Source organism: Schistocerca serialis, chromosome 3 (genome assembly GCF_023864345.2).
Source record: "Schistocerca serialis cubense isolate TAMUIC-IGC-003099 chromosome 3, iqSchSeri2.2, whole genome shotgun sequence".
Lineage (NCBI taxonomy): Eukaryota > Metazoa > Arthropoda > Insecta > Orthoptera > Acrididae > Schistocerca > Schistocerca serialis.
The window spans coordinates 81377707-81499602 of record NC_064640.1 but is presented as its reverse complement, the minus strand read 5'-3'; the positions used below and the strand labels follow the sequence as shown (position 1 = coordinate 81499602).

At 39.4% G+C, this 121896-nt stretch overlaps 2 protein-coding genes across 4 annotated transcripts; one reads left to right on the top strand and one right to left on the bottom strand.

Moving 5' to 3' along the window:
- Window positions 1-18824: 18824 nt before the first annotated feature.
- LOC126469746 (malonyl-CoA decarboxylase, mitochondrial-like) lies at window positions 18825-110706 on the bottom strand. 3 transcript variants are annotated; one of them, XM_050096960.1, is made up of 11 exons: window positions 110588-110706; window positions 110075-110342; window positions 90771-90911; window positions 90536-90679; window positions 84218-84373; window positions 64560-64755; window positions 63788-63897; window positions 60929-61073; window positions 54366-54584; window positions 41887-41992; window positions 18825-20137 (listed from the first exon to the last, which is right to left on the bottom strand). In XM_050096960.1, the coding sequence occupies exons 2-11, from the start codon at window positions 110321-110323 to the stop codon at window positions 20008-20010; spliced, it is 1596 nt and encodes a 531-aa protein (XP_049952917.1). In that variant the 5' UTR covers window positions 110324-110342; window positions 110588-110706; the 3' UTR covers window positions 18825-20007. The 3 variants fall into 3 exon arrangements, with proteins under 3 accessions (XP_049952917.1, XP_049952916.1, XP_049952914.1); XM_050096959.1 differs by lacking the exon at window positions 110588-110706 and adding an exon at window positions 110432-110581; XM_050096957.1 differs by lacking the exon at window positions 110588-110706 and having other exon boundaries at window positions 110075-110577.
- LOC126470687 (uncharacterized) lies at window positions 110466-111682 on the top strand. Its single transcript, XM_050098688.1, has 3 exons — window positions 110466-110472; window positions 110543-111294; window positions 111590-111682. Exons 1-3 carry the CDS (start codon window positions 110466-110468, stop codon window positions 111680-111682), a joined length of 852 nt encoding a protein of 283 aa, XP_049954645.1.
- The last annotated feature ends 10214 nt before the right edge of the window (window positions 111683-121896 follow it).

Genomic DNA, 121896 nt, shown 5'->3' with positions numbered 1-121896 from the left:
CACAGCTGAGTGGACAGCGCGCCAGCTTGTCCTGACCCAGGGGACCCGGATTCGATTCCTGGCTGGGTTGGAGATTTTCTCCACTCAGGGATTGGATGTCTGTGTCGTCTTCATCATCATCACTTCATCCTCATCGATGTGCAAGTCGCCAAAGTGGCATCACCTCAAAAGATTTGCACCAGGAGATCAGGCCTACTTGCCGGAAGACCCTCACTACACAACTTTTTTTTCTATTTGAATACAGTTTTTGCATAAATCACTTGAGAAGGCTTTGAGAACAATTTTTCTGTATGGTAACCTAATAGTTTGATTATTTTTTGACATTCATTGGAGACACTTAAACTGAAAACAGTTTCTTCAGTTTCATTGTTATTAATTTGGATATAGTTTGGCTGGAACCAAATGGTGCATTGATCCTTTGTACATTGACATTATGTCATAGCTCCTCTGGATCATCAACTTGTGTGATTAGAATTGTATCATCTGCATACAGTACTGCCTGACATGGCAAAAATGATGGGAAATCATTTATATATACAATGAACAAGAATGGACTGGTACTGAGCCCTGTGGAACACCTTTTGTAACAGGTAATGAGTCTGGCCAGTGGTTGTTTATAGTTACCATCTGCTTTTTGTTGCTTATGTATAACTCAACAAGGTGAAGAGCTTTCCCTCCAACTCCAGAGTGGTGGAGCTTTTTGAGAAGTATACTATGTGAGACAGTGTCAAAAGCTTCCCTCAAATCTAGAACAGTTGCACAGGTTGTTTTCTTAGTCAAAAGAATCATATATTTTCATGCTGATAGTCTCAACTGCTTTGACTGTGGAAAGATAAGGTCTGAAACCATACTGAGAAGAGTTAAGTCGATTAATTTGCTTGAAGTGCTGGTTCATCTGTTTGTGCATACAATATTCTATATTTTTTTATACTATTGGTATGAGTGAGATGGGACAGTAGTTATCAGGAGATGCTTTAACATCTTTCTTATGGCTAGGTGTTACAATAGTAACTTTTGAGCATTCTGAGAAGATTCCCTCGTGTGGCATTTGGTTGATGATCTTGGTTAGCAGTAGTAGAATTTCTTTCTTTATATTTTCTATTAGATGATTCAAAAGTCCATAGAACTCTTCTGCTTTTAAGTCGCTAAGTTTGGCAATTGCTTCAGTAACCTGCCAGTAGGATACACGAGTCCAGCAGAAGTTGTTCTGTTGCTTATTATCTAGAGCTGGAAGCAAAGCTACACCTTAAGACTGTTTTAGGAATTACTGATTTCTGACATTTTGAGAATGTTCTTTGATTTTTTAATAACTGTCCTTTCTGATTAGCTTTTACAGAAAGCTATTTTCAAATAATGATACGAATTTATCATGGAATAGATTAAAGTTTATGTCAGCATTTGGTTCATTATAAATTTCATCCAAAGTCATTTCTTGAAAACAGTTCTTAAAACATTTGTCCTTTCCATTTAGGAGTAGCCATGTTGTAAGGCACTATCTTCTATCCTAACTTACTGTGCATCATGATCAGAGAGCGTTTTTGTTACTGGGTAAACAGTTATTTTCTTGCTTTGAGTTTCACCAAGGAAAACATTACTGATTAGGATCCTACTGTCTTTATCCACCAGTACTGGAAAATTAATTACTGCAATCAAATTGTAGGATCCAAATAAGGTTTCCAAGTCATTTCTCCTATCGGAATCTTTTAAAAAAATGTACATTGAAATCACCATAGACTATTGACTGCTTGCTGTTGACTGACAGACAGCATAGGCAGAAATTCAAATTCCTCATAAACAGTTCAAAATTTCCCAGTTGGGGTCTCTACATAGTTACAATTAAAAGTTAACCATTTTTCAGTATTAATTCACAAGCACACACTTCTACGTGGTGATCGCTACAAAATCTACTTATATGTAACTTACCTAACCGGGAGTGGTTTTGTGGCACTCAGATAGACACAGGACGTCTATCATTTAAGAGCTCTCTGAATTTTTCAGACATGAAACTCTGCTACCTTATTACTCAATCCTCTAAGCATTTTGTGGGCCTCTTCTGTTATTTTGACATGATGCTGACTCCTGAGTCTAACTAAAAAGGTACCTCTCTCTGCCACCAGCAGGCCTAACCACAGGGTAGGACGAGATCAGCAATGAGCAAGTGAAGAATAATTAGTTAAAGAAGTTAACGGATTAATAAAAATTGTGGAAGGATTAGAGGCTTATTGGAAGAAAAAAGGTGAAATGAAAGAAGAAAAGAGTGAAGAGCAGGACTTAAGTAAAGAAATAAAAGAATCATAAAATAATAGTAGTAGTTCAAAAGATGAAAGTGAAGAGGAAAATAGCATTGTCATGATATTATTGGAGTAAAGCAAGACACTAAAGACTTCAGGCAATATCTCCTTATCCCAGATCAAGAGGCTGAAAACCAGTGGATAATTTGTTTCCATTTCAATACGTTTGTGTTCTGTATGATTACATCAAACAGGTCAACACAGGAACTGAAGAAGGAAGGCATCTGGTGGCATGTATAAGGTCTTTGCCCAAGATAAAAACTGTAAATGTTATAATGCCAGAACAGATTATAAAACTACAAATCATATGACCTAGTGTGAATTTTTACTCCTGTGCAATTCAGCTATCGGAAAAAATATTTGTATGCACGGGCTCTTCCTCCCATGGTGGCACATTGGAGTGTGAGCGTATAATGCGAAAGGACACACTGTCCTCCCCTTATTTCCACTCACAATAATTGGATGGAACAAGTTGTCTGGTATGAGTGTTTATTAGAATAAACCTTACAGCTTGCACAGGCAGCGCACCAACTGCAGCTCCTGGCTTAGCTGGGAGACATACACACCACCCATCCACTACAGGGTCTCGAAACTACCTGCTTGGCCGTTACAACCGATAATCTTACCCACATGCAAAAAGGACCTGGGAACTCCACTTCTGCACATAGGTTGCAAGGTCTCTCGACAGACAGCAGACTATACTGGAAAGTCTGACCTTCCCAGTTCGGAGCTGCCACTAGATTGCAGTTGGAGTGAGTAGCAGAGTCCAAACAATATTAAAGCTCTGTTTTTAACCATATCAATTCCTACAACACTTGCCAGATGTTACCATTACCTATGATGTCAAGGAAGATGATCCTGCATTAAGGAGACTGAAACACAGAGATTTCATCCATGTCTTTTGTATTATGCCCTATTATAATCCTGAGATGGAGATCAATGATAAGTGCTTCCAATAATGGAACATGAAAGCCTGACTGATGCCCTTAATGCTGTGACTGGAGGAATTCATTTTAAATGTCATTGTGACAATGAGGACACAACAGCACAAGCAGTATAGCAGAATGCATCAGTTGCAGCATAAGAGGGACCACACGCTAGACCCAAATCTGGCAGCTACATTCTACTCTTAAACAGTGTGTTGCTGTTTTGTGGGAAGGGGGAGCAGTGATGCATGCTGTTACAATGGAACAGCAGCTACAGTCACTGTCTGGCGATGTGCACATTACCAATTTGATTCCACCACTTGCAACTATTTAACATTTCTGATTTCGGAAAGGTTCTGGGATTTACTAATTTACAGAATATATATGACTCTCTACAAATCATACTTAAGTACAGGGCAGAAGGTTCTTCGAATCACCTTCAGACTATTTCTCTTATACTCCCCTCTCTAACAGCACTTGAGAAAATTGACCACTTACATCTCTCCATACAAACTCTGATTTCTATTATTTCATTACAATAATCATTTCTCCCTATGTAGGTTGGTGACAATAAAATATTTTCACACTCAGTGGAGAAATTTGGTGATTGAAATTTTGTGAAACAGTCTTATTGTAAAGAAAAAGCCTTTGTTTTAATTATTGCCATCCCAACTTGCTTATCATACAAATGAAACTCTCCCCCCCCCCCCCCCCCCCCTCTCCATTTCATAATAATACAAAACAAACTGCCCTTCTTGTGACTTTTTCAGTGAGCTCTGTCAATCATGTCTGGTAAGGATACCATAACACACAGTAACACTGTAGTAGAAGATTGACAAGTGGAGTGTAGGCAGTCTTGAGTAGACCTCTTGCGTCTTCTAAGTGTTCTACAAATAAAATGCAGTCATTCATTTGCATTCCCCACAACATTAGCTATGTGATCATTCCAATTTAAGTTGCTCATAAATGTAATTTCTTGGTATTTAGTTGACTTTAGATTTGTATTATTTGTCATGTAACTAAAATATGACAGATTTACTTTAGTACTCACTTGGATGACCTCACACTTTTCGTTATTCAGAGTCAATTTCCACTTTTCACACCATAAAGGTATCATGTCCAAGTCAGTTTTCAATTGGTTTGGTCTTCTGATGCCTTTAATACATGGTAAACGACAGAATCATCTGCACACACTCTAGGAGTGTTGCTCAGATTGCCTCTTAAATTGTTTATTTACTCTGGTGTCCAAAATTAAAGCAACAAGTGGACATTTTGCGAGATTTTGTTTAGTTTGTCACAAGACAGTATAAACAGGCAATAGTAAAGTAGAAACAATGTTTTTTTTTTTTTTTTTTTTTTGCCCCCACCCCTCCACCGCCTCCAATGGATTTTCACCCACATTCTGACAACTGGTTAATGTGCTCAGTATGGGGTGTGACAACCTCTGGCACCAGAACCAGGGTTGAAAATGATAGGACGTGCTGTTAATGACGTCATCAATCTCATGTTGAGGCAATAACATCAATTCTTCCTGAAAAGCTGCTTGCAGGCGTTGGAGAGTGACTGATGGATGCTGATGTGATACAACCCATCTCCATAGTGGATCCAAGACATACTTAATGGGATTCAAATTGGGAGAGCAAGCAGACCATGCCATGTCAGCAATACCTTCCATTTCCGAAACAACATCTACCACCAGTGATCTGTGAGTTAGAGCATTATCATCCATCAGTATGAAGTTTGGGCCCATAGCACCTCACAACCACCATGCATGAGATCCCAAGATCTCCTCACGGTACCTTACAACAGTTAAATCTTGCTGATACACCTGTATGATTCCATGAAGAGGTATTCGAGTGGTCAACATAATCCCTGCCCACACCACTGGGGATCCTCCCCGATATTGGTCTCTTTCCACAATGTTTGGGTCCCAAAATCAAGTTTCATGGGCCCTAGATATGTGACTCCATCAAGAATCACTCTCCACACTAAACTGGGACTCATCTGTGAAAAGAACATCAGCCCAACAATCGACCATCTACATGGCATGTTGATAGCTCCATTCTAGACATTCCCCTCTGTGAAGACATGACAGAAGTAAACAGACAGCAGGTCTCCTACAATAAAGGCCACTCTAATGAAGCCTTCTGTTCATCATTTGCCTTGATACAACATGTTCAGGGGATGCTGCGAGGTCAGATGCCAGTTGCAGTGCCGTACTAAGGAGGTACCATCATGACCTTAGAGCCAAATAATGGTCCACTTTTTCTGCTGTCACACATGGGTGGCCCTGTCCTGGTCTCTGGGATACAGTTTTGGTCTCTATAAACTATCGCCTCATCCAAGAAACGACGGAACAATTCACATTTAGCCATCAGGTCACATCAGTTTGCGACTCTCCTGCTTCCATTCTTCCTCCACAGCAGAGTGTCTGTACGCATTTCTCTGTGCCATACTGCACCATCTGTGACTCTGTACACAGCAAATGTGGATGTGAGACTACCATGCAAACACTACCCTGCTTGATAGGTGCCCTGACATCATCGCTGGCATTGTCGTCTGTTAATCAGAATGCCATCTTCCATGCAGAACATGATCATAGCAACATGTGTTGACAGTTTGTATGATTATATCGTGAATTAGACAGAGGACAGGAAAATAGCAGTAATTTGGATTCTAGTGTAGATTAGAAACATCAGAGAGTCTATAACACTTCCTTGGGGAAAGCCAGATATCACTTCCATTTCACTTGATGACTTTATGTCTGTTACTACATACTCTGACCTTTCTGACAAAAATCACAAATCCAGTCACACATCTGAAACAATATTGCACAGGCATGCAATTTGATTAGAAGTATCTTATGATGAACTGTGTACAAAGTCTTCTGGAAACTTAGAAATATAGAATCAATTTACGATCCTCTATTGATAGCACTCATTACTTCATTAGAATAATGAGCTAGTTGAGCATCACAAGAACCATATTTTCTGAATCCGTGCTGTGTGTCAGTAGACCATTTCCTTTGAGGTAGTACATAATGTTCAAACACAGTAAATGCTCCAAACTCCTACTGCAAATTGATGTCAGTGATACGGGTCAGTAATTCATCTGATTAATCCTGTTTCCTTTCTTGAGTATTGATGTGATCTGTGCAATTTTCCCGACTTTAGGTACAGATCTTCTGTTGAGCAAGCAGCTATATATGATTACTAAGTATGGGGCTATTGTATCAGCATAATCTGAAAGGAACCTAACTGGCATACTATCTGGACTGGAAGACTTTTCTTATTAAGTGATATAAGCTGATTTGTTGTGCCACGGATATCTACCTGTAAATTACTCAGGCTTGCAGCTGTTCTTGATTCGAATTCTGGACTATTACTTTGTCTTCTTTTGTCAATAAATTTTGGAAGACTGTGTTTAGTAAGTCTACTTTAGCAGTGTTGTCATTGGTAATATTACCATTGGTATCACACAATGACGGTATTGATTACGGTTTGCTGCTGGTGTACTTTACAATGACCAGAATCTATTCAGATTTTCTGCCGGATTTGGAGACACAGTTTCTTTGTGGAAACTATTAAAAGCATCTCACACTGAAGTCCACTCTAAGTTTCAAGCTTTAGTAAAACATCGCCAGTCTAGGAGATTTTGTGTTTTTCACTGATTCTGCAACAGTGTTCTGGCCTGTTTCGTGTACCGTGGGAGATTAGTACCATCTCTCATTACTTTATTTGGTATAAATCTCTCATTTATCACTGATACTATTTCTTTGGATTTAAGCCACATGTGGTCTACACTCGCACAATTAGTTGGGAAAGAGTACACACTGTCTCTCAGGAAGGCATCAAATATATTTTTATCTGATTTTTAAATATATATATATATATATATATATATATATATATATATATATATATATATTGTGTTTATTTTTGCTGGATTTGAATGTTGCAGTGGTCAGTCAAGCTATAGCCACCTTGTGGTTACTAATCCCTGTATCCATCATGATACTCCCTATATGCTCAGGCTTATTTGTTGTTAACAGGTCAACTATGTTTTTACAACCATTTACACTTTGAGAGGATTCCCAAACTAATTGCTCAAAATGATTTTCAGAGAAAGCATTTAGCACAATTTCTTATGATGTTTCATACCTACCATCAGCTCTGAAAATGTGTTTTTGGCAACATGTCATTGGCAGACTGAAGTCACCACCATCTATAATTGTATGGGAAAAAGGGGTTGGGGGTTGCTACCTATTTAATATGATTCTCAAGTTGTTTTTTATGTCAGCAACTGAATCATCTAAGTCAGGGGGTCAATAAATGAAACCAATTATTAATTTATTCTGGTTGTCAAGTATAACTTCTACCCATATTAACTCACATGAACTATGTACCTCAGTTTCACTACACAATAAATTACTTCTACCATTAACAAACGTGCTGCCACCAACTGTATTTGATTTATCCTTTCTAGCCATCATTAGGTGCTTTGTAAAAATGTCAGCTGATCTTATCTCCAGCTTTAGGCAGCTTTTAGCCCCTATAATGATTTGTGCTGCAGAGCTTCCTATTAGCACTTGGGGCTCTGTTTTTTGTCCAACACATCTATGACAATTTACAACTACAATACTGATTACTGGTTTGTCTATACTCTCATCACGTGTTTGCCCTGTTGTCCTGTACCCTTTGAGACTGAAGCCCTTTCTGTACTTTCCCTGAGACACATTAACCTCAAAAACTGCCCAGTCTATTCTGGTCTATTCTGCACAGTCGCCACTACTTGTGTAGATGCCTCGTGAATATATATAATGGACCACTTGACCTATTAAGTGAAACCCCTAACTCACCAACCCATGGTGTAAGTCAAGGAATCTGCATCCTATACAGTCACAGAAACATCCGAGATTCTGGTTCAGATGCTCCATTTGGCTCTGTACCAAAGGTCCACAATCAGTCCTGTTGAAGATGCTACAGATTGTGAATTATACTTTCACCTCGCAAGCAAGGCTGGCAGTCTTTACCACCTCAGCTAGGAACCCAAAACCAGAGAGAATATCTTCCAATCCAAAGTGGCGTACATTTGTAGTACCAGTATGAGCTACCAACTGCAATTGGTTTCACTCTGTGCTCTTCGTGGCCTCTGGAAGCACTTGTTCCACAGCTAATATGACTTCTCCCAGTAAGCACACTGAACACACTGGATTTCTTCCCCTCCATGGTAAGCATATCCTTAATGAGCCCCATTACACACCTAACATTGGAGCAGCCTGTAGTTGGTCCTGTTGACAATGCTACAGATGGTGACCTCTGCCTTCATCTGACAACAAGACTGGCAATCTTTAGAACTGCAGATAGCCACCAGAAAACAGAGAGAATCTCTCCTTATCCAAAGTGACACACACCATTAGTACTGACATAAGCCACCTTTACTCTTCATGGCATCTGGACGGACCCGTTCCACATCTGGGATGACTCCTATTGCACATTGCAATTTTTCCCATCCTCCGCAGCTATGTCCCTAATGGTCCCTGTTACATGCCTAATATTGGAGCTCCCAGTGGACCGAGAGGATACTTCTGAAACAGGGCAAGTCGATGCATATGGCAGGCATTTTGATTGGTCTCCTGGAAAGTCTTTTGTTGTCTGTCAGACCTTGAAACAGCCCCACACTTGACTATGAGTGAGTGGGTCTCCCTCAATACTAGCAGTAACTAGGGCAGAATACTGGACCGATGAGGAGATACATGGGTTCTTTTATTTATTTATTTACACGTCAAGTTCCGTAGGACCAATTGAGGAGCAAATTGAGGGCAAATCTCCGAAGTCATGGAACATGTTAGTACATGAAATTACAAAATAAAGTTTAACTAAACGCAATCAAGAATACAACAAGAATCAGCTTAATTTTTCAAGGAACTGCTCGACATAATAGGAGTGACCCATGAGGAAACTCTCCAGTTTTAATATGAAAGTTCATGGATTACTGCTAAGATTTTTGAATTCGAGTGTTAGCTTATTGAAAATGGATGCAGCAGTATACTGCACACCTTTCTGCACAAGAGTTAAGGAAGTTCAATTCAAATGCAAGTTGGATTTCTGCCAAGTATTAACTGAGTGAAAGGTGCTTATTGGGAATAAGCTGACACTGTTAACAAGAAATAACACTAAAGAAAATCTATATTCCGATGCCAATTTCAAAATACTCAGACTCGTGAACAGGGGTCGACAAGAGGTTCATGAATTTTCACCACTTATTGCCCGAACTGCATGTTTCTGAGCCAATAATATCGATTTAGAATGGGAAGAGTTGCCCCAAAATATAATACCATATGACATAAGTGAATGAAAATAAGCAAAGAGACTAATTTTCATGTTGAAGGATCACTCACTTCAGATACCATTCGTATAGTAAAAATGACAGCATTAAGTCTTAGAACAAGATCCTGAACGTAGGCTTTCCACAACAGTTAGCTATCTACCTGAACACCTAGAAATTTGAACTGTTCAGTTTCACTAATCATACACCAATTATGTGAAATTAAAATGTCAGCTTTGTTCAATTCTGTGTTAGAAACTGTAAAAACTGAGTCTTACTGTGATTTTGCTTTAGTTTATTTTTTACAAGCCATGGACTTAGGTCATGAATTTCACTATTTGAAACTGAGCCAATGTTGCACACAACATCCTTTACTACCAAGCTAGTGTCATCGGCAAACAGAAATATCTTAGAGCTACCCGTAATACTATAGGGCATACCACTTACATAGATAAACAACAGGAGTGGCCCCAGCACTGATCCCTGGGTCATCCCCCATTTGACCACACCCAACTCAGACTTCACATGATAGCCATTCTTAACACTGCGAATAACGACCTTTTGCTGTCTGTTACTAAAGTAAGGGGTGAATCAATTGTAAGCTACTCCCCATATTCCATAACAGTCCAAATTCTGGAGCAATCTTTTGTGATCAACACAATCAAATGCCTTAGTTAAATCAAAAAATATGCCTAGCATTTGAAACCTGTTGTTTAACCCATCCAGTACCTCACAGAGAATATAGCATTATCAGTTGTTACATGACTTCTAAAGCCGAACTGTACATTTGAAAGAAAATCGTGTGATATAAAATGATCAATTATCCTTACATACACAGCCTTTTCAATAACTTTAGCAAACACTGATGGTATATAAAACGGTCTAAAAGTGTCTAAATTATCCTTTTCTCCTTATTTATAAAGCGGATTTACTACTGAGTACTTTAATCATTCAGGAGATTGACCATTACTAAAGGAAAAACTACAAATATGGCTAAATACAGGGCTGACTTTAATATTCTGCTAGTCACATTCCATCATATCAATGAGAGCCCTTAGTCTTCAGTGATTTAATTATTGACTCAATCTCCCCCTTGTCTGCATCATGGATGTGTATTTCAGACACCAATCTCAAAAAGGCATTTGTCAAGTAAGTTGTATGATTCCCTGTAGAAACTAAATTTGTATTTAATTCACCAGCAATGCTCAGAAAATAATTGTTAAATACTGTACATTTACCTGATTTATCAGTAACAGAAATATTTTTACTACGAACTGACTTTATATCACCGACCTTGTGCTGCTGCTAACCAGACACCTCCTTCACAACTCACCACATGGTTTTAATTTTATCCTGTGAATTTGCTATTCTACTTGCATACCACATACTCTTAGCCTTCCTAATAACATTTTTGAGCACCTTACCACTTTGTTCTACACAATAACCTTATCCCACTAGTCAGCCACCTGGGCTGCCTATTACTCCTAGTACACCGTTTACAACATTCTAATGGAAAGCAACTCTCAAAGAGCATGAGAAATGTGATAAGGAAAGCATTATATTTATCATCTATGTTATCGGCACTATAAAAATCCTGTCATTCTTGTTCCTTGACATGGTTTAAGAAACCTCTCTATTGTTGTTGGATTAACTTTCCTACATACTTTGTAATTATATGTGACCATTGTTTGCGTACAAAAGCCTTTTAGTGTTAAAATGTGTGCATCATGGTCTGAGAGGCCATTCATCCTTTTGGTTGGATGTACCTTGGATCCCTTCATCCAGCCCTGCATGGAGCTGTGAGTGAAGGGTCACCAACACAGCTCACATCTGAACACAGAAATCTCAGTCCCTACTCATATTAAAGGCAGTGGAACTATAGATTAGCCATTTACAGAGACAGGAGCTGCCACCTAACTAACCAGTTCTACAACTGTAACGGGCTGTTCACACAAACGCAGGTGCCTGTTGTGATACATATGGCTGAAATATACACTACACAATTATTAAAATGTGGAACTCTGGCTAACAGACTCACGAACATGCAAGAAACTTAAGAATTTAAACTAAAATGCACATATACACTGAAGAGCCAAAGAAACTGATACACCTGCCTAATATTGCGTAGGGCCCCCGCGAGCACACAGAAGTGCTGCAACCACGATGTGGCAAGGAATCGACTAATGTCTGAAGTAGTGCTGGAGGGAATTGACATAATGAATCCTGCAAGGCTGTCCATAAATTCTTAAGAGTACGAGGGGGTGGAGATCTCTTCTGAGCAGCACATTGCAAGGCATCCCAGATATGCTCAGTAATGTTCACGTTGGGCAAGTTTGGTGGCCAGTGGAAATGTTTAAAACCAGGAGAGTGTTCCTGGAGCCACTCTGCAGCAACTCTGGAAGTGTAGGGTGTCGCATTGTCCTGCTGGAACTCCCCAAGTCCGTCGGAATGCACAATGAACATGAATGGATGCAGGTGATCAGACAGGATGCTTATGTACATGCCACCTCTCAGAGTCATATCTAGATGTATCAGGGGCCCCATAACACTCCAACTGCACATGCCCCACGCCATTACACAGTCTCCACCAGCTTGACCATTTGATGCAATTTGAAATTATACTCGTCCAACCAGGCAAAATGTTTCCAGTCATCAACAGTCCAACGCCAGTGCTGATGGGCCCAGGTGAGACATAAAGCTTTGTGTCGTGCAGTCATCAAGGGTAGATGAGTGGCCTTAGGCTCCGAAAGCCCTTATTGATGATGTTTCATTGACACTTTTTGATGACCCAGCATTGAAGTCTGCAGTAATTTGCGGAAGAGCTCCACTTCTGTCACATTGAACAATTCTCTTCAGTCATCATTGGTCCTTTTCTCGCAGGATCTTTTTCCAGCTGCAGCGATGTTGGAGATTTGATGTTTCACTTGATTCCTGATATTCATGGTACTCTCGTGAAATGGTCGTACTGGAAAATCCCCACTTCATCGGTAACTTGGAGGTGCTATGGCCCATCGCTCATGCACTGACTATAACACCATGTTCAACCTCACTTAAATCTCAATAACCTGCCCCTGTAGCAGCAGTAGTCGATCTAACAACTGCACCACAGACTTGTTGCCTTATATAGGCATTGCCAACTGCTGCGCCATATTCTGCCTGTTTACATATCTCTGTATTTGAATACGCACGCCTCTACCAGTTTCTTTGGCACTTCAGTGTAGAAATGAGTGCACACTGCTGATACAAGCTGCCAACCTCTGTAAGTACTTACATTTGTCCTCAACAAATGTGCTTCCAGTGAAAAGTGTTAGTTCTTATTGATGACAATGTTCTTTTAACTGGTATTTGATACTGAATTTTATGTGAGAATACATCATATACTTGATTTAAAATAAGACAATTTTCATTCATTGTAAAGTATTGACTTTATATATTCCTGAATTTTTCAAAACATTATTCACTGTGTTTCATGACGCTTAATCATTTCTATGAACATTTAGCCTATGATAACATGTTTATTTAAGACTATGTGAAGTAAATAAGTCATACTTGGTTGTCCATTTTGTTTCCATCTGCAGTCAGTTTCCTCCATTTGCTGTGATCATCAGTGAGTTGCTCCCACTTGTCACTGTCAATATTAAATGCACACACATCACACTTGACGCAATTCCTAAAGCGTAGTGAAGGTCTTCCATGAGGTCTCTTTGTTCCTGATATTTCACTGAGTAACGTGCACCAGGGTAGACGGGGGTGGTCCATACGATGCAGATGACCTAACCACCGCAGGTGACATTGCTTGAGCGTGGCAGTGAAACTCTGTTGTTTTGCCATTTTCAGAACAATATCACTTGTACATGATCCTTCCATGATATTCCCAAAATGCTCCATGAGCACTGCAGGTGAAAGGCGTTGAGCTTTCGTTCCTGTTTGGCATATACGTCCAAGTCTCAGCTTCATACAGGAGAATACTCAGCACACACGATTGATACACAAGTATTTTTGTTGACAATGTAAGATGTTTGTTGTCCCATGCTTGTGTGTGGAACTTTCAAAAAGTGCTGGCAACCTCTCCTAATCATGCATTTATCTCATCAATCAGGGAGAGATCTTCTGTCATTATTGAACCAAGACAGCAGAATTTATTGACTACCTTCAACAAGGATCTGTCCAGTTTGATGACAGGCGGATCTATGTATTCTTGTGCCATGACAACCATCTTCTCTACGTTTATAGACATGGAGAAGAGCTTGCATGCAGTAGAGAATTCATTCTTGCATATCACCTTGAGTATGCACTACAAATGCAGCATTGTCAGCAAATAAAAGGCTATTTATAAGCGAGTCTTCTTGGAAGCACTTGGATCTGAGTAAGGAAATGTCGTAGAGCTTCGCATCAGCTCTGGTATACAAATGAATGCCCAGGTTAGTTTCACGAAAAGCAACTTTGAGGAGTGCTGAGAAAAAAAAATTGAACATAGTGGAAGCCAGTACGCAGCCTTGATGAATCCTCCTCCTTTTCACAGCAAACGGATAGGAAGTGATTCTGTCGAAGACCACAGCACCTTCCATATCTTCGTGAAAAGCCATGTTCATCTTTAAGAGCTTTGGAGGACACCCTATCTTCAAAAGTACTGCATAAACTCCTTCTCTGCTGACTGCGTCAAAAGCCTTGTTTAGGTCGATAAAGGCAATGAACAGAGGGGTTTTCTGCTCATGGCACTTTTCCTGAACTTGCTGAAATGTGAAGATCATATCGACTGTGGATTATTGGGGGTGAAACCCACATTGTTCCTCAGGGCATATGCGCTCAACGAGCTCGTGAAGTCTGCCCAACACAACATGGGCAAATGTTTTTCCAGGTATACTCAGAAGTGAGATTCGACGGAGACAGTTGCAATCACTGTGATCACCTTTATTTTTGTATAAAGTAAAGATATTGGCACTGTGCATGTCTTGCGGCACAGTACCCTCAGCCTAACATTTCAGTAAGAGGTTGAAAAGCAGTGGAAAACCTAGCTTAAGTTTTACAATTTCTGTGGAGATGTTGTCTTTGCCAGGCCACTTCCCACATTTAAGCTGTACAATTGCTCTTTGAAGCTGATCCATAGTAAGCATGACATCCAAGTCATGGTAAGGTGTCATCTGAGGAATTTCATCCACTGCATTTGGACTAATGTTGATGGGATCTGAGTAAAGGCTGGAGTAATGTTCTTCCAAACAGTGCAATTGACTATTTCGATCTGTGATGACTTTTCCATCTATTCACTCGAATGGTACACTTTTCTTTGGAATGGGTCCAATGGCCCATTTGATGCCCGAGTATACACCACCAATGTCACCAGCATTGAAACACTCCTGTATGCCAGTGCACAGTTGCTCCCAATAGGATTGGTTGGTTGGTTGGTTGGTTTGGGGAAGGAGACAAGACAGCGTGGTCATCGGTCTCATCGGATTAGGGAAGGATGGGGAAGGAAGTCGGCCGTGCCCTTTCAGAGGAACCATCCCGGCATTTGCCTGGAGTGATTTAGGGAAATCACGGAAAACCTAAATCAGGATGGCCGGACGCGGGATTGAACCGTCGTCCTCCCGAATGCGAGTCCAGTGTCTAACCACTGCGCCACCTCGCTCGGTCCCAATAGGAATTGATGCAGTTGCGGACAGTGCGTTGAACAGCTGCCTTTGCTTTGCTTAGCTCCCTGCATGTAGAATTGCATGGGTTTTTACATCAGATGACAGTGGCCTGATGCTTAGCCTCAAGGAGAGGTTTCAGGACATCTACATTCTTGATGAACCAATTCTGGGATTTTGCTTCCACATTACCAAACACATTTCCAGCTGTAATAGTATGCCCAGAAAGTAATGTGCCACATTTTTTTTCTCCACTGGAAACAATGAGTGTAACTTTACATATGTATTATCTAAAGTCACCTGAGTGAGTGCGCTAAGTTTCCACCACTTCCAGCAGATAGCATAGCTGCAGGACAGTTTCAAAATGGTGTCTGTAGGTGATGTATGTTACAAGCAATGTGCCATCATTTAATTTCTCACTGCAGAGAAAGAAACTGTGGGGAATATTCACACATGCTTGTGCAAAGTCTATGGAGCATCTACTGTTGACAGAGTACAGTTAGTTGCTGGGCACGGAGGGTGAGGTCATCAGGTGGTTCACCAGAGCTCCACGTTTTGAAGCGATCAGAGAGACCATCCACAGCTGTCACACCAGACATGTTGTAGTGAGCTGCTGATGTCATTCACAAGGACAGACACATTACGACTCGGCAGTTGGCACTGCATCTGTCAATCAGCAAAGGAAGGTCACACAGTGAAGCACAGACTCTGCCACCAGGACAGGGACTGGTACAGACAGGGCATACACACCCTTGTTTCGCACTGGAGGACGGCCACAGAATGGGATGGAGATTACATGGAAAATAGAGTGTGTACATAAAACACCATTCTTTCGTGTGTGTAATTATCATTATGTTCAATAAGAATTTTTGAAGAAAAAACATGCAGCGCATTACTTTATGGGCAACCCTCATACCTCTACATCTATACTCCATAACTGGACAATACTCTTTGTGAACCACTGTCACTGCCCGTCTTTACTGTGTAATTCACAAATATTATGAAGACTGACTTTTGGTAAGTGTCAGTGTTTGTGTTACTTTATACCTCATGAATTTTAACTTTGTGGTCTTCTCAAGAGATATATGTAGGAAGAACCAATATATTGGTTGACTCTTCTACAAATGTATACTCTGAGGATTTTAACAGTAAACTACTCCATCATGCACATCTCTCTTGTAGCATTTACCTATGGAGTTAAAAGAGCTTACTAAATGAACCTCTTAACTACTGTGCTGCTCTACTTTGAAACTTCTCTATTTCCTCTATCAGTCTTACCTGGCAGTGGTCTCAGGCTGTAACAATACTCATTTATCAGTCAAATGAGGATTTTTTTAAGCTATTATGTGTGGGCTACGCTTCTTACAGATTCTTCCATTGTTTCTCAATGTGGCATCTGCCATTCCAACAATTAGTTTTATGTGCAAAATATAAGTTCATTCTTGCAGAAAAGGAAACAGCAACCAGCCACTGCTAAAATGCTATTTATTTACACAAGTAACATTGTTTTCAGTTTCAAACTGACAGGTTCATCTACAGACAGCTGTTGTTCACATTTATATTACATTTGTCGTTTAAATTAGTTGTCAGCTGTCCCTCCTCCCCCCCCCTCCCCCACACCTACCCCCAATGAGGAGGAGAAAAAAAAGAACACACTGACAACCAATGTTAAACAACAAATGTAATCTAAATCTGAATAGCCATCTGAAGATGGACCTGTCACTTTGAAACCAGTAATGGCAATATTTGTGTAAATAAACAGCATTATTAACAGTGACGTAGCTGTTTCTGATTTGCAAGAATCAGCTTGTACTTTGTACACATTTGCAGGCTAAAAATATCAGTTTTGAACAAAATACCTTCAGTTTTTTGTGGTTGTTCCACTCTGAATCTCTTCGTATGCTGACTTGCAGGTATTTAACAGACACAGCTGTTGCCAACGATTGATTGGCAATTACATAATCAAATAATATAGGGTCCATCCGCTCATCTATGCAGAACTGATCCTGTGGAAATGGTCAAATACTATTTGGATTGACGCACTCTTCCCAGATTCTCCTAAAAAATTTTCTTTTTCTTTTTGGGGTGCCTATGGCCCATACCCTGTAGGTAGTGGCCATCAGCTTGTGTTGTTCACTACACATAATCAGTATGAGGCAGATGTTCCACATTATATTTCTCACATTAGCAGGTAAATATTCTATTGAATACTGTAGACAACTTCCCTTGCTGACAACACCTGCTGCCATAATACAACTGTGTGTGCAAAGTCCAAGCTCAAAATGGCCCTTCATGGCAGGCTGAACAGTGTACGTGGGCTCCATTGTCCCATTCACATCTGGAGACACAGCGTACAGAACTGTATTGAGAATGCAGGTTTACTTTTACCTCCACTAAACAAGTGGCTGCATTTTGCTATTTCCTACGGTCAAAAGAGTATTGGAAAAACAGGTTTCTAATCAAAGAACACAATCTATGTAATTTATGAGCACTGTGGGTACTAAAGTATGGAATACATGAGAAATATTGTGATAACCTACAATATGTCTAAAAAAAACAGGTAATGTATTCAAAAATATAAAACTGGTCCTGACTGACAGATGTCCTCTAACAGTAACGCTGTGCTGTTAGGACTGCGTTGTCCTGTAAGCTCATCATACTCGGTGAAACAGCTGCTAAATAACATTAGTCCAATGCATTGTGGTAGCATGAAGTTATACAACTGGAAGAGCAGAAATATCACTCAGCCATCACAAAGTGACATAACGTTCGAGTTAACCAAAAATTACTTACAGAGTTCTAGTAATTACTATCTGCAAGTAACTTGTACAATTTGATTGCCAGCGATATGCAGAAACTGTGATATGCAGAAACTGGAGAAATGTATTCATAAATTTTGTTTGCAGACAGCTTCTTGACATTGTTGTGTGTGAAAGTTGTAAGAATACCGCAAATGAGAGAGATTTTATAGACAGTGACTGTTTGTGCATGCACATGTGATAATCATTAAATGTTACTATCTCTCCAACATTTAAGAACCTCCAGCATGTTGGAACAGCTGTGGATAAAAAACTTCTGTTACTCCGTACAACGGAAAACCAGTCCAAAGTTGCAAATTTTGATGATTAGCTTCGGGCTGGGACTCATTTTCAAATCGTCGTAACATGGTCAAAAATGGTATTTCTGAAAATGTAAAAACGATATAAAAAATGTGCAAATGAAGAGTTACAGAGCGTACTGATAACTGTAACTGTTCATTTGTACATTTTTGACACAGTTTTCACATTATTGTAAATACCATTTCTGACTATCTTAGGATGATTTAAAAAGGTTACTTGCCCAAAACTAGTCATCAAGTGAATAAAAAACGTGAAATTTGCAACTTTGGACTGGTTCTTTGTTGTACTCTCCAACATTACCTGAAGAGTAATAATGAAATAAATTTTGGTTTCAGAGCTCCATATGCAGCAACTTCACTGAAGCTGGAATAGAAATTCAGGTTGGGCAAAGGATTTATAAACCAGTTATTTTCATGTTCTGTGGATCATGCAGTCTCTTGCTATGACATGGAATGGGTAGAATACTTCACAATTATAATCTTTCTCAGAGAAACATAAAGCAACATTCTGATGATTTACAGTAATCTTAATCTATTTGATTTATTAAAATTTTATTTTACAAATGGCAATTCATACTTAGCTCTATGTGCAGGATTCTCCATGTCGCTAGATGAGCAGTGAAATATTTTAATGGCCAAACACAGCACGTCTTTCTGAGTCACGCTTCTCTTTCTAGTACCTATTTATAAATTCTAATGTAGTTCTTTTTATGCCAAATCCCAATCTCTCTTATTTCGTTCTTAGAGTCCTGATGTGAAGTGAATGCTGGTTCTTTAAATTTTCCAATAGTGTTTCATGGAAAGACTGCCTTCTTCCTCTCAGGGATTCCCATCTACGTTCACAAAGCATTTTCATAACATTTTCATACTGAATGAATCAGCTGGTAACAGAGCTTACAACACATCTCTGGATTGCTTCCGCGTCTTTCTTTAATCTGATGCGGTGAGGATCCCAAAGAACTGAGCAGTACTCAAGAATGGGCCACACAAGCATTCTGTATGCTGTCTGCTTTTTAGGTGTACTACATTCAATTTCTAGTCACTGCATTACATCTAGATACTTGATCAATCTGACAGTCAAGCAGAATGGCATTCAACCATTAGAGGAATCCTTCTCCCACCCATCCACAATAACTTACATTTATCCCCATTTAAAAAATAAATAAATAAATAAACTGTCATTCATCACACAAATTAAAAGGTTCTGTCCAAGCCCCTACAGTCATTCAACGATGATATTCCCCTGCACATAGTAGCTTCTGCAAAACTGTCTTAGACTGTGCCCCGTTCTATCTGATATACCACTTATGTACACAGAGAACAAAAGTGGACCTATCACCTCCTTGGGGCACTCCTGACATTACCTTTCTTTCTGATGAATAGTCACCGTCCAGAAAAATGCACAGGGTTCCATCACTCTGAAAGTCTTTTGAGCTAGTCACATATTTGTGACTCTGTTCCGTGTGTTCAGACCTTTGTTAACATTCAGCAGAGTGGTACTGCACGGACTACAAGACCACACATAAGCAGTAAAACAAACTGTAAATAATAGTAATAAAACAATGAACAGTTTAATTTTCACTTGTTTCCAAAACTATTTCAAATCACAACTTTCCATTATTTACATGCTAGTCAAAGACAGAACTGCACAGCCTAGCATATTCGCATGTAATGGTAACAAATGGACTGGAAACATTTTAACCATATATCAATGGTAATTATATTTTTGATGGAAGTGAGACTAGTTCCGCAGCTGCTGTTGCGAGTTTGCTAATTTGCTCTGAGGCTGCAATGTATTGCTTTTCTTGGTAGTTTCGATGATTTGTTTCAGTTTCATCTAGAAAATACCTGGAAACCAGAAATGACTGTACTAAAGCCAGGATAACAAAATCAGTTTGTTTTATAACATGGAAATCAACAGAATTACAAAATACTAACTCATGTTCCTCAGATATAAAAAAAATATAAAGGTCTTCATTTTCAAGGTGGTCGTGCAATAATTGGTATGAAATTTGAAGTACAAGTGATGTACTGGGCTACAATCAATATTTTAGTGGATTTCAGAACTGCAAATTTCCAAATCTACTGCACATGCAGCACCAAATACCTAACAAATAATCGACACAATCTAAAAACTTGTAAAACTCTCATATTTACCATTAGTATTTATTATATTTCTTTAATTCTTACATGTTTCAGCATTTAGCATTTTTAAAGGAACAAAATCCTATAAAAGTATTTCGTCAAAGTTAATTACATGAAGCATAAGTTTGGTTGCATGCTTCACATGATTAATTTTGATGTGATACTTTATATCAATAAGGTTTTGTTCCTTTGAAAATGGCTTGAGATGTTGAAATGCTTAAGGATTACAGATAGGAGTTTTATTATAAGGGCAGAATATGACAGCCACACCTCACAAAGCTTTTATGCAATATGTATTTACAATTTACAAATTTCTGGCTGGAATATGAATATTTGAAGGAGTGAAGGTAATCACTCATTGTACAGATGTGGCACTGAGTAGCTGACACACACATATACAAAATTTAAGTAGAGGTAGTTCACAAATGTCTGTGCCATGAACATTTCTTTTTGTAGCACTTGTTTCATGAGGGGCAGGTATTGGTATGATCTGAAGAGTTGGAGGTTTTTATGATAGAAGATTTGGTATCATGTTTACATGCCTGTTGACTACATGAGTGTGTTAACTGTATACTGAGCAGTTACCTTTACTCCATCTACCGTAAAAAAAAATTTTAATGGGTTATCTTCCAATTTTATAAGTATTTTGTGTCATACATAATTTTCAAATAATAATCTAGTTTGTTCATACCATTCACAGTACTTACTTGTTCTTGATATTCAGAGTAGAAATGGTATATTGTTTGATAAATGCCAGTAAGCACACTTCTTCAGGTAATTTTGAGGAAGTCACGCGGCGTTAAACCACAATATCTGAGGTTTCATGTAACAACGGTGTATACAAGACCAGTGAAGCACATAATTTTGGTTTTGCTCGGGTTTTTTTTTTAGCTCTCAGGAAGGGCATTGTTGAATGCTTAGTTACAAGTTGAATCTTGTTTATGTGGATGATTACTTCTACTCTTTCCATGGCTGAGATTTGAAGAAACACTTTGTCGAAAATCCGTAGAATTTTCTGTCCTGTTTAACACCTACTTGGTGAGTAGGGATCTATCCTCACACACAAAGATTATATTCCATGCTGAATTTTTACATCAATGCATTACTGTTTATGTAAGGTTTTAGAAAATGATATATCTTGGAACCAAATGAGTCATCTATTGTAACCTAGTGTTATGACAGAAAGAAGCAGCATGGCTCAGATGTGTTTAGCTTTTTTTATATTAGGTTTTGATTTGGTAAGATGTCATACTGGCTCATTCAGCATGGCAATGGCTTTCTCCCTCTCCAATACCAGTAAGAATTAAGCTAATACACCAAACAAAAGTATATTACAGTATAACCAGTTTAACAAAAATTACTTTTAGTGAAAGTGTAGTTTATTTCTCAAATATCTACTCAAATAACTAACTAAAGTTGCTTATTATTATTGCAAAGAAAATACAGGGCTTTTCACATACAACACAGGAGTCACATCATATGTTGGACAAGTACTAATACTGGAGGGAAGCAGGCTCTTATCATCACACATAATTTGGCCCCATTCCTCATACTTTGGTGGGCAGTGTGTTGGTTTTAGCCAAACTAACTGAGTTAAATAGTTGGAAAGAAGTCCAAGAAAACTGTTGTGCCATTTAGCACTTGAGACTGATGTGTCAGTTAGTTAGTTAGTTAGTTAGTTAGTTAGTTAGTTGGTTGTGTGTTTCATTGATCAATCACATGGTACAGTAGCCGTTATGATGTGGTGCATGTCAAGTGCACATATTAAACAAATTTTTTTAAAGATATATGTATTACAATACAGAGTTAAAGATTAATATTTCTATTATTTATCCCATTCCCTTAAATGGCACAAAATGCATATAGTATATATATATAGTTATTTATTCCTATCTAAGAATTCATCTATGGTATAGAAGAAGTTGTCAACGAGATATGATTTCAATTTATTTTTGAAGCTATTATTGCTGTCTGTCAGACACCTTATTTCATCTGGTAATTTGTGGAAAATTTTTATAGCAGCATATTTTACCCCTTTCTGTGCCAAAATAGGTTGAGCAAAGGATAGTGTAAGTCTTTATTTTTTCTGGTATTATAATCATAAATATCACTGTTGTTTTTAAACTGGTCCATGTCGTTGAGAACAAATTTCATTAGTGAGTAGATGTATTGTGAGGCTGTTGTAAGAATTCCCAATCTTTTAAAAAGATGCCTACAAGATGTGCTACTATGAACCCCACACATTATTCTAACCACTTTCTTTTGAACAGTAAATACTTTTTGTCTAAATGCTGAGTTACCCCAAAATATTATTCCGTATGACATCAGAGAGTGGAAGTATGCAAAGTATGTTAGCTTACTAATTTCTACATCCTCAAAATTGGCAATTATTCTGATTGCAAAAGTTGCTGAACCTAGTCACTTTAGGAGTTCCAAAATATGAATTTTCCAATTAAGATTCTCATCTATTTGTACACCCAGAAACTTAGTATGCTCTACCCTGGCTACTGACTTCTGTTGATGTGTTATATTTATTGAAGGAACTCTACTTTTTCCAGCAGAAAATTGGATGTACTGTGTTTTTTCAAAGTTTAGAGCAAGACCATGTGCAGAGAACCAATTAATGACTTTTCCAAAGATCTTATTTGTATCATTTTCAATTGGACTTTCTCTTACTGGATTAATAATGATGCTTGTATCATCAGCAAACAGTATCAGTTCCTGTTTAAGATAGCAAGGGAGGTTGTTCACACATATCAAGAAGGGGACCCATAAGTGAACCCTGTGGAACATCTAATGTAATTTCACCCGAGTTAGATGAAGTGGCAAACTTATTTAAATCAGTTGACCCATATAAGGAAACTTTTTGCGTCCTGTTCTGTATGTATGTATGACTTAAACCACTCATATGCTATTCCATTTATACCACAGAACTGTAATTTCTGTAACATAATGTCATGGTTCAAACAATCAAATGCTTTGGACAAGTCACAGAAAATTCCTATTGGTGACATTTTACTATTTAAAGACTCTATTATGTGGACAGTGAAATTATATATTGCTGTCTCAGTGGAACAGCATTTTTGAAATCTGAACTGTGATTTACTACATATCCCATTATTGTTGAGATGGCTAACCACTCTTGAGTACATTACTTTCTCAAAGATTTATGAGAATGCTGTAAGCAAGGATACTGGCCGGTAATTATTGACATCTGTGGTTTCCCCCTTTTTGTAGAGAGGCCTGACTATGGCATATTTTAACCTGTCTGGAAAATACCCTGAGTCAGTGATGCAATACATATGTGACTCAAAACATTAGCTGTAATTGCTCCACATTGTTTGAATAACTTGTTAGAGATGTCATCTACTCCAACAGAACATTTATTTTTCAACGATTTAATAATTTTACTTATTTCACAAGAGATTTTTAGATGAAACTTAATCTGACTAAAATTTTTCAAAACTGACTCTTCCATGTACTGCCTGGCTTTTTCTTTTGAACTATTCTCACCAATTTTTTCTCCTACACTTAAGAAGTGATTGTTAACCCATGTACTGTTGGTTAAAATGGTCTCACTCTCTTTAACAGTAACACTACCTACCCCAGTGGTTACTTTTCCTGTCTCCCTTCTAACAACATTCCATATTGATTTGATTTCATTGCTGGAGTTGTTAATTTCTTCTCTAACATACATATTTCTTGATTTCCTTACAACTTTTCTCAGTATGTTACAATAATTTTTATTGTGTAAAACTACTTCTGGATCTTTACTAGTTCTTGCTGTCTCATACTGTTTTTTGTTTCTTTCTGAAGACACTTTAATACCTGTAGTAATCCAAGGTTTCTTTGACAAGTTTGTGGTGTTACATTTAGTAATTTTCTTTGAAAAACAATGTTCAATAAGGGATATAAATTTATCAAGAAATATGCTGCATTTATTAGCATTTAGCTCATTATATACATCTCCCCAATTAACATTTCTTAAGCTTTCTCTGAAGTGCTGTATAGATACCGGGTTGAGTGACCTCACACTTTCACTTAATGGTTTCCAAACTGTACACCCTGTTAGATTTTGTAAGTTAATCAGTTGTCTGACAATCCATTTACAACAGGGAAAGCACGTGTTTCTTTTACATCCTCTTTCTGTACAAATACATTATCTATTAGCGTGCTACTGCCCCGAGCTATACGTGTAGGGAAACTGATCACTGATTCTAAGTTATATGTTGTTAACAACACTTCTAGTTCACTTTTCCTATCAGACTTACTTAGAAAGTTTACATTAAAATCACCACAGATTAATAACTTCTTCTTTCTATCTGACAGACAGCATAATAGGGAGTCAAACTTTTTTATGAATAGCTCCCAATCTCCTAGAGGAGACCTGTACACTGTTGCTAATATCAACACAATATTATCTAGCTGAAGTTCACATGCACAAACCTCAAAGTGCTGATCTACACAAAATTTGCTTACTTTAACAGTTCCGTATTTATACCCTTGTTTTATGAAAATGGCAACTCTAATAGAGAAGCTAACTCATCTTTCCCCTTCCTATTAAGGTGCAGGCCATGTGTTGTGTAACCCCACCTACCAATAGCATCAACTGGAACAACACTCATGTGAGACTTTGTCGGTGTCTGGAGCATCCTGTTCAGCTCAGTGTTAACATGCCTTACAGCAGTGTTTACCCAGGGCTGATCATGGCGCTGAAAGACCTCCACAAACCCCACATTCGTGTGCTCAGTTTCTGCTCCTATTTTATCCAGGTCACTCCTAATACTGTATCTTGAGATTCATAGCCAGGCTGTTTCCTGCTCCCCCAACTATAATTACCTGATCTTCCTTCTCAAAGTCCCTGCATAGCTGACCTAAGTTTTCTGTCACCTGGCTAAGGCTAACACTTGGTTTCACAAAACTTGTGACCTGGTACCCAGCACCTAATTTCTCCTGAAGCTGCTGGCCCACACCCCTCCCATGACTGCTGCCTATAAGCAAAATTCTTCTTTTCCTATTCTGGTTTGATCCTGACCTGTCTTTTTCTTTAAGCTAATATTCTGCTTCAACCTACTTTCTACTACATCTGGATGAGGCCCTTCAACCACTTCAGATAGCAACCCAAACTGATTTACTAGTTGAATTTCTGGAGTTTTTTCAACTGTTTCCCTTTTTTGCCCTTTGCTTGCTACCTTTCCTCAGTTCCCAGTCTCTTTTTCCTCCCTTAATTTACATAATCCCCTCTTTCAAAACTCTACGGCAACCACCACATTTGTCACACATTGTTTGATAGACAAGCTTAACACAAAAGCAGAAAATAAGTTAGCACAAGACCACAGTAGTTTCGTAAACTGTAGCCTACTAATCCGTAAACAAACACTAATGTAAACAAACTTTTAAACTTACTTCCAAAAGTTTTAACTACCTAAACTCTGTATGACCAGCATGAATTAATTTGGCTTTGAAGCGATAACTCTAGTCAAAAAGGAAAATCTACACTCGCACGAAATTTACACCTAAAAAACGTAAACAAAACTAGTGACTACCAACCTTTTACAAAATACTTCCTTTTCGATCTAAATATGGTCAGAAAAGCAAAACCTTCAATTCATTGCCTCGAGAAGAAGTATATACACTAGTCTAAAATGTAATATTAACTGGATTAGCTCTTATTTTAATATTAATGACTTAACTTAGCGAGAGCTTCGTATACACGCGTCTGAGCAAGTATCTACTTACAAAACTGTGCACAAACACAAACTTAAACATTATAAAGTAATGGTAGGTCATCAACTGAGCAATTCAGATACTGTTGCTCAACATTAGTAGTGTAGTTGCCCATTGCAGCCCATGCATGATGGATTGGTTGATCCTGAAATGCTCTTCTTTTCTGATATTTCATGGCTACATTTATCAGGGTACATAAACTTGCAGGACAGTCAACAATGGAGTTCTGAAAACCCTGATCAGTTGCATCCAATTACATCTGTGACTGTCCTCTGTACTTTGTTACAGCTCCCATTTCCTCCTACACAGTATTTTAATGCCATTATTTAATGAAGTGGTACTTAATGGTAGTGCTTTTCTGTTTACAATTAGTTAATGAAAAACAGTTATTAAAGAATGCCTCTAGTTTTATTTCTGTGTTTATGACACATTGTGTGATCTTGAGACAGCAGCAAGGACTTCCAGTCTGGACACTGTAAAAGCCCACACTAACAGCTAGTACTGCAGCTTGGCTCTCACTTGTTTACAACAATCATTGAAAGCTGAGCAATTATTCATCTGAAGGAATGGCACCACAGAACCTACTTCCCTTTTTGTAAGACTTAAGAGGGTATAGAAATACAGGTTGAAAGATTATCAACAACTTATTGGAGACCCATGTGTCCTTAGAAGATGAAAGTATGACTTCTCTTTATGGGCCCCACAAAGTTTGTGGATGAAGTAATTGGTTGACAGTTGCCTTTGTTAGAGGAAAAGAAACAGAGTGCCAGCACTGCTGCTGTCTTCTAGTACTCAAATGTAGGATTCTGTTTGCAAATGGGAACCACACGCAGAGCCCAGAAGTGTGTGGTTCAAAGACTTGTGCAGCTTGCAGTCCTTGCATTTTGTGACACCAACAGATGTAGCCATTGCTGCACTAAGTCAGAAAGAAGCAACCTTACAATGCCTGGATGACCAATCTAAAGGTTTTAGTTTAAGGTGTAGCTTTTTCTCCTCACAGTGTAAGACTTCCTACTGTGAGTCTTTAATTCGCGATGCAGTTGTGCATCTAGCTCTTAAACAGAACATTTGAGATGTCACTCAGAGAAAATCTGACCGCAGTGTAAGTGAGGTTTTTCATAGCTCAGTCTTTTGACGTTTTGTCAGTTGCACAATGTTCACTTGACACTGACTTAGGCATAGAACAAGTGCAGCATTGGCAACATTGTTTGCAAAGCTCAACTGCTGACTGGGGAATTTCATTGTCACAATGCTCCTCACACAAGAATAGTGAATCAAAAACACAAAAATCATACACTGAGTTTTTCTGTAGTCACAGATGCCATGACTGTTCGGATCACAACATGACATGTTTTGTGTTTGTAACAGTTGTGGGCATGTAGCCACTTCGTCTATGTGTATCAATGTACAGCACAGTATCAGGTTGGTGCCAATAGTTTATTACAGCACTCAAATCAAACTGATGATCCCAATGGGTGCAAACTGATGATCCCAATGGGTGAAAAGGAATTCCAAGTCATTACAGTAGTCTCTGTACCCTTAATGCTAAAAAATATTCATGTTCCAGCTTGCCACATTTGTAGGGGAAAAACTATGGTAACATACAGTATCCAACCTATTGCTTTAAAAGCCCAAATCAAAGTTTAACAAATTATTCATAAGCATGCAGACCTATAACATTATTAACTGTTCTTTCACCAGTAGCATCTAACTTTTTGAGTTGGATACTTTTGTAGACTTTGGTTTACAAATAAAAAGATTAGTTAATATTATTTTTAATGTCATTTCATTTATTGACTTTTGAATGATTGTGAAAGGAATAATTTGATTTATTTCGATGTAAACCGTGGACAGTACAAAATTTCATGTTTCACATTTCTTAATATACAGGGTGATTCAAAAAGAATACCACAACTTTAAAAATGTGTATTTAATGAAAGAAACATAATATAACCTTCTGTTATACATCATTACAAAGAGTATTTAAAAAGGTTTTTTTTCACTCAAAAACAAGTTCAGAGATGTTCAATATGGCCCCCTCCAGACACTCGAGCAATATCAACCCGATACTCCAACTCGTTCCACACTCTCTGTAGCATATCAGGCGTAACAGTTTGGATAACTGCTGTTATTTCTCGTTTCAAATCATCAATGGTGGCTGGGAGAGGTGGCCAAAACACCATATCCTTAACATACCCCCATAAGAAAAAATCGCAGGGGGTAAGATCAGGGCTTCTTGGAGGCCAGTGATGAAGTGCTCTGTCACGGGCTGCCTGGCGGCCGATCCACCGCCTCGGGTAGTTGACGTTCAGGTTTCATAACTAACCTTTTTCGTAGGACTCTCCATACAGTTGATTGTGGAATTTGCAGCTCTCTGCTAGCTCTGCGAGTCGATTTTCCTGGGCTGTGAACAAATGCTTGCTGGATGCGTGCTACATTTTCATCACTCGTTCTCGGCCGTCCAGAACTTTTCCCTTTGCACAAACACCCATTCTCTGTAAACTGTTTATACCAACGTTTAATACACCACCTATCAGGAGGTTTAACACCATACTTCGTTCGAAATGCACGCTGAACAACTGTCGTCGATTCACTTCTGCCGTACTCAATAACACAAAAAGCTTTCTGTTGAGCGGTCGCCATCTTAGCATCAACTGACGCTGACGCCTAGTCAACAGCGCCTCAAACGAACAAATGTTCAACTAAATGAAACTTTATAGCTCCCTTAATTCGCCGACAGGTAGTGCTTAGATCTGCCTTTTGTCGTTGACGAGTTTTAAATTCCTAAAGTTGTGGTATTCTTTTTGAATCACCCTGTATATTGCTGCTTTTCATTTGTACAAAGGTACGCCTATGCCTTTCACTATGAAGGAAGTAGTTGATTCTGAACTCAATCACTTACATGTACAGGGTGTATTGACACAGACCTCATCTAGCATGTGCATCTTACACATGATGGTGATTAATAATCCCAATGTCACAGGGAGAGTCTGTGGTGATTCTAATGTGTACCTGCAGTTAGTTGCATTTAATGCAGAGTCAAAATGTTTCATGGTATTAACAAACCATGTGGGCTATATTAATATATTACACTCCCATTGGCAGTCAACTGCACAACCATAATATTCTAAAAATACTTACAGCAGCTGATGTAGGGGTTGCTGCAAGTTGCAAATTAGCTTGCTGCCCTTAATGGTCATATGGTCTACCCAGGAGCAACACCTCACTAATATACAAAAGTTATTTAATAAACTCTACTTCACAGGGCTCAAATGCAAAAGGAGCAAAAGACCATGCCAAACAAACTGGCAATCACTCAATGCCTAAAAACTACAAGTAGGTCCAGTTATTCCTGGGTAAAATGAGCTATTGCAGCAAATTCATTGTGCACACCACACAGATTTTCTTTTCACCAAAATAAAAATCAGTCATCAGCTACACAAAAGTTTTATCACATTCATTTTACTGGTTTCAACAGATTAATCTGTCATCCTCAGAAGTTTGATACTGGCTTAATTCATAGGTATGCTCATATCAAATAAGGATCAGATGATATATGCATCCTACAAATAATAAATAAAAAATATAATAAGTTTGTTAAAAACAAATGAGCATCAGAAAAGTATAACAGACTTGTTAAAACAGATGTACAATACTTAAGGATCAGAAAAACCACATACAGTATAGCCCCTCTTTTACGTTCCCAGAATTAACGTTTTCCCGCCGTTTACGTCATTTTTATCGGTCCCGTCAAATTTCCTATGCCCACAATGTTAATTTGCACCTAATTTTGCGTCAACATATTTATAATTTTCCTGCAATTTACGCATTATGAAAAAATGTTGGGGGAGAAAATATGATGCTGGCATAATGTTGGCCATCCAGTAGTGCTTACAAATATTAAGTGGTTAAGTTTCTTGACACCAGGCACTCTATTCAGTGGATTTGAGCTGGTAAATGAGTAAACGTTGTAACAATTCATGCCTATTTCCCACCACTGCCTAGCTCTATGTGGCGTGGTGGTTGATGGGAGTAACTAGGTTCGTTTGAATGAAGATATCATGAACAATGACAATCATTTTCAAACTGTGTCTACTGCGCAAATGCAGTTTCGTAATTGTTGTGATCAGCATGACACCTTTGTCGAACCATATTTACCGTGTTTCGGCATATGACCACGTGGCGGGTGCTAATTGACACAGTCATTCACTTTGTGTTGCTCACAAGGGAACCTCCCCATCGCGCCCCCCTCAGATTTAGTTATAATTTGGCACAGTGGATAGGCCTTGAAAAACTGAACACAGATCAGTCGAGAAAACAGGAAGAAGTTGTGTGGAACTATGAAAAAATAAGCAAAATATACAAACTGAGTAGTCCATGGGCAGCATAGGCAATATCAATGACGATATGAGCACAGGAGCGCCGTGGTCCCGTGGTTAGCGTGAGCAGTTGCAGAGCGAGAGGTCCTCAGTTCAAGTCTTCCCTCGAGCGAAAAGTCTGCTTACTTTATTTTTGCAAGGTTATGATCTGTCCATTCGTTCATTGACGTCTCTGTTCATTGTAATAAGTTTAGTGTCTGTGTTTTGCGACCACACCGCAAAACCGTGCGATTAGTAGACGAAAGGACATGCCTCTCCAATGGGAACCGAAAACATTTGATCCAGGAAACCACGTCTGATATATTCTATACGACACTGGTGACAGCATGTGCGTCACATGACAGAAATATGTTGTCGACCCACCTAACTTGCACACTTGGCGAATGGGTAAAAAGATTCTTCTACCTTGCCCGATTTAGGTTTTCTTGTGGATGTGATAATCACTCCCAAAAAAGTGGTGATAACATAAGAGTGTGTCACATAAACTGCAACAAATGAATGCAACAGTTTCACAGTCGCACAGTTTTCTCTGTGCTCTGTCAAAACATATGTTTTTAACGTTTTCAAATTTTTCCGTGTGTAGACCGTCAAATCCTGCAGATGTCCAAGCAAATCTGAACATGTCCTGGAATTTTGGAGGGCGAAGTTGATTATGTGTGAGTGCCTGAACTTTGATAATTGTCTGAAAATAAAAATTTAAACTTTTCACTCGAGGGAAGATTTGAACCAAGGACCTCTCGCTCCGCAGCTGCTCACGCTAACCATGGGACCAAGACGCTCTTGTGCTAATATCATCCTTGATATTGCCTATGTTGCCCATGGACTACTCAGTTTGTATATTTTGCTTGTTTTTTCATAGCTCCACACAACTTCTTCCTGTTTTCTCGATTGATCTGTGTTCAGTTTTTCACGGCGTATCCACTGTGCCAACTTATAACTAAATCTGAGGAGGGTGCGATGGGGAGGTTCCCTTGTCAGACGTTTTTAGTGTAAACATAGCACCAGTTACATAATTTATTCATGATCAGCAAAATGTATTTCAAGAATTTATTCTCGTTGTCAAATGCAGTATTTACGTATGTATTTTTTGTGATGTTACACAAACAATCAATGTGAGTGATAGTTTGCATGTGTGTTTGTGGCTTTCTACTTAACTGATGAGGCACAGTACCTGATAACCTCAAAAAGCCGAGTACAGTGCAAGAGACGCAGAATAACACATATTCAAACACTATACAAAATACTTATTTACATATTTGCACTTGACAATGAGAAAAAATTCTTGAAACATGTCATGCTAAGCATGAAAAAATACATAACTAGTGCGGTATTTCATTATTTAAATAATGAATGACAGCTGCAGGCTTTCCAAAAACATCAATGACGATGTTTGAAATTAAACATTCTCGAAACATGTCATTAAGCATGACAAAATAAGTAACTAGTGAAGTATTTCATTATGTGAGTAATGAATTACAGCTGCAGGCTTTTCAAAAACATCGATTATGACATTTGAAATTAGGTCAAATGTTTCCACTTCCCAGACAGTTATCAATTCCAGTTACATCAGCGGTTTTTATTAAATAAGAAACCTTTATCAGATAATAAAAAAGGCCCTGACAAGTCTTTTGATGCCTGTTATGTGCATACATCATACATAAATTGCAAGGGGGTATCCTATACACAACTTTTACAGCTTAAAACATTATTTGCCACATTTTACATTTTCCCGCATTTTACACCATCTTTTTGAAGTCCCTTGAAAAGTGTAAAAGCAGGGTTTCACAGTACCTTCATTATAGAAACAGTAGTACCACATCACAAAAAGTAATTAATATATGCGATGTGTAGCAACCACCTAACTAATAACTTGAAGGGAATTGATCATGCCCATATGCAAGGTAGGAGTGTAATATCCATAGAACCTTTTAAAACTACATAAAATGTTTAACACCACCATTTAAAAAGACAATTAAACATTGGATCAAATGTGCAACAGCAAGCTAAGCAGGTGATATGACATTTAATCGTGTTTCTAAATGCTTACATTAAACATTTTATATGGTTTCATGAAGTACAATGGATGCTAGCTCCCTTTACATGTAATTTGATTTTTATACTTGATTGGTCACTGAGCATTTGAACCAATATTTAACTATCTCTTTAAATGCTTGTGTTAAACATTTTATATGGTTTTATAAGGTCCAATAGGTGCTCCCACTCCAAGTTTGTATAATTTTATTAAGGTTCTATGGGTGCTAGCACACCTATTTTGTATATATGTATGATCAATTCCCTTCAAGTTATTAGATTAGATTTACTTTCATTCCAATTGATCCACAGTGAGGAGGTCCTCCAGGATGTAGAACATGTCAGAAAAACAATAATACATGACAAATACTTACAACTGAAACAAATAAACTAATGTAACTTCCACAGGTCCCAACTGGAATGATCGTCATTCTTTTAAATGAACACTATATGAAAGAATTATTTTACAAATACTTATTTACTAAGATCGCATTGATGCACTGAATTTAAAATAAATGCCTTTTTTATTTATAAGGTAATAAACATATAATAGAACAACTACAATACTTATTTACAATGGACACATTACTGCACTGAAATGGTGCAGAAGTTATATTACACACACACACACACACACACACACACACACACACACACACACACACACCAGTTGGTTCTACTGAGAAAGTCATCAATGGAGAAGAAGGAGTTGGCCACCAATAAATCCTTTAGGCTTCTCTTAAACTCAATTTCATTGGTTGTTAAGCTTTTTATGGTTGCTGGCAAATTATTGAAAATGCGTGTTCCTGAATAATGCAAACCTTTGTGTACAAGAGTAAGTGACTTTAAATCCTTGTGAAGATTATTCTTATTTCTAGTATTGAGTTCATGAATTGAACTGTTGGTTTGAAAAAGTGATATATCTTTAATGACAAATTTCATTAAGGAATAAATATATTGGGAAGCAGTAGTTAGTATCCCTAGTTCCCTAAACAGGCTTCTGCAGGATGTTCTTGAGTTCACACAACATATAACTCTTATTGGATGTTTTTGTGCCTGGAAAACTTGAGCTTGGTTTGATGAATTACCCCACAAATAATCCCATATGACATTATGGAATGAAAGTAAGCATAGTACACCAGCTTTTTCATTTTTATATACTCTATGTCTGACACAATTCGCATTGCAAATAGAGATTTGTTAAGACACTCAGCAGTTCTGTGGTGTGCTCCTCCCAGTTGAATTTATTATCAAGCTGTAATCCCAAGAATTTAACACTGTCCACATCTTCTATCTGCTTGTCATCATATGTTAGGCATATACTCGTGGGAAAACCCTTACAAGTTCTGAGCTACATGTAGTCTGTTTCTTCAAAGTTTAGTGACAAAGAACTGGCTAGGAACCATTTTATTAGCCGATATTTCTAAGACCACACTTGATTTGCTATTTATTGCAATGTTTGTATCATCGGCAAACAAAACAAACTTAGCATCTGGTGATGAAAGGTAATTGATATACACAATAAAAAGTAAGGGCCCTGAGATGGAACCTTGTGGGATCCCACATGTAATTAGTTCCCAGTTGGATGATGCCTGATAGCTTAATACATGTCTCTTTCCTAATAACACCCTTCGTTTCCTGCCAGAGATATAAGATTTGAAACATTTTGCAGCATTTCATGTTACACCATAATATTCTAATTTGCTTAAAAGGATATTGTGATTTACACAGTCAAATGCCTTTGACAGATCACAAAATATACCAATTGCCTGCAATCAGTCTGTTGATTGCTATGTGTTGCATATATTATGTATTATATGTGATGTGACAGTCTGCCAGTTGCTACTCATCACAGAAATCATGTATTTTTTACGGTGTGACACTATTCATTGTTTCTTAAACAAATGGGCATGGTTTTTCCAAAGCTCAACTATTGTACATTTGTTTTAGCAAATCTGTTATACTTTTTTGTTGCTAAACCATTGTACATTTGTTTTAATTAAGTTTTTATATTTTTTATTGATTATTTGTATGACACCTTTATCATCTATCCTTATCTGATGATATCAGACTTCTGAAGATGACAGATTACCCTGTTGAAACCAGTAAAGTGACTTCAATAAAATTTTTGTGCAACTGATGATTGACCTTTTATGAAAATGCATCACACCTGCTGGACAACAGCTATGAACAAATTCAGCACACACTCACCCAGCTTCATAAAATGGGGGAGGGGGAGGGATGGAGTCAAATTTCAGTTGTCTACTGTTTATCAAGCAGTTTCTCAACAATTATAGAAGCACTGATATCTACTCCTAGCCATGGCCATGTTACAATTACATCTGCCATTTAGCTTTTGTTATCAATACCTCACAAAATACATCACAACGGAGGATATGAGCCATGCTGTCACACAAGATGCAAGCCATCGTCCCACCAATTACCACTTGGCAACATATCACATACATGTCCGCAACATTACCAATGTCACAAATGAATTACATTCACAATATATGGCATTAAGGGTATTAATTAGTTTCATGTTTTTTCCTCAAGGGACTACACTACATTTTAGTTTACTATGGACCACAAGATATTAATTTCACTTTTTGACACATAGATGAACCTATCCGATAAACAACTGCAACAGTGGGTCTTGGTTTCAGGCAATTGTAGCTATGTGAACACCAGCCTACCACTAAACACACCAATGACAAATCCCTATCATGTCTATCAACAGGTTTCAAGCATCACTTTCACAGGAAGGAAGCACTTCGTCTGCTGTTAGGTGAAGACATCATGACACACTGAACTAATTCTCAGTAATGTCATGGGAAGTTACTAAATTAATTGATCAGGACCTGTCTCTATGGAAAGTACCTCAGTATACCTCTCACAGTTAGTCAAAGAACCTCCACAAAACTATGTAACTGGCACTACATTTCATTGTACCTCAGACTAAATATTAGCCATGGGGCATTTACACTGATCACAAAAGTCTGTGTGCATAAAGATAATCCCATCCGAGCTTTGTCATCACATTTTCCAACTACTCCATCAGGCACACAGACTAATGTATAGAATGAAGGCATTGGCCTGCTATTATCAAACATGCTGTCCAGCCCTGCTAATCTTGTGTACAGACCAATCAGCTTCAAAGTAGCAATTTTCCCTTTGGCCTAATCCTTATCATCTATGAAAGGCTGTCCCAATGCTGCAACGTTAGGCATGAGCACTTGCAACTGTCCCTCATCTTGCTCGCAGGCAGGTGTAGGTGGTATAGGCAACTTTCCAGATGGCCTGATTCCATTAATTCTACATATATGCAACCTGCTTCACCACAGCTGTCTGCTTGAGATTGACCAGTAGAGCACACCCATATACACTATGGCCCAGCTGCAAGACTGCCCTCACATCCGCTATTTGTCCATCCCTGCCTGCCCTGTGACCCTGCTTGCCAAGTTGCAATCGGGCAGGCATGCGAGCCACAACAGCCTGATCATGGGGAATGGGTAAAGGTTGATTTTGTACACCAATTTCAGAGGTTATGTGGTTATTATTTGGGGTGCTCTTTCAAATGGTCTTTATGTTGGCCAGATATCACCAATGATGACCTAATCTACAATCTGGGCAATGGAAACTATATTCGCTAATAAAGGGAGCACTACTCACTATATAATAAGATAATGAAAAAAGCATATTTGTGCCATCAACTGTACAATTGTATATTTATTCTGTACCAGTTTCAGCTACAACTATCTTCATGGAAAACAAACAGTACACATCAATGAATCAAAAATGCATTTTTGTCATTGATGTATACTGTTTTTCTCCTGTGAGGATGGTTGTTGTAAATGAAATGAGTTGAGAATAAACATACAATTGTACAGCTGATGGTGCAAATATGCTTTTTTTTAAATGTTTAACAGCCATAGACAGTCACCTAAGAAAACTTTAAGATAATGGTCCAAAATACATCTACGGCACACTCCACTCCTTTCTTTCAAAGCAATTAATTAATAAATCTCACTGCCTCTTCTTTCTATACAGTTTCCAATTATGAGGCAGAGCATCTAGCACAAACATTTAAGTCCCAGATGAATTACATGGAACAAAAATTCCTGAGGGCACTCTGACATGCTTCCATGCTTACTAGCATGTCGCCACAGTAAATAGCAGCAGACTGGCAGTGAGTTTACATGGTTGCAAACAACAGATGATCTTCAACTTGGTGCTCCTGACTCTGGGAGCACAGGTACCATGAATACACCTGTAATACTATATATGCACACTGGCCAGGACTCACAAATTTGGCTGTAAACCATGGTGGACGAAAGGGATCATCACAGGTCACAGGGTTGTAGCCAAACAGGAGAAACCTGTGTGGCACTGAAACTAGTTTTGGCCATGAAACCTAAAGAATGAGACACCCTGATAAAACCATGGCAGGACCCTAGTAACTGTGATAGACTGTGGACCACAGCCGACCCTAGCCTACAGTGTGGCCTCTCAGTAACATGCAATACAAGGACAAGTAAAATTCCTCATCTCAGCCCCTGGCAAATCTTAAGTACTTCTTCCTCCTCCACAGTGAGACTGTTATGCTGAGACTATCACTTGCAATGATAAGCACATAACTGCTGGAGGATGAACCACTTTGTGCAACAGAGGAAGCACCAGCCATGGTGACTGCAGAGGCACAAACTCCAAAGCCCTCTTCTCCACCACCTATTGTCCCTGAGACCCAGATTATGATTACTGCCAGCTCTGAGCCACTGGTGACACTGATGGGAATACTCACCATTCTCCCCCCCCCCCCCCCCCCCCCGCACCCCACCCCCCACCCATTCACCACTACCAGTTCCAGTTCTGCCCCAGGAACTATTATTGCTCCTATGAAAAAGTTAAAGGGAGGACAGATTTGTATCTGTCCTGCCATGCAACATTGAAATATGAGTGCACTTTATTGGTGAAGATGGTATTTGCATGCATCCTAGTTCTCATCCACGATGGGCACACACAAAGAGGTTGTATGAGGAGCATCAGTAAGTAATGCAACACATCTTTTTATAGGCCAATTTCAGTTTTAAAAAAAATGGAACTTGTGGGATATCATGCAATATCCCCACTTCAGCCCCTATAGTTACATGAAGTTCCAATAGGTGGCAGTGGTATACACAGCCTTCAAAACGGTGTCATAATGGAGGTGTATTCCAAGCAGAAAGTTTTCACTACGTTTCATTTGGCAGAAAAGCAGAGCATTACAGATATTCATAGTCACATGCAAAATGACTACAGAGACCTATCAGCAAACAAAAGCATAGTGTATCATTGTGTGAGGCATCTGTCATCATCACAACAAGGTCGCACAAACCTGTCCATCCTCCAGCATGTTCACCAGCTGCACACAGTAGAGCCCCGCAATGTCAGAATGTGCAGACACTCTCATTCGAGCTGACTGATGGATCACAATCAAACACTCCACTACACAACTCCACATCTCTGTTGGTAGTGCTGACACTATCATCCGCCAGTTGGGATACTCAACATGTGTGCCCACTGTGTTTCTCACTGCCTAACAGAAGACCATAAGAGCAACAAAGGACCATCTGTGTGGGATTGCTTGCACATTATGAGGCTGATTGTGACAATTTTTTGTCAAAAATCATCAAAGGTGATGAAACACGGGTTCATTGCTTCGAACCGTAAACAAAATTGCAGTCCATGGAGTGGCACCACACCACCTCTCCTCAGAAGAAAAAGTTCAAAGCCATACCCTCAGCTGGCATAGTCATGCCGATGGTCTGTGACTCTGAAAGAGTTATTCCATTTGATGTCCTCCCTCACGGTGCAGAGATCAACTCTGAAGTGTACTGTGCTACCATAAGGAAATTGAAGAAACAACTTCAGCATATTCATCGCCACAAAAATGCAAACGAACTTCTCCTTCTCCGTGACAATGCAGGGCCTCACACAAGTCTGTGCACCCAAGAGGAGCTCACAAAACCTCACTGGACTGTTCTTCGTCATCCATCCTATGGCCACGGTCTCGTACCTTCCGACTTCCATTTGTTTGGTCCAATAAAAAATGAACTCCGTGGAAAGCAGTATGTGGATGATGAGGAGGTTATTGGGGGTTGGGTTGGGTGGTTTGGGGGAAGAGACCAAACAGCGAGGTCATCGGTCTCATCGGATCAGGGAAGGATGGGGAAGGAAGTCGGCCGTGCCCATTCTAAGGAACCATCCCGGCATTTGCCTGGAGCGATTTAGGGAAATCACAGAAAACCTAAATGAGGATAGCCGGACGCGGGATTGAACCGTCGTCCTCCCGAACGCGAGTCCAGTGCGCTAACCACTGCGCCACCTCGCTCAGTAGGAGGTTATTGATGCAGAAAGACTTTGGCTCTGATGTTGACCGATATAGTGGTACCATGCATGAATAAGGCTGTTGCACTGAACAGAGATTATGTTGAAAAATTGGGTTTTGTAGTCAAAACAGTTGTGAATAATATGGTTTATTGGAATCCTGAAAAAAATCAAACTACTTTCAGAAAAAGAAATTGTTGCTTTTACTTACTGAAAGCCCATCATAATAATCCTGTATCATGAGTGGAACGGAAAATAAAATGGACCTATACACCACAACTGTTCACGAAGCATTACACAGCTGACATTCTCTTATCAGCACAAACTGTGCTTGGAGCTGGAGTTAGATTACGTGCATGTGAGGTGATAAGACATTTGTTGTCATTGTACTACGGTGTAGATTAAGCTCATGTTGTTGTTGTTGTTGTTGTTGTTGTTGTTGTTGTTGTGGTCTTCAGTCCTGAGACTGGTTTGATGTAGCTCTCCATGCTACTCTACCCTGTGCAAGCTTCTTCATCTCCCAGTACCTACAGCAGCCTACATCCTTCTGAATCTGCTTAGTGTATTCATCTCTTGGTCTCCCTCTACAATTTTTACCCTCCACGCTGCCCTCCAGTACTAAATTGGTGATCCCTTGATGCTTCAGAACATGTCCTACCAACCTATCCCTTCTTCTAGTCATGTTGTGCCACAAACTCCTCTTCTCCCCAATTCTATTCAAAACCTCCTCATTAGTTATGTGATCTACCCATCTAATCTTCAGCATTCTTCTGTAGCACCACATTTCAAAAGCTTCTATTCTCTTCTTGTCCAAACTATTTATCGTCCATGTTTCACTTCCATACATGGCTACACTCCATACAAATACTTTCAGAAACGACTTCCTGACACTTAAATCAATACTCGATGTTAACAAATTTCTCTTCTTCAGAAAGACTTTCCTCACCATTGCCAGTCTACATTTTATATCCTCTCTACTTCGACTATCATCAGTCATTTTGCTTCCCAAATAGCTAAACTCCTTTACTACTATAAGTGTCTCATTTCATAATCTAATTCCCTCAGCATCACCCGACTTAATTCGACTACATTCCATTATCCTCATTTTGCTTTTGTTGATGTTCATCTTATATTATCCTTTCAAGAGACTATCCATTCCGTTCAACTGCTCTTCCAAGTCCTTTGCTGTCTCCGACAGAATTACAATGTCATCAGCGAACCTCAAAGTTTTTATTTCTTCTCCATGGATTTTAATACCTACCCCGAACTTTTCTTTTGTTTCCTTTACTGCTTGATCAATATACAGATTGAATAGCATCGGGGAGAGGCTACACCCCTGTCTCACTCCCTTCCCAACCACTGCTTCCCTTTCATGCCCCTCAACTCTTATAACTGCCATTTGGTTTCTATACAAATTGTAAATAGCCTTTCGCTCCCTGTATTTTACCCCTGCCACCTTCAGAATTTGAAAGAGAGTATTCCAGTCAACATTGTCAAAATCTTTCTCTAAGTCTACAAATGATAGAAACATAGGTTTGCCTTTCCCTAATATTTTTCCTAAGATAAGTCATAGGGTCAGTATTGCCTCACGTGTTCCAACATTTCTACGGAATCCAAACTGATCTCCCCCGAGGTCAGCTTCTACCAGTTTTTCCATTTGTCTGTAAAGATTTCGCATTAGTATTTTGCAGCTGTGACTTATCACACTGATAGTTCGGTAATTTTCACATCTGTCAACACCTGCTTTCTTTGGGATTGGAATTATTATATTCTTCTTAAAGTCTGAGGGAATTTCGCCTGTCTCATACATCTTGATCACCAGATGGTAGAGTTTTGTCAGGACTGGCTCTCCCAAGGCTGTCAGTAGTTCAAATGGAATGTTGTCTACTCCCGGGGCCTTGTTTCGACTTAGATCTTTCAGTGCTCTGTCAAACTCTTCACGCAGTATCATATCTCCCATCTCATCTTCATCTACATCCTCTTCCATTTCCATGATATTGTCCTCAAGAACATCGCCCCTATATAGACACTCTATACACTCCTTCCACCTTTCTGCTTTCCCTTCTTTGCTCAGAACTGGGTTTCATTCTGAGCTCTTGATATTCATGCAAGTGGTTCTCTTTTCTCCAAAGGTCTCTCTAATTTTCCTGTAGGCAGTATCTATCTTACCCCTAGTGAGATAAGCCTCTACATCCTTATATTTGTCCTCTAGCCATCCCTGCTTAGCCATTTTGCACTTCCTGTCGATCTCATTTTTGAGACATTTGTATTCCTTTTTGCCTGCTTCACTTACTGCATTTTTGTATTTTCTCCTTTCATCATTTAAATTCAGTATCTCTTCTGTTACCCAAGGATTTCTACTAGCTCTCATCTTTTTACTTACTTGATCCTCTGCTGCCTTTACTATTTCATTCCTCAAAGCTACCCATTCTTCTTCTACTGTATTTCTCTCCCCCACTCCTGTAAATTGTTCCTTTATGCTCTCCCTCAAACTCTGTACAACCTCTGATTCTTTCAGTTTATCCAGGTCCCATCTCCTTAAATTCCCACCTTTTTGCAGTTTCTTCAGTTTTAATCTACAAGTTCATGTTACGATAAGTTTTATATTCATCCCCATCTACCTATCCAGCTCTGGACACAGTGTGAACTGGAGTGTTTCCACATATTCCATTGATTTTTATGGTACTCTGCATTTTGTTATGAGACTGGCATTTTTGCTTATGTTAGTTAATAAATCTCACAGAAATTCACGCACCCTGGCATTGATAATCATCCAAGACATAGAACATAAGTTGTCAATCTATGTCGGTTTACAATATATCAAAAATACTTCCATGTGAAAGGTAATAAGCCAACCTCCCACTACTGATATGTAATGAGTGCACTAACACTATTCTTGTGATACTGTCATATTAAACACACAACAAGAGCTCTAAAAGAACACAATACCTGTAATTAACCATCATTCCATAGGAATTATTTAAACCACGAGCAGTTAAGTCAGCTCTCCAATTAAGACGCCACATTACAGCCCCATTTCGGAGATGGAAATTTGCTGGAACAACAAAAAGTCCATTAACACCAAGACTGCTGCAAGGACTGCGTGTACAATGTTATACTACATTAGAGCTTACCACAATCACTTTTTGTCAATCATATTATAAATACACAGCCAGCCTGAATTTTCCATTCACAACAAAATTAAACAATAAACGTCAGGCTCCCCATCCTAGGAAGCAAAGAGCCCCCAAAATTAACTGATCCCAGTTAGAAACAACATCGGAGAGAAAAATCCTAGACTACACAGAACTCCCTATACACCAAGATGTAGCCCTAGAAACAGACTTAAATCCTGGTCACTTTTATGGAAAATCAGCAAAGACCTGCAGGGTTTGGTTGGTTGGTTAGTTAGTTAGTTAGTTAGTTACGTGTTCCATTGATCAATAGCATAGAAAAACCGTTATGATGTGTAACGTGTCAAATGCACAAGAAATGCGCAGAGGAAAGAAGTTTTTTTTCCCCCTTTCTTTTACATTATAGTGCTATACCTACATACACTCCTGGAAATTGAAATAAGAACACCGTGAATTCATTGTCCCAGGAAGGGGAAACTTTATTGACACATTCCTGGGGTCAGATACATCACATGATCACACTGACAGAACCACAGGCACATAGACACAGGCAACAGAGCATGCACAATGTCGGCACTAGTACAGTGTATATCCACCTTTCGCAGCAATGCAGGCTGCTATTCTCCCATGGAGACGATCGTAGAGATGCTGGATGTAGTCCTGTGGAACGGCTTGCCATGCCATTTCCACCTGGCGCCTCAGTTGGACCAGCGTTCGTGCTGGACGTGCAGACCGTGTGAGACGACGCTTCATCCAGTCCCAAACATGCTCAATGGGGGACAGATCCGGAGATCTTGCTGGCCAGGTTAGTTGACATACACCTTCTAGAGCACGTTGGGTGGCACGGGATACATGCGGACGTGCATTGTCCTGTTGGAACAGCAAGTTCCCTTGCCGGTCTAGGAATGGTAGAACGATGGGTTCGATGACGGTTTGGATGTACCGTGCACTATTCAGTGTCCCCTCGACGATCACCAGTGGTGTACGGCCAGTGTAGGAGATCGCTCCCCACACCATGATGCCGGGTGTTGGCCCTGTGTGCCTCGGTCGTATGCAGTCCTGATTGTGGCGCTTCACCTGCACGGCGCCAAACACGCATACGACCATCATTGGCACTAAGGCAGAAGCGACTCTCATCGCTGAAGACGACACGTCTCCATTCGTCCCTCCATTCACGCCTGTCGCGACACCACTGGAGGCGGGCTGCACGATGTTGGGGCATGAGCGGAAGACGGCCTAACGGTGTGCGGGACCGTAGCCCAGCTTCATGGAGACGGTTGCGAATGGTCCTCGCCGATACCCCAGGAGCAACAGTGTCCCTAATTTGCTGGGAAGTGGTGGTGCGGTCCCCTACGGCACTGCGTAGGATCCTACGGTCTTGGCGTACATCCGTGCGTCGCTGCGGTCCGGTCCCAGGTCGACGGGCACGTGCACCTTCCGCCGACCACTGGCGACAACATCGATGTACTGTGGAGACCTCACGCCCCACGTGTTGAGCAATTCGGCGGTACGTCCACCCGGCCTCCCGCATGCCCACTATACGCCCTCGCTCAAAGTCCGTCAACTGCACATACGGTTCACGTCCACGCTGTCGCGGCATGCTACCAGTGTTAAAGACTGTGATGGAGCTCCATATGCCACGGCAAACTGGCTGACACTGACGGCGGCGGTGCACAAATGCTGCGCATCTAGCGCCATTCGACGTCCAACACCGCGGTTCCTGGTGTGTCCACTGTGCCGTGCGTGTGATCATTGCTTGTACAGCCCTCTGGCAGTGTCCGGAGCAAGTATGGTGGGTCTGACACACCGGTGTCAATGTGTTCTTTTTTCCATTTCCAGGAGTGTATTTCTATTATCTATCCCATTCCCTTAAATGGCACAAAATGCATATATTATATCTCCAGATTTATTTACTCATATTCAACAATTCATCTATGGTATAGAAGGAGTTGTCAAGGAGGTATGATTTCAATTTGTTTTTGAAACTATTACTGCTGTCTGTCAAACATTTTATTCCATCTGGTAATTTATCAAAAAGTTTTATAGCAGCATATTGTACCCCTTTCTGTGCCAAAGATAGGTTAAGTAAAGGATAGTGTACAGATTTCTTTTTTCTGGTATTGCAATCATGAATGTCGCTGTTGAGTTTAAACTGGTCCATGTTGTTGAGAAAAAATTTCATTACTGAGTGAATGTAATGAGAAGCAGTTGTAAGAATTCCTAACCTTTTAAACAGACGCCTACAAGATGTGCGACTATGAACCCCACACATTATTCTAACCACTTTCTTTTGAGCAGTAAATACCTTTTGCCTAAGTGTTGAGTTGCCCCAAAATATTATTCTGTATGACATCAGAGAGTGGAAGTATGCAAAGTATGTTAGCTTACTAATTTCTACATCCTCAAAATTGGCAATTATTCTGATTGCAAAAGTTGCTGAACCTAGTCACTTTAGGAGTTCCAAAATATGAATTTTCCAATTAAGATTCTCATCTATTTGTACACCCAGAAACTTAGTATGCTCTACCCTGGCTACTGACTTCTGTTGATGTGTTATATTTATTGAAGGAACTCTACTTTTTCCAGCAGAAAATTGGATGTACTGTGTTTTTTCAAAGTTTAGAGCAAGACCATGTGCAGAGAACCAATTAATGACTTTTCCAAAGATCTTATTTGTATCATTTTCAATTGGACTTTCTCTTACTGGATTAATAATGATGCTTGTATCATCAGCAAACAGTATCAGTTCCTGTTTAAGATAGCAAGGGAGGTTGTTCACACATATCAAGAAGGGGACCCATAAGTGAACCCTGTGGAACATCTAATGTAATTTCACCCGAGTTAGATGAAGTGGCAAACTTATTTAAATCAGTTGACCCATATAAGGAAACTTTTTGCGTCCTGTTCTGTATGTATGTATGACTTAAACCACTCATATGCTATTCCATTTATACCACAGAACTGTAATTTCTGTAACATAATGTCATGGTTCAAACAATCAAATGCTTTGGACAAGTCACAGAAAATTCCTATTGGTGACATTTTACTATTTAAAGACTCTATTATGTGGACAGTGAAATTATATATTGCTGTCTCAGTGGAACAGCATTTTTGAAATCTGAACTGTGATTTACTACATATCCCATTATTGTTGAGATGGCTAACCACTCTTGAGTACATTACTTTCTCAAAGATTTATGAGAATGCTGTAAGCAAGGATACTGGCCGGTAATTATTGACATCTGTGGTTTCCCCCTTTTTGTAGAGAGGCCTGACTATGGCATATTTTAACCCATCTGGAAAAATAGCCTGAGTCAGTGATCCATTACATATGTGACTCAAAACATTAGCTGTAATTGCTCCACATTGTTTGAATAACTTGTTAGAGATGTCATCTACTCCAACAGAACATTTATTTTTCAACGATTTAATAATTTTACTTATTTCACAAGAGATTTTTAGATGAAACTTAATCTGACTAAAATTTTTCAAAACTGACTCTTCCATGTACTGCCTGGCTTTTTCTTTTGAACTATTCTCACCAATTTTTTCTCCTACACTTAAGAAGTGATTGTTAAATACATTGGCTACCTGTGTACTGTTGGCTAAAATGTTCTCATTCTCTTTAACAGTATCACTACCTACCCCAGTGGTTACTTTTCCTGTCTCCCTTCTAACAACATTCCATATTGATTTGATTTCATTGCTGGAGTTGTTAATTTCTTCTCTAACATATGTATTTCTTGATGTCCTTACAACTTTTCTCAGTATGTTACAATAATTTTTATAGTGTAAAACTACTTCTGGATCTTTACTAGTTCTTGCTGTCTCATCCAGTTTTCTTTTTCTTTCCGAAGACACTTTAATACCTGTAGTAATCCAAGGTTTCTTTGAAAAGTTTGTGGTGTTACATTTAGTAATTTTCTTTGGAAAACAATGTTCAAAAAGGGATATAAATTTATCAAGAAATATGCTGCATTTATCTTTTTATTTGGCTCATTATATACATCTCTCCAGTTAACATTTCTTAAGCTTTCTCTGAAGTGCTGTATAGATACCAGGATGAGTGACCTCAACACTTTCACTTACCGTATTTACTCGAATCTAAGCCGCACTCGAATCTAAGCCGCACCTGAATAATGAGACTCGAAATCAAGGGAAAAAAATTTCCCGAATCTGGGCTGCTCCTTAAGTTTGAGACTCGAAATTTAAGGTGAGAGAGTTGTTTTAGATCGCCCCTCCAAATCGAAACTAAGTTGGTCCAGTGTAACTTGAAACACAACTGAGGTCGAATGGATGAAGATACAGCTACAGTAGTTTGGTTCGAGTCGTAATCTTAACAGTTAAGCTTTACCAAGTAGCCATTGCTATGTGCTAGGTGCTCCATCCGTAGCTATACTGGTACCCTTCCTTTTTCACGTGCTTCGTCTGGTTTGAATCGATTGCTTATTTTGCTTTGATCTGTGCCGATCTCTTTGTTATAGGTGTTTACGTCACTCTAAGCTGAAAATGCATTATTTTACTGTGTCATGCATTGTTTGTCGCATTCTGATAATGAGTGTTTACGACCTGTCACCGCTCACGGCATGGCTTGCTTTTGTGCGCGCTACTGCCGCTTACAATAAAAAAAAAGAGAGGAATTGTCTCATAAGCGAAACAATGGCAAGAGACTGCTATTTGTTGTTACACTGCTGCTTTCTATGATAATGATCAACAAGAACCAAATAACAGGCTGCGTATGATAGAAGATGTTCTGAACGAGAGTTTAGCGAAAATTTTTCTCCGTTTGAAAACTTTGCAGATGCCTCTTTAGTACATTACATTCTGCACAGAAATTAGAGTCATCTTAGATGTAAAAATCTAGTCAGTTGTCGTGCTTCATTTCACTATTCAGCATAAGAATAATACGATTATAAACATGGCATGATATGTATATTCTTCCGCATTTGCTGTTGTCTGACTCTAGTTTCGTAGTTTATTAGGCAGACAGGATTTAAATGAGATAGCAGCAAAGACGAAAGAATACATGGCATAATGTTTACATTCTTCCATCTTTTCTTTTAATATATCTATTGACACGGAAGTTTTGGCGCCAGTATTTTTCTTTGTACCTGTAAAGCATGCCTGTGTAGCGTTACATATATTCGGTGGCAGAAGTTAGCTGTGGCGGCACCTACCAACATTTTTCAGAACTTCTGCTTACTTTGCACTCGATTCCAAGCTGCAGGCAGTTTTATGGATTACAAAAACTGGAAAAAAAGTGCGGCTTAGATTCGAGTAAATCCGATAATGGTTTCTGAAGTGTACACCCCGTTAGGTTTTGTAAGTTAAATCAGTTGTGCATCATGGTCAGATAATCCAAATGCCACAGGGAAAGCATTTGTTTGTTCTGCATCCTCTTGCTGTACAAATACATTATCTATTAGGGTTCTACTGTCCTGAGCTATACGTGTAGGGAAATTGATCACTGATTCTAAGCTATATGTTGTTAACAACACTTCTAGTTCACTTTTCCTATCAGACTTACTTAGAAAGTTTACATTAAAATCACCACAGATTAATAACTTCTTCTTTCTGTCTGACAGACAGCATAATAGAGAGTCAAACTTTTTTATGAATAGCTCCCAATCTCCTAGAGGAGACCTGTACACCGTTGCTAATATCAACACAACATTATCTAACACAAACCTCAAAGTGCTGATCTACACAAAATTTGCTTACTTTAACAGTTCCGTATTTATACCCTTGTTTTATGAAAATGGCAGCTCCTCCGATATTCATACTAGATCTACAAGTGTAAGATGCTAAATTATACCCATTTATACTGACACTTTCCATCCCCACAGCTACATGGGGTTCAGACAGACAGATTATATCAATCTCATTCTTAATTTTGAGATCATCTAAACACATTATCAGCTCATCTACTTTATTTTTTGTTCTCCTGATATTTTGGTGAAGTAAGTTGATACCACCCTTAGCTTTATCCATGTTTGCTGTGCATGAACTTTCTTTTCTTCTATTGTCCTCGGTTGTTGTCTGTCTGGAATTTGGCTTTAACCTAAAAAAACCTGTCTGCCTGGTCCCAATAACCACAGGGATCACCCCTTGTGTGACTGTGGCCCCCCTTACAGTATCTGCTAATAGAGAAGCTAACTCATCTTTCCCCTTCCTATTAAGGTGCAGGCCATGTGTTGTGTAACCCCACCTACCAATAGCATCAACTGGAACAACACTCATGTGAGACTTTGTCGGTGTCTGGAGCATCTCGTTCAGCTCAGTGTTAACAAGCCTTACAGCAGTGTTTACCCAGGGCTGATCATGGTGCTGAAAGACCTCCACAAACCGCACATTCGTGTGCTCAGTTTCTGCTCCTATTTTATCCAGGTCACTCCTAATACTGTATGTTGAATTCATAGCCAGGCTGTTTCCTGCTCCCCCAACTATAATTACCTGATCTTCCTTCTCAAAGTCCTTGCATAGCTGACCTAAGTTTTCTGTCACCTGGCTAAGGCTAGCACTTGGTTTCATAAAACTTGTGACCTGGTACTCTGTCCCTAATTTCTCCTGAAGCTGCTGGCCCACACCCCTCCCATGACTGCTACCTATAAGCAGAATTTTTCTTTTCCTGTTCTGGTTTGATCCCGACCTGTCTTTTTTCTTTAAGCTAGTATTCTGCTTCAACCTACATTCAACTGCATCTGAATGTGGCCGGCAGTCGCAAGTTTGTTTACATATTTAGGCGTAAATTTTGTACGAGCGTAGATATTTGTTTTTGACTAGACTTAGTGCTTCAAAGTTAAATTATTTCATGTATCTCATCCAGAATTTGAGTGGTTTCATTAAAAGTTTCTCAAACAAGCTTATAGGTTTGTTTACATTAGTGTTTAGGTATGTATTAGTACAGGTTACAAAACTATTGTGTTGTTGAAGTTATTTTCTACTTTTGTGTTACGTTTTACTATCAAACCATGTGTGACAAGTTGGTGGTTGCCATAGAAATTTGAAAGAGGGGATGTTCTGTATAGACTATATGTTGTGGTTTCATTGGGGTGAGTGCAGCGGAGAGGAAACGAGGGTAGATAATGAGGCTCTTCCATGGCAATGTAGACTATGTAGAAAGGACATAAAAATCATGGAACAAGAGGCAAAGATTTGTGCCCTTAAGACTGAATTAGAAATCACGAATTTGGTATTACGAAAACCAAGGCAGGAAAAGGACTTTGGGCACTGGGAAAAGGTAGCAAGCAAAGGGTGAAAAAGGGAAACAATTGACAAAACCTCTGAAATTCAGTTAGAAAATCAGTTTGGCTTGCTATCTGAAGTTGACTCGAAGACAGCTTGGAATCAACTATGAGCTGTAAGTGGATATAAGAACTGATACTTGGTGGACAACGCCAATACGAAGATCGATGGATTCCACCTCCCAAGCAAATTGTGGACAACTTTGAATTTCCTACCTGACAGTCCTAAACATGAGTGTGGGGAAATCCAATCAATGGACAAATTACTCATGTGTGACATGCATGATTATGAGGATGATCTGAAGGACCTAGAGAGACACTCCGATTCAGCCACAGAGGGACTCAATAATATCTGAAATATTGTATAGTATTACACGAACATAAACTAAAACTAAAATCCATCCGAACAGGCTTCGGAAGGCCCAATGGTATCAACCAGCCGCCATGTCATCCTCAGCCCACAGGCATCACTGGATGCGGATATAGAGGGGCATGCGGTCAGCACACCACTCTCCCTGCCGTATGTCAGTTTACCAGACCAGAGCTGCTACTTCTCAATCAAGTAGCTCCTCAGTTTGCCTCACAAGGGCTGTGTGCATTATACGAAAATAAGTACATAATATTATAACTCAGTATAGAGTTATCAGAATATTTCAGATAATACATAATGTGATGTATGCCTTTGTAAACACTGAATGAATGAATGAATGACTGAATAAATAAGTAAATAAATAAATAAATAAATAAATGGGCCCTATCCCACCTACTGGTATTAAATTGGTAGAAGGCAGACCTCTGAGTGAGCCTGTGGTGAAGACGGTATGCCAGAACATACTCTCCAGGGGTGTCCACTGTACGCCAATGTTGCTGACGTTGATCGGCAGCAACTCAGTCAACACAGATGGCTCGATGTCAAGGGAATACTGCACTGTGAGACAGAATGGCAAATCTTGGACAACACTGGTGATGCTATTTCAAGAAAGGCTTGGGTAGTTCATTACCATATCAATCAAGCCCTGTCTACAGTGCTATGAGAGGTTGTGACAGAAATCGTGAAGCAATGCAGTGAAAGCAGCTGAGGTCAACAGTTGGCTCAGAAGAACTACCAATTCTGCACGCTCGGTGACCGTAACACCAACAGAGAGATAAACAGCTCTGGGCTGTGTCTCGCCATCTATAAACAGGGTGACATGGGATGGCATGTGGCTGCTCTCCTTACCGGCAACAACAATGTTCCCTCGGAACAGGGGATCATCCCCTGCAACCAGGGAACCTTCAAATAATGGAAGCGGCAGATGCAACCACAACACCATCCACAGTGCCCAAGGAACTAGCAAGGCATGCCTATGAACCAGGGAACAATGGATTATATTATGGAATGTGACAGACAAGAACTGAAGTTGTTATAATAATAGATTTGGTAGTATGTGTAGTTTTTTTATAGCAAAAGTAGTTTCTTTAATTGTTTCATTACTTATTCATATTTATACTATTATTATTATTATTATTATCCACACCTGCAGTCCCGGTACACAATGAAATCTCTGTACCACAGTATCATAAGATGTTGCTAGAGGAGGAGGAGCCAAAACAAAATGGTGCAAACTGCTGATAAAGATGATTTCTTTAGCCATCTGGATTGGTCCTACACAATTACAACATATCTGCAGTTTCCACAAATGAACTATTGAATGACAGATACTTCACTCTATCACTGGGTTATGGTACCTCTAGCATCACACTATTGTACTTTGGTGGAGACACTTAGTGGGTGCCAGGACTGCAGATATTTACTGGCAAACAAACAAAAAATTAAATATGTAACTTTATTTTTTCAATTTTAACTCATCTGTAGAGGCCCAAGGTGGTTAAACTCTACAATGGCAGGGTTGAGGCGGTGGATCATTGTTATGATGATGACTGGAGGTCACTCACAGAAACATCATTATTAGGCATACATTTTACTGAAGAACAAACTGCAACACTAGTAACAATGCTCTGTGGTGGCAACACCACCCTGGGCACGGCTGAGGGCAGTGATTATGGCGGCACTGTTACGACAGGGGGCCAGCAGCTCATTATGATGCTACTCACTGGATGGGAATGCTGACACACAGAGGCCACAGCACGACGTATACTGCCTGGGCATGGCTCAAGGCTGAGCCGTGCTGGTACGTGTAGAAATCCACTGTGATTCTCACAGAGAAAGATAGCCTCTCATCAGTGTTGTCCACCTCTGCAAGTGGAGACATACTGCATCAGTATTTCCACCCACACATAGGTGTTCGAGCAGCTGCACCATCCTGATCTCAAGCATCTACCCTCCAGGGCAGAAGGATGGCTGTGACTGATGTGAGCCCACAGGTGGCTCACCGGCTCGAAGGCATTAAGTCCACAGTGGCAAACTTAGTGCCAGCAGTAGGCTTGCAGCTGTGGATGCCAACTCTCACAGCAGCTGCTTACCAGAAGATGTTGCCCCGTTGACTGGTGTACATGTACCCTTACAGATGGTGCCGCCAGACGGCGGCCACCTCAGCTAAAAATGATAGGTATTCGTACTAGTTTGGTGCCTACTTGTTTTGCTGAAGCACCACTTCCGACCACATATGCCAAAAAAAAAAAAAAGGCTGCTCACAGGTGTAGTAACTGCTCTGCCACAGCTGCAGTGGCCCTGCCTTCCTGCTGTAGCAACATTATTATATTGTTGATCACTGGTTTAGACCACCATGTGGATACTGACCAGTGGCACTGATGCATGTGACATAACAATGTTTTGATCTGTTTCACACGCACTCACTACCATAGTGTTTTGCAACAGCTGTGGCAGCATTGCTATTTTAGACAGTAGCGTCAAATAATAGTGCTGGCGCTACAGATTCTTCCATAGCTTCTTGGTAGGGCAAACTCATAATTACAAATGAAAACAACAGTATTATGGATGTTCTATAATATTAATCTATTTTGTTAACTGGTTTTCAGCTTACAAGGCCACCATCAGAATTTAACTAGCTATCATCATCAAAGAGGGTAAGATACTGATTAACAACACTGAAAAAGATGTTACACATTGAAAGTGAGGTAAAAACAAAGAGTAAAAGTTTTTGTACTTCACTGTCAATGTCTGACATCTTTTTCACTATTGTTCACCAGTATTTTACTCTCCTTGATAATGATAGTTAAAGTACAACAATTGCCTTGTAAGCCAAACACTGCTTAACAGTAGCTTTTGATTAATGTGTCAGTGACAAGTAGCTTGATGAAACTTTGACCATACATAGAAAGAACTGCTCAAGTATTGTACAGGAGGTAACTGACAGCAATATGCAGTCAGACAAAAAGAAATGACACTTATGGAAAGACAATAATTACAAAGAAGTCACCACAATGTATGGTGGTCCCCTGGACATTACAAAAGGCAGGACAGGGTTCTCAACAGGGTGTGTGATCGCCACGGACAGCAGTGCTTGCTTTTCAAGGTACTCCCTTGCTGGATACAAAGTTTGTTAGGAATTCTTGTGAAAGAGCTTTCCATTTCTCATCCAGCATGGTTGACAGCTGTTGGGTGGTTGTTGATGCATGTGGACATGCTGCAATACAACTAAACACATTCCACATTTGCTCGATGGGATTTAAGTTTGGAGAATGGGCGGGCCAGTCCATTCTCCAAATATCCCCCCATTCCAAGAGTTCCTCCACCTGCACTGTTTGATGCAGTTGTGCATTGTCATCCATAAAAATGAAGTCTGGAACGAATGCATCCTGGAAAGACACACATGGGGAAGTAGTATAGTGTTATAATAATGTCAACATGTGAGCGTATCATGCCCATTTGAGGTCAGTATGCCCATGGAACATTGTGTGTTCCCACACCATACCACATGGTCCGTCAAACTGATCATGTTGACAGAATTATATAGAATAATTTAAAAGAGCAGATAAGTTACTGAATAAATATTGTTCAGTAACTAACTCCATACTGAATCAACAGCCAAATGGGCAGGTTACGGAAGCATTAACAACTTCTCAGAAGTAAAGCACCTTAAGGCTGCTGAAAGGAGGATATGAAATTCGCTGCTACTGCCACTGGTTTCATCGCTGCTGAGATTTATGACATCCAGTAGTACATCGCTCGATTAAATCCACCATCTATGCACTTAACCACCAAAAATACACACCAACATAGTGTCACCGTACTGTCATTCAAACATTATGTGCTACCATGTTTATAACATATTTTAAAGGAGAATTTGCCTAACTTGTCGCCAAACCACACCACTATCTGTATGCTTAGATCAAATGTAGTTTGATGCGCTCGTGTACATTTACATTTTGCAAGCAGCAACATGATCTACAGTGGGAGGTCCCAGGCAGCAGTCATGAATTTCTGAACAGCTACAATGGAAAATCTCCACAAGAATATATTTTAACAGAATTCTCAAACAACAGCAATATTCCTGTGTGAGCAAAACACTGATGCATGAATTGCTTCCCTCTGACTGCCCATCTGTTCATTCCCAACAGAACAATGAACTTCATTTATATGGGAGACTTTGACGTAACTGAAATATAATGAATCCTAAAAGAGAACACAGAGTTAGCTAACTGTGACATATTACCTGTTCTTATTCATAACTGCTCTTGTATGTTTATGCAACTATTCAGAGCACATTGTTACTAAACATTAAAACTGGCTGTTAAGTTCCACAGTCCTACGAAAATATGCAAAATTTTAGCAATTAAAAACAAAAACTTGCACTGTATCATTGGAATATTTTAGCTCATTCATATTAATACACAGAAATATTAAGCTCAGCTTTTAAAACTTGTGTACCCTGGCAAATTTTAAGGAAAAACAGTAATTTTCTGTTTTAGTGAAGTTAGAAAAAGTACAACATATCTATCACAAATTTTAAAAAGCATACATAATGTAAAAAATGAGATACTTTATTTTGACAAAAAGTGTGAGATTCTTAACTATCTAAAATTCCCATACATGCAATCTAAATTGAAGGCATCAATAACTTTAAGATTTATGCATTGAGAAACTTACCAACACTATCAAATGCATACCCACGTCTTTTTTCCAAATACAGATAACGAGCACAATTACGCATGAGTGGAGCTTCCATCATCTCAACTAATGCGTGATTGTTCATCCATCCACCTGTTTTGCAAATGTTTCTCAGTTCTTCCCATATGTTCTCACACTTCAAATGTGATCGTAGCTCCTCAATTTCAGAAGGTGTGAAAATAGTTGAGGGCCCACTACCTATGTTTGAAAAATTGTAGCCATTATCACTCTAAAGCACACAAGCAATTAATGTATTACATAGTAAACACAGCTATTTAATTTAAACTCTCCACCATATGGGTAATTAAGTGAAAAAAATTCCTTAGCTTGCAGTTAAATGCTCATCCTTTATTATAACATGATTGATGTCAAGGCTTCTACCCTCATCATCAGACATATCTGTTTATATACTCCCATGTCATCACAAATGGTTGCACCAGAAGGTATGTTTTATAATGCTTAACTTATTATACCTACTGTTTAGATTTTGTTTCTGGTGCAAAAACAAGCGACAACATAAAAGCATGACACCCTTCCTCATTTCCAATTTTTGTTAAGCTATGGTGTAAACAAATTAACATCACCATGAGGTTACTCTCTACATGTTAGACAACATCACTGTATAGCTGTGGCTTGTCAGTTACTATACACATTGGTGATCTATGTACAGTCTTGATATTGACATAAGGGCTATTAATTTTACACATATGACAGTACAATTTATTATATCTTAATTGGAGTGCAGAAGAAAGCAGCTCATCTGGTGACAGAGGGTAATATTTTTAATTACGAGCTACATCGTATCTGCTAGTCAATCAGCAACCCAAAATTTTATGTTTTGTTTGTGATTATTTCATGACTAAGAACAACATGAGAATCCTAGTTATCATAACAGGTGCTTTCATGAAACTTCCTGGCAGATTAAAACTGTGTGCCGGACCGAGACTCGAACTTGGGACCTTTGCCTTTTGCGGGCAAGTGGTAGAGCACTTGCCCAAGAAAGGCAGAGGTCCCAAGTTCGAGTCTCGGTCTGGTACACAGTTTTAATCTGCCACGAAGTTTCATATCAGCGCCCACTCCGCTGCAGAGTGAAAATCTCATTCAAGTGCTTTCATGTTGCTAAAACCACACTCCAGCAGATGTCAGTATTGTACAAACTTCATACTAAATGTCATGAGCAACCCTTTGTTGGAATTGCAATTCCAACAATGTAATAAAAACAATTGTATTATCATATACAGACTTTACACTATGCATGGATTCATTGTGACATCTTTAACATCTCTCACATGATGAAGGGGATATTTGCAAAATGGCAAAACTCAATGTCTTCATTCTGCTACTGTGCTGTCACTGCATTCATTGTTAAAGAGGAAAAATCTGCTGCTGACATTCAGCTCAGACTTCTGCATGCACACAGAAATGTGTGCATGGGTCCTGCAACATTATAATATGGATGGAACATTTCAAATCTGGAAACATGATCATCCACAATGGGCCCCGTAGCTGTTTCTCGAAGTTCCTCCATGGTACACACAAAGGAAAGAGTTGAAGAGTTCATTAGAGAAACCCTATGTGTCACTGTGAACGAAATCAGATCAAGACTTGCAATAGGATATAGTTCAGACCATGAAATGATTCAAAGATTGGTTACTGAAAAGTTTGTGCCTGTTTACTGACCGAAGGCCACGAACTTTAGAGAAGAATCATCACTCAATGCCATTTTCAGAGATTTTGAAATCAAAGAGATAACCTTTTGATGAGCATTATCAGAGGCAATGAAAGCTGGTTCCACCATTATGAGCCTGAAACAAAAAACCAGAATATGGAATGGCACTATTTGTAATTGCTGTCAAAAGATAAAACGAGGGCAGTGCGATCTGGTCAGAAAGTTATGGGTAGTGTCATCTGGAATGCACAGGGTTGCATTCTGGTTGATTTTCTTCAACTTGGACAGACCACAAATGCTGTCATTTACATACATACACATTTGAAGCTATGTCTTGCACGGCACAGTAAATGTCCCAGAATGAAGGTCCTCCTACAGCCTATTATACATGGTCTCACTGTGGAGAAAATTAGAACATTTGGTTGGAAAAGTCTTTTGCACCCTCTCTACAGTCCCAACCTTGTAGCCACTACCATCATATTGGCACTGTGAAAGAAAAACTGCAAGGCCAAAACTACATGAAAGTACTGCATCAGTGTCTTTGAGAAGCTAGGATGAGCTTCTACCAGGGGGGAATTATCAGGCTTGCAGAAGGAAAAATGTGTGCAAAAAAAAATGGAGCTATATCAGAAAGTGGCAACAAATCTGCAGACTAAGATGATGTATATGATTTATCTAAAAACTAAAAAAATAATATTCATAAGAATCAGTTGCTCATAACTTTTATTATATATCCCTCATAACACCTGCATTCTTGTCACAGTTTTTTCCTGTTAAATGTGTATAATGGCTCATTACAATAACTTTTGCGAAACTGTAACACACAAAAGAATGGCCCTGAATAAATTCAAATTTAGATGATTTGCAGACCAGAACAGTGTACTGGCAATAGCTGGTTAAGACTGTAAAAGTCTGACAGGTTATAAAGGAGAGGCAAGCCACTAACACCCTGAGTTGAGAGGGCAATGGGGAAACAAAGATGATAGGGGAGGAGTCTGAAAAGTAGTATGTCTCCCATCATCCTCACAACAGATAGGTCTTGATTTCTTTCGCAAGAAAGAAATTGACAGTTTGGACAGCTAGATACCTGTACCTGGAATTTCACCTACTGAATGCAAGAACTGGCCAGCTATTCGGTCTCTCTATAATTTTAGTTTTGCAAAATAAAGCTCATTGCCAGTATTTGGGAAATCTTATGCTTCAGCATATGATAAAGGTAGACAGATAAATAGAAATACTTTTCATTCCATGGAACTATAGTGAGGGAATCCTCAAGAATGTAGAACATGTCATGAAAACAAAAAGAGATAATACATACTTAAAAAAGAAAATTCATGCTTATTTGCCTTTCACTGATCCTAGGTAAAATGGTCCTCAAGGATATGAATTAAGTAAAAAACATCTGAAAACAATTTTCACTTTTATTTACATACACTGACGTATGAGGCATGTTTAGAAAGGAAGTGTGCTGTGACCATAATGAGTTTTTTTCTTCTATTTTTTTTACTGGCAACAATGAGTGGTAGGGGGGGATTCCCTGATCTCACTGAGCATCACAGAAACACTGTAGTACATAAACTCATGTTGTTGTGTCTAACTGCATGAAAGACAAAGGTAAGAAACCTTGCCAAGTGAGAGTCAGATGCTGTTCCCCATTTCTTACTCAAAAAAAAATAACAACCTACCAAATTTTTTGTGTGAATCAATACAGTTTAAAGCAAAGGTGTTACAAACACAATGAGCATGTTTAAGTGGTATAGAACTGTGTTCAAGATGGGTCCCAACACAGCTAACAGAGCTGCATGAGAAAAATAGGATCAATAGTTCCTGCCAAGTTTCTTGAGCAACTTGATTTGGAAGATGTGGATTTACTGTGTCCTACTAAGACTAGAGATGAAACAAGGGTGGCTCATTACATGTCTGAGACAAAAAGACAGCTGTTACTGTGGCTACACACCAATACCCATCTGTCAAAAAATTCAAAACCTCAATTTCTGGCAAAAAAATTATGGCCTTAGTGCTTTAGAACGAAAAAGGCATCATTTTGGATGAATTTCTGACTCAGAGGGAGACCATCAGTTCACAATGATATTGTGAGACCCTACAAAAACTTAAAAGGAGCATTCAAAACAAAAGGAAGGGAATGCTGATGAGAGAAGTCTGCCTGTTCCACAACAAAGCCCGTCCTCACACAGCCTTAGCCACCAAGGTGCTCTTGGACGCATTTGGTTGGGATGTTTCGAACCAGCCCCCCTATTCCTCTGACTTGGTGAAGACACACACATTTGGAATTACACTCCTGGAAATGGAAAAAAGAACACATTGACACCGGTGTGACAGACCCACCATACTTGCTCCGGACACTGCGAGAGGGCTGTACAAGCAATGATCACACGCACGGCACAGCGGACACACCAGGAACCGTGGTGTTGGCCGTCGAATGGCGCTAGCTGCGCAGCATTTGTGCACCGCCGCCGTCAGTGTCAGCCAGTTTGCCGTGGCATATGGAGCTCCATCGCAGTCTTTAACACTGGTAGCATGCCGCGACAGCGTGGACGTGAACCGTATGTGCAGTTGACGGACTTTGAGCGAGGGCGTATAGTGGGCATGCGGGAGGCCGGGTGGACGTACCGCCGAATTGCTCAACACGTGGGGCCTGAGGTCTCCACAGTACATCGATGTTGTCGCCAGTGGTCGGCGGAAGGTGCACGTGCCCGTCGACCTGGGACCAGACCGCAGCGACGCACGGATGCACGCCTAGACCGTAGGATCCTACGTAGTGCCGTAGGGGACCACACCGCCACTTCCCAGCAAATTAGGGACACTGTTGCTCCTGGGGTATCGGCGAGGACCATTCGCAACCGTCTCCATGAAGCTGGGCTACGGTCCCGCACACCGTTAGGCCGTCTTCCGCTCACGCCCCAACATCGTGCAGCCCGCCTCCAGTGGTGTCGCGACAGGCGTGAATGGAGACGTGTCGTCTTCAGCGATGAGAGTCGCTTCTGCCTTGGTGCCAATGATGGTCGTATGTGTGTTTGGCGCCGTGCAGGTGAGCGCCACAATCAGGACTGCATACGACCGAGGCACACAGGGCCAACACCCGGCATCATGGTGTGGGGAGCGATCTCCTACACTGGCCGTACACCACTGGTGATCGTCGAGGGGACACTGAATAGTGCACGGTACATCCAAACCGTCATCGAACTCATCGTTCTACCATTCCTAGACCGGCAAGGGAACTTGCTGTTCCAACAGGACAATGTACGTCCGCATGTATCCCGTGCCACCCAACGTGCTCTAGAAGGTGTAAGTCAACTACCCTGGCCAGCAAGATCTCCGGATCTGTCCCCCATTGAGCATGTTTGGGACTGGATGAAGCGTCATCTCACGCGGTCTGCACGTCCAGCATGAACGCTGGTCCAACTGAGGCGCCAGGTGGAAATGGCATGGCAAGCCGTTCCACAGGACTACATCCAGCATCTCTACGATCGTCTCCATGGGAGAATAGCAGCCTGCATTGCTGCGAAAGGTGGATATACACTGTACTAGTGCCGACATTGTGCATGCTCTGTTGCCTGTGTCTATGTGCCTGTGGTTCTGTCAGTGTGATCATGTGATGTATCTGACCCCAGGAATGTGTCAATAAAGTTTCCCCTTCCTGGGACAATGAATTCACGGTGTTCTTATTTCAATTTCCAGGAGTGTATATTTTCAACCCACGAGCAGGTGCAGAAAGAGGTTATGGAGTGGAGGAAAGAGCTGGCAGGAGAGTTCTTTGATGAGGGCATAAAGAAGTTTATGCCACGCCCCACCACATGCACTGGACGGGATGGCAATTATGGGGAAAAGTTGTCAGCAACTGATTCAAGAATATCCTGCCCTTTTTTTTTAAGGTACACTTCATATAAAAATCTAGTTAACTTACTTTCTGAACATGTCCTGTCCATAAGATAATTCTTAGGCTATAGTAGCCACACATCATGAAATTATCAAACAGGAAGTAGTTTACAACACATACTTACACTAATCGAGCTACTACAATGGAAGTGTTCAGAGATCAAATTTTATGCAAAACTCACATTGTACAATTATCAGTGCATTCAGCAATTTGTTCTACTACAGAACATACTCTATACTACACTGACATTTATTTAACAAATTCTAAGTTTGTGCATGCAAATGACAAGTGACAAAACATGTTATGTGAAACATTATGAAAGCTGTAACCGGAACTAGATGAAATTATTCATACAGGTCATTATGATTATGGGCTCATACCAGGAGCTTATTTCCTTTATTTTTTTAAGTCATGTTTGTCAGAGCGATTTGCAGTAAGGGGGAAATGCATCTCTTACACCAGGACACACTTTACACAGTCTCTCCTACACAGCATCAAATCAACATCTTCACATCGCTCATGCATATACCAAATAATAATTTATGCAAAAATTATTGATGGTTGGTTGGTTGTTTCGGGGAAGGAGACCAGACAGCGAGGTCATCGGTCTCATCGGATTAGGGAAGGACGGGGAAGGAAGTCGGCCGTGCCCTTTGAAAGGAACCATCCCGGCATTTGCCTGGAGCGATTTAGGGAAATCACGGAAAACCTAAATCAGGATGGCCGGACGCGGGATTGAACCGTCGTCCTCCCGAATGATTTAAAAGCAATATTGTGATGCGTGCAACAAAGAACTGAAAGAAACACAATGAATACCGTAGTGAAGCTTACATTAACTGGATCCTTTTCCTACAATCATGGTACACAGTCAAATGCTGCAGCAGTGCACTGGCTGCTCTTTAGTTTAGAATGTAATGACTGTAACATGCCATTAGTCTTATTATAGATAACTGTAATTAAATACAGTGAAAATACCTTTTTCTTCAGACTTAAGCTTTTCCAGGAACCATAGACGAAATGTTGGAATTGGAGAAAGTGTTGAAAATTTTGTCACCTGTGGAAATTCTGCTTGGACTTCTTGTACAACTCTCTTGATCAAATAATTTCCTAATTCAATACCCTAGAGAAGAAAAAATAGCACAAGAAAATTATTTATTGAAAGAAACCTCTCTCAGTATTTAGTAAGATTTCTTTCAAAAGACAACTTTAAGAATCTTCCATATTTTATGCACTGAACCACACAAGAAAAGCTGCTAGTGAGGTTGTACTTATCATCTAGCTAGAAAAATTTTATTTAAGGCTGTTGTACATAATTGCTTGAATTACAAGATCACAATATTATGTTATTCATTAAAATATGTGACTTCAGGTGGTAGAAGCCACAAAGCATCTGCCTGCACCTGATGATGTTTGTGTACGAGGGGATCACAAGCCAACTGGAGTCCCAGACAGGGAAAGTTGAGAGAGGTGCCCCGCCAGTCAATATGGCTGCACACTTCTTCCAGATAGTCAAGGTAAATGCTGCATCACTGAAATCAACCTAAGGCTTGTTGTTGCTCTATATGTCACAGATACCACTACACTGGAAAGAATTTGATAAATTGATAACTCAATAGGTTAATGAATTTTGCAAATTTTGGCAAACTAATTAGCACTAAAGATTATAATGGAATGCTCTTCAAGAGGAACATTCTCAGCTAGTGTATGTTTCTTCAAGCATGGGAAAAAGAGGATGTTTCCCTTCAACAATGATTGCTAACCTAGTGATTGGCAATCCAAGCTGGCCAATCAAATGTACAGATCGGCACCTATAGCAAATTTTGCAGAATTATAGAGGATGGATTCTCCTATTGTGTATCACTTCGCTACTGTGCCTGATGTAAGACGCTACAACTACAGTTCATAAGTTACTCAGTACTTTTTAACACCTGTTCTAGTTAAACCAGTTGACATGCCCAGTCTGGTTATAATCTCATTGAATTTTTGCGAATCTAACACACCACATTCATCACCTGGTAATGCAGTAACGCACTCCAGTAAAAGTCTGGCAGTCACCAATTGTTCATGATAGATGGCCAGACAGAGTAGGGAAAATTTTATTGGAAATTGAAATTTTACTTTCTCAATTGTTTGTTTTTGATGCAGTGGCTCTGTGTTCCATTGTAGAGTTGTGATTGGGCTTGGGCTAGTACAATAGCCAATGCCACTAGATATCACAGCCTACCCAGGCTCAGTTCACATAAATAGTATTCTCTCAATGAATTCTGCTGATGGGCTGATGCACTACGAAAGAGTCACTGACTACGGCATGCTTGTGAAGTACCCTCTGCCAGTCAATCAGAGGACTGTGAATGATCATGTGGGGGATGCAGGGCGGACTGGTGAGGTTGCACTGAGAATTCTGGGATGCTCTCTCAGTAACCAACTCTCAACTCAACCAGATGTGTCCTCCTGCTCCTCTGTGGGTGCTATGCCCCTCAGTCTGGTAGTAGGTAGCCGCCCATGTGCCGCAGTCTCGAATCTGTACCACATAGAGTTAGTCATCTAGAAATAAACTCCAATTAATTTGTTTGGAAAGTCTCTCATTCCAATTTATAAATTTTCTTCCTCTCCCAGACACACACATCCCACCTTGTAATCAGGCCTTTGGTAAATCCTGTACACAACATTCTATTTGTCTTAAAAGAATAACTAAACTCTTAAATGTGGCCCTGATATTTTGAGTAACATAATGGGCAATTATTGTAGGGTGTGGCAGAAAAAATTAATTGTTTCAAAATATGATTTGTAAAAGGTAGTTGCAATCTAGCCATGGCCCAAAACAGAATATTCCATGGAAATATAATAATTGCAATACGCTCTATTAATTGTAATATACTCTATCCAGTGCATCACATTCCTTTACTTTTATTAACAGCAAATGCCACAGCCAAATGAGAAATTATTTCATAGCTGATACCAGTAATGAACATAAATTAGCTAATCAACATGAGGCTCAGTAAAACATATCACAACATAAATGGCATCCAGGATAGGGCCTTACCAAATCACACACTACATAAGTGGTGTCCAACAGGTGGCCTTATTTAAATGCAACAGTATAACCTCTGCCTGGAAATGCCAGTATCTGCAACAGCTACACAGTGTGTCTGTGCATTACAAATAGCCTTTACTATGACCACTGACGCATGATACACCGCATTCAGGCAGGCAATGTCTTTAAGATACTGAGATACAACAACAATGACAGTTAACATGCCTAATTTCATCTCAGAAAGCTTGTAATATAAACTTATAAATTAAGGCAACTTTAATTCAAATGTAAGTATTATGTTAGCTACCACACTAAAAGCACTTGGTGGGAAAGTAAACACTGAACCCCGATACACAAAAAGTGTGTGTGTGCGTGTGTGTGTGTGTGTGTGTGTGTGTGTGTGTGTGTGTGTGTGTGTTAGCACTTCACATGCCACAGAAACTTTCTGTGCTGTTTCTGTATCTTTTCATCACACACTGATCAGCTGCACATCAAAGGCTACCTATCCTGATTCTAGTTTGTTGTTTCCATCAGGTAATTCACCTATAGTAGCAATTATGTCTAAAGCAACTATTTTTGGTTTGGCTTTTTTCATTTACTACTACACACAGTTTTATGCATCAGCTGTATGTCACGGCCAGCTGTGTTGTCACTGGCTAATCAGAACTAACAGTTTAGTTGCAAGTCCATGAGTATGCAGACCACAACATAACCTAAAATCAAGTGGCCTTACTTCAAAATCCTAGCAGTATTCCTAAGTGAGCAGTCAAAAAGTTTTAACAAGTACAATTACGACATACCTGTAATCCTTTTTGAGTTGATGTTATAGAGTAAAATATAGCTGCTTTTATAGATGAAGGATCTTCACATTCTGTATGCCCAATTCCAGTTGCTGAAGCTGAGGCGTCAACTAATTCAATAAGTTTATTATTAGCCAACTGAACTGCAGTTTCACTATTACTTATTGCTACTTTGCAGTATTATTAAATAACAGACTCTAAACATAAGTCATGGTGGAGAAAGAGGACAGATTGAAAATGGATGAAAAATGTAAAGATTTTATTGCTTCAGTTCATTTTATCATAACTGATACTAAGCTGAACAGTTTAATATATACAAACAATAGGAACTAACAATTTATTTACACACACACACACACACACACACACACACACACACACACACACACACACCACAGTATCCACAGCTTCATAAAACATACTCTTGTTGATGTTTTACAGTGTAACCTACAGTTCTGATCCACTGAAAAAGATAGGGGGCAGGGTGAGCAGAGTGGGGATCTTAGGTGCTTCAGATGTGCATTATTTGTCAGCTGTCAGTAAGTTCTGAAAACATTACTGAAATGAATTTCATTGAAGATCGTGTTTGGCACAGGAAAGTATTGATAACCGCTGGTACTGATGAGAGTAACAGAATGACTGAGAATACTAAATAGATAAATTATACTGTACAATATGAAGACAAAAACCATATGAACTTCAGAAGCTTTCATGTTGTTATTAATTTTTTTATTTATTTTAAAAAGTACCAGAACAATTGTGAAATACTCACTTGACATGCGTGCAGCAGCAGACACAATACCGCGCATACTACTTGCTATGTTGTCACTCAGTGCTGTGTGCAGGACAACTATTGGCTCAAATGGCATGCTTGTGTGGGTGTACACGAAACATCTCCTATAAGGGCCAACTCTTCTTTTCAGATCAGTCCAGCTCCTAACTGGATGTACTGCTTCATATTCAGAGATCTTAAAACAAAACAGCATAAGTAAAATTGGTGACAGCATTTCTGTTGAGAGAAAGTGAAATACATACAAAAAATCATATTTTGTGCAATCCTACAATTAGTATCTACAGAAGTATCCCACTTCCAAAGCTACATTAGTTTCATAGAAAATAACCCCCCCCCCCCCCCCCCACACACACACACACACAACACATACACAAAGCATACTTCAGTGACCATTTTTAACCAACTTCTGCGAGAAATGAAGATTAATAGTGACAAACCACACAATTTGGAGACTAATACTTCTCTTCAGGCTCACTGAATCTAATTTTGGAAGAAATATCTACTCACTGTTCAGTTCAACTTACATTGCACACTTCATGAAATAAATCAAGGAAAGGAAAAGAAAAGAAAATGTTTTACACATATTAAAGAATATGGAAAGAGGAAAATAATGTAGAACTCTAACATAAATAACAAATGAGAACTGCATTTCACAAACCTGTAGCAAGTAGTGAAACACTATCACTTGTTGTGATTAGTACGACTTTAATTTTGCGGACCTTTCACTCAGAGAATCTAAACAGTGTGTTAGCGTAGTCGTGTAGTGCAGCAGTCATTACCTGACAAAATTTTTCTAATTAACCATGAGGGAAAGCAAACTGAAGACAGTGAGTCAATGAAAAAAATCATGTCACTGAAGAGACAGGAATTAATCATTACAAGGATGATGACCGTCAAAGTTCACCAACAAACTAAACACATATTTGGGTTTGGTGGAAATAACAGAAAGGCACTAGCAATCCACATAAAACATGAACTGAGAACATTTAGTTCAAATTCAACAAATGTGTGAGAACTGGGGAACAAACATGTCATAAATCACACTCTAGATAAATACATATCAAGTAAAGTAATATAAGATAGTAAAGACACAACCTGACTCATTATACCACTCTGAGAATGTTCGAACAAAAGAGGATGTAGAAAAACTGATAGAGGAAACTCAATGGCAGCTCATGAATCTGCAAGAGCAATGCAGGAAGCCTACAATAATTTTCACAACCAAATGCTACAAAATGGCTACCAGATAGCCCCAGGAAATTTTCAATATATGTTCTGTTAATTCCATCTCTTTTGCATCATTCGGATGTTGAAGCTGACGACTACAGACAAATGGCCAAAATATTAAATTTCACATTAAAAATGCATTCACTCATGAGAATACTAATACAGTGCCAATGTTTTGGTGTCGTCTAAAGAGTGCGGTTGAAAGTTACAGTTGGTACCACAAAACAGCACCACAATCTACAGACAGTCACTGTCAAAGCTGTTTCACAGAGGAAGACCGCACTGCAGTTCCTTCTCTAAAACCTCGCACAAACGAAAAAATGGCTGACATCGAAATAAGTGTCCAAGGAATAGAAAAGCAACTGGAATCACTCAACAGAGGAAAGTCCACTGGACCTGACAGGATACCAATTCAAATCTACACAGAGTAAGCGAAAGAACTTGCCCCCCTTCTAACAGCCGTGTAACGCAAGTCTCTAGAGGAACGGAAGGTTCCAAATGATTGGAAAAGAGCACAGGTAGTCCCAGTCTTCAAGAAGGGTCGTCGAGCAGATGCGCAAAACTATAGACCTATATCTCTGACGTCGATCTGTTGTAGAATTTTAGAACATGTTTTTTGCTCGAGTATCATGTCTTTTTTGGAAACCCAGAATCTACTATGTAGGAATCAACATGGATTCCGGAAACAGCGATCGTGTGAGACCCAACTCGCTTTATTTGTTCATGAGAAAATATTAGATACAGGCTCCCAGGTAGATGCTATTTTTCTTGACTTCCGGAAGGCGTTCGATACAGTTCCGCACTGTCGCCTGATAAACAAAGTAAGAGCCTACGGAATATCAGACCAGCTGTGTGGCTGGATTGAAGAGTTTTTAGCAAACAGAACACAGCATGTTGTTATCAATGGAGAGACGTCTACAGACGTTAAAGTAACCTCTGGTGTGCCACAGGGGAGTGTTATGGGACCGTTGCTTTTCACAATATATATAAATGACCTAGTAGATAGTGTCGGAAGTTCCATGCGGCTTTTCGCGGATGATGCTGTAGTATACAGAGAAGTTGCAGCATTAGAAAATTGTAGCGAAATGCAGGAAGATCTGCAGTGGATAGGCACTTGGTGCAGGGAGTGGCAACTGACCCTTAACATACACAAATGTAATGTATTGCAAATACATAGAAAGAAGGATCCTTTATTGTATGATTATATGATAGCGAAACAAACACTGGTAGCAGTTACTTCTGTAAAATATCTGGGAGTATGCATGCGGAACAATTTGAAGTGGAATGATCATATAAACTTAATTGTTGGTAAGGCGGGTGCCAGGTTGAGATTCATTGGGAGAGTCCTTAGAAAATGTAGTCCATCAACAAAGGAGGTGGTTTACAAAACACTCGTTCGACCTATACTTGAGTATTGCTCATCAGTGTGGGATCCGTACCAGATCGGGTTGACGGAGGAGATAGAGAAGATCCAAAGAAGAGCGGCACGTTTCGTCACAGGGTTATTTGGTAACCGTGATAGTGTTACGGAGATGTTTAACAAACTCAAGTGGCAGACTCTGCAAGAGAGGCACTCCGCATCGCGGTGTAGCTTGCTCGCCAGGTTTCGAGAGGGTGCGTTTCTGGATGAGGTCTCGAATATATTGCTTCCCCCTACTTATACCTCCCGAGGAGATCACGAATGTAAAATTAGAGAGATTAGAGCGCGCACGGAGGCTTTCAGACAGTCGTTCTTCCCGCGAACCATACACGACTGGAACAGGAAAGGGAGGTAATGACAGTGGCACGTAAAGTGCCCTCCGCCACACACCGTTGGGTGGCTTGCGGAGTATAAATGTAGATGTAGATGTAGATGTCTATACATGAGGTCAGGTGTTCTGCTGTTGCATAAGATAATGATGATTTACAGGTCATGATTCTTCACTGCCTCCAGCATGAAGCTTTGTCTTTGTTTCACTAAGGTCACTGGAATGTAGTTTGCACAAAGGAACTCACACAAAATCATTGTACTTGGCAAGGCATGGACACCCTAACTCAGCAAATGATCTCTCAATGTAATGTTTGTGCAGAGCATCCATCCGCTCCACCGCAACACTTTTTTCAGTCGGTACATCTGCCCACACCATGCCAATGCATATTCATTGATTCCATAAGTTCATTCTGGAACATGCAATGGTTGCTGGTAGTAGACTGGAGTGTATACGTGAACAAGGAAAAACTACAAATATACTTTCTCCTGAGAGAAAATACTCTTTTTTCATGTTAAGTGACAGTATACTTTCCCTCAGAACTGTAAAACTTACCAATCCTTTGAATGGTAAAGGTTCTATACACCAGTATAGAACTTTGCAGCACTTTAAAAAATGAAACCCAACAAGAAAAACAACATATTTTGGGAAGCTCTTTGATGTGCAGCAACATGTACACTGCATCTTTTTTCATTGCAGATGTATAAATAGGAATTCCAACAAATGCAGCATGTTACTTTTCAAAGCAGTGAAATCGAGATTGCAATGCACTTTTGTCTGCCAATTATAGTTCAAGTCATGTGATTCCGCCAGCCAATGATATCACAGCACAGGACATGTGATGTAGTCAGGCAATAGCAACACCACTGTTATGCAGCGTGAACACACAAATAGGAAAAGTTAATGGTTTAAATTAATATACACATTGTAAAGCAACAAGAAAATTTAAATAATGTCGTAAATGGCTGGTTGTCTGGACCCAAAATTTTTCTAAGTGGCTGGTTCTCCAATTTTTAAGTTCTGAATGAGAGTCAAATGCTCTGTGGTTTACGAAATTCACTGCACTTTCTCATACGTAAAATAATTCATCTTGTGTAAAAGGAAACTGACTTTGAAAGTAACGCTTCTCAAACTACCACTTGCAATATTTTGCCATGACCTGTTAGAAATCGTTTCATTTGAACAGTTGCCAGAGAGTGCCAGAAAACAGGTGCTACTGCGCATGAGCAGCTACAATGATGTAGGAAGCCCTTGCTTGGCATTTGCTCTGCTCATACACCTTTTGTCGCATTTTTTTAGAATTTCACACATAGTGGGGTATCATGTGACCATGAGCAGCACTGTAGCATGTTGTTCGAAAAGGGCATATTGAGTTATTTTACTTAGAGCAATTTTTTATCATAGCCTAAACAGATAAGGAATGTAAAATACGAAAGCAGTCTTTGGCATAATATTTATTTCAAAACAAGACTCTGCAACTCAAAGTACCCTAATATTTTTCTGTGTGGTAACTATAACGAAGGTTTTTTTTATTCGTACTCTTCAATATTGTTATGTAGCATTTCCAATCAGGTTTACTTCCACACAGCACTACAAAATGCTAGTAAGATGGAATACAAATTTCTTGCAATACTAATAATAATAAGAAGAAGAAGAAGAAGAAGAAGAAGAAGAAAAACAGTTGTTTGAATATTTCAATACAAAAAATTAACAAAGTCATTTGTGAAACCAAGAAACTATAACTGGCAGTTCATATTCTACTCCAGAAGTAAATATAAAACCTTGTTGTGAGTTACAACGATACAACACAGTGTGCTGCCAATCTACAGTTTACTGAAGAATGTTGTTAAGTAACTTTTATATGGAAACAACACAAACTAAGAAATAATATCAGGCCTAGAGGATGTCCAGACAAGTGTTGAAACATGTCTTGTGACTGAGAAGCATAGGTTTTACGGAAGGCAGATACATAAAATTTTGCTAAAGCTGTCAAAATATTTAAAACAAAACATTTTATTCAATTGTACTGACCAAATTTGCCTTCTTATCCATCTTCAAGTGAATATTTACATATGTTTGTACTTATAGAGCATTAAGGGATCTTACATTATGTCATACAAGAAACAGGACCTCAGAGATTACTCCGAGATAATTAGAACTTCGTAAGACGTACTAAAATACACAATTTGACTTAAAGTGTACACTCATATGTCAAGATTCACATTTAAGTAGTCCCCTACATGGTATTAAGCTTTTCAATGTTGTTTTCAAGATGCCAGTTTTTTGGAGTACCAGTACTGTATTATCTCATGTTTGGTTCTTTATTACAGCATAATGTCATATATGCCAAAGGATGAAATCATGCACTTGAAATTCAGTGAACACTGAAAGTAGCCAATAGTGTGCAATACAGTACGACACTTTGTTTCAAGTACTGGCTGCTTCTGTGAGAAAGATTAATAAAAGTCAATTTTCTTCACAAAACTGACAAAAATAACTTCATTGTTCTGAGAGGTGATTAACTCTCAACTGCCAATAACGCAAAAATAAAATAAGATCAGAAAACTGAAACTAATAATATATTTTAGTTCTCTGTAATTATTACAGAAATCCACTCTGCTTTCATTTGATGTGAGAGCTGTAAACTAAGAGAAAACTGCAAAATCATGAAACATAAACACGGGTCACATGGAGACTGCCCCCCATTACAACTTAGACCGCTATGCGCATGCGCAAATCTGGCAGCTTGGGCACACCAGAAAAATTAGCACCAGACTGCTTACTACTACTGCTCATACAGCCAATAGCCACACTTCAAGTAGCCTGAAGTGAGCGAAGGTGTTGCTCAGCTCTGTGCATTCACATACGCCCGCTGGCAAGTGCTCACAGGAACCTAATTTGAACAGTTGTGAAGTCACACTAATCAAAAGCAGTTTGTTGTTATGAGGATAGTCTTCATCCTAAAGCCTTTGACAAATTTTGCTGTTGGCAGATGTTTATGTGCGTACTGTGTTTCTTTGTTGTAAATGGTGCATTTTCTTTGCAACTTAAGTTTTATTTTGGCGTTTTTCTCTCATTTATGTTTCAATGCTGCAGTATTATTCCGCAGTAGCAGACTAAAAGTAAAATCATTTGTTAGAGTATCAGTTCTTACTAGTGCCAGTCAAAATTACAAAAATTTAACTGAAAACTAAAAGAATGAAAAATTCCCACAATTTTAAAAAATTCCCACGCGTTCCCAGTTTTCTCCCACATGAAAAAATTCCATGTTTTTCCCGGATTGTTCAGCTCTCCTGGGGCATATACAATCTGTAGATACATACAATAAATTTCCTTTTGTAGTCCCCATGACACCCACCAATACAGAATCGGCTTTGTCTTGTATTTTTTGTCTCAAAGGTCTCCATGAGGTCCTTGTCTTGGACAACATACCACAATTCACATAATTGCTGTACCCTGTTGCACCTTCTGCAGCCGCCATGGAAACAGTTCTTTCCAAGGGGTCAGTCACAGTTTCAGCCACAGGATAGAGTATTCATTAAATTTTTCAGAAGGAAGCAGTGTTGGGAGCATGGGATCATCACACAAGTTTTGGGTCATTCATTTTATGTTGTTCAAGGTTTCCCTGTGCTCCTTCAGGATCACCAGAACCAGTCGCAGCACTCTAATATCAGCGATCCTGCCGCAGAATTTTCGCCCACAGACCCAGCTTGCTGCTGGGGGGAGCAACAGTAGTCATCTCTGTGTTGTCTAGAGCAGTGCTGGTGGAGATTGACATCGCACCACCATTGCCACCGCCACCATCATTGGCATTGCCAACATCAGCACTGGTCCTGCAGCCTGAGCCAATGTGCACAGAGGTGCCATGCTGCCAGACAACAGTCAAGACACCCCTAGTGTTTCACCTGTTGTCTGCTCACCACAGCATCTATGCCCCTGGATGCGGGGGTGCACTCTGTGGCTGATTTTTCTGCTCGTGTTCCTGGGCACTCGCAAGGTAGATACCAAGGTGTGGACAGGGAACAGCCAATAGCTGTTGCTACAGATCCTCCCTCCTCATCTACGTCCTCATTCCTCATTCAGGCCACTCACCAGTCATCATTACATGACCCAACACTACACGAGGACGGTATGGAGTTTTTTCTTGGGGGGGGGGGGGGGGGGTTGTCCAAAAAGTGAGGTCCTACACTACCGTTGGTACCTCAAAACGGCATCACAAGCCGACGATAGTCACTACCACCAGACACAGCAATGAACAAGAGATGTTAGCACGGACATGCTCAATAGTTCCCATGTTCCACTGCTACTGGGAGCTTGCTTACATCAGAGCACAGCGCCACTCACCCATTCTGTAATAACTGCCTACAATGGTGGCATGGTCTTAGCTCATATCTGGCTGTGTTCTAACAGAACTAGTAGTCAGAACTGTGTATCAACATTTATAGTCAATTGTACATCTAGAGGTGACTAGAATTCTCTATTGTATCAAGTGATAATAGTTATAGTGTTCAGCGACAGTCACAACTACATAGTGGACATGAATTGTTTCTAAGTTAAGTATTTTAAATTGTTAAAATTTTATTAAAGTGATATAATATTTTGTGTGCATTGTAGTAGCCCTCAACCTCATCAAGAAGTAAATCTAGGCTTGCTACACAACACTAAAAATGTTAGACTGCCACACACACTGCCAAATAAAGGATAGTCAAAAGCAAATAAAATTAATCAAAATGAGCAAGACACAATGTCCTGCAGGAGCTCCTGTTACATTTTATAATCAATATGCAACCACAATTATAGAAACAAACTTGGTTACAGTATTATGAAAAGCAAAGAGGAAGTAGATGAAGGTGAGGTGGGAAACATGATACAGTGAGCAGAATTTGACAAAGCATCGAAGACCTACATTGAAAGAAGACCCCTGGAGTAGATGACATTTCTACAGCATTAATGAGATACGTAGGACACTATAACATTACAAAACTACATCAACCTATATGTGACATGTACGAGACAACTGAACTAACATAATATTTCAAGAAAAATGTAATGATTCAAATTCCAAAAAAGGAGGTGCTAATAATTACCAAATCATCAGTTATGTAAGTTATGATGGCAAAGTACTTACACACTTTATTTGCAGGAGACTGGAATGACTGTCAGAATGACTGACAGAACACAACCTCAAAGAAGATCAGTTCGGTTTCCAGAGAAAAGTAGAAACTTGAGATAATAGTGACCATATGACTAATATTAGATGACAGATTGGGGGAAAAAAGTTTATAGTGTTTGTAGATTCAGAGAAACTTTTTGACAATATCAACTGTAATATACTCTTTGAAATCCTAAAGGTAGCAGGTTATCTACAACTTGCTGGAATATATTCTTTGAAATCCTAAAGGTAACATGGACCAAACACATGAAGCAAAAGGTTATCTACAACTTCCTGAGAAAATAAACAGCAATTATAAGAGTTGAACCACATGAAAGGAATCAGTAGTTCAGAAGGGAGTGAGGCATGGTTGTAGTCTATATCCAGGGAAGCATACACAGATAGTCCAAGCATTAAGAAGATGCTTGCTATAAGCAGGAAATCCAGATTTGAGTCACAGGCTGGTACAAATTTTCATGTCACTATTCCACATTTACATCTACATAGATACTGCACAAGCCACCATATGGTGCGTGGTGGAGGGTACCCTGTACCAGTACTATTCATTTCCTTTACTGTTCCACTCGCAAATAGAGTGAGGCAAAAATGATTGTTTATATGCCTCCACATGAGACCTAATTTCTCGTATCCTATATTCATGGTCCTTACACACAACGTATGTTGGTGGCAGCAGAACAGTTCGGCAGTCGGCTTCAAATGCTGGTTCTCTCTCAACAGTGTTTCTTGAAAAGAACATCGCCTTTCCCCCAGGGATTCCCATTTGAGTTCCTGAAATGTTTCTGTAACACTTACATGTTGTCAAACCTACCAGTAACAAATCTAGCAGCCTGTCTCTGAATTGCTTCAATGTCTTCCTTCAATCCAACCTGGTACAGGTCCCAAACACTCGAGTAGTACTCAAGAATAGGTCACACCAGCAATCCTATATGCGGTCCCCCTTACAGGTGAAACACTCTTTCCTAAAATTCTCCCAGTAAACAAGGTCGACCATTTGCCTTCCCTACCACAGTCCTCACATGCTTGTTCCATCTCATATCGCTTTGCAGTGTTACGTCCAGATATTTAAACGAACTGCCTATGTCACACAGGACACTAGAAATACTGTACCCAAACACTACAGGTTTGGTCTTCCTACTCATCTGCATTAACTTATATCTTTCAACATTTAGCGCTAGCTGTCATTCATCACACCAATGGAAATTTTGTCTCAGTCATTTTGTATCTTCCTACAGTCACTCAACTTCAACACCTCATTGTACACCATGGCATCATCTACAAACAACCACAGATTGCTGCTCATCCTGCCCACCAAATCATTTACGTACATAGAGAGAACAGCAGCAGTCCTATCACACTTTCCTTGGGCATACCTGACGATACCCTTGTCTCTGGTGAACACTCACCATCAAGGACTGGGTTCTATTATTTAAGAAGTCTTCAAGCCACTCACATATCTGTGAACTTATTCCATATTCTTGTACCTTCATTAACAGGCTGCAATGGGACACTGTGTCAAATGCTTTCCAGAAATCTACAAATATGGAGTCTACCTGTTGCCCTTCATCCACAGTTCACAGTATATCATGTGAGAAAAGGGCAAGCTGGGTTTCACATGTGCGATCCTTTCTAATACCATGATGATTAATGGACATACGGTTCTCAGTCTCAAGAAAGTTTATTATATTTGAACTGACAATATATTCAGGGATTCTGCAGAAAACAGAAGTTAGGGAATTTTAGAACATGTTTTTTGCTCGCGTATCATGTCATTTCTGGAAACCCAGAATCTACTATGTAGGAATCAACATGGATTCCGGAAACAGCGATCGTGTGAGACCCAACTCGCCTTATTTGTTCATGAGACCCAGAAAATATTAGATACAGGCTCCCAGGTAGATGCTATTTTTCTTGACTTCTGGAAGGCGTTCGATACAGTTCCGCACTGTCGCCTGATAAACAAAGTAAGAGCCTACGGAATATCAGACCAGCTGTGTGGCTGGATTGAAGAGTTTTTAGCAAACAGAACACAGCATGTTGTTATCAATGGAGAGACGTCTACAGGCGTTAAAGTAACCTCTGGCGTCCCACAGGGGAGTGTTATGGGACCATTGCTTTTCACAATATATATAAATGACTTAGTAGATAGTGTCGGAAGTTCCATGTGGCTTTTCGTGGATGATGCTGTAGTATACAGAGAAGTTGCAGCATTAGAAAATTGTAGCGAAATGCAGGAAGATCTGCAGCGGATAGGCACGTGGTGCAGGGAGTGGCAACTGACCCTTAACATAGACAAATGTAATGTATTGCGAATACATAGAAAGAAGGATCCTTTATTGTATGATTATATGATAGCGGAACAAACACTGGTAGCAGTTACTTCTGTAAAATATCTGGGAGTATGCGTGCGGAACGATTTGAAGTGGAATGATCATATAAAATTAATTGTTGGTAAGGCGAGTACCAGGTTGAGATTCATTGGGAGGGTGCTTAGAAAATGTAGTCCATCAACAAAGGAGGTGGCTTACAAAACACTCGTTCGACCTATATTTGAGTATTGCTCATCAGTGTGGGATCCGTACCAGATCGGTCTGACGGAGGAGAGAGAGAAGATCCAAAGAAGAGCGGCGCGTTTCGTCACAGGGTTATTTGGTAACCGTGATAGCGTTACAGAGATGTTTAATAATCTCAAGTGGCAGACTCTGCAAGAGAGGCGCTCTGCATCGCGGTGTAGCTTGCTCGCCAGGTTTCGAGAGGGTGCGTTTCTGGATGAGGTATCGAATATATTGCTTCCCCCTACTTATACCTCCCGAGGAGATCACGAATGTAAAATTAGAGAAATTAGAGCGCGCACGGAGGCTTTCAGACAGTCGTTCTTCCCGCGAACCATACGGGACTGGAACAGGAAAGGGAGGTAATGACAGTGGCACGTAAAGTGCCCTCCGCCACACACCGTTGGGTGGCTTGCGGAGTATCAATGTAGATGTAGATTGGTCTGTAACTTTGTGGGTACGATCTTTTACTCTTCTTATATACTGGAATCACACATACTTCTTTCCCAGTTACTTGGGACTCTGTGGTGGGTGATATATTCACGATAAATGCAAGCCAGGTAAGGGGCCAATGCCGTAGAGTACTCCTTGTAAAATCAAACAAGGATTCCATCTGGACCTGGTGCTTTATTTGCTTTCAAATCTTTTAGTTGTTTCTCTATTCTAGGGATGCTTATTATTATGTTGTTCATACAAGAGTCTATCCAATGGTCAAATGATGGCATGTTTGTATGGTTCTCATGTGTTAATGATTTTTTGAATGTGAAATTTAAAACTTCAGCTTTTGTTTTGCTATCTTCAACTGCCACACCAGACTGCCAGTGATTTTATGTAAGACCAGAATTTTCTCAGGTTCTCGGCCAGATCTTTTGTTAAGGTGTGACAGTGGTAGTTGCTGTATGCTTCATGCATGTATCTTTTCACAGATGTACAAATCTCTATTATACTTCGTTTGTCATCATTTGAACCAAGAGTGCAACAGCCTCTGCTTCCTGGACATCATCCAATTTTCATTATTAAACCGTGGTGGGACTTTTCCACCCTTTATCCACTTCCTAGGCGCATAACTCTCCAGACCACGATTTATGATCTGCTTAAACTTTGCCCATCTCTACAGCCATCTTACTGGAACTAAGTGATGCCAATTCACTGTCTAAGTGAGATGCTAATAACTCCTTATCTGCTCTATCTGGCAGTAACATTCTCCTTACCAAATAACCTAAATTGGAACAATGACATAGATAATGTTGTGGGTAGAACAAACCAAAGACTGTGATTCAGTGGCAGAACACTTAGAAGGTGCAACAGGTCTACTAAAAGATACTGCTTACACCATGCTTGTCCGCCCTATCCTGGAGTATTGCTGTGCGGTGTGGGATCTGCATCAGGTGGGATTGACGGACGACATCGAAAAAGTTCAAAGAAGGGCAGCTTGTTTTGTATTATCGTGAAATAGGAGAGAGAGTGCCTCAGATATGATATGAGAACTGAAGTAGGAATCATTAAAACAAGGGTTTTTTTTGTTATGACGGGACCTTCTCATGAAATTTCAGTCACCTGTTTTCGCTCTCATTGCGAAAACATTCTTTTTGCACCCACCTACAAAGGGAGAAATGATCATCATGGTAAAATAAGATAAATCAGGGCTCACACAGAAAAATTTCAGTACTTGTTTTTTCCGTACGCCATTCAGGAGTGCAACGGTAGAGAGACAGCTTGAAGGTGGTTCATTGAACCCTCTGCCAGGGACTTTATTGTGAATAGCACAGTAATCATATAGATGTATATAGATGAAGGTGTAGACTTTGTCAAAAAGATCTGACCTATTTGTAGTTACAAGCTCTGCGAAGAGCTTCTGTAAAGTTTGGAAGGTAGGAGACGAGATACTGGCAGAAGTAAAGCTGTGAGTACCGGGTGTGAGTCGTGCTTCGGTAGCTCAGATGGTAAAGCACTTGCCCGCGAAAGGCAAAGGTCCCGAGTTCGAGTCTCGATCGGGCACACAGTTTTAATCTGCCAGGAAGTTTCATATCAGCGCACACTCCGCTGCAGAGTGAAAATCTCATTCTGGTATTTCATACTGTTTGTGATGAAATAATTATTTAATAAACTTTTGGAATCATCCACCACAGTGTTTTTTAGAGTTTTCTGTGTGTTGAAGTCATTTAGTAAACTTAGTGATTTAGTTTTCAGCTGACATTTCCTATTGTTTCCAGTGAAACATTCCAGTAAAATTTTTGATTCAGTGTTTTAACTTCATTGAGTGTTCCAGTGGCCACTTGAATTTCTAGTTTTAGCTAATAATTTGGTTTTAGCTCTGTCGGAGGTTTGTGAGTAGTGGGTTATGGTGTGGGAGTTGTTCGAAGTATTTTCATTGGGGGGAATGCAGTGGGGAAGCCAGTGGGCATTCTAATGAAATCCTCTCCTGGGAATGCAGAATGTGTAGTAGAAATAAGTTGATAGAGGAGCAGAGGCGTAAGATCTGTGTCCTTCAGGTTCAGTTACAATGCACAAAGAAGGAACTAGATAGGTTGAGGAGGGTGAGGGGTGTTGGGGAATGGGAACTGGCAGTTGGCAAGAAGGCAGCTAGGAGGAGGAGGTATTCAGGCAGTTACACTTTGCGTATATGCAATAGATTTGGCCAACTGTCAGAGTTGAGTGCAGAGGAGCTTCTTGTAGCTGTACATGTAGGGAACATGCAGCAGTCCTCAGCAGTTAGGAGGCCTAGGTCAGTTGCAAAGTCTAACAGAAAGAAGAAGGTCCTGCTGCTAGGTAGTTCGCACAGTAGAGGTGGGGGCCAGCAGTTGTAGGAAACATTGCAGAGTGAGTACCAGGTCACCAGCATTGTGAAGGCTAGTTCAGGGTTGGCTCAGGACACTGACAGCTTAGGGGAGTTATGTATGAATTTTACAAAGGAGGTTCAGGTAGTGATAGTGGGTGGAGCAGGGAACAGTCTTGATGCGGATGGGGAATATGATGTAGGTGGTAACCAGGCAAAGATAGCTACTCAAACTGGTGGCACTAATGTGCATTTCGTGCAACTGTTTCAGCGTCATGATCGGCCTCATCTTAACACGGCTGTTAGACGCATTAACATGGGGCTGGAGAGGGTGGTAATGGCAGAGGGCATGGGTCACATTTCAGTGGTGCCAGTTGGGTCTATCAGTAAATCGGGTTTCACTAGGCATGGCCTGCACCTCATTAGGTATGTGAAGGGGAGGCTGTCAAAGTTTACAGGTGACAATAGTGGTGGGATCACTCATGGAAAAATTCCTGTAGTAGTTGGTGTTAGAGCTGCATCCTTTTTAGATTGAAGTCAGCTGATAGGTATACTTGCTTAAAGTAAGTCCCTCTAACTAAGGGCTAACCTTCAGAGGATGTCACGTTTCCAAGTAGAGAAGAAATTAGCATATTTCATCAAAATATAAGACCTATTAGAGATAAAGTTTGTGAACTGTTTATAAATGTTGACTCTCAAATTATTGGTGTATCAGAGCACCACCTACATAATTTGACAATTCAGAGGCTACCTTTCCCAAGATACAGATTAGCTGGCTGTTTTTCAAGGCGTTCCTTGCGGGGTGGGGGAGTGGCTACGTACATAAAAAACAGTATTCCATTTGAGTTCATAGACGTATCATGACACTGCACTGAATAGATATTTGAATGTTGTGCAGGGGCAGTTGACTTTAGTGAAACTAAACTTCTAATTGTCGTTGTTTATAAGTCCCATAACTCTGATTTCAGAGCATTTCTGCTCAAGCTAGAGAGGGTTCTTGATTCACTTTGTAGGAAGCAGCAGAAATTAGTTACATGTGGTGACTTCAATATAAATTTTGTATATGATTGGGGGGGGGGGGGGGGAGGAAGGCATGTTGGTAGATGGTAGATCTCCTAAATTCATATGATCTGATGCAGATAGTGTTTTTTCCAACTAGGGCGAAGGGGAACAGTAGCACAGCCATAGACAATATTTTTATTCATTCTTCATTGCTAGACGGGCATTCTGTTAGTAAAAGGGTGAATTGCCTTTCAGACCATGATGCACAAATTATAACACTAAAAGGCTTTTGTACTCAAACAAATGTCACATTTAATTATGAACTATGTAGGAAAGTTAATTCAATAGCAATAAAGAGATTTTTAAACCTTGTCAAGAAACAAGAGTGACAGGATGTTCATAGTGCCGATAACATAGATGATAAATATAATAGTATGAAAGCTTTCACAGTCATCCCGGAAGGTTTACCAGAAGATATAAATATAATACTTTCCTTAACACATTTCTCATGCTCTTTGAGAGTTGCTTTCCATTAGAACGTTCTAAACAGGGTACTAGCAGTAATAGGCAGCCCAGGTAGCTGACTAGTGGGATAAGGATATCACAGTCATAATCGTGCTACAGTAGCCCATTACAAACAGTATTGTAAGGTGCCCAGAAATGTTACTAGGAAGACAAAAGAGTAGGTGGTATGCAAATAGAATAGCTAATTCACAGGATAAAATTAAAACTATATGGTACTTGTGAAGGAAGTGTCTGGTCAGCAGCAGAAGGTCAATGATATAAAGTCAGTTCATAGTACAAATATTTCTGTTATTGATAAATCAGATATATGTACAGTATTTAACAATCACTGTCTCAGCATTGCTGCTGAATTAAATATAAATTTAGTTTCTACAGGGAATCATAACTTTCTAGGCAAATGCCTTTCCGAGACTAATGTCTGAAATACTCCTCTGTGATATAGACAAGGGGGAGATTGAGTCAATAATTAAATCACTGAAGACTAAGGGCTCTCTTGGAGATGATGGAGTGCCTAGCAGAATATTAAAGTACTGTGCTGCACATGTTAGCCCTCTATTTAGCCATATTTGTAATTTTTCCTTTAAGAATGGGCAGTTTCCTGAATTATTAAAATACTCAGTAGTAAAGCCACTTTAGAAAAAGGGAGAAAGGGATAATGTAGGCAATTTTAGACCTATTTCTATGCCATCAGTCTTTGCTAAAATTATTAAAAAGGCTGTGTATGTAAAGATAATTGATCATTTTATATCACATGATTTGCTATCAAATATACAGTTCGGCTTTAGAAGTCGTTTAACAACTGATAATGCTATATTCTCTTTTCTCTGTGATGTACTGAATGGGTTAAACAACATGTTTTGAATGCTAGGCATATTTTTTGATTTAACTAAGGCATTTGATTGTGTTGATCACAAAATATAGCTCCATTAGTTGGATCATTACGGAATACGGGTAGTAGCTCACAATTTGTTCACCTCTTACTTTAGCAACAGCAGCAAAAGGTCATTATTCACAATGTTGTGAATGGCTGTGATGTGGGGTCTCAGTGGGGTATGGTCAAGTGGGAGGTGCCCCAGGGATCAGTTTTGGGGCCACTCCTGTTCCTTATTTATACAAATGACCTGCACTCTAGTATTACTGGTAACTCTAAAATATTTCTGCTTGCTGATACCACTAGCTTGGTAGTATAGGACATTGTGTGCAACACTGGCTCAGTTTCAAATAGTGCAGTTCATGACCTAAGTTCATGGCTTGTAGAAAATAAACTAATGCTAAATCACAGTAAGACTCAGTTTTCACAGTTTCTAACCCACAATTCAACAAAACCTGATGTTTTAATTTCACAGAATGGGCATATGATTAGTGAAACTGAACAGTTCAAATTTATAGGAGTTCAGATGGATAGTTAACTAAAAGGATGTTTTTGGCTCAGAAATGGGCAGCTTGCGCAATAAGTAGTGTAAATTCATGAACCTCTTGTCAACCCCTGTCCACGAGTCCGGGTATTTTCACAATGGCCTCTCAATACATATTTTCTTTACTGTCATTTCTTGTTTACAGTATCAGCTTATTTCCAAGAATAAGCAGCTTTCACTCAGTTAATACTTGGCGGAAATCAAACTTGCATTTGAATTGGACTTCCTTAACTCTTGTGCAGAAAGGTGTGCAGTATACTGCTGCATCCATTTGCAATAACCTACTGCCGAAATTCAAACATCTTTGCAGTAATCCACACATGTTCAAATTGAAACTGAAGAGTTTCCTCATGGGTCACTCCTCCTATTCTGTCGAGGCAGTCCTTGAAAAATTAAGCTGATTCTTGTTTTATTGTTGATTGTGTTACTTAAACTTGTGGGTAGACTTTTTTTGGGTTCATAAACATTTTATTTTTATCTGTTATTACTTTTATGTTGTAATTTCATGTACTGAAATATTCCATGACCTTGGAGATTTGCTCCTCAATTTAATCCTACGGAACTTGATGTGTAAATAAAATAAAAATAAAACCTCAACTTCGACCTCATTAGGGATAATATTTTTGTCAACTGCAATGAACATTCCCCTTACAATGGGTAGTACATCTATACCTAATACAACTGATCTCAAGGAATTCACATTCAGTGAAATAATTTCAAATCATTTCATACAGTTGTGGATTATCAAAAGTGTCTGTTCTTTCAGACATGCATGTGAGTACCCCTATCCCATGTTCTTCAATCTGTATGTTAAGTAAAACAGGAGAAAGAAGGAGAAATTTGAAAAACGCATGAAGGCAGGGTAAGTAATAAAAACTGTGAGGTTTGCCAATAATATGTCAGGGATAGGAAAGGGTGAACTGAACACAATGATTAGTGCCTTGAAAAGAGGTTATAAGATGAATACCAACTAAAGTCAAGTAAGAGAAGGGGAATGCAGTTCAACTAAATCAGTCAATGTGGATGCGAAATGAGACCTAAAAGTAGTAGATGAGCTTTGCTATAAGAGCAACAAAATAATTGACAATGTCCAAAGTTGAGAGGACACAAAAAGCTCACCAGCAATAATGGCAGTGTGCTGTTGAAGAACAGAAGTTTGTTAAAACTGTATATAAATTCAAGTGTTAGAAAGTCTTCCATGAAAGTAAGTATCTGAAGTGTAGCCATACATGGAAGTAAAACATGGTCAATAAACAGCTCAGACAAGAAGTGACTACAAACACTTGAAACATGGTGCTACGAAAGAATGCTGAAAATTTGATGGGCAGGTTGGATAACTAATGAAGAGTTACCAAATCGAACTGGGGAGAAAATAAATTTAGGGCACAACTTGGCTAAAACAAGGGAGAAGTTGATGGGCACATCCTGAGATATCAAAGAGTCCTTAGTTTGATAATCCACATCTATGCTGCACAAGCAACCTTATGGTGTGTGGCAGTGGTTAATTTGTGTACCACTAACTATCTCTTGATATTTCTCTTGTTATTCTTCTTGGTCCTTTGGCTCAGAGCCTAAACTGATGAACTGATGCATCTCTCTTGGTATCCTATCACACGTCATTCACTTTACACAACTGTTACACTTACACCTTACTGAGCCTATCTGCTACTGTAAAGGTACTTCCTTAACCATCTTACTGATCTCTTCACTTCCTTCTCCTTCTCCCTCCCCCCCCCCCCCCCTCTCTCTCTCTCTCTCTCTCTCTCTCTCTCTCTCTCTCTCTCTCCCCCCCCCCTCCAGCCTTCCCCCTCCCCCTAGCATTTATCCCATCATACGGAGTCCATTGTTTTTCAAGATTTGTCACATTTATGTTATTTTACCTTTGTGGTATCTGTTTAGATGAGTGTGGAAAACTGCCTAAAAGCCACACACAGGCTGACAGGCTATCAGACTAACAAACATTAATCTGCTGTAAAGATTCAGTTTGGATCGGGCTCCCCTCTCCGTTCCACACACTACCATGCTGCACTTCAAGCTATGAGTAGCTCTGTTACTCCCACTCTGTGCCTGTGAAATTTCATTTATATACTTGTATCTTGTTTAAATACCTTTTCTTTATTGCCCAAGTTTCAGAAGCATTTATCAGAATAGATACGTAGTAGGATCAAGCATCTTTATCCCACATCAACCTCTTGACACTTCTTAGAAATGCTGCTGCTTTCATCTCTGTCTCACCAATTTATCATTTCTTCCACTTGTTTCCACTGTGCTTCCATGATATTTTAACATGTCATTATATTTCAGTTGTTCCCCTTCCAATATGAGTTCTGCAGTAGTCCTCTCCCTCTTCCTGGTCATTGTTGCTTCATCTTCCTTATTCCCCCAAACCTCCTCTCTATGTCACCCTTTTTATTATGTCATCCACAACAAACACAAAAAGTAAGGATCAAAGTGCACTTCCCTATTTTAAACCCCTTCTCTGCTTTGCCCAGTCTTTTAACTCATTTTATACTTTACCATAACTTGTATTTCAGTTATATATTTCTGTCAATTGCAGATTTTTGCATGCCCTTGTTCTTCAGACCTTCCCAAGCCTTATTATGGCACACTGCCTTACACCTTCTCAAGATCCAGAAAGAGCATCAGCAAATCTTGCCCATAATCATAATGTCTCTCTTTAAGCTGTCTTAAGACAGATATAAGGTCTATTACTGACCTCCCTGGCCTGAAGTCACAGAATTACAGACCAATACATCAAACCCCATCTGTTGCTAGAATCTGAAAGATACTCTGTATTTCAATGCATGAAGTTCCCTGGAGGAAAAGAAGGTTCTGTCCAGGGATCTCCAGGGATCAGTATGGATTTTACATTGACTCATCATTTACATTCTACCAGGACTTTGAGGTAGTAGAATGTCATCTCATGTTACATATGTAACTGTGATGCTCTTTTCACTGCAGTTTTTTTCCCCCACTTGGATTTCTAAGGATTGAAATAATTCCAAGATGCATCATGCATACTTTGTGATCAATAAAGTCATTCCTCCCTGCTGTATGACTTTATGACTTTTTATGCAACCTAGCCAGCTTAACTACAGATTCACACATATTTAGAGCAAAAGTATTCGAAGAAGACTGCTTAACAATTATGCTGTATGTCATAACCAAAATTTATATTCCAGAGTCTTTTAATTTACAAAAGAGCACAGAAATATAACTTACCTTCTGCAACATTTCACATGGTGATCTCCATGTAATTCTCTCAAGTTTGAGAAATCCTACAGAGAACCATAGAGCAAGCATTTCTTTCAGTGTGATGTTCAGCTGTTGGAGTGATGGGAGCAAAGGATTCCCCACTTCGGTCTCAGAAATAAGTGACTGTAATACATAACACAATGGACATCAGAAGCTTTGTATTACAGTAGCTAAACTAAAAGTCTTTAAAATTAGCACATGTAAAACTGAACACTTGAAACAGTTATGATTAACCACGGAATGTTGTTGAATAATATACATACCACAATGAAAGAAGCAAGGAAAAGTACAGAAATATACACACAGGGCATATAACAATAATGGGAGTCTGAAAAAAACAGAAGCTAAAAACTGTTTCCATTAGAAAAACACTATTCAAATTTTGTACTTTAAAACCCTGCTCAGTAACACATTTTCACAGTTATCTTTCTTGTCGGACAGCACAAATGATACCTTTGTCCACTGTTAATGAAGACCTTGGCCCCCAAAATTCTCACAAACACACTCACACCATCAAGAAGGGATTGTATGAAAAGAGAGTAAAACTTTAAAATAGCCAACTGCAAAAACTTTTAAACCAGCTTAGATTTGCTAGTGCAAATGACAGAGGCTCTAAAAGAGAATTACCCATGCTTACTTAGAGATATGAAGTATACCTCATGCATCCCAAGGGGAGATGTAAGTTAACAGTGCATCACAGATTTGTCTCAGGATGCCAGCAGTCTTTTGGCTATCTATGGGAGAGGTGTCCTTAATGAAGACAGAATATGGACTGGAGAACAGTTCATGTGTGTAACAACATAGGGAAAAAAAGGCTACTTAAGAAACTAAGTATTACAATAAATAGTCAAAACACATGGAAAATAATAAGGAATTTGAGTGGAGACAATATAATGCTCCATATAATCAAATGCAACAACACACAACATAATATATCAGGTGCTGGTGGATGGTGATGCCTCGAGAAAGAAAGACAGTAAAAAAGGAAAACAAAATCAGCAGGCATTGGGAGGGAGTTCACCTTTCTTGCATAAAAAACTTGAAAAATCTTAAATAAATAAAAAAATGGGAAAGCTACAGTACTGTATGACATCCAAATGGAACAAATTAAGAACACTGGAATTTCAAGGTGATACTGGATCCTTCAAGTATTTAATGGCTACAGTGGTGGTTGCAAAGTTTGAAAGGTTTAGAGGAAAGAAAAATAGTGCTGAAACAAAGAAAGGATCCACCTAACTCAAATAGGTTATTCTTCTATCTCACACCCGAGCCATCTTTATAAAATATTTGAGACAGCTTTGTTAAACAGACTGATACCTATTAGAGATCCCTTTCTAAACACAAACAACCAATTTTCACAACAGGTAAATCACACACAGGAAAGGTGCTAAAGCTGATACAGCATATTAAAGAGAGTGACAGGTGTTGTTTGTATGGACCTTTTGGTACACACAGTTAACCATCATAGCTTATATGTGGAATTATATGACTTCAACACAGGATACCATCTGTTAAGAATCATAAGAATTCTGCTGAGAAACAGGAGGTTCTTAGTTTGAGTCCATGCCAAGTGAAGTGAAGCTATAAAAAAACTGGCTGCCACAAGGAACTCATGCACATGCACACAAATTACCAATTAAATGGTGCAAGATCCTTTGTATATGCTGATATGGTTGGCAGCCCAAGAAAAATATTTCAAGAAGGTTGAGGTGAAACTAACTGCTTTGGAAAGAATGACATTTCTGTCAAGCAGGTGATGACAGTGATGCAATGTTTTGATAGTAATTTAGTTATTCTTAACAAAACTGCTTTTTATGAAGGAGTAAATATGAATGTGCTGGATAACTAAATTATTCTCATAAGTAACAGCAGTCTCTACTTACTATTAGAAACTTCATCTGAAGCACAAACCATCCAACACCCTATTGCAAGCTTCCAATTTTCAAAACAGAGAAGCTCAAAGGAAACAATGTCATATGGAAAGGAACTGCACTGCAGTACCACAAAGTTGGCATAGATCTGGAAGAGACCTTTTCTTCATGACACAATCAGTAAATACCAAACAAAAGGTTACAAAACTCATCAATTTTCTCTGGAAACATGTCAACCTGAAGCAGGGAAGTATATGACCAATCCTGTATGCAAATGTTTTTGTGCTTTGCTAATCAGCAGGAGGATATGCATGCAAAAAAAGGACAGGAAACCTGCTAAAATATAACTGGGTGCTTAAAAACATAAGTGGTAGACAAACTGTATTAAGTCTCTGGAACAGCACCAACATTTCAGTGATAATACAATACAATTGATGGGTAGAGGTCAACTATCTGCACCTGGGTGGGTGACATTCACTGCACAGTCACTAGCCACACCAAAACAGAAATTACTACCAAAGAGTCCTTCATAAACTATATCATCAGTTGCATATTCCCCCACCAAGTAAGAATGATGAATAGGCAGCATTAAAGAGAGAAAACTTATCTGAGAAGTTAGTTCTTGGTTCACAACATAAGTGAGCCACATGGAAAGCCCTGAACTGGCTTTGTACTGGAGTGCCAGGGACTAGAGGAGAGCTCTCTATGGAGACTATGCCATGACACATACAATGTTGAAGGCTGCCATTTGTATTTATAATACTCTAATATACATAGGCAACAGACAGCAGTTACAGTTAGAAGACAGGTTCTTTATTACAGTTCTCAAACAGTAATGTACAAAGGGTTGCAAGATCATACATCAACATGATTGCATAGACACCACTTATTTTCAGTATTCTTCTTCACTTTCTCTATTCTGATTTACCTCTATATATTACTCCTTCTTCTACTTTGACAACTTATTTTGAGCGGAAAAAAAAGAGGGTCGCAGGTCCCTCAAGCACATGCCAAAGTCATTGCACAACATGCTCCAATTTTACTTTTTCGCAAACTGTAATTATGGAAATAGTACAATGATTACTCAGAAGAATGAATTATGTAAAAAGAATACAAATGGAAAGCATTTTATAAAGGGTGATTTTTAATGTGCTGGGTACACATCACAATAGAGAAGTCTGTGTGAACATTAGCTTCCCTGGCTCTTCTTCTTATTATTTATCTATTTTTAATTATTAGGTAAAAGCTTTCATCAACCCAAGGGTCACTTTGAACACCACAATTCTGCCCTACACATGGTCCCATTAAAGGTTGTATACCATTGCCTGTGAACTGTCTTAACCGCCTGTTGTAGGGGGGACACTTTAACATGGACTCTGAACCATGGTGCAACTCAGCATTTTTCAAACTGATAAGCACTGGCAGGGGTGAAGAGTGACAGATAAAGTTCCAAGAACTGAATGTAGATTGAAGTGGAGACCTTCGGATCTGTAGTCTGACACTTAACCAATGAGCCAGCAAGTTATTGGTACTGTAGCAGTAAAGTGTACAAGACCTTGAAAGTGTGCGTGCTCTGATTCACATAGCTGGAACAGATTTTTCTTTCTACAGTTTACCTACAACTAATCAAATAGTTTATCATCAACAGACATTGCACAGAATTGATCCTCCCTGCTCTCAGTTGCAAGACAATGCCAGGCAAAGTGAGACACTTCACTTCTGCAGAGTTAATGATATTTTGTCCTGAAATCACATTTTGATCTCTGTTAACGGCTGAAACTATCTTCCCAACATTATCATCACTAGTATCTACAAAGCAAATCACTTGTATAATTTCTGATGCCTCTATTTTCTGCTAGAGCTTACAAAGGTGTGTATCTTTCCCCCTCCATCCCCCACACCAATCCCCCAGCCCACCTGCACCTCCCAGATACATATGAATGTCATAGCAGTTCATGTGCAACCTACACAGTCACTCTTATAGGCAACAATACAAGTTCTGAGAACCCACATCATAAAAAAATTACACTCAGTACTTGGAAAACTTAATTATTATTGGAGATTTATCCCAAATGTTTCAATAACAGCTACACCGTGAAATAAAGTTGGTAATTAGGACATGTCCACCCCTCCAAAGTTGCCTAACCCATTTCACTCCAGCAGACGTTTCTCCCTACGGTCTTGGTGCAGTCTGTACCATTGTGCAACTCGCTAGTCAAAACATACTACAGCCTAAGCTTCAAGGGCCTTACTACAGATATAGAAGAATTAATCACAATCTAAAGCAAAGCTCTCATAATTATTTTTGTTGTACAAGAATTGCAAAAGCATGTTTCTGAGACTATTTTGAGGTGGTCAAAAACTGAAAATCATTGCTGGCATTTTTGCATCCCTAACTATTGTATTCCCAAATGAACCCTTCAAAGACTGCACCCCTGGCCCCTCTTGTTATCAGCACAACACTTCTTCCACATCAACAGTTTGGTGTGCCAACAATGACACAGTACTATGGCTACCTGTGAGACCTGACAATAGTTCTGACACTTCTGCAAATATGTGCTGCCATACCTCTTCCTACACGTCTCACAGCAGTCTGTGCTGCAAAAGCTGGTTATTCAGGTTTTTGACAAGTGGTCACATTAACATGTCCGGACACTGTACATTTCCCTGGTTTCTCCACAGTTACACTGGACTGCTACACTTTGGCAGACAACTGGGAACACCTTGTTTCTTCTGCACTGTAACATTTTCTATAAACTGAAATATGTATTTGGAATGATTCCCAGAAGGACTGCATAAATGAGCCGTTTTGTTGGGTTAGTTGTTGATGCCCATACTACTGGGTTGTGATTTGAAAAAGTTTAATGGTTCCATCTCAGTCCTATAAGCAGCATAAGAAATAGGGGTCCATTCAGCAGAGCCCTGCTTGCCTGGATGAGCTTTATACAAGTGAGCTGCAGCAGGTGCCCCATAAGTTGCCTGCTAATGGCTGTTCCACCTCAAAAGCCATGGGCCTCATCAGTGCACAGCACAACTTGAGATTTTTTTTTATGTATAGAAAGTTACAACATCCTCATGATCTGGGCAGTTAAGACAAGATTCTAATTCCCTGTAACAAACAACATTCCACTTATGTACCGAAAAGTGGTCAATGAAGCATGCACTGAGCTTCCAATTACGGAGGCCAGGTGGCACTTACCAGTAAACAGCTCACAAAACCCAGGCTCATCTAGCACATACCCAGCTGACTAAGGTTGAGCTCCCAGAGGTGCTCACCATTTAGAACGATCCGGGAGGCACGTGTGGCTTTATCGACAATACCACGGACGCGGTGAGCATTACCCCCCATGTAGGAACATGTGAGGCAATAATGATCCTATGACTTACGTTAGAAAATATAGATTAAAGAAACGTGAACCTACATTTATAGCATCTGTAGATATAGAGAAAGCTTTTGACAAAGTTGTCTGGAATACATTCTCTGTAATTCAGAAGGTAACAGGGATAAAATACAGGGATTGAAAGGTTATCTACAACCTGTACCAAAACCAGACTGCTGTTATGCAAATTGAAGGACATGAAAGAGAAGCAGTGATTGAGAAGGGAGTGAGACAGGGTTGTAGCCTTTCCTTGATGTTATTCAATCTGTACATTGAGCAAGCAGTAAAGATAATGAAAGAAAAATCTGGAGAAGGAATTAAAGTTAAGGAAAAAGAAATAAAAAGTATAAGGTTTGCTAATGACACTGTAATTCTGGTGAAGACCGCAAAGGACTTGGAAGAGCAATTGAATGGAGTGGATAGGGCCTCATCGATAAAAGTAAAACAAGGAAAATAAAATGTAGTCGAATTTAATCATGTGATGCTATGGGAATTAGATAAGAGTAGAGTGAAGAGCTGCATCAAACCAGTCTCTGGAGTGAAGACCACAACACCGCCACAACAACATGCTGCTTACAACTAAAAACAATGTTTAAATGAATTTACACCCCAAGTTGAATACAAGATTCGTCTCATATCCTGTTATGCTTCAGTAAATCATTGTGCACTAGAAAGTGAGTGAGTGGTTTTAGACTTTTCCCTGGATAAATATTTATGGTTTGTGATATTTAAGATGGATAAAAAATGTTTATGATTTAGGTAAAAATGAAAATGAAGTCTAGTCAGGACAGATGATACATCACTGTCAAAACTGGTGAGATATCACAAGCTTTATGACAAAAGGAGTGTTAGCCACTAGAGGGAAAAACAATGCACAATGGGAGGTCCTTAAAAAAATGATGGGATGACTCATCACACAATCAATATGCAGCAGTCAGATACCAATAAAATGTTTACTAATGTTGTATACTGCTCTAGTATATGATAATCAAATAAAACAAAAAATCAGAAAGGACTACAGAGTACTTACTTACCAAGATATCGGTACGCAAGTCAACCAAAAATTTGACACCTGTTTCGAGCCGACTCACATGTGTGAAAAGCCAGGAGTAGGGTGGTGTCAAGAAGTTCCTTAATCTTTCCTCTGCCTTCAGAATCTGTGCAGTGTCACATGAAGTCTGGAAAAAAAAAAAAAAAAACAAAGCACTGGAACAATATGTGCACTTCTTTGGTTGAGAAAGTGAAAGTAATAAAAAACTGACATGTTACCTCTGAACTTGGTAAACATTCTGCTGCTTTTCTGACTGCTGTATGATCTACAGAATGCTCGGTAGACAATGCTTTGAGAAAGCCATATCTGTGAGGCTTTAGAAGACATTTGTAGGCTGCACACAAGTTTTTTACTTTACTCTGCAACACATAAAGTGACAACAAGGGACTAATTCTACTGTAATTTAACTTCAAGGAAAACAATTCATTTAAAGTATAACATGTAAAATAAAGAAAGACAACACTCTCCTGCAGTTGATTGATGTGATGCATAGAAACAGGCAATAGAAAACAGTACTTACACTAGCTTTCAAGCTCTCACTCTTTCTCTGGTGAAAGTGCATTCATTCCTTCACACAAACACACAGATGCACACACCTGCTGTGAGACTGATATATATATATTTCAAATATAAACTGTTTACCTAGCAAATAAATAGTAGTGTCATTTTATATCATATTCATGTTACTCACACTTACTGAAATATGCTTTCCATTTTTTAAAAGAAAAACAGTGAAGGCAATTATTCTACCAATTGCTAAGAAATATTATAAACCATATCATATTTCAAATGTGCCCACTACACCACCTGTGCCGCATTTTCTATTTTTGCTGTTTTCAGTTCTTATATTAATACTGAATGAATATTCTGCCCCACTCCTTTCAACATTATTCATTTGCAAGGCAAGTTCAGAAACTGACACAGCAGTTGAGCATAAAATATACACAAGAAATCATTGTGAAATAACACTTGGAGAAATAACTTACTGACATTTATAAAAATGTATTGAGTTAATAAATGACATGTTAGAATACAATCTCAACTTACTAGTTAAGATACAAACCAGTAAACCCATGATTCTTTAAAGAATCAAACTCTTATGTATAATACAGCTTCAACTGTCTGATAACTTTAAACATGAGTTCATGTGTTATATATTTGACAGGAAGTATGTATGCCATATGTAGTTAGGAAAGGTATGAAATTATGCTTACTGTTTGTCGGAAGTTGGTAGGTGTTTCATTATGAAACACTGGATGAATATAGTGTGCGTAATTTGCGCTCCATTTTAAGCAAAATCTAATTTTTCATTCATCACAATGTTTACCACATCATATTTCCTGAATTGTGTCTCATACAACAACATAATTTCGCAGGTTCATTCAGTGGGATATGTGGATACTGTCTGCAAACTACACTGCAAACAGAGTTGGTAGTAAAGAAGTAATAAATTAAAATGCCATACCTGATACTTAAGTTTGACTGCATCATACCTCTTAATAAGTAGATTATGACAGCATTTCAAATTTGGCAATAATTATGCGAAATATTGAAAATCAAATTTTTGTTGCCCTTGGCAGCCATTAGATAGGCAACCTGCAACTGGAAACTGGGTTCCAGGGTTACAATTTAGTAATAAAGATAGCAATAAAATGCTGCATAAATAATAACTTAAATTTCCTTCCTTTTATTTAAAAATCATGTAATTACTGTCATCATATTCAGTTAAAGTTAGAAAGGGGGATGGGGAATGCTCTGACAGAAAAAATAAAGGCAATTAACATGTTTTATTCGTTTTCTGCTGCTTACACCAAAAATTTACAGTTACATATTAAAGAGAAATGCAACATAATAAAGCAAGAACAAATTTATACAATTCCTAACTGTAACAGAGCAACCTCCTCTCTCTCTCTCTCTCTCTCTCTCTCTCTCTCTCTCTCTCTCTCTCTCTCTCTCTCTTTCTCTCTCTCCCCCCCCCCCCTCCTCCTCCTCCCCCCCCCAACCCCCTCTCCCTCTGAATTTAATTTTTATCATACGAGGTGGGGGGTACTACTTCAATTTTGAATAACTAATTTTTAAGCTCATGCTGAATATTTCAGTATTTTAATTCATCTCAGACAGATTTTCTGGTGCTTATATTATGTGCTGAGGTCTGTGACTGTTCTTGTCTGTCATTTTTTGAATGAGCATGACTATAGGCCCTAGAATCCTTCATGAGATATCTTTGGAAAATCAAGCTTTTAAGACCCTTCCTTTCTCTTCACAATTAAAGGCGAATACCGAGACTGTATTACTATTTCATTTTTGCCTGTAAGAGTGCAGGTAAACTGAATTTATGAATTCTTGTGTTGGATAGCATATTAACAATAGCATTAACCATGCATGTCATAAACCCAGCTTAACTAATGCTCTTCATTAATTTTAGGCAGAGGTTTTCCAATTAAAGTTAGCTTGGAGGAATAACAGAGATTCCACAGCGGTGGGACTGAACCACAGCCTGTATTTTTTATCAGAGGATGATCGATACTGGCCAAAACTGGTAATTTGATTAGAAACAAATGTGACTGTGCCAGGTAATTAAATTATTTTCTAATTCATTATGTTACTTTTGAGCAAAAGGTCTGGTATTACATTTCAGTCCTGTGTGTGCACATCTGAAATAATAACTAACAATGCAAATCGAAGATAATTTGTAGTATATTTATCAAAAACAAGCAAGTACCCACAACAGAATGATCTACATCTACACACATGTACTCTGCAAACCACTGTCAGTTGCATGACAGAGGGTACTTGCATTGTATCACGTTAGGATTTCTTCCTATTCTATTCACATTTGCCTAAATGCCTCTTTGCATGCTGTAACTAGTCTAGCCTTGTCTTCACAGTTCCTATGGGCATGATACATAGGGGCTGAGTATATTTCTAGATTCTTTATTTAATAATGGTACTGGCAACTTTCTAAATAGGAATTCACATGATAATTCCCATATATCTTCAAGCGACAGTCAATTCAGGTTTTTTAACATTTCCCTGGTGCTCTTCCATGAGACAAACAAAACTGTGACCAATTGTGCCACCTTTCGTTGTATACAATCAGTATCCACTGTCAGTCCTATTTTATAATGTCCCCACAGGCTTGCATTTTCCCAGTATTCTGACAACGAACCAAAGCCTGTCATCTGAATTATCTATGACAGCCAATGTGATCATTTCATTTCATATCACCACAAATTATTACATGCCGGTACTTGTATGAGTTGACTCATTCAACCAGTAACTTAAAGATATTTGTGAACCTTTTTTCAGATAACCCCTCTTTGCAGATCTTCTTTTTCCTCATCTTATTCCTTGTCTTCTGGGGGTCAGCATATTATTCTGCATTTGGCAGTGTTAGTGGTAGTGGGTGGCCAGATGCCCTTCGTGTCACCACCCATTCTTCCTCTGGGACAGAATTTGTGTACCTCATCTGCCTGCAACTAGTGTTGTCAATGTGAAAGTGTGAAAATGTTTTCAAAATGTTTGAGAGTAATGTAACTGAGGGGTGAAGTGGCTACCAGCCTGGGGTTCACCACGTCAGATGTGAGAAATAGCCTAAAAACCACACCCAGACCGGCTGGCACACCAGCCCTTGTCTTTAACTGCTAGGCAGATTCGAGCCACAGCCAGCATATCTCCCCGTAGCCCAGATATGGTGTGCTAAAATATGTAGCTGTCCAGGTGGGTCCCTCCCTCTACCATTATATGTAAAACTCTGAGTTTACTGTTTACTACTAAGTATCCCAGATCAATAAAATACAACATCGACAACAAGAGCCCCAAAACACTTCTCTCAGTCACACCTTAATTTACTTCTACACCTATCTATGACTCTCCATCCAAGGCAACATGCTGCATCCTCACTAACAGGAAATTCATAATCCAGTCAAAAACTTTGCTTGACAACCCATACAATCACGTTTTTCATAAAAAGCATAAGCATGGTGCAGAGTCAAATGCTTCTCAAATGTCAAAAAACACTCAAACACTTAATTTCCTTTGATCCATGGCTTTCAGCGTGTCATGCAAGAAAAGTGAGAATTGAACTTTGCAAGACCAATGTTTTTGGAATCTGTGTGGGTTGGCATTTTGTTCAAGATACCTCATCACACGTGAGTTCAAAATATGATCTAAAATTATACAACAGATGGGCATCAATGAAATTCATTGATAGTTGACAGATTTTTTCTGTTACTCTTCTTGTAGACATTTGTGACCTGTGCTTTCTTCCAACCACTGGGTATAGCTTTTTGTTTGAGGTATCTACTCTATATTATGGTTAAAATCTAATTCCATGAGGCCATGGAGTGTTGTTAATTTTAGCAATTCCCACAGTTTCTCAAAGGCACTTACACTAATACCTGTATCACTCATTTTTGAAGTGGTGAGAAAATTGAACTGGGCCACTACTTCTGCATTTTCCTTTGTAAAGGAGTGATAAAAACTGAGTTCAGCATTATGGATTACCTCAAAGAAAATGACCTATTGACACATAGTCAGTATGGATATGGAAAATATCATTCTTATGAAACACAATTAGGTCTTTATCCACATGAAGTAATGAGAGCTATTGATAGGAGATCTCAAAATGACTTCATATTTCTAGATGGCTTTTGATACAGTTCCTTACAAGTGGCTTCTATTCAAATTGCACTCCAAAGGTGCAACATCTCAATTGTGTGACTGGATTGGCACAGTATATGGTAACTGATGGCAATTCACTGTGTAAAACATAAGCGATACCTGGTGTTCCCCAAGGAAATGTTATAGGCCCTCTGTTGATCCTAATGTATATGAACAATTTAGGAAACAATCAGAGTAGTACTCTTACATTGTTTGCAGCTGATACTGCCACTTATTCTCATCTTAACTCATGATCACAACCAATTGCAAAATGATTCACACAAGATATCTGTATGGTGCAAAAAAGTGGCAAGTGACGGGGAACAGTGCGGTCATTGGTCGCATCGATCGGATTAGGGAAGGAAGTTGGCCGTGCCCTTTCAAAGGAACCATCCCGGCACTTGCCTGGATTAGAGAAATCACGGAAATCCTAAATCAGGATGGCCGAACGTGGGATCGAACCGTTGTCCTCCCGAATGCAAGTCCAGTGTAGTGGCAACTGACTCTAAATAATGAAAAGTGCGAGGTGATCCACATGAGTTTGAAACTATACTCAAATTTCAATCACCAACTTTCTCCTCCAAATGCAAAAATATTTTGTTAACACCCAACTATATACATCATGAAAGGGTTAACATAATAAAGCAAAAGAAATCAGAGCTCCCATAGAAAGTGCCCATTTTTCTCATGGGCATTTTGAGAGTGGAACAGTAGAGAAATAGCTTGAAGGTGGTTCGGTGAACCCTCTGCCTGGCACTTAATTGTGAACTCCAGAGTAGTCATGCAGATGCAGATTTATATTTCTGTTTTTGGTTTGTTACCCTCAATTTCAGATTCTGTGTCATCCATTAGTTTCTGAACACTAATCTTGGTGCCACCAAAATCTTTTATACATGACCAGAATTTCTTGGGGTTTTGTGAGAGATCTTTTCATAAGATTTTGTTATGGTAGTCACTGAAGGCTTCACTCATTGCCCTTTTGAGAGCCCAATGCAGTTCATTCAGTATCTCTCTCTATAGGCTTATGTTTTGTTTTGCACCTATTATGCAGTAGTCACTGTTCCTTTGGAACTTTTTGTACAGTGACTGTATTCCGTGGAGGATACCTTCCATCCTGCACAGTTCTAATTCACGCATGTCTATCCAGTGCTTGGTCAACTATTCTTTTGAACTTGGAGCACATTTCCTTTACAAGTTCTACCATAGAGGTAAATGGATTGACTTTCTCTTTGATGTATGACACAATTGCATCTTTATCTAGCTTACTAAATATGTGAATCTTTCTGCTTGTTTAGTTTCCATTTGTACATTAATAATCATTGCTGTTACTAATGGGTCATGGTTACTGAAACTATTTTCAATCAGGATATTTTCGAAGAGGACCAGCATATTTGTTGCCATTAAATCTAATATATTTCCATTATGAGTGAGTTTCTGTTTTCAGGGAAAGCATTTAGTGTTATTTCACAGGATGTCATGTCCTAGGAACCAATTATAAGTTAATGTTGTCTACTACCTCTACTGATACAGAGAGTTGTTCATGCAACTTTGCATGTAGTTTCAATTTCTGTTTTGGTGGATTTGAGTTTCTTCTCTATTAGTAAAAATACACCACCTCAATTTCCTATTAGCCTATCCTTTCCACACTCACTTAGATTTACCCCAGAAATCACACTGCTATCAAAGTCAGGTGTTAGCAAGCTTTCTGTTCCTAGTATTATATGAGCCCTACTGCTCTTCAGGGCTGCTTTAATAACCAATTGCTGTGAGATTAACATGGAAATGATACTCTCTGCATTTTGTTCTGTAGATAAAAACCTTGAACTTGCTGTGTGTACCATTCCATAATATTTTAAATTCCGCATGATGATATCACAGTTCACACACTCAAAAGTCTTAGCCAAGTCACACAATATTCTCAGCAGTAACAATTTTTGAATTATTGATTCTAGTATATCACCTGTCAAAGTAAATATAGCCTGTTCAGCTCACCGATCTTTTTGAAATCCAAAGTGTCTGGTATACAGTGTTTTCTTGTACTAACTGTGATCTTCTCTAAAAGTTTTGAAAATTCTGGCAATGAGACGGGTGGTAATTCTTTACTAACATTCTATCTCTTTTTTTGTGAAATGGCTTGGAAAATAGCATGTTTAAGTCTGGACATATAGACTGCACATGGTGGCATTCCATGTTGCCTCCCATGGATATGATGCACTTATCTCTGACAGAGGAGCAACAGGGACTGATACCCACATGAGTTACAGGACCTATGTTAAATCCTAGTGTATCAGTGCAACATTGCGTTCTTACACATCCCAATTTGACATGTACTTCCGTGATGGTTTACGAGGTGACAAATCCATTCTTACCGCTCAGTTGAGCTCGGCTGGCAAGGCCACACCAGAAGATTTCCCAGTTTTCTACTCGGGTTACTAGAGCAGTATGATCTTTTCTAGCATATACCATCTCATATGGTGGAAGCAACTCTGGTATATATGGTACACACTTTAGAATTGCACACAGCTATAACCTAAGGTATATAAACATATCAGTCAGTATGATGGCTGTTCACATAATAACTTAACATCTTACTGACAGTATGATGGACACACTCCATTCTTCCGTTTCGCTGGGAGTGGCTAGTTCTGAGCTATTGGATCTGCAATAGATGGCGTAGCTGCTTAAGCAACTCTGACATAATGTTTATCCCCTGATCTGTATCTATTGTCAGAAATGCCAAACTCTAGTAATCAGTTGTGTACTGTGGCATTTGCCACCATACTCGCTTGTTGATTCGGGATTGTAACAGTTGCAACATAGTGTGAAAAGTGATCTATTGAGGTTAACACGTAGTGATTACCCACCGGTGTTAGGTTGACCAGACCTAAAATGTCCATGCCCATCACTTAGAATGGCTTGTATGCCTCCAGGAACCTTTGAAACAGTACTCACTGGTGACTGAGATTGTCACATTGTGTGCTTGGCATACAATTTGTCACATACTGATTGATATCCTGCTTCCTTGCCCTCCACCAATTTGCTCAGCTATTCAACTAACAATTTTTATTCAGCCCCCAAGACTTGCTAATATGACGTCACATGCTTCCCTCAACAATTCATCCTTCAAAGCAACAGATACCAATATGCATGCCTCGTACTTCATCATCCTATACAAGAGCCCCTCATGTGTTGTGAACTGTGGCTGCGTTCTAAATAACTGGCAGACCACTACCCAACAGCATTCTCTCATGCTCTGGGCCCAATGCTGGCTGCAGCCTGCAGCCCATTTATCAGCAGAGTTCACCTGCAGCAGTTCTAGTGCAGCCCAGGATTCCAATTGGACATCAACCCAGTGCAGCCTTGGACACCAACTGGACAGCAACCTAGACACCAGCCAGACATCACCTAGGATGTCATCACCTGCCTGAGCCCATTGGCATCTGTCCATCCCAGCAGCTGCCGTTGGTTGGGGATCTTGTATCCCATCAGCTGCCAGCACTCTGCCAACTTCCCAACAGCTAGGTTGCACCCCAAGCCCAACTGGACACTGGTCAGCCATCGGTTGCCAGCAATTTGCCAACATCCCATCCACCACACATCAACAAAGCTGGACACCATCTAGGACATCGACCAAATGCTGACCAAGGACCTCAAGCCATACTAAAGTTGAGAGATTTTATCATTCTACGCAAAGTGGCTATTACTTTACATTTCACACCAGAACTGTGAACTGTTCATTTGTATGTTTACCAATAAATGTGATTCTTTCATTGTACCCCAGGAGCCAACTATATTACATGGTGTTCTTGTACTACATAATGGCAAAAGTTGGTGGTGAGATGGCCCAAACCTGCCGCAGTGCACAAGTTGGTAAAGCTTCTGTTGAATGTGACCCAACACAACTTGTCTCATTCAGCACTGCTATCCTGCCTAATGGCTGCCCTCCACCAGCTGTGGCCAATGTTGCACGTGCTTTTGGCTGAAAGCCTGCATCTGTGGCCTGCCTACCTTCTGAGGATGGCTCACCATCCATTCCACCACATGCCCATTCAGGGCACTTGTCTGGTGTTGTTACCTCAGAGCTTGACTGCAGCCATGTCCTAACCCAGACATTGCTGCCCTGGATTTTCCCATCAGCTGCAAGCATTTTGCCAATGTCCGATCAGCCAGACTGCCTCTGACTGCACAGATAGCACCATGTTCCACGCTGCACTTCCTGTCATCATTTCCCATGTCTTAATGCACAATCCTACTGCTGGTTTTGCACCAGGACTGTAGGCTCACATTTCTCGCATTTGGAACTGCTCTGCTTCCAGCCTGCCTCACAGTCACCAGCTTGATTTTTCTTCCGCCAGCATCAAGCTGCTCTTATTTACTTATTTGCTATTTTCCTTTAGTCTGTTAACTATATAAAAGAACAGACTGAATGTAGCAGATGAATTGGCATGAATATAGTAAATAATATTTTAATGCAATTTCAAATATGTTGGTAATAACTAAGCATAATGCTGTTTAAAAGAAAAATCTACATAGGTAACATAAAAACTGTTCACCCAGAATCCAGAAGAGATACGCTGGTCAATTACATTATGCAGCATTGGCGACCACAAATTATGTAATTTATAATTCTGGGCTAAACCATTATACAACACTACACTACATTACGGTACTTGGTATCAGAAAGAAGTTGGATTTCTCATCTGTCTAGATGGTTAGCCCCTGACACACTGTGGCGCAACTCAGGATTCACAGGGGCTGGGCTGCACTGCTGTGCCACCCAAGGTGTAGAAATTGGGAGATGGCTGTCAGGGTCTCAGGAAATCACTCCTGACCCTCCCCATTGCTCATCTCCTCACTGCTTCCAAAAGATTGTTGTAGGTGGATGTTCTGCCATGGCGTATCTTGTTATCATGATGTATGGATTCTTCTTGGTCATCTCTCAGCCACGTAGGCTTGCAGTTCATAAGCTCATATTTTAGCTATCAGCGAGTTCAGCTTATGCCACAGTCCTCATTCCTTATTGTATTGTAGGCTGTTGCATTTTCAAATGCATTCCTGGCTTGGTCTGTAACATCTTGTCTAATTGCACATTCCCAGATGATGTGATCCGGGTTGCAGATTGCTCCACATTTACAAGTGTCTGTGATGCACTGTTGTATTTTAGTAAGTAACTGGGATATGGTCCAAGTCCCAACAGGTAGTGTATAGCTCCGTTGGTAGGAAGGAAGTACATCATTCTTGTTCTTTCTTTTATATTAGAAAGGAACTGGTAGGTTCTCTTGCCTGTTTCTGCCCTGTCCCAGATTTCTTGTCATGCAAGCTTTTATTTACTTATTTAATATGGCTCTTGTGCCCAGTATCTCCTCTGCTGGAGCTTTTTGAGGCAGTATCGTGCGCCTCTCTTTCTTACTGCTAGGTCTAGAGGTAGCAAGCCTAATATCACCAGCAGCACCTCAGTCAGTGTTGTTCTATATGCCCCTGTCAGGTGAAGGGGTATACTTCTCTGTACTCACCATGTAGCCTGTGCTGTTCTTACCCTTCTGGCTCTACGAGCCCAACCACTCAACCCATAGTCCACAACAGCGAGTAAGAGTGAACTGTGGCACATTCTTATAGCAATCAGTGGCAGCTGAAAACCTCTTTGGCCAGTCGTTGCTATTTTATTTAGAATTTTAATACCACTCTGGCAGATGATTTCTACAGCTTTGCTTCAGCTGCTGGCACGATTTGTGTCTGCCACTAGCATGGCTCTCCATTCACCTGCCGTCATGGCTCTCCATTCACCCACCGGCACAGCTCTCCATCTGTCTACTGACATGGCTCTTCATTCTGCCTCCAACATGGCTCTCCATTCTGCCGCCAGCACGGCTTTGCTGTCTGCCAGTGGCACGGCTCCTTACCCAGTCTGACGCCTACTTCTGGACAAGTCTTCAGTTTTCAGTTTTTGTGCCTAATTGTTGCACGTTTCCTTTTCTGTGTCTCATCAGTAGACAGGTTTTCCACTCTCACTTCAGTGCCAATTTCTGTGCCAGTTTCCAATCCAATTGTTCTTTATGTACTGTGGGTATTAGTAAGCCCTCCAGGGCACTTAAATTTCTCTCAGATCTTTACAAAACCATTACACTAACCCACTGTCCCTAAATTACTTCCCCAGGTACAAAAAGATACACAGGAGGGTACTGCAAAAAGTCATTCAATGACAAAATAATACATAAAAACAGTGTGGTATGGAATGTCATAAAACATTAAACTGGAAGAGGCAGATACAAGTATAACAACACACAAAAGAAAGATGGCTGTGTGTTATGTTTTAGTCCATTTATTGGCATTATATTACTTTGAAAAATCCTACATCATTGTGAAATGATCTTGGATGAATAAAAAAATAAGTAAATGCCAGTAGAAAAATAAAAAATCCTCACAAATTGGCAAATTTTATAAATGATTATTTCTCTCGTATTGCAGAAAAGTTGCAAGCAAATTCTTCATAAAACATGTGGTACCCACAATGAATTATATAGCAAGCTCAATGATGATGTTTCCCACAAGAGTGCGTGAAATCTGGAAGACAATAAACAAATTACAAAATTACATCAGCATGCATTTATTTATTTATTCATCCTTCGACCATTCAGTACAACCCTGTAGAACATGTCAGATACATCATAAGAATAATATAAAACATTTAGAAAGTAGCACAGGATTAGAAGACAACAGGGCAGGAAGATGAGGTGGGTCAACCCGAGCATTCAATACCTCTCATCTGTTTTGAACCACGATGTAACTGTGTCGTGTTGTTTTGTATGAGTCATGGTGGCTTGGCATCTTTGAAATAAATCACATTTGAAGAAGGCATGTTTGACTATGTGGTGGCGCACTCTTATGTGGAATGTTTGTGTTTCCAAATTGTTTGTCAGTGCTGTTAGTAAAATTGGACTCACTGAGTGCTTTTGTGGTGGTGGTGATGATGATGATGATGATGATAATTATTATTATTATTTTTCTTTCCTGTCTCAGACGTTATGTCTGGTTAAAAATGGAAAGTGACGCGGACCTTGATCAAGTGTGACTTCCTTTTAACTGTACGGAATATGTTACATTGCATTTAGGAACTTTCGGGTAATTGAACATGTATCAATAATTATAGATTTCTGTAGTTGTATATATACGTTTGGATGTAGCTGTATTGCGTTGATGTACTGGTGGATATTGTGTGGTATGACTCCTGTAGTTGATAGTATAATTGATATGATGTCAACTTTATCCTGATGCCACATGTCTTTGACTTCCTCAGCCAGATGGATGTATTTTTCAATTTTTTCTCCTGTTTTCTTCTGTATATTTGTTGTATTGGGTATGGATATTTCGATTAGTTGTGTTAATTTCTTCTTTTTATTGGTGAGTATGATGTCAGGTTTGTTATGTGGTGTTGTTTTATCTGTTATAATGGTTCTGTTCCAGTATAATTTGTATTCATCATTCTCCAGTACATTTTGTGGTGCATACTTGTATGTGGGAACATGTTGTTTTATAAGTTTATGTTGTAAGGCAAGCTGTTGATGTATTATTTTTGCTACATTGTCATGTCTTCTGGGGTATTCTGTATTTGCTAGTATTGTACATCCACTTGTGATGTGATCTACTGTTTCTATTTGTTGTTTGCAAAGTCTGCATTTATCTGTTGTGGTACTGGGATCTTTAATAATATGCTTGCTGTAATATCTGGTGTTTATTGTTTGAGCCTCTATTGCAATCATGAATCCTTCTGTCTCACTGTATATATTGCCGTTTCTTAGCCATGTGTTGGATGTGTCTTGATCAATGTGTGGCTGTGTTAGATGATACGGGTGCTTGCCATGTGGTGTTTTCTTTTTCCAATTTACTTTCTTCGTATCTGTTGATGTTATGTGATCTAAAGGGTTGTAGAAGTGGTTATGAAATTGCAGTGGTGTAGCCGATGTATTTATATGAGTGATTGCTTTGTGTATTTTGCTAGTTTCTGCTCGTTCTATAAAGAATTTTCTTAAATTGCCTACCTGTCCATAATGTAGGTTTTTTATGTCGATAAATCCCCTTCCTTTCTGCTTAATGTGAATCTTTCTGTTGCTGAATGTATGTGATGTATTCCATATTTGTGGCATTGTGATCGTGTAAGTGTATTGAGTGCTTCTAGGTCTGTGTTACTCCATTTCACTACTCCAAATGAGTAGGTCAATATTGGTATAGCATAAGTATTTATAGCTTTTGTCTTGTTTCTTGCTGTCAATTCTGTTTCCAGTATTTTTGTTAGTCTTTGTCTATATTTTTCTTTTAGTTCTTCTTTAATATTTGTATTATCTATTCCTATTTTTTGTCTGTATCCTAGATATTTATAGGCATCTGTTTTTTCCATCGCTTCTATGTAGTCGTTGTGGTTATCCAATATGTAATCTTCTTGTTTAGTGTGTTTTCCCTTGACTATGCTATTTTTCTTACATTTGTCTGTTCCAAAGGCCATATTTATATCATTGCTGAATACTTCTGTTATCTTTAGTAATTGGCTGATTTGTTGCTGCCAGTAGTTTTAGATCATCCATGTATAGCAAATGTGTGATTTTGTGTTGGTATGTTCCAGTAATATTGTATCCATAATTTGTATTATTTAGCATGTTGGATAGTGGGTTCAGAGCAAGGCAGAACCAGAAAGGACTTAATGAGTCTCCTTGGTATATTCCACACTTAATCTGTATTGGCTGTGATGTGATATTATTTGAATTTGTTTGGATATTAAGTGTGGTTTTCCAGTTTTTCAGTACTATGTTTAGGAACTGTATCAGTTTAGGATCTACTTTGTATATTTCCGATATTTGTAGTAACCATGAGTGGGGGTACACTATCAAAAGCTTTTCGGTAACCAATGTATGCGTAGTGTAGTGACCTTTCTTTAGTTTTAGCTTGATATGTCGCCTCTGCATCTATTATCAGTTGCTCTTTACATCCTCGTGCTCTTTTGCAACAGCCTTTTTGTTCTTCATTTATAATTTTGTTCTGTGTTGTATGTGTCATTAATTTCTGTGTAATGACAAGTTAATATTTTGTATAGTGTTGGTAGGCATGTTATGGGGCGATATTTTGCTGGGTTTGCTGTGTCTGCTTGATCTTTAGGTTTCAGATAAGTTATTCCATGTGTAAGTGTATCAGGGAATGTGTATGGGTCTGTAATGTTACTGTTGAATAATTTAGTTAGATGTGAATGTGTTGAGGTGAACTTCTTTAGCCAGAAATTTGCTATTTTATCTTTTCCAGGGGCTTTCCAATTGTGCGTAGAAGTAACTGCTCGGGTGACTTCATGTTGCAAAATTATCACTTTGGGCATTTGTGGTATCATCTTGTATGTGTCTGTTTCTGCTTGTATCCACCGTGCATGCCTGTTATGTTGTACCGGGTTTGACCATATGTTGCTCCAGAAGTGTTCCATGTCTGTTATGTTTGGTGGGTTGTCTATTTTAACGTGTGTGTTATCTATTGTCTGGTAAAATCTCTTTTGGTTTGTGTTGAATGTTTGGATTTGTTTCCTTCTATTTTCACTTTTTTTGTATCTTCTAAGTCGTTTGGCCAATGCTTGTAATTTTTGCTTCTTTTCATCTATTTGCTCTATCGCTTCTTGTTGTGAGATTTTACCTAACCTTTTTGGTTTTTTGTCTGATATTTCATTTCTTATAAATTGTGTTAGCTGTCCGAAGTCTTTTCTCAGTTTTTCTATTCTGATCTGTAGCCTGTGTTGGCATGCTGGTTTTGCGGGTTTCTTCTGTGTGTTGGTTGGTTCTGATCTCTGCCTAGTGTGTATATTTAGTGTAGTGAGTGCTCCTATATAAACCAGTAGTTGAAACTCTTCCATAGTTGTATTTTCATTTATTTTGTTGTGTATGATTGTGTTGATAGTTGTTATTGTTGTTTCGACTCGTGGGTTATTTGGTGGTCTATGCAAGAATGGTCTAATGTCTGTATTTGTGTCTTTGTATTCTATATATGTCAGTTGAAATTTTTCTTCTATATCTAACATGTGTGTCACTTCGTGTTCTATTTGTGCTTGTTGTGGTGGCTGTCTTAAGATTTCGTTTTCCTCTGATTGTTTAAGTGATGCGTGTTGTTCTTTGTTTGTTTGCTCTGGGATTTTTGAGTCCATTACTGTATTTTCTTCTTCTTCTGATAGCACATTATTTTGTTCCAGTATTTGTTGTACTTGTTGTTTGATGTTTTCTAATTCTGACTGGGGTATCCTGTTATTTTTGATTATTACACAGATCTGATCAGCTAGTCGTTGTTCCGTTAAAAATTTTAATTCTGGGTGTCTGGTAATAAATTTTGTGTATACTTGTGATCTGTATCCAGTTGTGTTGGTTCTTAAGTTTGTTGCTTGGTAATAACAGAACATGAGGTGTTTGTTAACTTCATCTGACCATCTCATTCTCTGTCTTTGTTTTCCTTCTAGAGTGGTTGCAGGAAGCATATCCTGCAAAACACCTCTATTTGGATTTAAATCATTTTCCGTGTGGCTAGCAGTGTCGTTACCATTGTGGTTCAAGCGTCATCCTCGACCATGACAGCGATTGTCCGAGGCTTCATTAGTTCTGTCCTGAACCAACTAATCACACTAAAAGGGGGGGTTAAGCCTATTAGTGGTTTTACGACTGGCAGAACATACCGGAGGCCTATTCTTTTCCCGGGCCTCCACGGGATTTATTATTATTATTATTATTACTATTATAGAGAGTTTGTGAGAATTTGTTAATGAGTTACTTTGAAGTTGACAAATGTGAGTTATTAGATTCATTTCTGAGTTTGGAATTATTACTGCGGTATGTCGATTATCATTTCAATTTTACATTTTGTTTTTTGCTAGTATTCATGTGCCAGTGAAGTTCATGAGTAGGTTCCTGCATATTACAATGCAGGACAACATGTTGAGCACAATCAAGGCCTGCAGTTGTTCAGTTGACTAGCCATGTACATGAAGTGGTACATTCATGGACAAGGTATGAAACTGACTGAAGTTGCTGCATCTCACAGATGGGCCAATATATATGGCATTGTCGGTTGGACTATGTATGGTGTTGCATCCAGAGACACTCCCAGTTTGAAAAAGCTATACATTATATTTGAGAGATTGTGTTTATGATATACTGTTTTTGTTATCGCTAGACTGTTACATTTATGTGTCAGTTGACTTTTTATGATTTTATGCTGTTATTTCTTTATTGTGGAATGTATGTTCAATGCATAATTGTACTTTTTTTGTATATCGAAATAAGTGTCAGTGTTACTTTTTATGAATTTTTTGTTTGTGCATTAGTTGTTGGTAATTCTCTTGGATTTTTAGTGTTAGGATCATGGAGCTTGTTGACCTATTTGATGATGTTAGGTTTTCCACACACACACACACACACACACACACACACACACACACACACACACACACACACACACACACACACACACACACATATATTGCCAATGTAGGTGCACTATAGAGTGTGTGTGTGCGTGTGCGTGTGTGTGTGTGTGTGTGTGTGTGTGTGTGTGTGTTTTTCCTCTCGATAAGACAAAGCCGGTGAGTTGCCTCCTTTACTCCTAAACATATTACCGTCTCTCAAGTCTTCTGGCTTTTTTTAATGTAACTCTGTTTAGGATTTTTGTATTGGTATCGGTATATCAAATTGGGCTATACAGCTCAACTGACATTGTTGATACCAGCTTTTGTTAGTTTTCACAATTATACACTATGTGTATCAGTCGTGGCTTTCTCTTTCTTTATTTTTTTTTATTTTTTATTTTTCTTTTTTTTTTCTTTTGCATAGTGCAGTTTGATTTAGCTTTTTGTTTTGGTATTGATCTTTTGAGTTGGTGTCTATTGCTAGAACAATGTTTTCAATATCAGTTATATTTTCTTTGCTTTTGCTGTCCATCTTTTTTTTTCCGGAAACTATTGTTTTTATGTTGTCACTATGTTTTGTAATTTATACTATCAATGTGATTTTGTGATTGGTGTGTTAAACTTCAGTTTGTTTCCACTACAACCCCTACTTCCTGCAATACACCTGTTAGCTTTTACTAAAAATAATTTATGCAATTCTGAACTTGATGTTTACATTTTCATACCCTGTTAATGTTTAAGGTTACTGGTCGTCATCTCATGTTGTATCTTGGGGACTAGTATGACGTCACTGGTTTATCTGATAAGGTTCCAGTCTGTTCTGATGGCATGCATAAACAGCATACACATGTCATTAACAAACATACTAAATGAGTCTTTTAGTTCTGGTATTTTCCAGGGTGCCAAAACCATGCACGAGTTGCGCCCTTACTAAGGAAATGTAATGCAGTGAGTACAGAAAAGTACAGACCAGTTCCACTACTGTCAATGTTCCAAAAAGTAATTGAATAAATCTTTAAAGACAGACTAACAAGTTACATGAATAAATACAACTGTCTTAATAAAGTACAGTTTGGTTTCTAAAGTGGGAGAAATGCAATATTGGCCATCACAGAGATCGCTAAAATGGTATTTGAAGCTCTTGATATGGATGACTGTGTTACAGACATATTCTTAGATTTGTCCAACATTTTTTGCACTGCTGCCCATAAAATACTACTAAACAAACTAGAAGCACTAGGTGTAAGAATAATAGTAACTAAGTGATTCGAGTCTTACTTAGAAAATAGGATACAAAAGTAGACATAGTTCACATCTGCTGATGATAAATATTCAGTATGAAACAACTGTCAGACAAGAAACATACATACGCCTCCAAGTAATGTACTGAGTGTAATACTATTCTTAATATATAGTAATGGCATTCCAAACAGTATAATGCATGGGTACAAAGTTCTCTTTGATGATAACAACAACATCGGAGTCAACTCCTAACAGGGAAGAGAAATTAAAAACTCAAGGATGTTGACAGTTCGACATTCTGTAATAAACCAAGACTGAACATAAAGAAAGCAAACAACATGCTGTTCAACCCTACAGAGAAAACAAGTCTGTTGCATTACATATAGATGAAATATATGGAAGGAGAATTTGACAGTGCAGTATACATGTAAAGAATTAAGGAGGAGATTAGTGTTTAACATCCTGTTGGCAATGAGGTCATTAGCAACGGAGCAAAAGCACGGATTAAGGAAGGATGGTAAAGGAAAGTGGCTTTACCCTTTCGGAGGAACCATCCCAGCACTTGCCTTACATGATTTAGGGATATCATGGAAAACCTAAATCAGGATGGTTAGACATGGGTTTGAATCTCTGTCCTCTCAATTGCGAGTCCAGTGTGCTACCCACTGTTCTACCCTACTTGGTTGTAAAGAATGAATAATGTTAATATCTGTATGTATGTACTATAATCAGTTCAATATACTGTATGCATAATATGTTTTTGTATGCCTGCTCTGTAGTTAAACAACGTATACAAAATTTTAAGACCTACATATTAATCAAGAGGAAAATGTATGCAACGTTACTGCCACTTTCAGGTTTCGTATTGTAAGATGTAGGCTAAATATTTTATAATATGGAATTAAGCTGACTTGTCCTATATTGCAAGTATACATTTTGTATATAATGTAATCAAATGGGACCAAATAAAAATCAATCAATCCATGATAAACCTATCTGCAGATTACATAATTTAGTTTTAACATGTGGTTACTGGGCGTCAACTGACATATAATGAACACAAGCACATACTGGCAAAAAGAATGTCATCAGCATGTTATTCTCTTACAGTTCTAACATCAGTCTGTCTTAGCAAAGGGATTGATTTCTGTGGATCAAAAGGCACTAAATGTGGACACTGTTTTCAAACTGCTGTAAACAGCTACAATAATAATAATAATTGATAGTAGTAGTTGGGCTCACTGTAAAGAACCTTTTTTTTTTTTTAAAAAAAAATTAAAAACTGAGTGTCCTTACTGCACCAAGTGAGTACTACATCTAGTACCAATCTGTTGTGAATATCAGGGAAGACCCTGGTACATATTTCACTAATAGTTCTATACATAATCATGAAACAAGAGCCAGTTCAGATTTTACAAGTACCGATGAAAACAAGCAACAAAAAAACTCAATACTATATTTTTATCAGGGAATTAAACTGTACAATTAATTGCCCAATAAGATGAAAAAGAGTACTAAATTACATTTACTTAAAAAGGCAGTTCAAATGTAGGCCCCCTACTTCCTAAGTAATGCATACTACACAATTATAGATTCCTTAGAGGACTCTGTGAACGTGTTGAAAACCAAAGGGGACGACTACTCCACTATTGTCATATTGCAACAAAAGATCACAACGTAATGCCTTTACGAGAATTTATCTGGTGCAAATTGTGTGTGGTCAAAAGAACATTGTAGAACTGCTACCAATCGAATGAGATGGAGCAGCTGTTAATAAACTAACTCACATTTGGAGGGGGGGGGGGGGGGGGAGTATGTTCTGCGGCTATACTGAGTTAAGTTGTGGTTTTTCTATATCACTTCAGCCAAATGCCTGGTAATACCTTTAGAAAGGCCACAGGCGACCACCTAGTCTATCCTCGTAAAATACAGTAATATATTCCATGTGTATGTAATTTGAGTTATTAATTTTCATTGTGTTTATTTATTTTGTCATCCTTTGATCACTGTTTTGAGAGATAATGGATACGTCAGTATAAATTTACAATCCCACCTACACTGCAAATTACAATTTATATGATGACAATTCCTTTATGTTACATTAACACACACAGGTGTATTCTCCACTACTGCACTATGAACATTAAAATTATAATGGTGATGAGAGCAAAAAAACAGTAGACGCATTAGAAAAACTTTATTTACCTCAATAATCCAGCTACTGATATTGGTGTTACGCAAAGTTAAAATTTCATTAAGCAACACTTTCACACGATATTCGTCCTCTTCTGTGCTCGGTAGTTTCGATAAACCTTCTGTAATAGAAAAAAATGAATCCGGGTCGTCACTGTCTTCGATATTTCTACGTTTCGTATCATCCGTTGCCCCACTCGTGATTTTCATAGCCCGCAGAGCACTATATTTCACGGTATTTCCATCTTCACCATCCGCCATTCGATTTAATCTGTTCTCTCTGTGGAAATACCGAAAATGTGGTCTGAAACAGGCACCAGTTATTTCGTACTCAAGTTTAGGTGCACGTATTTCAAATAGTAACATAACCTTTCTGCTTAAAATAAGTTTCTTTGCGCAATTCATGTCACGTATCCTAAGCGGAAAACTCTGATACTTTTATATGAGGATCTGATAATACACACAAGTTTGAATGTACAGTAAAGTATCACTACATAATTGAGGTGGAGGTGGAATGGAACTTACAATATCAGATTATACAAGATAAGTGCTTAATAATCTACGCTTCGAGCCAGGAGTCACATGGCTTTGTTTGTAAACAAACGAAACTGTCACGGAAAGAAACAATACATTTCTTTGCAGTTATTTTAAAAGTAATTGTTTCTGACAATGCTGTCATGCACCAAGCTATCTTTTTGCACCAATACAAAAGCAGGAACACTTACGGTGGTCGTATTTGCGAGATGAGGTTTAGGGGAGTATTGATTTTCTTTGTGGGCAGTGTAGTATGTTACCTGCGCATCTCCGAACTTGACAAGTTTGACCGTATGATGAAGAAAGTGTTGAAGTTTGTTAAAGGCAAAAAAGATGAAAGAAAAGATTACGCACCTTCTAATATCGGCTTCAGTACCGGTGACCAATACGCCAAACTACCGGTTTCCAGACCCACAGAAGAAGCGTCAACAACAATAGAGCATGCATGCGGATATAGTGTAGATATAAACGGAAAGGACAAAAGCCTTACAAAATTGCATAAGGTAACATGGCAAGGAAACCTGGAGAAAGTCAAAGCAGCAGTTAAAAAAACAGACATTGACATCCGTGACCGTTCGAACAGAACAGCATTGCATTTGGCTGCAGCAAGAGGTCATGCAAATGTTGTGTACTTTCTCGTAAATAACAAAGCAAACGTTAACATTCGAGACAGTGATGGAAAAGTTCCTTTGTTGAAGGTATGAAGCGCGATTTTAAAACTAAATACACCTTTTACTTTTTTTGTGATTAGCATTTTGGAAGTAACATTGTTTTACCATAGAATGACAACTGTGTACATGTACCAAACACAAAAAACGTTGCATAGTACAGAACCTCTAATGCATGAGTTAAAACTGTAATGTTTCAACAGTTCTAAATGTATTGATAATCTTATGTGTAATCTATACTACACCATATAAATTTCTTTCGGCACATTCTGCATGTTATTGAATATTTTGCTGCACTCTTAATGTTCCCTCTATTTGTTACCAGTTACTCAGTCAGATGATGCATACATATGACAGAGTAGAACTACAAATGATACCAAACAGGATAGTGCAGAAACAAAATGCTGTGCGGTTATAGATAAATTTTCACTACAATTCAAATTGTAACTAACATAACATGAGTTAGGTTTTCTGTAGTTTCTCTCACTCACCTATGATCTAATTAGGATGCTCACCAGGGAAAGTCCAGAAAAAGCTGCTTATGTACAACACTGATTACATGTTCCTCATGCAGATAAATCCCTTGTACATGAACAGAGCTACACCAGAGTAATTAACTGTTTGACAGTAGAGAAAGAAATGCATTGTACATCAGTTTGAATGTGTGTTTCAGCTGTGAGTGTGATGCAGTTCTGACTGTACAGTTAGCAACATTCACTGTCTGCAACAGAATATCTATACTCTCTATGTAATTTTAAAATGTATGCCGAAATCTAAAAATCAAATAACCTGTGCTTTATTAAGAGTCTTCCATTATATGGAGGTATAAATTCATTTCCGGTAAAATCATTATCTGGACCTCCTGTGTATTGCAAGCAGTTGCCTCAACCAAATGTGCCATCCAGGCATATCAACAGGACTGATGCACACTACAGCATCACAGGTGTTCCCCTTCTGTTACTTTTGAACTATAATGACAGCTTATTGCTGAGAACTAGCAGTCATCACTCAGTTAATACTAGGCAGAAATCCAATCTGCATTTAGATCCCACTTCTTTGACTCTTGTGCAGTATTATGCTGCACCCATTTTCAGTAAGCTACCGCAAGAATTTAGAAAATCTTAGCAACAATCCTCACAGTTTCTAAACTGAAGAATTTCCTCATGCTCATAACTTTTATTGTGCTGGGGAGTTCCCGGAAAAATTAAGTAAAGTTCTGTTTTATGTTGTTGATTATGTTTCTCTATACACAGCAACTTGTACTCTGCATAGCATTCATGTAAATTTTATTTCATCAAAACTCCAGGTTGGAATATCAACAAGTATGAAAAAGATAGATTACACACACAAATACCCGAGGCAGGATTCGAACCTGCGACCGTAGCGGTCAAGCGGTTCCAGACTGAAGTGCCTAGAACCGCACGGTAACAATACAATACTACTTCAGATGTTACAAATTACTGTACACTTGAAACTCTTTGAGGAGATGCTTCACAAGCTGTCATTGCATCTGCATCCAATAATAGACTTGTTTCTACACAGAGTTACAAATTTTTTTCAAAACCTGGGATCATCTCGTAATGCTTGACAAGACTACAATTTCTGACTCCAGTTCTTCAGTCATATAAACAGTGTTGTTGTACACTTAACTTTTGAGCTGTAGCCAACATAATAATCTAGAATTAAGGTCATGTGTCTTGGTGGCTAAAATGCAGGGCCTGCTGGACCTTCCCATCTTGGATGATATTGGTGTATTAACAGTTATGAAAAGGATAGATTGCCACTCACTGTAAAGATTAAATGTTGAATTGCAAACAGGCACAATGAAAAGACTGCTGCACACTGAGCTTTTCACTAAAGCCTTCTTCTGTGAATGTGTGTGTGTTGCTTTCTTTTCTGAAGTAGTAGTTATAGTCATTTGTAAAGTTTACACGGTCATTTTACCTTCTTATTTAAGGGCTTCATACATAAATGGTTTAATATACATGAAAGTGCATAATATAAAGAAACACACAAAAGTCTTGTAACTGAGAATATAGGTCTCTTAACCAGTCCACAGATTGTCATGGAATCAGTTCATTGAGTCGGCCAGGAAATACTCTTTAGTAAGGTGCTCCATAGTTTACACAGCAATGCCACAGTCACACACTGGGGCATCTTTGAACCCCCATACATAAAAACATCTACCACGCCTTCCATGCTCTGTACAGAATCAATTCGGAGCTATCCATAATTTTCCAGGAAGACAAGAAATTGCTGGAGGAAACTTCTGCCAGACTTATTTCCATTCTTGGCACACATCATATACAAGGTCTTGCTGCATTGTCCAGAGTGGTTTCTGGATTTAAGTCTGCTGGCAGGTATATTTTTTTAGGTGATTATCCAGAAGTGACTTTCGATGAGTAGTACACTTTTGAAACACTCTTCAACTGCTGCTTTTTATCTAATTGATGGTGGTGCAATATTACATAACACAGGCAGGTGTGAAAGTGATGTTGACTTAGTGGTGCAACTAATTATTCTCATTTCTTTCTTTAGTTTGACACCAGTGTTGTGCGCATGTGCACTGGTTTTCTGTACTCAAGCTCACTAGTTTGCTGTTGAGTAAACCAATGTCAATGTAGCAATACAAACAGTATCTTTTTTTGCACCCCATGCTGACCCAGATAGTTTTCTAATAATATCAACTCTGCTCTTCACTTTTTTTGTTGTGTATTCTATGTGGTCCTTAAAAGGAAGTGTCCAGTCCAAAGTGACCCCCAAATATTTTGGTTGTGGTTTATGTTCCAGAGAAACATTTTTGAAGACCACATTTAATTAGTGATTCACCTCATGGTTATTAAGATGATAAGCACTTACCTGTAGTTTAGATGGATTGGGCTTCAATCTGTGGTGCTTGAAGTAATCACCGATTACGTGTTAATCTGTATCCTAAGCTCCTTTACAGTCTTCAGTGTTTCCTGCTTGATAAGGTAGTGCTAGATCATCAGTAAACTGAAACTTTTTAGCTTTAGTGTTTGGCATATCGACAGTATAAAGATTAAAAAGGATTGGTGACAGCACCAAGTTCTGCAGTAGCTCACAATTCAGCCTTCACCATCTACTATCTTTTGCTCCAATGAGTGCTTGGAATCACCTGTTATTAAGTATGCTATCCATTAGATTAATTAGTATTTTGCATTATATGATTTCAGCAAATTTAAGTAGCAGCCCATGGCACCGTATGATATCAAATTTGGCTGTAAGATCAACAAATGCTACTGCAGTCTTTATTTTATATTGGTAATCTGCTTCAGTAAACGATATTAATATCAATACATAATTACAAAAACTGTGATTCTTTTGAAAACTGGCTTGTTGGAGTGGAGCTTCTTTGTCGGTTAGTGATTGAATTCATTTTAGTAGTTTATAAACTACACTAAGCAGTGATGCAGGTCTGTAAAGTGATTCGTAAACTACACTAATGGTTCAAATGGCTCTGAGCACTATGGGACTTAAAACTACACTAAGCAGTGATGTACGCCTGTAATGTGATTCTTCATTGCCATCTTTTCTACGTTCTTGGCACCTATTACGTTTTCAGCCCTAAAGTTTGTTGTCAGGTTTCTGGTAATCAGAATCATGTTCTGTAGTTGTAGCAACCATTACTTAGTGCTCGGGCCCACATTATTCAGGAACTGTGGATACATTTCATCAAAATCAGGTGCTTTGTTTATATGCACACTTGCCAAATCTTTCTCCAGCTCATCAGTTGTGAACTCATGCAAGAGCTCTGTATGGGGAGCTGGCTGAGAGTGTTAACTGTGGCCTCATAAGTCTAGGGCTATTCTTGTCCATAGCTGCTTTAGCATTCTGCAGTGAGTGTGCTATGACTTTGTTTGAGCTGATGTTTTGTTCGCATCACACTTGCTGAGAATCTGCACCCAGTGCAGATGGATGACTCAAGTGGGTGAAAGTGAGACTCTCTGCGGCTTCTTGCCATTTTCTTTTTCGGTAGTCATTTGAACCTTGAAGTAGTTCATCTGTTGCTTCATTTGAATGTGTAAGTTGATATTCTTTGTATAGCTCATCACACTAATCAGACCATCCTGGGATATGTGTTCCCTGTATCCTCTGAATATTGATCTCTTGGCTACCTCTTTGAGAGATGTTGTAAACCTATCATAGTTCTTCATTTGCACGGGAATGAATTCAATAATCTCATCAAGTTTATCAATGAATTGTTGCCAGGTCACTTTTTTGACATTCCAGTGAGCTTTACCAGTTGATCTTGCAAGCTATATCTGGATGCCGTGATCAGAATGAGGTTGTCTGTGTGGAAAAGAGTCTAATATATTCCTTTTTGCCAGTTCATTTCCATTAGCATTTTGTAGTGATAAAGCATAGGTCTGGTGTTGTGTTCTTCAGCCATCTGCCTAATTGGAATGTTCCTTTAAAACAGATACAGATTACTCAAGGACAACCAATATTCTAAGATGTTGCCATTTATATCATTATCCTAATATCCTTAATCGTGGTTGTCATTATTAAAATTTCCAACATAGATGGCTGGGTCTGTGAAAATTCTCAGCAGAGTTGTTGACCACAACACTACTGGAGGTTTTTAGATGTTGATGATAGTAGTTCAGCCATGTCCATCTTAACATAAATTGCTATTCCATACACATAGTGTTCATTGTGAATATCCTAGTATTTTTCCTCTACTTTGGAGATCTCTGCCATATCCTGTGAGTATTTCTCGAAGAGTAATTAGGATCGCATTGTTCTCACAACACTAATGCGAAAGATATTTACATTTGCTTTTAGAAATTCCTTCAACATTCTGGTCACGGATCTTCAAGGTTTTATATATCATCAAATCTTTGGGATCTTGAGAGAGGCCATTTGAATTTCATTTTCTAGTAGCCATGTTTGCTGTATTACAGTACCACTTGGAATGATTAGCCAGTGATTAACTGTTATCCAGAGAACTCTTGAATGTGAATATGATGTTTAGCACACTCTTCGGGGGACGCTCCTTCCTAATAGAAATACTACAGCTGGAGTCACGAATGATGGCGGGCGAGTTTAGGGTTGCTTTGTTGTTTTGTGCATCCACGCCACGCATTCTCCGACAGCCAGTGACCTTTCAGGAGTATTCTGAGTGCTCTGCTGTGAATATCGTAGCCAACGCAAGCATTAAACGTGACCGTAGCAAGTTTTTACAGTTGTTGCAAGTAATCACTGCTGATGTTCGTTGTAAGGTACAAATTCTACATAAGTAAGCAAAGGGAACGATACACGCTTTCTTCAAGTGCGTAGCATGTGAATGCATGTACCGTAACTGTTGCCGGCAAAAATGCGAACCCCATCCATGCCTTGACCTGCGCGAACTTGCAACAGTTGTCGGAATGGAATAGGGCTGCAAATGCTTCTGCTCGCTGGCTCTCCTCGTGTAACTCGGGGATAACGTCCTACCCTTTCTACCGCCAGACACGTGCGCTTAACGCCTGTTAAAGTGCATAAATAAAATATTCACGACGCTGCTGATCGACAAGTACAAATGCTAACCAGGGTACAGTCTAGGAGGCTGATGTTAAATGACGAATCGAATGCGTGTGTTGAGTTAATTAAAATTCACAAGCGTTTCTTCATGACTAAACACAGGTCAGTGCCTTTTTAAATGCTACTCGAGCCCCCAATAGCGATACTGAACCTGCTGTAAATTTTAATAAAAGTTATTCAATGCTGAAGAACGTCGATTGATATTTAGCAAATAGATCAGTTCGCTAAAACATGGACTAGTCCGGATGATCTAAAGTTCACTCGACACTAGTGCGAATACCTAACAGGCGCTCGAATGGAAACAAGAGTCACACAGCTACGATTTTGCAGCAAAGTTCCATTTACATGCAAAAACAATCGCCAAAAGACACAACGCATGAAAAACACAAGTCTCTACTGTGCACCACATCGAAAATATCCTAAGTCCGAATTCGTTGTGAAAAGTTCTATTTGCCGTTTGCACGAACACATGCGAAATTTGGCTAAGTTCTACACTTCTGGAACCGCAAAAAGCATCACCAAAGTGTCGCGTCGAGCAACAAAGGTCCTGCGTAGGCAAAGGCGCGACAGCTCTGCTTCCCCTTTGAGCTTTGCGTCAGCTCCGCTTAAATACCCTCGATCCGAAATTCGCTAGGCTACATTACGTAACTGTTTTCCATTGATCACTACTTATTTGCATACCTTTTTACTTAGGAGAGTAATCTTAATTCTGTTTGCTCCATTATATGCGCGCTCAAATTCTTATCAAAACCAATATATTACACAAATATGTAGCTGCAGTGGTTTGCCCACAATTAATGTTTTACAATTACTTACGTAGAGTGCCACTAAATACACTACTGGCCATTAAAATTGCTACACCAAGAAGGAATGCAGATGATGAACTGGTATTCATCGAACAAATATATTATACTAGAACTGACATGTGATTACATTTTCACCCAATTTGGGTGCATAGATCCTGAGAAATCAGCACCCAGGACAACCTTCTCTGGCCGTAATAACGGCCTTGATACGCCTGGGCATTGAGTCAAACACAGCTTGGATGGCATGTACAGGTACAGCTGCCCGTGCAGCTTCAACGCGATACCACAGTTCATCAAGAGTAGTGACTGGCGTATTGTGACCAGCCAGTTGCTCGGCCACCATTGACCAGACGTTTTCAATTAGTGAGAGATCTGGAGAATGTGCTGGACAGGGCAGCAGTCGAACATTTTCTGTATCCAGAAAGGCCCGTATAGGACCTGCAACATGCGGTCGTGCATTATCCTGCTCAAATGTAGGGTTTCGCAGGGATCGAATAAAGGGTAGAGCCACGGGTCGTAACATATCTGAAATGTAACGTCCACTGTTCAAAGTGCCGTCAATGCGAACAAGAGGTGACAAAGACGTGTAACCAATGACACCCCATACCATCACACCGGGTGATACGCCAGTACAGCGACGACGAATACACGCTTCCAATGTGCGTTGCCATGCGGATAAGATGCCTGTCATCTCGACTGCTAGTAATACGAGGCCGTTGAGATCCAGCACGGCGTTCCGTACTACCCTCCTGAACCCGCCGATTCCATATTCTGCTAACAGTCATTGGATCTCGACCAACGCGAGCAGCAATGTCACGATACGATAAACCGCAATCGCGATAGGCTACAATCCGACCTTTATCAAAGTCGGAAACGTGATGGTACGCATTTCTCCTCCTTACACGAGGCATCACAACAACGTTCCACCAGGCAACGCCGGTCAACTGCTGTTTGTGTATGAGAAATTGATTGGAAACTTTCGTCATGTCAGCACGTTGTAGGTGTCGCCACCGGCGCCAACCTTGTGTGAATGCTCTGAAAAGCTAATCATTTGCACATCACAGCATCTTCTTCCTGTCGGTTAAATTTCGCGTTGTAGCACGTCATCTTCGTGTTGTAGCAATTTTAATGGCCAGTAGTGTAATATTACAGTTCTTTATAAGGCACCACTTTCCATATGGATTTGAATGGCTCTTTCTGACGCGCTGTTCAGAATTGACGTATATACAAAGGTTAAGCAAATACTGGCAAAAAAATGCAAAAATTATTAATAAACAAAGACAACATATCACAATAGCTAGAAATATCGCAAACTAATGATGTTGAAGTGTGTGTAACGACACTCGCTATCATATACTGCCTTGCTGTTCGTGTATCTTCCTTGCAGTGTTTGTTTTAATTAATTATGAGCAACTAATTAATAAAATTGGTGTTTTACCAGTGAAATATTAATGCCGCAAATTATATACCGGTCTTTGCGTTTCGGCGAGACCTTTCAAATGAGCATTCGCTCTACTCTGTACCTGCATTGGTTCAAAAATTATAAATTATTCAGTAAACTGCAAATATTGTAGATTTGTTTTATTTAATATCTCTCCGTGTAAAATTTGTATAAATCGCACCAGCGTCTCGGCTGATACGTCTCAAACTTCTCTTTTATTTGCGTATTGTACTTTGTCGTACTAATTTGCATTTCCGTATATTTAACGCAAACGTGGATAAAGCATTGTCTTAAAGCCGTGCTCTGGAATTGGGTAAACCCGCGTGGCATCATGTAACCACCAGCCGTTTGAAACTGACGGGTCAACGTGGAGCGATGTGTCGCTGACCACTCGCTCGTGCCCACTGCCTGGCTGAGCCGCCCTTACCGGTCGCCGTGCGCGCGCCCCTTAAACGCGACCTGCGATCAAACTTCTCTCTCCAAATGAAAACAAATGACTGTCGTGTCACAATACCTCCGCTTATCTTAGGTTTTACGCGGTGACCAAGCCAAGACAACCAACACCAAGAATTATTACCACAGATACATCAATTCTCCATCCAGATCATATACACTACTGGCCATTAAAATTGCTACACCACGAAGATGACGTGCCACAGACGCGAAATTTAACCGACAGGAAGAAGATGCTGTGATATGCAAATGATTAGCTTTTCAGAGCATTCACACAAAGTTGGCGTCGGTGACGACACCTACAACGTGCTGACATGAGGAAAGTTTCCAACCGATTTCTCATACACAAACAGCAGTTGGCCGGCGTTGCCTGGTGAAACGTTGTCGTGATGCCTCGTGTAAGGAGGAGAAATGCGTACCATCACGTTTCCGAGTTTGATAAAGGTCGGATAGTAGCCTATCGCGATTGCGGTTTATCGTATCGCGACATGGCTGCTCGCGTTGGTCGAGATCCAATGACTGTTGGCAGAATATGGAATCGGTGGGTTCAGGAGGGTAATACGGAACGCCGTGCTGGATCCCAACGGCCTCATATCACTAGCAGTCGAGATGACAGGCATCTTATCTGCATGGCAGTAACGGGTCGTGCAGCCACGTCTCGATCCCTGAGTCAACAGATGGGGACGTTTGAAGACAACAACCAACTGCACGAACGATTCGACGTCGTTTGCAGCATCATGGACTATCAGCTCGGAGACCATGGCTGCGGTTACCCTTGACGCTGCATCACAGACAGGAGCGCCTGCGATGGGGTACTCGACGACGAACCTGGGTGCACGAATGGCAAAACGTCATTTTTTCGGATGAATCCAGGTTCTGTTTACAGCATCATGTCGGTCGCATCCGTGTTTGGCGACATCGCAGTGAACGCACATCGGAAGTGTGCATTCGTCATTGCCATACTGGCGTATCACCCGGTGTGATGGTATGGGGTGCCACTGGTTACACGTCTTTGTCACCTCTTGTTCACATTGACAGCACTTTGAACAGTGGACGTTACATTTCACATGGGTTACAACCCGTGGCTCTAGCCTTCATTCGATCCCTGCAGAACCCTACATTTCAGCAGGATAATGCACGACCGCATGTTGCAGGTCCTGTACGGACCTTTCTGGATACAGAAAATGTTCGACTGCTGCCCTGTCCAGCACATTCTCCAGATCTCTCACGAATTGAAAACGTCTGGTCAATGGTGGCCGAGCAACTGGCTCGTCACAATACGCCAGTCACTATTCTTGATGAACTGAGGTATGGTGTTCAAGCTGCATGGGCAGCTGTACCTGTACACGCCATCCAAGCTCTGTTTGACTCAATGCCCAGGCGTATCAAGGCCGTTATTACAGCCAGAGGTGGTGGTTCTGGGTACTGATTTCTCAGGATGTATGCATCCAAATTGTGTGAAAATGTAATCACATGTCAGTTCTAGTATAATATATTTGTCCAATGAATACCCGTTTATCATCTGCATTTCTTCTTGGTGTAGCAATTTTAATGACCAGTGGTGTATATATATAAAAGAAACGGTGTAACAGTTCGGCCATGGGCAAGGTCAGTGCGTGCGGTGCGTACTGTCAGAAACATCTAAATATGTGGGACAGTGTGACAAACAATTACACAGACAAAATTATATAAAATTACAAGAAATCACATGGAATGTAACAGTCTGGTCACAGTAATCGTGAAGAAAATAAATCGTTCAGTTTTCCTTGACAACATTCACCCTATCATTGAGTCTATAGTCACTTGCGAGATTTCCGCAGTTTGCTGATTGATTATTTTACTCTTGAAGCACTACACTATTTTACTCACTCAACATTGCACACGAAAGTAACAGCTCACGGAACCAACTGTTCTCACAGATACAGCAAGCTCCGTGGAGCCAGCATAGCCGTGATGCCGCTTGCAGCATGCCAGCCAGACCCAGTTCTGAGAAAGAAACAGTCTCCCACCAGCTACTGCGGCCCGAATAACTATCACGTCCCCCATAGGTGAGCCTACTCAGCGTCACCCTTGGTAGAACAAAACCACGTACACCCGAGAGCCCTATATTGCATAATCACAACGGGCCCATGGTACAATTCAAACAGCTTCTTAATTTCTCTGTCCACTTCACTGGATTTCTTCTCTGTTTTGACGAGTACTATGTCCGCCGTTTCGTACCGCACAACCTTGTATCTTCCATTGTGCTGTTTCTGCCTCTCTCTCTCTCTCTCTCGCCCCCTTTTCCATGTGCGGTTTTACCCTCGCCTCAATTTCCTGGGCTGAAAGTTGCCCTTCTGGAGGGAAATCTACTACCTGCATCAGAAGGTTTGCCGGTTTGTCATGTAT

Excerpts from the sequence above, each read along its gene's own strand:
- LOC126470687 (XM_050098688.1), top strand. Across the intron at positions 111,295-111,589 it reads GAAAAGTTCCTTTGTTGAAG|TTACTCAGTCAGATGATGCA; the intron begins GTATGAAGCGCG and ends ATTTGTTACCAG.
- LOC126469746 (XM_050096957.1), bottom strand. The coding sequence starts at position 110,467 with ATGAATTGCGCAAAGAAACTTATTTTAAGCAGAAAGGTTATGTTACTA. Across the intron at positions 84,374-90,535 it reads ACTTGCGTACCGATATCTTG|TCACTTATTTCTGAGACCGA; the intron begins GTAAGTAAGTAC and ends TATGTATTACAG. Across the intron at positions 54,585-60,928 it reads GCTTAAGTCTGAAGAAAAAG|GTAGTGGGCCCTCAACTATT; the intron begins GTATTTTCACTG and ends TTTCAAACATAG.